Source organism: Elgaria multicarinata, chromosome 1, assembly GCF_023053635.1.
Source record: "Elgaria multicarinata webbii isolate HBS135686 ecotype San Diego chromosome 1, rElgMul1.1.pri, whole genome shotgun sequence".
NCBI lineage: Eukaryota > Metazoa > Chordata > Lepidosauria > Squamata > Anguidae > Elgaria > Elgaria multicarinata.
The window spans coordinates 82,412,352-82,534,247 of record NC_086171.1 but is presented as its reverse complement, the minus strand read 5'-3'; the positions used below and the strand labels follow the sequence as shown (position 1 = coordinate 82,534,247).

Here is a 121,896-nt window from a genome sequence, read left to right as displayed (position 1 = left end):
GAAAAAAAAAGAATGGGGTATTGATTGAAATGGAGAGAGATGTGATAGATGGAATTGAGGAAATAGTTACGGGTGAAATCCTATGCATGTTTAGACAAAAAAAAAGCCCTACAACTCTCAGTGTGGCTGGCTGGGGATGCTGGGAGTTGTAGGACTACCCCCTTGTCTAAACATGTGTAAGATTGTGCCTTAAGTGGGCCATTGATCATGGATATTCTCCAGTCATTGCTGTGGTAGTGCCCAGTATGGCTACGCTTCTTCCAACGTAAACCGCTTTCATTTTCCCTTTTTCTTTGGATTTTCATTGTAGAAGAGCTCCTATCATTTCTGTTCCTAACATTTCCAGGGGGTGGGGGTGGGGTTCCATAGCCAAAAATGTGTGCATCAGATAGAGAATATAGATTTTCCTCTCTCCTGGCTTGCAGGTATAAAATGTTTATCTCACGTTCTGTTACTTTTATGTTCTTTTAGAATTTACAGCCCATCTGATAAATGCTGTAGATAGAAAAATTCCATGGGGAAAGGGGGGAACAGCTGAACAGAGACACCCACTAAGATGTTACAAGAGGGTTAATCCCAGTTCCCCAACTTCTTAGAACAGTACACATGAAGTCCAGCAGCATGTGTGCGTGTGGTGCTGGGGTGGTCCTGGCAAAGCTGAGTGCACTACAAATGTTGGCTCTTAGTTAGGTAAAACATTTCTAATTTAAGAGGGGTGTGTGTGTGTGTGTTTAAAAAACCCAGCTACTTCTAAAGCTTTTCATTTGGAAATGTCATTTTAATGGTTGTGCAGTAGATCATGAGACTCATAATATACAGGTAAGATGGATAAGAGCTGTAATGGAGGCCAACATGTGGTGTTCACTATGTGCTTGGCAGATGAGAAAGTAGTGGAGAGATACCACAGGATGAGAGATAGTAGGAATATGTTGCAATACCCATATGAGAAAATTGCTTTAAGATTGTGCTCTACAGTCTGAAGCCAAGGTCTAAAGATCTCTTAAAAATTGCTATGTTCTTTGGAAAAAAAACCTTTTTAATATGTTTCCAGCATAATGGCTTTTTTACTTACTGAAACAGTTATCTGTTTCCTGGCACGGTGAACATTTTAATATAAGTTCTTTCCATGCAGGGTGACCCTGAGCCACCTGCAGAGCTGAGACACCAACTTACAATCCACAGTCCATTTAGGAGGACGCTCAGAGCCACATGGAATTTAACCATTAGCCTCATTCTTGGCTTGAGACCACCTGAAAGGCTGCATGACAGGGAGAAAGCTGATCATGTCAGGAGGCATCTGAAGTTGAACGCTGATTAGTTACTCAATCATCTTTCATGAAAAGGGGACATTAGAAACAGGGTGCCTGAATTTAAGAACATCATAAGAAGAGCCATGCTGGATCATGCCTAGGGTCCATCTAGTGCTGCACTCTGTTCTCCTGGTGACCAACCAGCTGTTGACCAGGAACGCAAAAGCAGGACACACTTGCATCAGCACCCTCTTGCCTCTGATCCTGGAGGTAGCACATAGCCATCAGGATTTGTAGCCATTGATAGCTTTTTCCTTCAGGAATGTATCCAACCTCCTTTTAAAGCCATCCTGTGGTAGCAAATTTCTTAGTTTAACTATGTGCTGAGTGAAGTACTTCCTTTTATCTGTCCTGAATCTCCCACCACCAATCCGCTTCATGGGATGACCCCAGGTTCTAGTATTATGAGAAAGGAAGAAAAATGTCTCCCTAGCCTCATTCTCCACACCATGCATGATTTTGTACACCTCTATCATGTCTCCTCTTACCCTCCTTTTTTCTAAGCTAAACAATCCCAACTGTTATAATCTTCCATTGAACAGGAGATGCTCCAGCTCCTTGATCATTTTAGTTGCCTTTTTCTACATTTCCCCCCAGCTCTACGATCTCTCTCTTTTTTTAAAGGTGTGGTGACCAGATCTGGCTGTATCCAAGTTTAGGCTGAGTGACCCCAGAGCTGAGGCTATCCCACACCCCACCCACTTTGTTGTGTGCTTCATGTCTATTGAGCGCTTATCTGTATTTTGCCCTTGGCTTACCATGAAGTGCTATTTTTGAGTTAGGGTTCTTGCTTTTTTTGTTCTTGCTTTTTTTCTGCTTCAAAGATCATTCCAATCATAATCTTCCATGGGTATTTCTTGTTCAGACATCCTCATCCGGCAGACCATCAGGAAACATTCAAGGCTTTGGAAAACGTTTGCTGAAACCTCTTATCTCCATTTAGGACAGAAATAAGGGCCCTCTACATAAGAGATCACCAGAAAGAGTATATTAAACACAACCTCCCAATTTCCTGATGTATTAATAACATGAGAAGCAAGGGAGGAAACTGACTTGGCTGTGGTCCATTTAAAACAACACTTACTCACAGGCATTGCTGCAATTCATACCTTCAAGGGATGAGTCCACTGCTTAAAACAGCCTTCCTCAACCTGGTACTCTTTAGATCTCTTCAGGTCCCATCATTCCCAGCCAGCATGTCCAATGGTCAGGAATGTTGGAAGTTGTTGTCCAAAACCTCTGGAGGACACCAGGTTGGGAAGGGCTGGCTTAAATGAACTATGTGCCACTTTCATGCATTCAGTAACATTAAAGAAGGTTCAGGTTTTGTTCACATATATTCTGGTGTGTGTTAAGGACATCAGTATTTCCTGTGAATTGTTTAATGTGACCAACCAAGCACTGACAGCCTAACAAGACCATATATATTGTTATGGACACAATAGTTATTGTGGTGTTCTGTACTAAGGCCTTTCACAGGTGTGAATGAGAAGAGAGTCAGGGACAGGTGTTTTCTCTGTCCTATCTTCCCTTTGTATCTTGTAGTTTTATCAGATTTTATCTTTTTGAAGAAGAGAAGAAACAGAAGAAACAAATGAGTTGATGAGAAATTCCACTGAAACAGAGCAACTGGGTTGGGTGACAATAAATGTAAATAAAACAATATTAATAAAAAAAATCAATGTAGTTAATATATATACTCTGTGTGTGTGTGTGTGTGTGTATGTATAAAAACCATGTGAACAATTTCACGATATATCAAACCAGTAAAAAATACAATGCTAAAAACCTATCGATACCTAAAAATAACCATTCCAAATACCAAACGCCTTTCAACCTGTAGTCTTCATCAGTGGTAAAATAAACACTCACATTGATACAAACATGTTGTATACAATACATGCAGCATAATTAACAATATGAACCACAGCAATGTTAAAACCTGTAAATAGAAAAACAGTGTTATATTTTAAAATGTTTTTATTATTTATTAAAAACTCCAACTTAAAAAAACAAAGGAAAATATATCCAAAAGTTTATTTTAAAAGTTGAACAGTTACCAGTTTAGGGTTCTTGCCTATGCTTCTTCTCATGCATGTAGTCATAAAAAAAGTATACATGTTATAAAATAAATAAACTGTAAGGTGGCCAAAGGCTCCACCAAGAAGAATTGTTTTTGGGTTGGCAAAGGACTGCAGTAGTCCTAAAAGTAAATGTATAAAAAGATATATGTAAACAAATAGATACTAATTTTAAAAGGTAAAATAAGCTAAAAAGTCCACATATATAAGGCCACATATTCACATACACCCAACCCAGTTGCTCTGTTTTATTGTTGTATTTCTCAGGTGTTGGGAGAAATTTCCTGTTCTGTTCCACTGAAACACTACCTGGCAGTAAAAATATGAACAAATTGAAAGTACTTTATATTGATGTGTATATGTATGCCACATTTTATTGTGGCGTACATATACTGTATACATCAGGCTTCTTATTCTGTGATTCTACACAAATGCAGATCACCTGCCCCTACAAAAAATATATTAGTGTGTTGCAGAATTTGGCATCATTATATTCTTCCTTCCTTCCTTCCTTCCTTCCTTCCTTCCTTCCTTCCTTCCTTCCTTCGCATTTTGTCAATGTACTTCAGTTCCTTATAGCTGCCACAATATACTTGAAAGCGTGGAAATGCCTGGAGACGCTCAGTAGGACTTCTAATCATCCAGGACAAGGGATAGCAACTTGTGACTTCTCCCACAACTAGATGAAGCAGAGAAAAAACGTCAGGTTGTGTCATTATTCCAAGCTCTTTTGCTGATGCAAGACAATAAAAAAGTCTGCTGTGTAATCCATAAAGCTTTGTTCAATAAATATACATCTTTTCTCACCTGAAGGGAATGTGAATGCTAGGAGTGATCTTCTAAGTTTAATATGACAAATAAAGCTAGGCAGTTGCCTTCAACTAAAGCAGAACTGTTTCTTACAGTCCAACAGGCACTAATGTAAGGGACTGTCTCCCATCTCCTCTCAACTCTGCCCTCTTGACTCTGTGGTGGACTCTTTTAACTCTGATATCCCCTCTCCCTCAGACGGGCTGAGTCCCCAGGAGTGGGGGCGTAGCGTCTCTGAGCTTTCTGCATTCTTGCCGATAAGCTCTTGGAAAGATTCATCTTTCCCCGCTTTCTCTGTTGGCTCATAAATTCCTCCTCCTCCTCTTCCTCCTCCTCCTCCTCTTCCTCCTTCTTCAGATTCTGAGTCCAATAGACCCTCCTAAACCCCTTACCCCACACTAGGGAGAACAGGCCTGATCATGACAGGTTGGATCCAGATTTATGCTGGATCTTCTGCACTGATGGAAGTGGACACCTACCAACATCCTTCCCACGGTAGCCCCTCCAGTCTCCTGAAAATGCTGAATGGGGCGAGCTGTAGTGCATGGAGGAGGAGGAGGGATCCCCAAACTGGGCAGAAATTCTGTGTCTTTAGTTCACAACACACAGAGCCCTGCTGCATTTAAAATGAAAAAAAGAATTCTCTGCATATTTTTGGTGCTGTCACGATGTTTTGGACTACAACTCCCATAATCCCTGACCATTGGCCATGCTGCCTGGTGCTTGTGGGAGCTGGGATCCAAAACACCTAGGGGGCATAAAGTTCTATCTCATATACTAGGTGTATCGCATATAGCTCCATGTCAATGTATCTCATGTTAAAAGTTCATCTTTTTATCGGAATGTTTTCAGTATCACCCAAGCCATTAGGATAAATTAATTTATACTGGATTTTGCTTGTTCTGCGGTTCCCCATATTAACAAATTAAAAAAGGGTAAAGGTTTAGGATCCAGATTTATACTTGATCAAGAATGCTGGCAGATTTAGACTTCCTTGCCCCCTCTTTCCCATGCCAGTCCCTCTAACGCCGGAAAATGCTGCATAAAGAGTCAGGAGACACTGCCAATTGGTGTGGGGATTTATTTATTTATTTATTGCATTTCTATACCGCCCAATAGCCGAAGCTCTCTGGGCGGTTTATAAAATTAAGACAATTCAAGTATAAAACAACAGTTTTGTTGTTTATTTGTTCAGTCGCTTCCGACTCTTCGTGGCTTCATGGACCAGCCCACGCCAGAGCTTTCTGTCGGCTGTCGCCACCCTCAGCTCCCCCAAGGTCAAGTCTGTCACCTCCAGAATATCATCCATCCATCTTGCCCTTGGTCGGCCCCTCTTCCTTTTGCCTTCCACTTTCCCTAGCATCAGCCTCTTCTCCAGGGTATCCTGTCTTCTCATTATGTGGCCAAAGTACTTCAGTTTTGCCTTTAATACCATTCCCTCAAGTGAGCAGTCTGGCTTTATTTCCTGGAGTATGGACTGGTTTGATCTTCTTGCAGTCCAAGGCACTCTCAGAATTTTCCTCCAACACCACAGTTCAAAAGCATCTCTCCTCCTTCGCTCAGCTTTCCTTATGGTCCAGCTCTCGCAGCCATAGGTTACTACGGGGAATACCATTGCTTTAACTATGCGGACCTTTGTTGTCAGTGTGGTGTCTCTGCTCTTAACTATTCTATCAAGATTTGTCATTGCTCTCCTCCCAAGAAGTAAACGTCTTCTGATTTCCTGGCTGCAGTCAGCGTCTGTGATAATCTTTGCGCCCAGAAATACAAAGTCTGTCACTGCCTCCACGTTTTCTCCCTCTATTTGCCAGTTATCTATCAAGCTGGTTGCCATAATCTTGGTTTTTTTGAGGTTTAACTGCAACCCAGCTTTTGCACTTTCTTCTTTCACCTTCATCATAAGGCTCCTCAGCTCCACCTCGCTTTCAACCATCAAAGTGGTGTCATCTGCATATCTGAGATTGTTAATGTTTCTTCCTGCGATTTTAACTCCAGCCTTGGATTCGTCAAGCCCAGCACATTGCATGATGTGTTCTGCATACAAGTTGAATAGCTAAGGTGAGAGTATACAACCCTGCCGTACTCCTTTCCCAATCTTAAACCAGTCCGTTGTTCCGTGGTCTGTTCTTACCGTTGCTACTTGTTCATTATACAGATTCCTCAGGAGCCAGACAAGATAACTTGGTATTCCCATACCACCAAGAACTTGCCACAGTTTGTTATGATCCACACTGTCAAAGGCTTTAGAATAGTCGATAAAACAGAAATAGATGTTTTTCTGGAACTCCCTGGTTTTCTCCATTATCCAGCGGATATTGGCAATTTGGTCTCTAGTTCCTCTGGCGTTTCTAAACCCAGCTTGTACATCTGGCAATTCTCGCTCCATGAATTGCTGGAGTCTACCTTGCAGGATCTTGAGCATTACCTTGCTGGCATGTGAAATAAGTGCCACTGTCCGATAGTTTGAACATTCTTTAGTGTTTCCCTTTTTTGGTATGGGGATATAAGTTGATTTTTTCCAGTCTGATGGCCATTCTTGTGTTTTCCAAATTTGCTGGCATATGGCGTGCATCACCTTCAGCATCATCTTGCAATATTTTAAACAGTTCAGCTGGGATACCATCATCTCCTGCTGCCTTGTTATTAGCAATGCTTCTTAAGGCCCATCCAACCTCACTCTTCAGGATGTCTGGCTCTAACTCACTGACCACACCGTCTGAGCTATCCCCGATATTATTATCCTTGCTATACAGAAGATCTTCCGTATATTCTTGCCACCTTTTCTTGATCTCTTCTGTTTCTGTTAGGTCCTTGCCATCTTTGTTTTTGATCATAACCATTTTTGCCTGGAATTTACCTCCAATGTTTCTAATTTTCTGGAAGAGGTCTCTTGTCCTTCCTATTCTATTGTCTTCTTCCACTTCCGCGCATTGCTTGTTTAAAAATAATTCCTTATCTCTTCTGGCTAACCTCTGGAATTTTGCATTTAATTGGGCATATCTCCTATCACTGTTGCCTTTTGCTTTCCTTCTTTCTTGGGCTACTTCCAGTGTCTCAGCAGACAGCCATCTTGCCTTCTTGGTTTTCTTTTTCTTTGGGACGTTTTTTGTTGCCACCTCTTGGACAATGTTGTGAACTTCTGTCCATAGTTCTTCCGGGACCCTATCTACTAACTCTGGTCCCTTAAATCTATTCTTCACTTCCACTGCATATTCATTAGGAATATTAGTGAGCTCATATCTAACTGATCTGTGGGTCTTCCCTATTCTCTTTAGTTTGATTCTAAATTGTGCAATAAGAAGTTCATGATCTGAACTACAGTCAGCTCCAGGTCTTGTTTTTACCGTCTGTATAGATGTCCGCCACCTTTGGCTGCAAAGGATGTAGTCAATCTGATTTCGGTGTCGGCCATCTGGTGAAGTCCATGTATAAAGCCGTCTTTTAGGTTGTTGTAAGAGAGTGTTTGTTATGCACAGTGAGTTGTCCTGGCAGAATTCTATCAGCCTATGTTCCGCTTCATTTTGTTCTCCTAGACCATGCTTACCTGTAATTCCAGATGTCATTTGACTACCCACCTTGGTGTTCCAGTCTCCTGTAATGAAAATAACATCTCTTTTTGGTGTATTATCCAGTATATAAAATACAATATAAAAGCACAACCAAGATAAAAACAGCAGCAAAAAAAATTACAAATTTAAAATACAAATTTAAAACAGCAAGTTCAAATTAATTTATAGACTGTTAAAATACTGGGAGAATAAAAAGGTCTTCACCTGGCGTCTAAAAGAATATAATGTAGGTGTCAAGCGAACCTCCTTAGGGATGGCAGGGGCATCCCCAAAAATCAGATGGAGGAACCTTCCATGAACAGTTCCCTTGCTCTTGTGGAAGGACCCTTCCGCTCAGAGCTAGATAGATAAGACAAGGCATGTATGTGGACTGCAATTCTAAACCTATTAATTAGGAAGTAAGCCCCATAAAACTCTGTGGGGCTTACTTCAGAGTATAGGGTCACATTGCTTGTGATTCTATCCCTAACTTTCTGGAACTGATTAACATTTTTGATACATTCTCATGGCAACTGGATAAAGCTGGAAGTTATGATATTGTCCTAAGATTGTCTCAACTACTCTTTGGGGGGTGAGGTGGGGGAGTCCTCTTTCTATTTTCTCCTTTTTAGAGCCAATGAAATGGAAAACATTTGGATATCTAGATCACTGTTAATTTAAAGGACATCAGCCCAAGTGATCAGTGCTTATGTACTAATGATTTATGGCAGCTAAAAATAGCTTCTGTCTTTCATCATGAGAAACTTTCTCTCTCTTAAGAATATTTTTTTGCTGTTGCCCAAGTTAGGTCCTTAGTGGGAATGATGAGGGGGCTTACAAGCAGTGCCTTTTTATAAATTCAAATTGGGTAGTTTTCCTCTCAAAGGTTCAGCTAAACCCAGTGGAATCCACTTTGGATTTATATGCCTCTTTGCTCCAGTATCACTTAGGCTGCTTACATTTGAGGTAGAGTTTTTTAAAATATAGGAATAACAGTGAGGCAGGCAAAAGGAAAATGCACACCAAAATAAATGTTCTTCTGAAGTGTATCTTTCAATAGAACAAGAAATGAAAGTATGTTTTAAGAGATTGACCCTACAGTAAAGTATAGACTTTTTAAAAATTATTATTTACATTTTATTGAGATTTGCAATGGGTTGGATCCAGATTTACTCTGGATCAACTGCACTGGCAGAAGGCAACTTCCCCACCTCCTCCTTCCCACAACAGCCCCTCCAGATCCCTGCAAATGTTACACAGAAAGTCAGGAGATCCTGCTGAATGGGATGAGCTGTGTTGTGGTGAGGAGGGGAATCCCAAAATATCGGGCAGAAGGACCTTCTCTGAGTTGAGCCCTTCCTCTTGCAGAAGGCAGATCCTGGATCCATCTGAAGAACAAGAAGTTAACTACCTATCCTACTTATTCCAACTCTTTCCACTCTCTTCCTCTTGCTCACAGCAGTGACCAAGAAAATCCAATGTATCTACCAGTGTGCAGAGCAGCCTTCCTCTTAAGAACATAAGAAGAGCTATGCTGGATCAGGCAAAGGCCAGATCCACACCAAGCAGGATATAATACTATGAAAGTGGTTTGAAAATGGTAAAAGGAATGTGTCATGGGCCCCAACAGTTGTCAGTGCACTATAAAGCAGTAGTGTGGCTTCTGCCCAAGGATCCATCTAGTCCAGCATTCTCTTCACACTGTGGCCAACCAGATGGCCAAACCCACAAGCAAGACGTGAGTGCAACAGCACCCTCCCACCCATGTTCCCCAGCAACTAGTCTACGTAGACATACTGCTTCTGATATTGGAGGTAGCATATAGCTATCAGGTCTAATAGACACTGATAGCCTTCTCCTCCAGGAATTGATCCAACCCCCTTTTAAAGCCATCCAAATTGGTGACCATCACTGCATCTTGTGGTAGTGAATTCCAGAGTTTAACCTCATGCCAATCAGATGTGTTGGACCACAATTCCCATCATCGACAGGCATGTACTCCAATGCAGTGGTTGGGGGAAGGTTGATTTAGAGCCAAACATGCAAAACAGTGTGGGGATGCTAAATCAGTGCCTCGTAGCAACAATGGGCCAAATGAGGGGCAGTAAACTGAAGCTCAGTCCAGACAAAAGAGGTAGTTCATGGGTAGTTCATCTATCCAGATAAGTGATGTACAAGTTTGCTGGGGTATGTGTGTGCACTCTTCCTAAAGCAGGCGTGGGGAATCTGTGGCCCTCCAGGTGAGAGACTAAAACTTCCATTATCCCTGATTATTAGCAATACTGTCTGGGGCTGAAGGGGATGGAATCCAACACAACTTACGAAGGGCCACAGGCCCCCTACAGATCACATTTGTAGTTTGGGGGTGCTTGAGAATCCATCTTTGTCACTGGAGACAGAACTTGCCTCTGTGGCCTGGAGCACCTTTTACCAGCTTAAGTTTGTATGCCTACGCAGGAAGCCCCACTTCAGTTATTTAGATCACTGCAACCACCCGGAAACATTAGTTAGTTCAGTATTTTGGCTGCAAGAGTGCTAACTGAGACTGGGTGACAAGAGTGTATCATGCCAGTTCTTCGTCAACTTTGCTGGCTCCCAGTCTGTTTTCCATCCTAGTTCAAGGTGCTGAATTTGACCATTAAGGGTCTTCATGGCTTGGGCACCTGAAGGGCAACCTCCACACATAGCTATTCAGAGCTTGAGATCTTCAGAGGCCCTCCTCTTAGTGCCCTAGCTGTGTGAAGTGCTGTGGGTGGCTACAAGAGAGAAAGAGAGAGCCTTCTCAGTGTCCTGGCTGTGGAGTCCCATCACCAGAGAAGTTCACCTGGCACCTACTTTGGTGTCATTTCAACATAAGGCTGACCTTTTCCCCACCAAGGCCATTAAAAAAAAGTCTTTGCTTTTTTATGCTTTGCAACTGAATTTATGCTCTATTTATACCTTTCTTGTCCCCCCCCCCTTCTTGTTGAATTTTGAATTCTTTTATTTCTTGTAGTGAACCACTCAATTTTGTTTGTTATATAGTGGCCTTTATACTCTAGATATTTACTGCTCTGGGGCAAGAGGAATGTTCTTAGCACATGCTTAAATTGCTTCACATTTTCCAAAACTAGTCCTGACATGGAAATGTGTCCCAGCATCATGCCTCTATGATCACTGCCTCAAATTAACTCTTTCCTCTGGTGTAGCACATTTCATGCAGCCAAACCTTTATTTTGGTGGTACAAGGCTAGACAAGGACTTAGGAAGGTGAACTTCAGAGGGGATATATCGATCATCTTCCTAAAACAGCTTAAAGCTAAGAGAGATTTTTTAATGGCCTGGGTGTTGAAAAGACACCAACGTAATTTGGTGATGTCAGTGTGGTGGATGGCGTGGGCTGCAAAAAAGGATGTGGGCCCGGGCCTCATGTTGCCCAGCCCTGCTCTAAAGTTTGGTGAACTTCCAATTGGAGAGCTCTAAACGTGCCTCATGCAGTCTGTCTGTTCTTAAAACGCAAAGGTTTACACAGAGCCATGCTGAGGAAGAGCCCTCCTTTTTGTGCTACTGCTGGGCCAAAGGCACTGTGATGTACTAGCCACTGCTAATAACGTGAGGCCCTCGCATACACATCTAGGAGCAGCCTGCCCTTCTCCGAACTCTCGGCACTCAGCGTTGCAGCGACAATGAAGAGGCAGACGCCACTGCTGGTTGAAATATTGCCTCAAGCTTTATTATAAATCACAGCATGATGTTAACTGGGATTGTCCCAACAGGCTGGACAGCATGGGATGAGGCATTTTATAGCCTCAGCCCAAATCCTGGCCTCCAAATCTAACGATTGTATTTTGTTTTTATGTCACTTTTTATCTGTCCTTTGTATGTTTTGGTGTTGTTTTTGCTGGTCTGTGACCGTAATAAATAACAATGAATGAAAACAAAAGGGCTGAAATCTCATCCCTTGATAGATTCCCCCAAATCCTGCCCCCCTGGTCTTACAGTGGCTAGGAATACTCAGCCGATATGCGACCTGGTCCCCAGAGTGGCCGACAACTAGTGCCGCTTTTTCACAGGCCGCCACAGCCTTTCCCTCTTTGGCAACAGCTGTACTTGTTGGTGCTGTCACTGACTGTATCGAAGTCCAAGCCCTTTTGACCTCACTCAAGCACCTACTAAAGCTCTTCCCCCGTCCCGCGCAAATGCATCCAAAGCGTTTTCCATGACTCTCTTGTGACTGGCAGCGATGTGTTTAGATGCTGAAATATTTTTTCCCCCTGCTGCTCCATCTGCTAAAGAGCTGACAACCTTTAGGGGATGAAATCCAACTGCTGTGATTTCAATTTAATTTGCTGCTGTGATTTAAAGAACTTGGTTTAAATGTCCCAGTTTGCTATTGGTTCACCTATGTATTGGACCAAGTAGTCCATCTGTGCAGATCTTCCAAAGCCTATCAGATGCTGTTGGAACATCATGAAGCGTTCTTGCCCTAATTCCACCCTTCCTTTTTGCTCCTCATCCTTGTTTTCCTACCGGTAGCCTCTCTCCTCCACCCCCTTCTGCCATAACCTCCCCCCCACAACCTCATTGTGTTGACCGGCTAACTATTGTGTGATGTTTCCTTGGTTGCACTAGGAGCTACTATAGAATGTGCATGCCAAAGCCCCACAGTGTGTCTTGCATTCCAAACCAGCATTACCATACCACCACCCTTACTGTTGAGAAGACTGGAGAGCCTGGGATTCTTCCTTAGCTGTGCTCCCAGCTGTTGCATTTGGACAGGACCAGGGTCACAAGGTCACTGGCCCTGAAACTGCTGTCACTGTAATGGAATAAAGCAATCCTCCTCCTCTTCATTTTTTAACATCGGTCTCTAATTATGAATTACATCATCGGCAAAGATTCCAACAGAATAATGCAAGCAAAACACACACACACACACACGGAAACAGGAAACAGGATTTTGGAATGGAAAAAGCAGAGAAGCCCGTTTGAATGGCTTGCTTAAATTAGACGGATATGATTCTGTGTACGTTTTGGGTGTGAACATGAAACTGTAATCCTGAAAATGATTTATAGGGTGGGATCCAAGATCTGCCTTTTTCAAGAGGATGGGGTCCACTCACAGAATTTTCCTCCATTCAATTTTGGGGAATTCCCCCTTTCTGACAGATGACTCCATTCAGCAGTCTCCTCACTCTCTGAAACAATTTGCACAATTAAACAACTTTTTTTAAAAAAATAAATAAATCAACAATTGTGGGCTGCTTGAGAACATGCAGGCGTTAGTGGGCTGGCTCTCAACTGCTCATTCACTTCTGATATGCAAACCTGGAACTCTGGGTTTTTGAGGGAGAAACAATTCAGAACTATAACCCGAGAACGAAAGACAGGTTGCGTTACTGCAACTGTGGTTCTTCAAGTGGTCATCTGTGAACTCACACATATAGTTATGCACCTGAGCAGAACAGGCATTTGGAACATTCTAGAGCTAAACAGTTTCAGGTGAGAGACCTGGCCACCTCCTCGGATGCTCTAGGCATGGTACACACCTGCCTCTCAATTCCAAGTCCACCATGACAAAGGAATGAAATAAGGTGAGCCATTGAAGTGGGGTGGGTTGTGTGAGCTCCCAGATGACCACACCACTCGAAGAACTACACGTACATGTAAGCAACCTGCCCTTCTAGGTTCACATAACACATTAACCCACCTAATGTGGGTTGTTGTTGAACCATGGGTTATCGTGTTGTCTGAATGTAGTGAGTTTTCCACAGGGTGGGTTATTGTGCTGCCTGAATGACCCTATGATACCCCTCCTTTCCTTGGGGGACAGTTCCAAAATGGGGCAAAGAGATGCACCAGCAATGTTCAAATGGTGAGGAGAGAAATAAATAAGGAATACACAGAACTCATTCCCAACTGCTATGCAGCAGTCTTGATGAGATTGGCTGTTAGCCATGATAGCGACATAGAACCTCCATGTTCAGAGGCAGTATACCCCATGCATACCTGAAACTAGAGAAAACATCACCTTCATGCTTTACTTATGATCTTCCGGAAGCCTCTGTATGGCTGCTGTTGGAAACTGAACGCTGGGGAAAATGGACTGTGCTCTAATCCAGCAAGATAATTCTTACTATATTTCCATATCAACATATTCTAAGGAATTGTTGACATTTTAAAAGAAACAGAATGCAATATTTCCAATAAATTACATTTAATGCTGTTACCTTTTTTGTAATATACAACCTTGTTAAATTATTCATGATTTGATACTGTACATTAAAGTCATACATGTCATTATGTTCCCTGAACAATCTGATATTTAAACATTTATTTCCCACACAAAATATCCATTTAATTATATCACCCCAAAAAAGACAAAACTTCTTGGAAATCACTGATAAAATCATTGAAAAGCACCAGCTCTTTGTGGAATCAAGTTTTTTTTTTTAAGGCACATTATATTTTTTCAGTGCTTCCTACATAAAATTCTGATTTGTTCACGCCTGGAATACGATATATTTGTATCTTCACAGTTCAGAAAATTCATTTTAATAAACTTATTTATATATATACACAAATATATTCAGCGGGTTAATAGTGCAACATAACAAAATAATATAGAAAACATATCTTTTAATATATTCTCTTTGCACAAAATAAAAGACCACCATGGTTCCATATTAAATAAAAGCCAATGATCCACTGACTGTCACATTCAATTTTCATGTGCCCTTATTCATCAGACTGTATGTGCTAATTATCAGTTTACAGGCTTCCGCACAGGTCCACTCAGTCCAAGGAAACTTTGCTGCTAACCTCCCCACAAGCAAGTCTAAGTTAAGCACCTTTTCGTCCCATTGATTTCAATGGGTGTGTTGAGCATGTGGATATATTTTCCCATTGAAACCAGTGAGACATCAACACTGGAACCCTATGCATCTCTATTGAAGAAAGTAAATCCCAGAGTTCAGCTAAGCAGCTATAGGATTACAACTGTAAGTGCTCAACTTTGGCTTGATTGTGTCCTTTGTTTTCATGCACACAAACTCTTAAGTGGTTCAAAGCTTGTATATTCCTCCATCCCTTCATGCTTTAACAGCAGCTTACATCCAGTTTTCACAGGGAGAAATTAACGTTAAAAGTTGCATGGTGGCCATCCCTTTTTTTTAAAAAAATAAATAAATAAATATTGCACACAAAAGTGAATGTTTATGGAAATGTACATGACATTTTTCAGTACCTACAAATTAGTCTCACACTGCTTCAACACTTATGCTTCAATGTGTGCATTTCTGCCTTATTTAGATCAAACCAAATATCTATCTGAAAGTCAAATTTGAACAAAGTAAAGCTGAAGTCCAGGGAAACAGCAATAGCAAGTAATAGGAAATCTGTGGGTCAGTTTGTGCATATATTTTCACTGCTAGAGAACTGGAGTATGAAGCGCTAACCTGCATGTGTGAATGCATCATCAGAGACGTTCTGTTAATTAGTTTGCATGAGGCAAATATAAACCTGCACAAATACCAGATTTGCAAATCAATTTATATACATTATTCCAGGAACAATAATAATGTAAGGATATTTTGAATATTTGGTACATGGGGTGATGACGTTAGAGATAAGATTTCTGTGTCACACACTCTGGAAAAAATTGGAGAAGTATGTTGAGGAGGAAATCATTTCAGAAAATACTTTTACTTGAATGTGAAAGGTGTTTGTGATCATGTGTGATTATAATGAAGATGAAAGGTTTCTGCACAACAGATTCCTCACTCTGTACGATGCCTGATTAGGTTCGCCATAAATCAGAAAGCATGGTTGGAAATGGGTTTGCAAACCCTGGTTTGCCCTAAATATGGATCGCCATTATGTTTGAATTAACAAACCATATTTGTTACTGAATGTGGAGACTGGAGTTCTAATCAGAAGGAAACAAGCAGCTCTAAACCAGGGTTTGCTCATCTGATTGGAAATCAGGGTTAGTGTGATATCTGAACTGAGCCACTGACTTTGCAAGAGGCTACTCTAACATAATAGAAGTCATGCCACATTATGGTTCCTTTGCTCTGAAAAGTGGTTGGCCTACCTACCCCATCCTACTAGTGAGGAATCTCCTTTGTAATGAGAAAACACCGTTTCCCATTAGACTAATGTACTAGGATTAACAACAATACTTAACTATACCATGGACACCCACTTTTTACCCTTCTGAAAACTCTTGTAGGTACATTTAAATTATTTAGCTGCCCCTAAATCAGAATCTATTGAGCATGGAAATGGAAAGCAAGAGCTTATTCTGAACACACAGATACAGTATATTGAAGCTGTCCGTATACAGTGCTATGAAGCACATGAGAGTGACCTGAGTTGTCATGGCACTTAAATGAACTGTCAAAACACAGAAGATGACATTTTTTGAGGAAATAATCATGTCAAAAATATAGATTTTTTTATAGAATCTTTAAGGCTTCAGTCCCATACACACTTGCCTGTGATTAAGTCCCATTGAAGTCAATGTGACTCACTTCTGAGTAGACCTGCATAGGATTGTGCTGTATTTCACTTAGTAACGTCACTTATATTCAGTCTTTTGTGGATGAGATCATAGTGCATGGATCAACATAATGAAGAACAGATAATGGGACATGGGACCTTGTGGACTAACATTCTAGGCAAGTGATCTGTTTTTAAAACAATATTTAATTCTTGCAATAGTGATTTGTAGAAAACAGAGAACTAAATCCCCGTAGACCAATTAGTTATTCACAAATTATAACATTTGACAGTAGGAAAATATATCTTCTTTAGATTTCACAGTTGATACAAAAAGGCACTAACCCATTTCTTCTAGAAGAGATTTCTGCATATCTTCTCATTGTTTGTAATGGAAGTATGGCATAATAAGAAAATGTAAAATTGCCATGGATTCCAGGGCTTGAACCAGCAATTGCAGGGTCTGAGGCTGGGATGTAACCTAGCAAGCTCTGTGTCTTTGCTGGCGATTTAATCCACTTCAGCTGCAGAAGGGAACATCAGCCCTTGACATTCATGGATAGTAGGAAGCCTCTGGGATGACTAGGCCAGACACAGATACTAGAAGCCAAGCCTTTGCCATGATAACAGAGCAGTGAATTTCTAGCTTCCAGCTCAGGCTGCTGATCTTGAGGTTCGCTGAACTGGAGAACCTCAAGTTCAGGCTCTTTTAGGCCTAGTATGGATGCTCAAAGCTGTGACCTGGCCCTGGAATGTTTTTGGGTTTTTGTTTTTTTACAAACAGCTTCACTTCTATTTTGAAAATGTTCTTATCACAAATTTCTAAAAATATAAAAACAAAGGAAATACGTTGAATTTTCTGGATTCTCCCACCTGGATTCCTTCAATGGGGATGGCTACATATCCAGCTGAATGCAGAGTTCAGTATTTCTAAGAAAGTGGTCCACAAAGGCTGCAGCATTGAAAAGGTTTTCAGTCTATACAATTCGCTTACTCTCTGTCATTTGTTCATCTGACTCAAGTCAAGTCTCACAGATGAGTTTCTTCCTGTTCCCAAGGGTGTGGAGGGATATGAAAAGACGCCGGAAGCGAGGTTAACCTTTGAAGTTTAGGACGCTGCACAGGTTTTGGCCTGTGGAAAGAACGTCGACTCTGCACTCGTCTCGCTGCTGCAGATCTGTGGTGTGCTTGTGCGTTAAGCGGCCATTTCTTCTCTTGGGTACTCCGGAAAAGAGATTCTGCCAGCGCTCCAGGCTCAAAAATGGAATGGTCAAGCTGTGAATTCACAGGCTCATAGCTAGCGTCAGTACAGTAACTTGTATCTAAATGGGCTGGATGACTGGTATTTGAGATTCCCTGCCAATGGAGGTTAGGAAACTCCTGGGGAGAAGGAGTCAAGTACTTTGAGAGTTTTACATTGTCTCTGTCTTCCAAGGCTGTGTAGTCTGGCTGCCAAGGCCCCTGAAGGTAGACTGGGCCGAAGCTGTGGCGTTTCTCTGACAAGGAAGCATCTGGTGTTCTTTGTTCATATTCCCACGGAGGGAGCATTTCATCAGAAGAATATCCTGACACCGTAGCACCAAAGGTTGGGTCACCTATTGTGGCAAAAATGTGGAAGTGAGAATACCGTTCATCTCAAAATGAAAAACAACCCCAGCTGAGATTGTTTTAAATTGCGATTTCCTCATTATTTCCTTAGTAACTGACTCTTGCTTGAGAACAGTGCTGCTTTTAAGGTGTGTTTGGGAGAATGGAACCCTGCTAGATCTATCCAGTGAAAGCAGCATATTTCAGATGGTATCCTGATTTGCACAACACAACGTGAAATAAGCCACCCTGTAGAAACTGCGATGTCCGAACCCGGTGAACAAGCTACCCTGAGAACCCACGGCGGGTTGTTGGTTTGTTCAGGGTGGGGTTTTGTGACGTCCGAACCCGGCAGGGCAACTTCATTGTGGGTTGTTGGGAAGAGCTAGAGAGCTGCCTATTAAAAGCAGCAAAAACCTCTGGCATTTCTCATAAACTTGCTAGCGCCGCCTCCCTCCTCCCTTCTCAGTGCCCTCTCTGCCCTGTTCTCCTATAAATTAAGAAAGGAAACCAGAGTGTTGCAAACACGTGCATTCAAGTGTGTGCATTCCAAAGTCTGCAGCTATAAAATCCGCATAATTTCCCCCTCTGCTTTACCACATAATTTGCATATCTTGACTGATCCGATTCACTGCTCTGCCACATAATCTGTGTATATTTACTGATCCGATTCACTGCTCTGCCTTGAAATTTGTGTATCTTTACCTTGAAATTTGTGCATATTTACTGATCTCCCTCACGCCTTGCTCTACCTGGACATTTGCAAACTGCTTTCATAAGGGTTCAGGAAACTAATTCCATTTGGTAAGCTGATGGGGGCGGGGATGTTTCCCTCAGGAGCCAGCAAACCCAGTGAACACATTGTAGAAAGGGTGCCGATTAGGGACCAAGGAAACAAAGAGTTCTGCCACAGAGGTGCCTGGAATACATGCCAGGAGCCGATGGGAGGACTGAGGGGCAAGCAAGCCACAGAAAGGCGCAAATCGCCCAATTGTCTTGTCATGTTAGTGAGCGAACAACCAACCCTTGGTGGCTTATTTTTAGAGTGGCTTAGTGTGACATGCCAAGTCAGCCAGTATAAAGTCAGACCCAGACTACAGAAGGATAGTTCTGGATTTCTTATATTCTGGCACCACCAAGTGGACATTTAATAAATCTTACTCACATATAAATACAAAAGCAATCTCTTCTACATACGTTCGGGGCACAACCTAGTCCATTCAATTTAGTACCTGTATGCCGAGAATTCCCATAGGCTCAAGAGAACCCAATCATCCTTTCTCACCTGCCTGTGTATCTGCACAGGTGGTCCAATGGGTCATTAGAGGGAATGTGCAATTCTAATACACCCACCCATCCCTTCGTTTCACATTGATGCAAGATGCTCATGCTCCAGAGCTTCAGTAATTTCTATCAAGTGAAGGGGGAGTGCAATATGGAGATATGAGAAGCATACACAACCCTCCGATTCAGCACAATGGCCTCTTGTCATGCACCTCTGAGAAAATTTTGTATTCAGATGCTGTGTCCTCATGGGCTGAATCATGCCCTTACTTTTTTAATTTTTAAATAAAATAAATGTAGATAAAAGAATAGTACATAAAACAACAGACCTTTGGGAAATAGAACCTGAGGGCTGCGTTGACCTATATTTTAAGACCCCCAAATGCCTCCCTGTCAACGCATCAGTAGACACATCAGAGACACAAAACATATCAGGCCCCAAACTTGTTACTTATCAATCCCAAGAAATTTGAGCCAAGAAAAGGTAGTTTAGGAGGAAGAAAAAGACAGAACAGAAACCAGCTTCCAAAGAAAGAATATGTTAGCCTCATGTCAAAGGGGACCTCAGTGGGTCTACTTCGTTGTATCCCCCTGGCCTAGCACCCAATCTTGCTCTGCTACTGAATCACTTTAACATAGGAAAGGGGCCTTTGATCAAGAAAATACAGGCGAATTCTGCTCTTAGCGCCGTTAAAGATACATTCAGATTTCTTTTGCCTTCAAAATATAAATTATGAAGTTAATGCAAGAGATACCCATAAAAGATTAAAACGGGGGAAATGTAAAGGTGAGTTTGGATTGCCTTTGTTCTTAGGGAATTGTTAGAATGACTGAATAAAAAGCAAAGTGCAAATTATCAATTGAGCTCTGTTCTGCTAGGTCATGGGCGGGCAAGACTCCAGGCTTGCAAGATCTCTTTTGTTTTTCACTAGAATCCATCCACCTGATCCAGGTGAAAAAGAAATATGCTTAGCAATAAATAATTCTGAACTCAGGAATTAGGTTTGAAGTTCCAGAACTGAATGAAACTCACAATCCTTCCAAAAGGACAACAATCCACTCTTGGGTCTAATATACACCTGCCATTTATCCTGGGGTCAGCTCGAGGTCATCCCTGTGCATCCAATTGTCCCGGGGTCAATTGGGGACAACCTCTCAGTTGTCCTGGGATAACCGGGACCGCGGTTTTCCCAATTTTCCCCACAGTCCCAGAACAACCCCAAGGATTGTGGGCGGTGTGGCGTGGGCTCCCGGATCCTCCCTCCTCCCCGTGAGTAGTGGGGCTCTTCAAATGGGCACAGAGCTGGGGGGGGGGCTCCATGCCCATTGGGTGGGCAGCATTTTCACCATCCCTGGGATGGCTCTCGTTGTGTTGGGGCACCGAATTTTAAGGGTGGTTTTTTTTCAAAAAAAAACCACACACCCAACAACTTACTTTTGGCACAGGATCGTGCCTGTGCAATTGCGCAACGTCTCTTCTTTTTAAAAAACAACAACGTGCAGGAATCGGGATGATGCACTGGTGTTTAGACGCAGGGGGAGAATCCCGGAAGCAGGTAAGCCTGGGATCCTCCCCACACCATCCCAGAAGGCCTCTAGGTGTAGATGAGGCCTTGGTTACTCTAAGCTTTCTTATCTCAGAAATGTAATTTACTAGGGGTTGAGGGCAGTGGAGAGATCATTTTGTTGTTGCTATTGTTAAACAATTGGGAATCAGGAACCATTACCAAACTACCAGTAGATCTACGTTCTGTCCACCCCTGCTTTATGCTCCCAGAACATATATAACTGGCAATTTGACTTTCCAAGTGTAAGATTCCTGCCTGAGATATCCAAAATGAAACAAAGAGAGGAGGAGGACACCAAAGAATCCCCAAGAGAGAAAATGGCTCTTCTGGTAGCTTGGTCAGAGACCATAGAGAGATTGAATGATTAATCGAAAAGGAGGGATAACAGGCATATTTAAAATATTACATGTGTGTCGATTCTGGGAGGAAAGTTCTAGGTCGTTCTTCGGGGCCATCTACTTGCAAAAAGGAATCTACGGATCTATTGCTGAGTCGAATTGGGGCAAGCCGTTGAAAGCTGTTTGGAGAATAAGGTATCTGTACTCGGGCCCTTTGGGATGGCACCACCATCTCTTCGCAGGATAGCCAAGGCGGAAATCTCATGGTAGCGGTTTGCTCAACATCAGCTGAAAATACTGGATTATCAATGCCTATAAAAAGTCCATTAGTGACAAGGTCAGTCATTAATTATTCAGCCATCAAGGTTACTGGGACATCCTCCATGCTGAAATTGGCTAAGAAGACAAAGACCTGGGTCATATGACATGGCAGCCAATTGTGTCTTAATTTACCGATGGGAACTGTTCTGTCATGTTATATGCCTATGGGCACCTTTTTGCATGGTGTCCATAGGTGTCTGACATGGCTTGTTGTGTCATATGAACCCAGGCAGCAGAGGTGTTTGAAGGTTAGACAACCCTCAAATAACCTATGGCTTGCTTTAGGGTTATTTGAGGGGTGTCTAATGCTCAAACAGCCTCTGCCACCTGTGTTCGCACAACACAACAAGCCATAGAAAGCTGGGCACCTGCAGGTGCCATACAAAAATGGCACCCATGGGCACCCAGCAAGACATAGCTTCTGTGGGTAAATTAAAGCTGGTAGGCTGTCATGTCATGTGAACCAAGAGACTGAATGATGCTGGGCTGCTTTTCAAATGTGGTTCATCTTCATGGAGAAATGTCTGGAACTCAGTTGCACTGGCATTTCCAGACTACATAAACTGGCAGATCAAGGTATACCCACACTAGATGACAGCGTAACAAATTGAATTTTCTCTCATGGGAAACAGGTAAGCTTTCTGCTTCCTCCATCCTCAGTGCTATAGGACAATAGTATATCTACTGAACTGGAATCAGCTAAGAATACTTTTCATTTTGAGTCATTCATGGAATTTAAGACTAGATCACATAACAGCAACATAAAACTTGATGACAAACTCCTTCCTACTGTATGTCTTTAAAAAAAATCAGAGCAGTTCTGTAATACATTGGGTTGGATCCAGATTTACTCATCCTGAAGAGTAGACCTGTTGAAATAAATGGGTAACATAAGTTTCATTGATTTCAGTGGGTCTACTTGGAGAATGACTTAGTCTGGATCTAATCCATTTCTCCCCTCTTGTAGTATGAACGGCTTTTGTATCATCCAAAAATGAATGTAGAAAAGCTATTCCGTTTGAGATGGCATATTGTAACTGTTCTGCCAGAATCTTCCAATTTCATAAGGAAACCATTGTCACAAAATCCTGGCCCCTCCAGAGAACTGGGAAATCTGGGTTTTGCAGTAGTATGAAACAGGTTTAATATGTGTAGCATGATTCATAGGAGTTTATGGATTGAATCTGCACTTGAATTGGATTTCAAATATAGGTAATTAATCAGATTTTTGAATCTGTGTGAATTTTCATTTCAGCACCTGTTATTAAGACTATAAGCAACTTGTTAAATAATATTACAATATTAATTAATATAATGCTATTATTTCCTTACCGCTTGTATCTGTGAAATTCTGCTTGGTGACATTAGCTAGGAAGTCCATTGCTCGCCCTGTCTGTAGATGGTCATAATCATTCTCCTCTGGTTCAGAAAACTCAATTTCTAGGAAAAACCAAAACCAAAACTAATTTAGTGTATAGTAGAGATTCATCAGTGATGTGCTACACAAACTGAGTGATTTCAGTGATGCATCTTCCAGTGAGAATTATAGATCTCCGACACAATATTGAAAGTAGAATTAAAATGGTTAACATAATTAGTATTGAATGCAACACACATCAGACCTCTACCTTTGATAGAGGCTTTCATGGGAAATCTCTTTTCCAAGCAAATACATGGACAAACAAATACCCCTCAAGTGTTTTGTCTGTACCTCTCATCAGGCTGTGTGCATTGAATTTTCTTTTAATTTTTATTGCTGTTTAGTGTTCTATGTCATATTTCTAAGCTCTATCAGTTTGTGTATGAATGACGGGAGGACAGAAACTAGAAATTTGTGGCAGAATGGGAAAGTGTCCCTATCCATAGTAGAAGCCCCCTATCTTAAAATGGAAATAGTTGATGGTCAAAACTCTCCATGAACATATGGAGCTGCTTTATACAAGTCAGACCATGGGTCATCTAGTTCAGTATTTTCTACACTGACTGACTCACATGCTGAGTGCCAAGACATTTGTGGAATGGTGCACAATTTTGGTAAAAGCGACCTAAATAACATTCACCAGGACTTGCTTTTGTGTGCCCCAAAGGTCAAGAAATATGTATCTGGTTTAAGAAATCATGTAAATCACCTGGGAAAGTTTTCATTATAGCATTCAACCAGGGATAACTGACAAAGTCAACAAGACAGGAAAAGTGGGGAAGGGCTTGTTTATATTTGCCCTGTAATGTTATCTTAAAGACATCCCTCAAGATATGTTCAGATTACAAAACTATAGAAGCAAAATATTAATTGAATAATTCCTTCCATTCCTCATCTGAGCATTACATGTCTTAACTATATGCAACAGAAAAAAGATACAAGCTAGAAAGTGTTTGCAAATGTCAGCCGGCACTGCTAAATTTTTAAAAGGTGCAGTGAGTTAATAGTTTAAGAGCACATTTACCTTTTTCATTTAGGGCTTCTGTAGACAGATTTCCATTTGGTATGATACTGCTATTTCTCTGAAATAAATACGCAAAATGAGACATGAATCTATCTTTGGTAAATAGCATATAAATATAGAATAAGTTAGCATCTTTTAGCAGGCCCAAATATTTTCCTGGTGAATAGAAAATAAGCTTTTATCATGGCAGAAAAGTGTTTTGATGCTTGTACTTTATTTCACAACTATAATATTTAGCCCGTGAAAAGTATGTCACCTGACTCTACATTTTTTTCTATTATATAAAAATCTTTCATTTATTTTAAATGTATACAAATGAATTTATAAAAAACAAGTTCCAATTCAGTAAAATAAAATTACATTGATAGATAATTGCAATCCATTTATCCAACAATAGTGCTCAAATAGAGGTCATTCAACTTGCCCATCTCTGCAATGTCCAGCACTTTAATAACCCTTCCAGTATCTGGCCAGTATCCAATGGTGGTTCAGCACTAGCACTAATGAAGTTGGACTAGCATAAACCAACTCTAGCCTACGGTCATTAGAAGTTGCTAGAGCAAAGGAGAAGTGATTTGCTGTTGAAATTTGCTGAATTTTGGCAGCAAATTGCTGTTTTTCTCTTTGCACTTGCAGGAGCTAATGCCGTTGTGCTAGTGGTGGTTTATGTTAGTGCATCTTTCTTAGCGCTAGCATTGCACCACCATTGGATACTACCCTATAGTTAGAACGATCTTAGCTGAAAGCAACATATTCATTAATAAAAGTGGACTTGAGTAAAGCAACGGTAGGATCCATATGTAGAGAGTTATCACTTTTTGACCAGGAAATAAGAGCTAAGGCTCACATCTTCAGTTTAATGGGAGGTACTAGAAGATATTCCATGGCAGTGTTTCTTAATTATAAGCAATGTCTCCAGATCAAAAGGAGACAACCCAATGGATAAAGTTTCTGCCGAATCTTTAGGCATGTTTACTCAGCAGTAGATTCACTGCATTCAATGGCACTTGTTCTCAAGTAAGTGTACAAAGGATTACCGCCACAGCCATAAAATACATCTTACAAGTCCAGAAAATAGTTCATTAAGTTTCTGTTCCGATATAGTGTCTTTTAAAGTTTCAGATGTCCATCAGTCTAAAATCCTACTAACACAGCAGCAATACTTTGTTGCTCCCTCTTCAGTGAGCAAAACCACTACAAGGTACTATTTTCTTTCATCGGGGATGTGAATTTATTCTTTCTTGCTTCGCCTTTGCAGAAGCAGCCATGAGCCGATTCCTCATGCAACAGATCTTGTGTGTTCCATATGAACCTTGGGAGGACCAAGAAATAAACCATTCCGATGGTGCTGTGCCTGTGTGGATTGCCTCACATGCTTCAGCAAAGGTTCCAACGTTGGCAGTGTATGTTCTTCACGACTGATGGGAGTTAGCAGGTTACTGTTGTCACTGAACCTGTCCATTCCTTAAGCCAACTTTATAGATATTTGGTTCTCAAAGTTAGGCTGTATTCACACAGCAGCAATAGTTCACACAACCTCTGCTGACCCTTGTATTAAGAAGGGGCACAGCAACCCCAGTACAAGCTCTTGTACCTGAAACAGGAAAGGGCATGTGCTGCCACACTGCCTTCTCTGCTCCCCTTACCTTTTCTGCCACTGCCACACTGGCTCTAGGGAGTCATGCAACCAGAAGAAGGGGCTGCTCAGGTCTCATAGGAGCCCCACAACCTGTTCTTCTGGCTGCACTGCTCTCAATGAGGGAAGCAAAGAGTGGGTGGCTACTTCAAAGGTCACCACCATTCACCCTCTCTGTGTGACAAATACCATGGAGGGAGAGTAGCTGGCAGGGCTCTAGAGCACTCATTGGAGGAGGCAGGGTAGTGGTGGGGGTGGGTGAGAGTGGCACAATTCGCCTCTCCTTCTGCTCTGCCACCTGATTTGGGTGCTTCACCCTGCTTCATGGGTGAGCCAGCCCTGGGGCATAGTTTGTGCAGCACTGATTGTGGCCTCTTCTTTGGTCCTTCCTGCAAAAACAATTCCCTTTTGTGCAGAAGCAATTCAGTACAGTGGCTCTTCCTGCCCATTATCCAATTCCTTTTCCTTCACAGTTGAAAAATATTTATTTATTTATTTATTTATTTTCCACTTTTGGCAAAGTTGCAACTTTGCATTTAAGAGTGTGGCCATATTAGCAGGGTCTCCTGACTATGTAGCACTTTGGGGGACTGGAGGTCCTGCCACAGGGGTCAGGGATGTCCATTTCTGCCAGCACAGGTGGGTCCAGCTTAGTTCTGAATTTAATCCCATATTATTATTTTTTGTTTTTAATTTGGATTTTATTGTTAGCCTCCTTGAGCGCCATTTTTCAGAGGAAAGGCAGGATACAAATTCAATTAAATAATAAGTAACAATAAATTCTGGCATCAGATAGGCCTCATCTACACCAAGCAGGATATTGCACTATGAAAGTGGTATTCATTATTTATTTATTTAGAATATTTATATACCACTTCCCATTGAAAAATTTCGGAGTGGTGTACAAGATAAAATGAAAATAAAAACAGAATAAAAACAGTTAAAACAAAATTTAAAAGAAGCAAAAACAGAAAACCAAGGCTGCGTGTTAAAGAAAGGCTTCTTGGAATAAAGATGTTTTCAGGAGGCGCCGAAAGGAGTACAAGGTTGGCGCCTGCCTGACCTTCAGAGGCAGGGAATTCCGCAGGAGGGGCGCCACCACGCTGAAGGCTCTTCCCCTGGTGGATTCCAATCGGAGGATGGATCTAGGTGGAACCACCAGGAGCAGGCCCTCGGATGACCTCAGTGACCGGGCAGGTTGGTAAGGGAGAAGGCGCTCTCTCAGGTATCCTGGTCCCAAGTTGTTTAGGGCTTTGTACACAAGTACAAGAACCTTAAACCCGGCCCGGTAGCGAATAGGCAGCCAGTGCAGTTCCCTCAGCAGGGGAGTTACATGCTGGAAAGGGATACTTTCCATACTTTCACTATGAAAGCAGTATTTAAAAGGCAGGAGCTACACTACTGCTTTATAGTGGTACTGAAGTGCCCTGACAACTGTTGGGTCCCATTGACACATACCATATACCGCTTTCATACTGCTTAGTGTGGCTCCTGCCTTTTATATACTGCTTTCATAGTGAAATATCCTGCTTGGTGTAGATGAGGCCATAGACACCATGTAATTTCTGTTCTTCTGCTAGAATTGAGTGCGATTCCACTGGGAGAATCTTTTGTAAGCTGCTTTGAGAACCACTTTGGACTAGAAAGCAAGATATAAATATTCCAAATAAATAAATAAATAAATAAATTTAATGTCCTGTGCCATTTGGCTCAACATTTGACCTACAGGAAAACCTAACATGCACAAAGATACTTGAGACCTCTTTTCGCTTCAGCAGTATTAGTGATGCAATCTCGTATGCTCTGTTCTTACTCTTTTTTGGCCTCGGTCTCTCTTGTGAATTTTGTTCAGCTTCTTTGGCTGGTTCAAGCCCAGTTTGGTGCTCTTGAAAGATTCCAGGCGTTTCCTCATGGTTCTGTGGAAAATCTCCTTGTTTTGCTTTTCTTCTTCATTTGGAGTTATTTCATGACGACTGTACAGAAGTTTGTGCTGTAGCCAAAATGAAAAGAAGATCACAAGTTAGAAGGAACCAGTATGTATGACTTAAGCGCCCAGCCATAAATCCTTGCTTTTCACCACAATTTTAAGCCCTGCCGACTGGCTCCCACCACACCCTGGATTGAAGCGTAAAACAAGAATGAAGATTTTAAAAAATAGTTTACTGAATCAAAAATGTTTGTTACCAGCACTGCCTGGAACAGTTGTGATTATATAGAATATGCCAATCCTTCCCCCTCCCCATAAAAGAGGTACTCAAATCAGATCTTCAAAAGGAGAGAAAGACCAGCATTCACAGTCTGCAAGTGAGTGTACATTCCAAAAGAAACCCAAAAGTAAAATACAGGTGGGGGCATTTTGTAATCTCCATCTCAGAGCTGCTTCTGACATCTCAAAGAAGAGCTGAGAGGAAATGTCAGTGACTTGTGCTTCCTCTCCCCAAACCTCCCAGTCTTATCCGAAGCTGGGGAAATGTGGACCGTGGTAGTGGAGGCTGGTGTCTCCTATGTCAGTGGGGCAGTGAATCTGCTCTAGGTTTCAACCAGAACCAGACAAAACTCTAAAAAAGCTATCCAAAGTGCTGAACCCCATCCTTAAAATGGGCCCAGGGCCATGGATAACTTCTTGAGAGTTTTGACTGAAACCCAGAGTGGATTCAGTGCCCCACTGACATAGGAGACACCAGCCTCCCCTCGGTTCTGGCCTTTCATGCAGGGCTGTGGGGGTGAGTGGGTCACATGCATCTTCCTGCAGGGAAAATGCAGGTGAGACTTAGAAGCTTTGGATCTCTGAAAGTGGCTCTCAGATGGATTCAAAGACCCAAGAGCAGCAGGAAAGTAGCAGGTAGTGCTGGTGTTTTCCAAACACTTGTGCGAGAGTTCACACAGTGCTCTAATAGGCAGGTTCTATGGCGATGCTCAGGCTTCACAAGAGGAAGCTCCCGTTCTTGCACAAGCCAGGTAATGCTGTGAGGAACAGCTACTCATACTGTGAGAAAAAGTCTTGTTTTAAAATGTTAGCTGGCTGGAGTGTTTCTCTTTCTCCCTGTACAATGTACAAATGATTGGTGGTCAGTGGGAAGGGGGAGGGAGGAAACCCTGAGAGCCAGACGGGGACATTGGAAGGTCTGGATTTGGACCCCGTGCTTAAGGTTCCACCCTCCTGCTGTACATCCAAAACTTGATTGGTTGGATCCTTTTGATTCTGGCTAAAAGGCATTCTTACGGCGGGCAGGCTCTCACCTCTTGCCTGGGCTTGTACAAATACTGTTGTAGAGTATGATGCGTGAACATATCCTCTGCATCTCGGATGCTTTTTCTCCTCTGCTCTAGTGCTTGCATATCAAGACAGACAGAACTGGCAGTTTCTCTCCTAAAGCAAGAGAGGCATCATATTTTTTGCTTTCTGCTCATCAAATGACAAGACTGGCAATTATGAGAACATTAAAACACAGAAATAACTGAATCCACATCTCTATGATAAGAACCTGTTGTCAATTCAGAATTGGCATTAGCTGGAAATGCACATCTCTACGTGACAAGCGAATGGGCGCTGCCAATGTTATGCTGACCACTAGCACACGGGCTGAACTGAGCAAATCCTGGCGGGCTGCAAACAAGTTGCGTGCCAGTACCAGAGGCAGTAAGCCAATGTACACCAGCTGCTAGAGAACACGGGCAGGAGGTTTCTGTTGCACTCACATCCTCTTTGTGGGTTGGCCACTGTGTGAACAGAGTGCTGGACTAGATGGACCCATGGTCTGATCCAGCAGGGCTCTTATGTTCTTATGAGTACTTCCAAAGTAAGCCTGTGTTTATTATGAGTGCTTTATAGAATGGCCACGTTTACACATGGAAAGCCTGGATTCTGGTGAATCCTGGCTTACTCTAAATGGGTTGTGTGCATGTTGGGAGAATGTTGCTCCCAAACAAGCCAAGATTCATAAGCCTGGTTTATGATCCAGGCTTATAAAGGGAACAAGAAATTGGGATCCTGGCTTCCAATACCATGAGAAGTTTTCTATTTCTAATTCGGGCTGGAAGAGTTCAATACCCCTGGTTTAGCAACTCGCACTAAAGATGGAGCAAAGTGGGAGCCAAAGTGCTGCATGCACCACCATGCAACTTGTTTGCACCCACCCAGCTGGATTTGCAAAAGTTCTAGCTTACCATTCCGTGCTAACAGGGCCTGATCTAAGGGCTAAGGAAGATCTATTTATACTTACTTACTTGAATCACAAAAGTTGGAAGTGAGTACGCTCTAAGCAAATTTGAATGCTCCCCTGTGTTAGAAGGTGCTGGCATACAGGAAACCAGTACATCAGGGAGAAGGAGAGGATCGACCTCTTTTCCCTGACAGGCTAGCTTTCTACAGACAGGGAGTCCTTTACATGGTCGAGATGTCAAAAATGCATTCCCACACTGCAGTCTGTAGTCTAAGGCTGCAATCCTTAACACTCTTAGGCCTAATCTACATCTGCAGCCCTTTCGCAACGGCACAATCGGCATTCACGGGGCACACCCAAGTGAAGTTTCCCACAATGGCAAGACTGCCATTGTGGGAGCACGTGTGCCCCGTTACGGCAGTTCTGCATGTGTATCGGTAGAAGTGTGTGGGGCTAGGAAGATGGCTACGGGGCGCAGGATTTATTATTTTAATTAGTCCTGAGGGATGCGCACCAGCACCGATACACAGCAACACCTGGGGGGGGGATAGGAACTATGAGGAATATGCAGGGCTGGTGCTGCCATAGAGGCAGCTCAGGCGGTGGCCTACAGCGCCAAGCAAAGGAGGGCGCCAAACGGTGCGCCCGGAAGCCGCTTCCAGGTGCGCTGTTCCGAAGCCGCCACCCCGGCCGCCCCCCAACCCCAGCGTCCTGGCTTTGAAGCCAGGAACGGGCGCTGGGGTTGGGGGAAAGCTTCAGTACGGTGCACCTGCCTAGGACGCAAAATAGTCTGGCACCGGCCCTGGGAATATGTGCTCCTGAGCAGAGATATGTGTTTTAAAAAAAACACTTGGCGGTGAAACATGCTGATATCCATGCACACGCCCCTCACAGCTAATTGGCTGTTCGTTGGGCTCAGAACGCGCAGCGAAGAGAAACGACTTTGCAAAGGAAGGGGACACACCACAAACGTTCTTTGCAATGGAAGCGAGAGACCTGGAAAAAAGTGACATAAACAGCCAGGGATATTCTGGGAAAACTGAGCAGATGAACGTCATGTGGCCTATTAGTGATGACTATGATACAATCCTGCAATAAACGGCGGGCGTAGACTCCCCCTTCATAAGTGTAAGCTCCATTGAACACAGTGGCACTTACTTCTGAGTAGACATGCATAGAATCGTGCTGCATCCTATGCACAGACTCAGATTTTCTAACCCCTATGGATAGAGAACTATTAACATTTAGAATAACTTCATTAAGCTGAGACCATGGGACAGAAATCAAAGAAAGAATAGAAATACAGTCCAGATAGGACTGGTACACCCAAGAGGTATAATTTAGTGAAAGTCAAGCACTTTGAAATCCTACTGATCCCAATTAGAGTGTTATGTATTTGATGGAATCTCTCCCATTAAAATAATGAAATAAAACCCAAATGAACATATTTCCTCCTCTGTCCCATTGCTGTTGACTTGCGCAGCATTAACTTTTAAGCTGCTGACAGACATCGAACTGTATTCATACAATATGGGGCCAAGGCCTAATCCACTTACAGCAATTGGGAGACAGAGGCCTCTCCATTCATTTGATTAATAATGCTGAAGTCCACGTTGGCTGTATTGTCAATACTTGGAGAGCGGATGAATGCCAGAGAACCTCTTCTCTCTCCCTGTTCAAGCAAGAACATATATGCATACACACATTAGTACTGATGCACTTTCAATCAGAGGATTCGTTTTTTAAAAACCAAACCAAACCATGGAACCACAAGTCTCTTGAGCTACAAAAAATAAAAGGAGCACAGCCTTCTTCTCCAGGTTAAAAGATATCAAAAAAGTCATTATGATAGTGTATCATTTTTCTTTGAAAGCTTTACACGTCTGAAACCTTAGTATAGATGTGGCAGGGGATTAAAACTTTTGGAAACCATGCACACAAGGCACACTGAACTTATTTCTTGGTTCCCATTGGGGAAGTAACCATTATTTATATATTTATTTATTACATTTCTATACTGCTCTCCTGTGGCGACAGGAGTGGTAAGCGACAGTTCCTGCAGCCGAAACTCTACCCACAGCCTGAGTTCGATCCCAGCGGAAGCTGGTTCTCAGGCAGTCTGCTCTGGTCGACTCAGCCTTCCATCCTTCCGAGGTCGGTAAAATGAGTACCCAGCTAGCTGGGGGAAAGGTAACTGCGACTGGGGAAGGCAATGGCAAACCAGCCCGCTACAAAGTCTGCCAAGAAAACGTCAGTGAAAGCAGGCGTCCCTCTAGGAGTCAGCAAGCGCTTGCACAAGAGGTTCCTTTCCTTTTCTACTGCCCAATATAGCTGAAGCTTTCTGGGCAGTTCACAAAAATTAAAACTACAAAATACAGCATAAAATACAACATAAAATATAATGGCTTTAAGCTGCAGTATAAAAGTGCAACAAGAATAAAAACCTAGCAGCAGTGAAAAGATTTTAAATGCAATAACAGATTTAAAACAGCAGAGTTAAAACTGGAATGCTAAAATGCTAAAAATGCTTAGGAAAATAAAATGGTCTTCATCTGGTGCCGGATAGAGCACAACATAGGAATAAGGCAAAGCTCTCTAGGAATCTCATTCCATAACTGGGGTGCCACAGCAGAAAAGACCCATTTCCTGGCAGCCACCTGCCTCACTTCTTTTGGCAAAAGATCCTGAAAAAAGGAGGCCTGAAGTTGACCTTAGAGTTTGGGCAGGTACATATGGAAGGAGACAATCCTTCAGGTAACCTGGCCCCATTTAGGGCTTTGAATGTTAATACCAGCACTTTCAATCAGGCCTAGAAAGGAATTGGCAGCCAATGTAGCTGGCAAAGTATTGGCATAATATGATCTCATTGACTAGTCTCCATTAACAATCTTGATGCCCTGTTTTGGACTAGCTGAAGTTTCTGGATCATTTTCAAAGGCAGCCCCACATATAACACATTGCAGTAATCCAGATGAGAGGTTATTAGAGCATGAATTGTAGCTAGGCTGGGCTGCAATTCCCATCATCCCTCACCTTTGGCTATGCTAACTAGGACTGATGGGTGTTGCAGTTTACAAGATGCCCACCCCTGCAGTAGGTAATTTGCTCCATCCTCTGAGCCACTGATTTTTGTCTGGCTCTGCCACTATTTTGCAACTAGGAGCTATATTAGAGTGACCAAATACAAAAGAGGGCAGGGCTCCTGCAGCTTTAACTGTTGTGATGAAGCGGGAATATCATCAGCTGTTGCATGCGTACAAATGACACCTCTGAACTTCCCTTTTTACACCATTGTTAAAGATACAGGAGCCCTGCCCTCCTTTTCATATTGATCACCCTACTTAAGTACACTATGAGAATTTACTGCAATCTCTGGCACACAAGATCATGGGCACAATCTAGCCAAAGTTAAGCAATCTTAGGTCTAATCAATTACACTAGGAGAGAATTTGGCATATACTTGAAATCAGTGACATAAAAAGTGCTTAACTTTGGCTGGAGGTATATGTAGATTACGAATTTAACAATTTATTACTGATTACCAATTTATTACTGATTACCAATTTATTACTGATTACCAGTTTGAAAAAAAACACAAAACTAAAAAAGGCATCATGAAATATATTTGGAATTACCTCCGCCACATAGCTAATGGCATCCTTCAAGTTGAGCTCACGAAACACTTTAAGAATCCGGTCTCTAGTTTTCTGAGCAGACCGTCTCATCAGTACTTTGCTGAGGATTCGTCTGTCGAAATTGGACCACCTAAGTATTTAAACACACAATATGTAGCTGCTATAAATTCAATAGACATGCCTAGCATTCTTGTTTAGGTAACCAAGGCTGGCACGCCTCCAAAAGAAGAGGAAGTAGAGAAGAAGCAAGAAGCTGAAAAGGAGTTGGGGGCAGTGACTGGAGGCAACGGAGGCTCCCATGCAAAACATTCCCAACTCTTTCATTCTGCTATATCTCACAAAATATAACAGAGCAGAAACAGGGGAGACTTTCCATACAGGTATACAATGTAAAAGTGGCCCCCAGATCAGGGCAACACAGCATCCTGTGGCTAGTTTTATGGTGGAAAAGAAGAAGATAAATAAAGCAAATCATCTGTGAGAAAAATTAATCTGGAAAAATATAGAGAAATTATTGTTGTGGGGCGGTGTCCACACTCTGTGATTTTGCTGTCATCGTCCCCGCTTACTCCTTTATGGAGCAGGGACTTAACCTCCCCTGACTTCAGAGGTTCCCACAGTGCTGGTCCAAGACATTTTGTTGCCTGAAGTAGAGCCCAAATGTTACCCACCCCCACTCAGGTCCAACATGCTTTTTTTAAAAAAATGCTGTATCATTCAGACACCCATTCCTGCCTTCATCTAATCCCCCCACCTGGTACCAACTGGAGAAAGTTGCTTCACCCTGCTGCATGGGATGGACCAGGCTCCAAACTCCCTGTATATGTTCAACAACAGCACTTCTTCTACTCAGTTCTGCATTGTGGCCTATATGAGCTTTCAGAGGTGCAGCCAAAGAATTGCAGACCCTGGACTAAAGAAGCCCCTTTAGAAAGCCATGTGTATATGTATTACTTCAGCTGTGATGTACACAACTAACATTTCACTTCTCCCACACTTCACCACCATTCCATGCTTTACGACCCCTTCCACATTCCTTGTATCTTACAACAACACCAATAAAACTGTTTGCCAGTCCTGATACATAAAAAAAGTTGTATTCTTGAGCACTGCAGTTTGGCCTTTTAAATTCACTTAGATCATAGCACCACCATGATTACAGGAATAAAATGCAGTTTGTGTCTGCTGACCTGATGCCCTCATCACCTGTCACTCTTTGGGTGGTCATTTGGGGAGGAGGCTGTGATGTTCTATTGCAGTCTATGGTGTTGTTACGGTTGCTATTGATGTTTATTAAGATAATTTGAAAAAGTTTAAAAGAATGCACTCATTGTGTTTGTATTTATAGCAGATTGGTAAGTATAGAGCCAGAGGGGGAGTGAGTGCAGGATGGAAGGAGAGTGCTGATTGGCTGTGTGGAGCATCTGGATTGGCTGTGAGAGAAAGGGAGGAGTCAGAGGACTGTGTGGCATATATAGGGTTCTGCTGACAGGTAGGAAGAGTCTGCATGCTTTGTTGTTTTGGTGGATTAGAGTGTGGGAAAGAATATAGTGTAGCTTAGAAGGGGTAGAGTAGGTAGGAGGACATTTAAATTACATTTGAAATGTTTAAGAGAATTACTGACTGAAACCATTATGCTTGTGAACTGAGGAAACCATTAAGCTTTTGTACCTGAGTATACTACTTCTTAATAAATTACATTTCATTCAAATGGGTGTGGTCCTTGGGAGTACCTGGGAAGGGTACAGGTTTATGGTGACTGCGGCAGGGAGAATTTGGGGCTAGGGTGCTGAGCTGTATAGCTGTGGGGCCTAAGTAGAGAAAGGCATGTCACAGGGATGGTTTCAGCATTCCAAACCCCTTGACACCTACACCTGTGCTGGGTCCTTTGATTTAGAAAAGGAATAAAGGAGGTGAGGGTCATCACAGAGGCTGGCCTACAGGGTCCTGGATACCACTGTGAGCTTTCATGCTGCCTCCAACAGAAGCAGGGAGAGCATTAGTGAGCAGCTGGGCCTGGCTCTCACCCTGAACTGGGGAGGCTGCTTCCGTCATCTGTTGGGGCAACCCATGACATGAAAGGAAGGTTCAAAATGGACAGCAAGGGGGTCTTTCTAATGCTTCTGCCAAGGAATATTGTGCTAAAAAGAGGTAAGGTTTTCAGAGCCTTGCAAGTTTGCCTTTCCAAGCTGAGTATAATGAAAAAGAAGAAAAATCAGGCTTTGGTGCTAATAAGAAAGGGATAAAATATGCAAATTCCTGAATGGCTTCAAATTGGCACAGTCAACGCAAAGAGCTATGAATCTGCTTTCAAAAGAACTGGGAGCATTCCAGAAATCCCAAGGTTTAATAGTAAGAGTTTTCCCATGTTGCTCTCTAACTGAACTAACCTGTTTCACGAACTATTCGTTTGTTTATTAGAAGGCCATATGTCAGGCTATCATCTCCAGCTCTTTAGTCATGCTTTTCCACTCATTTATAACTGTTCCATTCCATTTAAGATAAAGTTGCCTGATTGCACTTACTTGTCTCTCAGGTAATTGTGTCCTATTTGACCAGATATATCTTCAATAGCTGAAAGAATGTGGTCAAAGGCCTGCGAAAACAGAGAGCATAACATTAAGCTTGGTTAAGTAATTGGAGGGAGGGTCACAGAACTTAAACATAGACAGAGGCCAGGTTTGGATGGTGTACAAACCCTTCACCTTTATAACATACCTTTGTAAGAAGCATATAAGCCTGATAGAACCTCTTCTAAATCACCTTCTGTTTTGTTCCTGCTTTTCCATGTTGAGCAAGAGCACGAACTGCCAGGATGTTCTCTTGTGCCAGCCCCAACCTTACTAGCTTGAGTCAGGTAGGCCAGATCTACACCAAGCAGCATATTGCACTATGAAAATGGTGTGTAAGCAGAATATAAGAGGCAGGAGCCACACTACTGCTTTATAGCAGTATTGAAGTGCACTGACAACTGTTGCGGCCCATTGACACAGACCATATACTGCTTTCATAGTGCTATATCCTGCTTGGTGTGGCTCCTGCCTCTTATATTCCGCTTTCATAGTGGTATATCCTGCTTGGTGTAGATCTGGTCATAGGTTTCAAACTCTCCTCTTGAATTCCTCTGGAAATGTGTATATGAAGAATAACACCGCTGATCCTATTCTATTACTACTGATGGCTTTCGAAGGAACATAAGATGAAACCTTACAGTGAATCAGACCAGTACTGTCTGACTGACAACAATTCTGTATGCTCACAGGCAGAGGGCCTTCCCGGCCCCACTACCCAAGAGTATTTTAGCTGAAGTTTCTGTAGATTGGACCAAGAACTTCCTGTATAGAAAGCATATGCCCTAGCTATAAGCCCTGCCAAAAAAGAACGTGTTCTTTCCTGCTGCCTCCAACATGAGGGAGGATGGGATGACACATTCAACTAAAAGTTGAACATCCTCATCTCAGCACCAGAATATATATGTTTCTCTTCTGAACTGGAGAATAGGAGAACTCTGAATCAAAATGGGAATTTTGAGACCTCTGGTCTTTAATTCCTCAAATAAAATAGCTGGAAAAGAGCAGTCCTATATACCAGGGGTGTCAGCCTATTTTAGGATGGAGCTCCAGGTGACTGCAAGCCAAATGATGTCGGGATGTGGCGATTTGGCCAGGGAACCGGCTTTGTTGCTTGTGTTCTTTACTTGGCCAAGAAAGGCCCCACTAGAAGTGAATCCATCCCACTCAAGGCCTGGGAAAATCCTAGCTGCACCACTGTGATTGTCACAGTACAGTCACAGAGCATTATTCAAAAGTAGTGTTGGCTACTTCATGGCTTTTGATAAAAACGTCTACCTGAATTCAGGCTTTACCTCACTGACTTCGATCTGTTTACGAATGTGATGCTGCTTACCCTGCCGTGGAGCTTTTCATTCAGTTTGGGTTCTCTGTGCTCACTTCTTTTCACTTTCAACCACCGCACCAAAGGCTTGATTGTCAAACCCTGTGGAGGGAAATGGACAACGGAAACAGAGTCTGAGGGCAGTTGTTGGTTAGTTTTATTCTGCAAAAATCCCAAGTGCATGCACAGCCCACGCCTGATCCAGTAGTGTGAGCTGCAACCAGTCAATAGTGTGCACTCATGTAATCCCATATTGCCGAAGCATCTCTGATTACCTTTGTGCTGGCATAACTCCTAGTACTCAGTGAACTGCACAATGGCCCTGGCACTGTTGGCAAAGTCCCCTCTCCCTTTGCCAGACACTAACACTGATACAAGAAGTCAGGAGAGTAGCGAGGCGCGCCTCTCTCCTGCAGCTGCTGATGGCGTAATGTTGCACATGGCGAGTTGCTGCTTCTGCTAGATCTTTTACATTGAAATAAACTAGCTGAGAGACAGTTCTGATGCTCTGCAAGTGGGAGGGCTGCCCTTTATTTATTCATCTGAAGTATTTTTTAAGTGCTCCTCAGCCAAAAAGTCTCCCAGAGTGGCTTACATATAAGCATGGTTTACACATAATGACAAGCCACCATGGGTGAATTTCCCTGCCAAGCTTCTCATTGTGGCAGGAGCCACCATTTTGAAAATTTCAGCAATGGTGGTGGGGTGCTGCAGTTTGTTGTTATGTGCAAACTCATCTGGGGGTTGGTTGTGAGGATGGTCGATAAGCCACCCACAGCCCGAAAACAGCCCGTGGGTTCTGGGGGGCTTGTCAACTCAGCAAATCGGCCTTGCCAGGTTCACATGTAACAGCAAGCTACGGCGTGCTTCTAATATTCAAAACGGTGGCAGCTGCCACAACAAGATACCCCACGGTGGCTTCTTGTTAAGTGTGAACTTAGGTTAAGTTAATTACATAGGGTGACCATATGAAAAGGAGGACAGGGCTACTGTATCTTTTACAGTTGTACTGAAAAGGAAATTTCAGCAAGAGTCATTTGTATATATGGAGAACCTGGTGAAATTTCCTCTTCCTCACAATAGTTAAAGCTGCAGGTGCCCTGCCCTCTTTTAAATCTGGTAACTTTAGTATAGGTCCTGCACTTTAACTGTTGTGATGAAGAGGGAATTTCACCAGGTTCTCCATATATACAAACAACACCTGCTGAAATTCCCTTTTTTATGCAACTGTTAAGGATACAGGAACCCTGTCCTCCTTTTCATATGGTCACCCTAAATTACAGCCCCTGCTTGAGGACTTAAAATCTAAAACGACATAACATACAAGGAAAAGGGAAAAGAGGCAAAAATTGTTCCTTTAGCAGAGCTAAGTGGAATGGCCCTGCTGTCCTTCTCATCTCCCTCAGTAAAGCTTGCTAGAATGGCTACTGACGGTGACTGCTGAGGTGTCTGCAAGAGGGACGATTTCAGCGGAATAGCCCTTCAGCTCTCTCTGTACAGCCTGCTGGAATGGATGGTGGTGGTAACACTTACTGCATGGCCACGTCCCACATCGCAATTGAAATGTTTGAAATGTGAAAACTATGTGGGTTCCTTCTCAAGTCAGAACTAACTGAGTTGACAGTACTGATACAGAGCTACTGACATGGAATGAAAGCTTCACATTCTTGCCCAGACTCTAAAATATCCTGAAATGAAGGCCATACTGGTCTGAAATTAGATCACTTTAATGATACATGTAGGTTTTTAAAATCAGATTTCATTATTCCTTTTTAGTACATGTCTTTTATGCAGACTTCACTTTCTGCCTTTATCTTAAAAAATTGTTACAGGAAAATCAAGATTTTTTTCTGACTGAACTCATTCAGTGGGCCAGCATTATAAAAAATTTCAGTTACTAATCTAGAATGAAGCAGTATTTTCCCCCATTTAAAAACTGTGCAAAAGTGTTTTTTTTTTTAAAGCAAGTCATATTTACATTTGCAAGTCAGTGAGAGGGTTTGCCTTGGTTATATGGCTGTCTCGTGAAATATTAACTTTTGTTCCATTAATATGCTTAGGTCTTGATGTGGAAATGTGAATTTTTAGTGCAGAGCAAATTGTGTTTTGTCCCAAGTGGCGCCATGTGAAAACATAAAATAGGATCTCTGTTACTAAAATTAGGAAAAATAATTACATTCTCAGCTCACTGACATAACAGAGAGCCCATATTTAAGAGCTGCTTTTGATACTTCATTATGCCTGAGCAAAATTTACTTCTTAAACACAACATGACAAGGGAAAGAGGCCAGGTCTTGTGGCTGTCTAATGCCCTTCTCTTCCCTTCCCACCTGCTGTTCCTCTGCTCAAGTAGAAAGTATGACCTGGATTTCATTTTTTGAGCAGAGAGCAGACAGGTGAATACATCCCTCAAGTGGGTCAGACGTAGCTTTTTACCTGAGGAGAGGGGAGGAGGAAATAATTTGTGTGCAATGCAACACACACTCTCAGATGGGGTTGAAGAAGAAAAGTCCAGCCAGACCCTCCAGCTTTCCCTTCTAAGCAATAAGAAAGCCAGATAATTCAAATTTACCTGGAATATTACAGTGAAAAATACAACAATGATAGTGGTGCTGACAAACAGGTTTTTATCTTTGACTTTGTTTTCATCCAAGAGTACCACCAAAGCAAAAGCAACAGCACCGCGAAGGCCTCCGTATGACATCACCACTTGGTCTATTATGCCCAACTGGACCATGCGGTAGTGGTTTAAAACCCAGGTCTGTAGGATTACACCTGTAAGGAAAAAAAAGTCTCAGAGTAACAAAAGTCTGCACAAATGCATTCCTTTAGGAATAAGGAATGGTACAGCTACTAAGCTACTGCAGAAATGGAAACCTTGCCCATCCTAGGCATCAGAAAGCTACTGCCATCACCAGTCTCTAATCACACTTGGTCACGTACACATGCTTATCTGGATTAGGCAATCCATTAAGTTCAACTGGGGCTAGTTGAGCACTGCAATGAGCATCCAATTCAGTGACACACATGGACGATGTGTTCTTACTTAATTGGGGCAGTTCTCTTAAATGAGAGCAACTGCTCGAAAAGATTTCAACTGCTTTCCATCATTTAATCTTCCAGGTGCTGATTGCAACTCTGCTTGCTCTAGCAATATGCTGATAATTAATCTGTACACTAGGGAATGGGTGCTTTGAAATTTCTCAGATGTAGACTAAAATATTATTAGATCATCTGTATTTAGTCAGTTTTACTGCATTAAAGTAGTATATGGCTAGTGTCTTCTGACTGGGGATGATGGGAGTTGTACTCCAAAGACACCTGGAGGGCACCAGGCAAGGGAAGGCTGGAATACTGATTCTGCACGGTAAGACCACCTGAGTTCTGTTTCTGATCGATTAAAAGGAAATTAAACACAGAAAGTGACAATCACATTGAACTTATTCATGGTGCAATTGTTGACAACACAAATCATCCTATCCGTAGATAAGCCAATGAACACATGCAGTGTGATAAAAACCCTTTATCCAGATTCAATCCTGAGGTTAGAATTAAACCTGTTAATTAATTAGAACACAACAGTCTCTTGCTTTAATCTCCTTTTGAAGTCTGAATGGCGTGTTACTGGAGAAACTACTTCTAAGCAGAAGTTGTGGCTAGCACTAGGCAAGGTTGAGCAAATTCCTGGTTCTGTGAATGCTTAAAAGGCACACCAAGTATCAGCTAAATCCTAGATCAGGCAAGGTATCTATTCTACCTTCCTTACAGCTTTCTTGGTGCTGAAAAGACCCGCTGGGAGGATGGATTAAGCTTTGTGAGAGTGATACAGATGCACTTGCTGGGAGAGGGGTAGGACTCTTACTGTGGGGGGGTGTGTGGCGGCAGCAGTGGGGGGTGGCGATACTTTCATTCACTTGCCCAGAGTCTCATAAAAAACTGGAACTCCCATAGCTAAAGTCAATGAGTTACTGAAGTTGTGATGAAGTGAGATGTCCAGTCAAAATATGCAAGAGGTTCTAGTTCATTTTTCTACCCACTTGGTGAGACAACATGCAAGAGTCCAAAAGTCCTAATTAATGAGCAGGCTTATTAGCAAGGGTAAGAAAATGAGTTTCCTTACCAATGATTCTGTAGACAGAGATGAAGACCAAGGTCAAGAGTATGAAAGCTGTGTTCCACGTCCAGATATTAGGATCCACAGCCGAAATTCCCAGAAACATGAAAATAATCGTCTCTGAACCGCTAGCCAACATCTTCATGGTGTATCGCACAGTGGTAGAAGATTGCTCGGAAATATTCGCCTTGACATATTTCTGACAGCAGATACCGCAGAAAGTTATACTGGAAGAAATGCAACAAATGTCTTAACCATCTGTCCTTCTAAATAAAAAATATATATTCTTATATTTTGAAATATAAACATAGATTTATGCCAACCTAGTTTCTATATATGAATGTTTTGGTTCCAGCACCACATCTCTTGACATACTGACCTGCCCTAGGGCAGATCGCTTAGCTGGGTACATCTGCTATACATTAAGAGTTTAATGGGAAGTGTGCATTGTGAGGGTCATGACTTTTCCCTACTTGTGTCCTAAAAAGTGGGGCTGGGCCATCCATCAGGCAAACTGAGATGGTTGCCTCAGGGAGCAGATTTTGAGTATCATGAAATGGCAGCAAATTATTTATTATTATTATATTTTTACTAGCATGGAGGAGGAGGGGTACTTGTGGAGTTCCTTGCCTCAGGTGGCTGGCTTTGGGTATTGTGTACCTTGGCCTTTGTGGTTGTGCCACTTACTGCTCTCCCTCAGGTGAGCCCAATTCAAGGTGCTGGTTTTGACCTATAAAGCCTTACACGGCTTGGGACCACAATACCTGATGGAACGCCTCTCCCGACTTGAATATACGTTCAACATCTAAGGTCCTCCTCTGGGTGCCTACTCTGAGAGAGGCTCGGAGTGTGGCAACGAGGGACAGGGCCTTTTCGGTGGTGGCCCCCAGACTATGGAATGATCTCCCTGATGAGGCTCGCCTGGCGCCAACGCTGCTATCTTTCCGGCGCCAGGTTAAGCCTTTCCTCTTTGCCCAGGCATATGGCGGCACATCTTACTTACCCACATGTTTAGTTTTTTAACGGTTTTTAATGCTTTATGTGTGTATGTTCTGTGTTTTAGAATTTTAATTTTTGTATACTTGTTTTAATCTTAATTTTAGAATTTCTGTAAACTGCCCAGAGAGCCCTGGCTATGGGAGCGGTATATAAGTGCAATAAATAAATAAATAAATTTTAAAAAATGTCTTAGGCCAGCTCTTCTTAAAGGAATGCTACCATCCCAAATGACCCTCAAGCAGCCATGCTGGTGACACAGGTTACACAAAGGCATGGCTGGTTTTGACACTTCAGTTACGGGGGTTAGAACTGTATGTAACCCAGAAGTGCAGCCTGCAACTAAATTATTTCTGTCTCATTGAGGGCCGTGCCGAGACGTGTTGCCACCTCCAGGTGGCTACAATGCACAATTTGAGAAGCCTGCCCTTGCAGTGACACAGAATTTGCTGCAGCTCAGATCTCAGATCTCATACAGCTGTGAGAGATCTGAACACTCCTCTGTGGCATTCAAGGGCTCTTGGAAGTTCTCTTGGATCACCTGATTTTTGTAAGACCTCAAGAGTCTTAAAAAGGAGACTCTAGCAGCAGTGTCCAGGAGACTTTCTCCTGAGGGGCATTGGAGCAAGCAGAGTGAACATTGGACAGAATCAGATGATCTTAGCCCACAGGGAGCCCCCCTGGTCTCGGAGCTTTTATTATTATTTGCATTTCTATAATTCCCCACAGCCAAAGTGATCTGGGCGGTTTACAAAAGTATCACTCAGTGTAGATTGCGCTGCTCAACAGGCTGCTTGACACTCTGCCTGACTCACCACTGAAACTGTTATCATCAGCTTGTCTGCTGCCTGCTTAACTTTGGGTCACAAGCCCTGTCACTTAGTTGACAACCCTGAAAATACTGCCACTTCATCACATAACCATTGCTTTGGTCACTTGTACCATCAAGCCAACCTTGGCCTCATAGAACAGGATGATGGACAGCTTACACAGGGTTGTGTCATCTGCTCATGAACAGGATTTCTTTACTACTAGCGAATGGCGTTGGACTAGCACTTAGCTTGATACAGCAAAGCCTTCAACTGACACAGTTGTCAGAGTGGGACACACTGTGCCCTTCCTGTCTGAAGGGAAGGTATGCCTGCTGGCATCCCTAGGCACAGTCCCTGACATGGTACACTCCTATAGCACCCTAATAGAGGGATCTTTCCACTCCATTCTCCTGAGGGGAGCTGCCCTACAGCAGGGGTGCGTGGGTAGTAGACAGGCATATAACTGTCCCTCAGCCTACTAACCTCCCAAGCTCTAAACTGTATGGGCAGCAAACTATGTGCTTCTGAGGGAAGTCTGCCCCTTATGGATGAAGACGTTACTGCAAGCTTCAATCACATGGATACATTTAAATTACTTAAAATTAATGAATGAATTTTAAAAACAAAATAACCCCAAGCTGCCCATCCCAGAGTCACTTTAGTATGCATGCCAAGTTTCAGATGTCTATGTTTCACGGTCTTGGCATTATGGCACTGATGGACGGACAGACAGACACACATACCCTCTTTTATTATTGTAGATTGCAGCCTACTGCTTCTCTTTATGCTGTAGCTCATATATCTACATAAGAACTGCTGTTTTAAACCAACTTCTAAATATGGCCAATCCCCTTTACAGGTAATCTACCCAAGGCACAAAATTTCCCAGTTTTCTTGCCTCGAGAAAGCCAAATAGTTTGGAGGGCATTCACCCAAGATTCCATTAATTTGTTCAGAGCTTTTTTTGTCTTTTTAAACTCTAGATAGCTTACTTTTCCCACCCGTTGGGATATTACATTCATTTTCAAATGACCCCCTTCTCTGGCAGCGTCCGAAAGACACACCAGTTGATTAAATGAAACTTACGCAAGGATGGCTGAAAGCGAGAGCATCTCAGCCGTCAAGTACGACAGGTAGGAGATGACAAACACAAATCCTGGCTCGATGATTCGGACGTGTTTTGTGAAACGAGTGACGAGCGAGAGCAGGAAGGCAAAGATGACGCCAATAAAAGTCCCCCCTAGGCTCACCACAAAGAAAGACACTGCAACAAACAACAAAACAGACACAAAATGTGTTAAGATTTTAAAAGCAAAACGCACTTGGATTTAATCATTTTTTGTCATCACTGTCTGATAGCTAGCCAAGTTGAGGAAATGGTGCTGCAATTCCATCACACAAGAAGTGTAATATCTTATTCAGCAAAAATATATATAAATGTTTCGGGTTTATTGGACTCCACAACGCTTTTTCAATAAGGGTTTGTCTAATTTGCTCAATTGTTGGAGATGTAATGCATCTAATGCTTCTTTAACTCATATGTTTGGCAATGCCCTGTAGTTGCCCCTTTTTGGGAGGAGGTTATAATAAGGAAGAACTTTGTACTGAAAAAAATCTATAATACGGAACAATGTGCATGTCCTCCTAAATTATCTACCAGCTTCTTAGAAGTTAACACATGGTCAGTGCAGATGGATCTTCAGAGCCCTTATGGCAGCCAAAAGACTTATACTATCACATCGGAAGGACAAATCTACACCTCCCATAATGCAATGAATCGAGGACCTAATAACGTTATCAACTTTTGAATGGGTGTTACATAGACGCAACTTGCAAGTGGATAAATACACAGATATCTGGTCTGCTTTTCTTGAAACCTTTGTATTTATTTATTTATTTATTTATTTTATTACATTTCTATACCGCCCAATAGCCGGAGCTCTCTGGGCGGTTCACAAAAATTAAAAACATTCAAAGTAGAAAACAACAGTATAAAACCAGAATATAAAATACAATATAAAAGCTCAACCAGATAAAAACAGCAGCAATGCAAAATTACAAATTTAAAACACCAAGTTAAAAATTATTTATAGACTGTTAAAATGCTGGGAGAATAAAAAGGTGTATAACTCTCTCCCCATTTTTTTTAATGAATGGTACTCATGATGGAAAATGACGGGGGGTGGGGGTTCTTTCTTTCTTTATTAATTATCTACCTCCTCTGCTGATACTCCTCTTCTTTTAGTCTTTAGCCTTTAGCCTTACTGTCTGTCTGTACTAAATAGCACAGTAAAAAAACTTTCCAATAAATTGGAGTAACAGCCGAGCTTATATGCCTGCATCCGTCACCATCATCTAATCCTATATACATAATGCATGGGGTTTTTTTCGTTTTCACCATGTATTTTCTATTGTTTTGTTGATATTCACAATTAAAAAAGATTAAAAAATTAACACACACATGTCATGTAACCAAATTATTCTAGCTGTAGTGAGGGCCATGCTTGTCCACTCTGAAAACAGTGTCCTGAAAGTGAGACAGTGCCTGACAGATGACACAATATCCCATAATGGAGTAAATAACCCACTCTGCAGATCGTGGGTTATCAAAGCAGGCTATTTTGGTCAAATAAACTATTTGGGGTTACAAATTACCTGACAGAAGACATGATAACTAGGGATGTGCTCCGCTTCTCCTTGAACCGGAGAAGCAGGAGCGGAGCGGGGGGCTTCGCCTACCCTAAAGGCGGAGGCGAAGAGGATTGGGGGGCCGGTGGAGTGTTGCGGAGTGGATCGAGGTGAAGGCGGATCCTTCGCCTCGATCCGGAGCTCTGCAAGAAAGGTAAGTGGGGTTTACCGGGCCCTGTCGCTGTCTCCCATGCGGCGACAGCGGCAGAGCCCGGTAAACCCCCCTCCCTCCTCTCCCTTACCTGCATCCGTCCGCGGTCCCTTGGCTTCTTCAATTGAGCCCTTGCGGCCTAGACTTCCTGGTTGAGCCACGGGCTCAATTGAAGAAGCCGAGGGACCGCGGACGGACGCAGGTAAGGCCCCCCTCCCCCTTGGTCTCTGCAGGTAAGGGAGAGGAGGGAGGGGGGCCTTACCTGGCGCCACTCCCCTCCACTGCGGAGCTCCGCTTCGGAGCCGGAGCTCCGCGGTGAAGAGGAGCGGACTAGGGGCGGAGCGGCGCAGAGCGGAGCGGGCTGATCCAAAATTTTCGGATCGGCCCGCGGGGCAGATCGGGGGGTCCGTGCACACCCCTAATGATAACCCACAATAGGATAAATAAACCACCATGGCTTATTTAACCCATCGTGGGTTATCGTGTCATCCAAACCCAGTCACAGTTTTATTTTATTATCAATCTAGGAAAAAGTGGTCCATACTTTTCAGTTGTAGTAAAAGGTTGATTCTTCATCTGTGAAGTTTAAAGATTTCGGATTAAGGTAGCATATTTTACTAGACTCACTGAGTTCTTCCCTAGAATTGCTCATGTAGTTTTTGGCTTATCTCTGTGTTGCTCCCGATCTTAAGGAATGCACACGTGCATGGGAGGATCCAACTTCTATGATTGGTGCTGTAAAATCCTAAGCCTCTCATAGAATGCAGAGAAATGCTTTTACAACTGTAGCATCTTCTTCATATACATCTCTACGGAGTGGAGAGAACTGCCCAACAAAAAGCCCCCTCCCCCAAATTACTCCAGATTTTAAAAGGGAAGAGTAAAGCTGAAATTAGCATGAATCAGCTCAATTAAACAAGCAGTGCCTTTTGCTCATTGGCAATAGTAAGCAAACATTTTCCCTTATCTTTTTTTATGACAGACTTTAAGAGGACATAAACATAATGGGACTATTAAAATTCCAATAAAGTGCACAAAATGTACCCTGCTTGAGTCACTCCTAACACAGAAGCACGCAAAATGGCTTTGTATATTAGCAGGGTTGGTGAAATCATTTACCCAGGAGTCGTGCCTGCATCTTTAAATGCTTCGAGACAGGACATAGCCATTGCAACTCCCATTCCTTATCTCTACGGTTCCACTTGCCCACACTACTTCCTATCTGCTGAAACAAGCAGGATTCCAAGTCTGCCTCACTGCATAGGAGGGAACCAATGAAGGGAGAAGAAGAAGGGACAGTGGTTATTTCCAGTCTTATTGCTTTGGGAGTATTTAAAGGTATAGGCACCACCTCTTGGCAAAGAAGCTGCCAACCTCATTTTTCACATCCAGAATTTAAAGAACAGCACTACTAGAGGTACCAGTGGCTCATTTACTGCTGTGGGAATGGCACCCATTTGACAGTAGGCACTGTATTCATATTGGAGCAACAGAGTGCAATCTAGACCTTGCATTATATGCTATTAGCTGGGAATTGATTCTCTCTACAAGAAAAAAAAGATTATTGTTATGACACCAGTCCACACAAGTGCAGAAAATACAGGATTTGGATGGAGAATTCAGCTTGCTGAGCTTCTTAGATTTAAATTTGCGCTCTCTCTCATACACACACACACACACACACACACAGAGGTTTCTAGCCCTTCTAGCTGCAAAAATAGGATGGAAAGTGTGGGGAAAATGTAGAGAATATAGATTATCTTGGTGCAGCACTATCATTATTTTTTAATGTATCACGCACAGAGCTGACTGTAGTTTGATTTTTAAAATGGGTTCCAAAGGCAGGATGGAAATACATCCGGTTGTCTAGGGCTGGAATTACACATATTACCTGCCAATTCATGTATGCAAATACCCATTTGTAATTTCTCTGCTGCATATCAGCAACAGGAGGGGTGCTCTCAGGAGGGAAAGCAGCAGGTGGGTAGAGGAATGCTTAAACCTTCCCCTGGTTGCCACTCTCTCCCCCTTCTATTCATCCCAGCCCCATGGCCCACTCTGATACTTTCCCCCTACCTGGGGTTCTAGATCCATGTTTATGACAGAAACCCAGGTTTGGAAACAGGGAAAGCCAAGAGTGCAGGCTTCTAATATTGCACCTGGGCATTTGCTTCCACAGGTTCACAGGTTATTCCAGCCTAAGAACACTGTGTTACATACTCATCCACAATGAATTAAGCAAGTACAGTGCACGTAGGTTTGCCTTTTTACTTTTCATGAATCCAGCAGGTGCAACAATGACTCTGCTGTCCTAGGATGTGCTGCTGACATCTGAGAATAATGAATAGTAGGAAGATTGAATAGAAAAAAATATGTTGTTGTTGTTATTACTATTACTACAATTATTAAATTACCTATTATTAAACCCCACAATTTGTTAGTGATTTCATAAACTTTAAAAGGCAACTCACCTATTTAAAAGATTTATTAATTATAGCATTTTTATCCTGCCAAAAAGCTTCTCAAGGAGGCTTACAAAAATATTTCTTAAAACAGTCCCTGCTCACAGGCTACAGACTTTCAGTGATGTGAAATAAAAACACTTATACTGTATTCTAGGTATAAAGATACACCTAGTATTTAATTAGATTTTTTTTCTTAAACATGTAGTGCCAATGGTTTTTCTTTTAAAGGCTACTCACCTATGCCTTTGACACAGTCTAAACCAGTCACATTTTCGGCTCCTATTGAAACAAAGGAATCAAACACGTTGTATAGCACCTAAGAGGAAACAAAATGGGTGGTTTCATAATGAATGAGAGACAACATTTCAGTAAATCAGACAAGACCTATATAAATTATTTGAAACAGCGTATTACCAAATATATCTTAAATACCCATGACTAAACATTGAACAAAAACCCTATATGTCTAGAACATGGATGCTAGGTGCTTATGCAACTAGCTAACATATTTTCCTCCCTGCAGAACACAGCAACACATATAGATGGGAGACCTCTGGCCAACATGGTCAGAAAATAACTTTCAATAGGACCAACCAAATGCACAACAGTGTAAAAATGTTTGACATCTCCAGATCTCTTCATCAGGCAAGACATAACAAAAAAGCATTTTTGGGGGGATGGGGGAAGCTGCCTTGATGTTGGTCATGAAGTCTCCATAGTTAGAGTCTTAAAACAGTATGGAGGAAGAATCACAGTCTTAAATGGATTAAACTCTATTAGGTGTCATAGCCAGTGTGGTATAGTTGTTAAGAGTTTTGGACTGGGACTTGGGATACCTGGGTTCTCATCTCCACTCAGCCATGGAGCTCACTGGGTGACTTTGGGTAGGGTGACCATATGAAAAGGAGGACAAGGCCTCTATATCTTTAACAGTTGTATAGACAAGGAAATTTCAGCAGGTGTCATTTGTATGCATGCAGCACCTGGTGAAATTCCCTCTTCATCACAACAGCTAAAGCTTCAGGAGCCTTGCCCTCTGGTCAAGAGGGCAGGGCTCCTGTAGCTTTAACTATTGTGATGAAGAGGGAATTTTACCAGGTGCTGCATGCATACAGATGACACCTGGTGAAATTCCCTTGTCTATACAACTGTTAAAGATACAGGAGCCCTGTCCTCCTTTTCATAGGGGCACCCTAACTTTGGGCCAGTCAATGACTCTCAGCCCTAACCTACCTCACAGGGTTGTTGTGAGGATAAAATGGAGAGAAAAAGGACTGTGTTAGTCACCTTGGGTTGCTTACAAAAGGCAAAAAGGTTTGATATTCATGTAATCCTTAAAAAATAAATTCAGGTTTCAGACTACACATACATATATTGGCCAATTCCCCCCAATTTGTTTTAAATATAACATCCATTAGTTCCTCAAATGCATGTCTGACTAATCCAGGTCCCCTGGTTATTAATTCTGATCAAATTCTCAAACAGACTCTTACCACAGTCACAGCATCATTGAGCAACGATTCTCCAAAAACAATGATAAAGAGGACATCGTTGACATGGACTTCTTCAAATACAGCCAGCACAGCAACAGGGTCCACTGCAGCTATCAGACTGCCAAACAGGAGGAAGTCCAGCCAACCACTATGAAGGTCGCCTAGAAGAACAAAGCAAACACCATGGAAACATCAAGCCGGTCCTTAGAGTAAACGGGGCTCATTTACAATGGGCCAAGTCTTGTCCTCCGCATTCCCAAACCCACAGAAGATCTGTGCTGCCAAAAAGCCAGTGTGGGGAGTTGCTTAGAAGCACACTGTAAACAAGCCATCCCCAACCTGGTGTCCTCCAGATTCATTTCACTACAACCCCAATCATCCCCAGCGTCCACAGCCAGTGACTGTGCTTCTGGAGATGATGAACACCGCATCTAGAGGACACAAGGTTGGAGGAAGCTGCTATAAGCCCCTACTTTACATTGCCAGGCCCAAACACACACCCAGTAAGTAAGAAGAGGTGAGGAGACAAGAAGAAACAATGAAGCCTGAGACGTTCTCCCCACCCCATGAAAGTGGATGTGGTTTCTCCCCTGGAGCTAATAGGTGGCAATTCAGGCAGAAGAACCTTCCAGGAGCGGAGCCAGCCCTGGATGCAGCATTTTCAGGGGGCTAAAGGGGCTGCCATGGGGAGGAAGGGAAGGGGAAGCCTGTACATGTCTGGATCTGGATCTAAGCCAAGGTGCTTAAAATATCGAAAAAAGGGCCAAGTGGTTGAAATTTGCTCCCCATGGGCCAAAAATAATATTCTTGATGAAAATAATTCTGAGGTTTTAGAGAGGGTCCATTTACTCCAGCACTCTGTTCACACAATGGCCAACCCACAAGCAGGACACAAGTGCATCAGCACCCTCCCACCCATGTTCCCCAGAAACTGGTGTACATAGGCTTACTGCCTCTGATATTGGGGGTAGAATATAGCCATCAGGACTAGTAGCCATAAATACTGACATTAACATCAAGAGGCTTGTAAATCTAAAATGCTACCAAGACGGCAGTCTAGCTTTACTGTAACTTTGGAAGAAAGGGTAAACCCTTTCTAACCCTTTCTTTTCAGCTCCAATCATTTTGTTAGATTAGCCTCTAATTCCCTCCATCTCCAGTAAACTGAGATGTTAGAGTATTAATTAGGGATGATGCCACTTTTTCTCTGTCCACGGCAGGTCCTCTGCCTCAGCGTCAGTCAGTCAGTCAAGTTTATTGCTTTCGGCCAATGGCCTTTGCATAAAACAAACAACACAACAACAGTACAATCAGCAGCAAATATGGAAAGACAAAGAATTTACAGAAGTTAAATATATGCATATAGACATAATTCATATAACACTTGATATACAAAATTTAAAAATATAAAATAGTATAAAATAGTGTGTCATCGTTGATCCATAAGTGATATGATATAAATCAGATATGGTCAAATGCTTAAGTCTCATTCATTTCAAGTGCTTGCAAAAAATCAGCCTTACCCATGATTCCGCTGAGATAGACCCCATAGAGTGAAAGGCCTGTCATGGCAGCATTCCAGACAGTCCCGATGACGGCGTACAGAAGGATCGTGCCCAGGTTGCCAAAGAAGAGTCGGTTTGGCATGAAGTATCCCGCATCTAAGACGATGGGTGGCAGCAGGTAGAAGAAAAAGACGGTCGGCGTCAGGGTGAATGAGGCAATGTGGTCTGCTGCATAAACAATGCCTCCCAGGAAAAGTCCGAGGACAATGAGTAGAACGCTCTCAGGGACCACAGTGGTGACTTTATGGGACAGGTGGAAAACTATCAAAGAACACAACACAGTCAAGAGTTAGAAAGCAGCAGCAGCAGCAACTACTACAACAATTAATAATATCCTTTCAGCTTATAGACAAACGTGTGAAATAGTCTTTATCTCAGTGGTGCAGCAGAACCTCAGGCTCAGGGTTCCGAACTGTCCCTCATAGGGTCCCATCCAGCCTTCTGGAATGGCCCAATTGGCCACTCCTCTTCCCCCAACCATTGGGATGGTGTCCTGGCTTTTATACAAATTTTCCCATTCTAAAAGATTGAAATGCCTCTTCTAAGGCTTCGTTCCTGTCAGCCCTCCAAATGTTTTGGTCGACAACTCCCATAACTGGCCATTATGGCTGGGAGTTATGTTGTAGTCCAACCCATCTGGAGGGGCCCAGGTTGAAGAAGGCAACACTAGAGCAATGATAAATTCTTTTGAGATTACTGCTATCGAGGAAATCAAGCTGGGTGGTTCTTTTACCTTTGCCCGCAGGTATAGGAAAATATATGCTTTGGCCTTTTCATTATAAACCCGAAGATTTATGCTTTCAGCGTAACTAAAAATATATATTAAGACTGCAACCACTTTTCACATCTACCAGTCAATGTTGAAATGCATGTCACAAGACTGTGTCTCAACAGTTACAAGCAGCGCTGCAAGGGCTACCACCTTGCAGCTTGTAATAAACCTTCTAAAGAGAGAGAAATTGTGTCTTGAGAGTCTTTGACTACCACTCAGCAAACCACGGGGACCCACCCTTTAGGGTCCCTCGACCCTGCTAAAGACCCAGCAATCGTTTGCTGAAGATGCGGAAGATACAGGAGCAGAGTGTGATGATTTCTCTCCTCCTAAGCATAAATAATTGGCTAGACTAGAGGGCCCTTTTCAAAAGACAGTGCCTTCCAAAGTGTCCTACTTAATGCAAGCAAGCCTATTTATTTATTTATTTATTTATTTATTTATTTATTTATTACATTTCTATCCCACCATTTTTCCTCTTACAATGGACCCACGGTAGTTTACACAGTCCTCTTCCTTTCCATTTTATCCTCACAACAACTCTGCGAGGGGTTGGGAAACGCTGTGAGGGGCTGAGAGATTGTGACTGGCCCAAAATCACTCCGGGAGCTTCATGGCCAAGTGGGCTCTCGAACCCAGGTCCCCCAAGTCCCAGTCAACACTCTTATGCTACACTAGCTCTCTTGCCTAGGCATCCATACCTGCACCAGGGACTGTCAGCTGCCATTAATAATGGCAGAGAAGGAGACACACAGTGCACAGACAAACAGGAAATTCTCTTACACAAGCCCCACTGAAATGTACAGGAGATGCTCAAGAGCAGCTTCCATTTATTTTACGCTTTCACAGAGAACTTTCCAGTAGAATATATCATATGTTAAATCACACATGAGATATTCTACTGGGAGGGCATTTGAATTTTCTCCTTTGAGCATCAAAGTATCTTGGCTCATCCCACTGTAAATTTGTTACGTTTTCAGAAGTCAGACTCTGTCTATACTTGGTGTATGTTCATCTGGTTACAAGAAACAGCAGTTTGTAAAGTGGCTCAGACTAATGCAGTGTAAAGATTTCCAAAGAAGTAAGCCATGTTAGGCGTTAGCTAGACCTAAGGTTTATCCCGGGATCGTCCCTGCGTGCTTCCGGGATATCCTGTGTGTCATTTACATGAACAGGGATGACCCCGGGACGATCCCGGGATAAACCTTAGGTCTAGCTAAGGCCTTAGTTTGCTGCATCAAAATAGTCTTGTGGTACCTTGCAGACAAACACATTTAGCATGGAATTAGCCAGGGATGGGCAACATGTGGCCCTCCAGATGCTGTTGGACTACAACTCCCATGAGCCCTCACTATTGGCTATGCTGGCTAGGGCCATGGGAGTTACAGTCCTACAGCATCTGGACGGTCACTTTCTCCACCCCGGCATAAGCTTTCATGGACTACAGCCCCCTTCATTAGTTGTATGGAGTGTTGTCCGGAGTTACAAGTATATACACACACACACAGCTTGGGAGTGGGAATCATAAACAGTGTAGTAGTATTATGACTCAACGGAAGCATGGTGTCCATACTACTCTACTTGAAAAGAAAATAATTTCAAGACTTCTCACCTATTCTTTCATCTTCTAGGCAACAGGTCAAACGTGTTATATCCTCTCAAGCTTTCAATGACTGACAATTTGGTCTCTCTTTCATTTTTACCAGCTCTTTTGTTCTCCCATGGATTGTACTGTTCCATGTTTTGTCTGTTTTCAGATGGCTACCTTAATTTATGTGGACTTTATTTTACAGATTGGTTTAATATGGAATTGTACATTGATGAAACATTTTGGTGGAAAGGTGGAGTATAAATGTTTTAAATAAATAAATAAATAAATATCTCTAAACAATGCTAATGTAGATTAAAGGTTCTTGCTCCTCTTTTAGGATTAGTGGAGGAGTGTGAAATTTTAATTAACTGATAAGGAATACATTCCAAATAGATAGATCTGGTTTTAGCACTGCTAGTTAAGCAAAGTTGCAAGTAAATTTGGCTTTTTAAAAAACCATGTTTCACATAACAAGGACTTATTAAAAACTTTTGAGACTCTCAGGACACTAATGTAACAAAAAACCAATCCAATACCTTTACTTTAAATTTAGAATTTTATCTTAAAGAACTGGTTTAAATAAAAAGAAAAAAAGTATTTAACATTTTACTTGTTTTAAATACTTCTTCACTGTTAGGACCAAGTCCTCTCAAGGCAGCTAACATACAAAGAATAAAAAAATAATTCAAATAAAATATAATCCTATTTAAACAGCACCTAAAATATTCCAAAAGCCAGCAACACATAAAAGGAGAACTATAAAACCTATAGTTTAAAATGACCAGCAATATAAGCCATGAGCAGAGCAATCCTATGGTCCCTGGGAGAGCAAATATGTTGGATTCCTCCTCCCAAGGCAGTAGATACTGCTATGGCCTCGGGAGGGGGAGTCCAACGTCAGGCCATGATCCCTGTCCTTGCAGCCACTGTGGGAAGCATGACTGAAAGCACTGCAACAACTGCTCTACGGAAGTCACAAAAGCAACCTCAGAAGACTTGGAGAGTCACAAAGGGAGTGTTCCAGTGGGTGGGAGGGGGCAGGGAAAGGAGAGGTCAAGATCCTCAAGATCCTACAGTCTCTCCATCGCGATCCTCACCCATAAGGAAGGTGAGCTAGACAGTCTCAGAGGTCCACCCACTCCCCAACAAGGGCCCTCTGACAAGAGCTGCTTGGAGTTGCTCTTTACCATCTCAACCTGCTTGTTCATCTGCCTCTTTCTCTCTCTGGCCCAGGTAATGATAGTGGTGGGGATGAGAAGCAGTAGAGTCCACTGCTGACTTACTCACCGACTTTCTGCCTGTCAAGCAAGCAAGGAGTAGCAAGGACAAGAAAAAGGATGAGGAGCAAGAGAAGCCGGTGACAATGTTGGTGAGAAGACTCACCAAGGGAGAGGGCCCATTGAGGGTGTCTTGCCCAAGAGCCCTCAAAAACATGGAGCCGTCACTGCTGATGCCCCTCAAGGCTCCTATTGACAGTGGCACTTGCTTAGGGGTTGACAAACCTTCCTGTTACCTTTACCTGGTGCAATTAGGCGATTTTAAATTCTAGACTTAGTGGGTTGTATCCAATGTTAGTCATACTATATTATCTCATTGGAGGACTTGTATCTTTGTGTTCTGTTAGTTCTGTTTTGTATTTTTGCCTCTAAGGGTCTTATGACCATCATAAAGAGACAGCAATCCTACAAAATGCTTTCCAGCCTCATAGATAAGAACATTAATACAAAATGTTAGTCCTACCTAGAGCAAGCCTAATTAAATGAATGGGACTTACGTTAGGCTAACATTGGATACAACCCAATGATCTTACAAATGCTGCCTCTTTAGATGGTACTTATTGTCTTGGGGGTGGGGCTTTCTCTCCCCGCCCACCGCCCACATTCTGCTTGACTTCAACACCAAAGGCCTGCCTTGACAGTGCCCTCGACTTCTACCCCTTGACCTGACTTCTACTCAGTCCTGCCCTGATGGCACCACTACGCAAATACTCTAGCTGTCACTCTGCTGCTGAATCTCTGGGATAAAGAAGCAGAAATCCGGAAATGGAAACTGACATGAAGAACGTAGCTTTGTAATAATTCTTAAAGGGTTGCAGTAACACTTGCACAAATTAATTATACTTTTTATTTAAAACATGTTTCAGCTAAGCATTCATAATATAATGGAGACCAATTCTACTTATATCATTTCAGTTGTCAAATTTATTTGGAATCAATTCCTTTGTCCCTTTTCTCTATAAATTAAATAAAAGGGATTTTAACAATCTAATCCACATATTTATTAAACCAAATCGTTGTTCTTTAAAACAAAGACCCAATAGAAGTCCAAATACTTTGGCTGAATCTGACCCTTGATTGGCCTGTTATCTTGACTGGTTCCATTGTTTAGTACCTTTTAATTTCTTTAAAATCTTTGAAACTAGGAGACTAGAAAGAAACTTTTCTTTTAGGGGTCTATAGCATGTCATATCATATCATTACACTCCTTCTAATAATAAATTCAGGGTGTGAGTGTTGCTAGGACTGTAGCTGAAACAGGGCCATTGAGAAACAAGAGTGTCCCCCTCGCCCCCAAGAAACAGCTCAGTAGCCGCAGAATGGAAAGCAGATAGAAATGTGTGGTTTAGTGGCTAAGGTGTTGGACTGGGAGTCGGGAGATCTGAGTTCTAGTCCCCACTCAGCCATGGAAACCCACTGGGTGACTTTGGGCCAGTCACATACTCTCAGCCCAACCTACCTCACAGGGTGGTTGTTGTGAGGATAAAATGGAGAGAAGGAGGATTATGTACACCACCTTGGGTTCCTTGGAGGAAAAAAGGTGGGATATAAAAATAAATAAATAAATAAATAAATAAATAAATAAATAAATAAACCTGGAATGGAAGAAAGGGAATAGAATGCCCTGCTTGGAGGGAATGTCCGCTCTTGTATTTATATCCTACGTTCCTAGCCTTGAAGTCATCTCCTGAGACTGCTCTATCCTAAATGTCCACAGCCATCACTTTGGCAATCTAAGCATGTGGGCTTCTGGGCCACGAGTGTTCCCATATCTGCTGCCTAGGAACCGATACAGATTGCAATAGCATTTTTAACCAACACTTTCTAGACATCCATCTGGTTCCTTCACACTACTGTGAATTATTACGATTTCCCATTTGTTATTATTTTTAATATTCTAACAAGGTTTATGAGCCATGGTCATGGGCCAGGATCCCCATGTATTAGGACCCTGAACAAAAGCTCTAACAATTTGAAAGGAAGAAATGGATGGATGCTATGGCAGACAGTAGGAAGTGAGGATGCTTCCAAACCCTACTCACTATTCCATTTGTAGACATATACTATTATCATGGAGAAATAAAAACAAATCCTTTTCAGGTACCGCACTGTGATAACCTGTAAAAGATATTAAAGGGTGGAAGATAATAAACTAAAGCAAGTGATCAATATACTTGCAGCATATGACTATATTTCCCAATAACAACCATCATGTAAGAACAGACTGAGCAATCCTATAAGATATTGCGGATTTCCTTGGAGAAGTGGGGGAGGGAAATCTTCCTGCCCACCCCTCACAGCCACCATAGAAAACTCTGCAGCAACCTCAGAAGAGTCGGGGAAGGAAAAAAGGGAGTGGTGGGGGACAGGAAAAGCGGGCAAGGAGAGGAATGGATCCACAAGTTTCTGTTGCTTATCCCACCCGCAGCAAAGAAAGTCAGATAGATAAACTGAGAGGCCTGTCTAGCTGAAAATGATTTTTAAAGTGAAATGGAAAGCGAAAATGCCTCCGTCACTCCACCCAACCAACCTGCCCATTTCTTGCTGGCAGGGCTTTGGACGGGCAGAAGGCTTCCACCTAAAGAACCCTAAATAGCAGAACCCAATCTAGTCTGAATACAAGCATGCTGACTAGCGCTCACTAAGGCTGTGGAATATGGATGGAAAGTCTCCCTTATTAGATAAGTTTTTTTTTCTTTTTAAAGAAAACTGGTTAGCACTTTGTTTGCTTTAACCTCTCTCAAGCATTTATGCTTTGCCACATACTTAATGACCACCATACAACACAAGTAGCATTGTAATTGGCTCATTAAATCCACGATTTAGGTGGCTGCTCTCTGTGGGTCAACTAATTACAAACTTATATTAGCAATTTAAATGGGGGCCACCACTTTAGGAACACCAGGTCAATGTTCCTCATTACATCATGTAGATCACATGTCCATTTTACCTCAGAAGTCAAATGTCAATGGAACCTGTGTTCAATAAAAAAAAATGAATTAGGAAATTAAAACAACAACAACCTAGACCTGGATTGTACAACCCATGAAGATATTTTCATATTTATCTAGAGAACAGTAGTGTTGTTTAAGTCAGGTGACATGGGTTATAGCCTGACGTTTTAAACCCTGAGAAGCTTGAGTTGGCCCTGACTGGTGTACATAGGCACCCAATCACAATCAATGGTGAAGTGAAGCCAGGGACTGCAGGGCCAAAGTGCCAGGACATTTTGATTAGCAGGGATGATGCCGCCATCGTTCACCTCTCTCAGACTTCTCTGTTTCTCCTGTCACATTGTGGGGGGAGGAAAGATAGTTTCCCCCAGCAAAAATATATTGTTGTGAGCTATTCCTGTTATAATACAAAGTATTTTGGGGTAGCTTGGTCTTGAATGGGACAAGCCACCCCATTTTATCTCCTGATGGAGATTAAAAAGTGCTAGAATAGGTTTGTTGACTTTAAGATAAAAAGTTTCTCCCTGTTGCTGGGAAAAGAAACTTCTGAAAAATCTTGAGCTGGTGGGCTTATGCTGATTTGTGAACCTGTTCTATCCCCGTTTCCCTTTCTCATGCAATTCCAGGTCTCTCCAGCCAAAGTCCTACATGATAACCACTACAACGCCCTATGCTAGTTCACTATTCTATGACTATCAGCTGATCCTAAGAAATTGGGTATGATGCTATATACTGCAGCTTTTATGGGGTATGTGTATGTTTGTATGTCTATATATGCATGAACACACATATAGATCAACATAGGTACCTGCATTTTAGACTCCACTTGGGAAGTTCAGTTATGGGGACTGTCAAAATGACTGTCCGCACTTAAAAATTCACCACTACATCACTGACAATATAAATGCATTTATATATTTTAGCTTTTGCAGTCAAAATTTACCGGCCTTTGTCTCAAAATGCATACCTGTCTATCACATTCTTATGCCCATATTGTCATTTTGCGATGTTTAAAGTTAGGGATAGGCTACTTTGGGGGGATGCATTGCCGCCACCCCCAAATCTGTGGCCAAGGAAGTGGCAAATTTGCTTGAAAACAAGGCAGAATGTCCAGGAGCGGGCTCCGTACATGCTTGTTTTAAAGTAAAATTGCTGCTTATTTTGTCGCCACTTCTGCAAATTCCATGATGGTGGTGGGGGTATAAAAAAAAGACCAGAGGGACTTCATATGGCCACATGTTGCTCACCCTTGTTTAACACAAACCCTAAACTGAAGCAAATGAATCATCTATATTCAATATGAATGCATTTCTGTATTAATCACATTCGTATCCCACCTTTCCTCCAAAACACTCAAGGTCACCCAGTGAGTTTCTTGGCTGAGTGATGATTTGAACCTGGGTCTCTCCAGTCCTAGTCTGATACTCTAACTACTGTACCACATTCTCCCTTTTCTTGTAACAATATTCAAGTGAATAATCCCCAAATGCTTTTACTTATCTTTTTGTATTGTTTTTAAGCTATCAACAAACAGAATGTTACAAAATAAACACCAGTAATTTGGGAATTTGTAGCAATTAATCTGAGTAATATGTGAATCCTGCTGTGTGGTAAACCATAAAACAATAGAAATATTATATATGTTATCACGGTTGGCCTATGTTCACACTTGGATAGGTTTATTAACTGCTATCGGCCATGATAGTTAAATCGAGCCTCCCTGTCACAAGGCAGTATACCCGAGTGCCAGATGTTGGGAACAAATAGAGGATGTCTATTTCCATCTTGCCCTGCTTATCAGCTTCCATGTGGACTTGTTCCATCAATGCCAGTATTATATTCTTAAGTTCTAAATCAGCCTTCCCCAACCTGGTGCTCTCCAGATGTGTTGAGTGCAATTCTGTTCATCCCCTGCTGTCTGAGAATTATGGGAGTTGCAGTCCAACACAACTCTAATCCCAAAGTTTTAATGGCCTGTATACAAGGAAAATGTCGAGTAATATTATGGCTAAAATCTTAAGCATATGCATTAGAAAGTAAGTCTGACTGACTTAAATTAGACTTATTTCTTAGGGTCAGTGTGCGTGTGTGTGTGTGTGTAACATAGTTCAAGTGTAGCACCACAGGCTAGAAAGAACATTAGTTTTATTACATCCCTTGGTTAACCAATGGTAAAAGGTCAGCAATAACATTAGGTGGTATTAGGAGAACAGAATTAGAACTAAAAATACTTGCCTCAGGTGTTCATAAAACCACGTCAGCTGAGGTTGTGGTGCAAAGTAAAATGGTATTCAAGAACGTTAAGTCAAGACTGAATAACTTATATGTTAAAATTACCCATAGAATGAATTTGTAGTTTTAAAAACTGAAGCAAGCTAAATAGCATATAGGAGGTTTCTTGGTGTGTGTGTGTGTGTGTGTGTGTGTGTGTGTGTATGTGTGTGTGTGTTTATGTGAGAAAAAAACACAATGTGAAGGGGATGCAAAACAGTTGGGAGGCTTGAGACTCTTCCATTAAAATTATTGGGTTTCTCTCTCACTCACTCACACACACACAGTGCCAGGTCCAGCTTTTTGAGGGCCCTTGGGCAACATATCCTCAAAGGGCCCCTGCCCCAGTGAGTCTACCTTACCTTGGCTAGCACCATTGTCTAGACAAGTGGAAGAGGCAGGTGAACAAGCAGGTTGCAATGGTCAAGTGAAGGAGTAATTCCAGGGGTCTCTTGTCAGTGGGCCCTCAGCAGGTGTCTAGCCATGCCTACCTTTGACATCAGCGATACACATCCACATCCCCCATTTATTTTTCCTCTCTAAAATACACTGGCCAGAAGAATGTGCCTTGGTGGAATACATAAATGGTCCATCTAAACTGCTCCTAAGAGAGCAGTTGTCACCTACTTTACTCCCTACTTTCCCCTCACAGAACAAGGGAGTTGTTGCTTCATGTTTTCCTCACAGTGCACCAATTCTCAGATGATATCTGGTTAGTCACATGATATGCTGCAGTGTCTTCTGGAATATTTCAGCTGCATGGTGGGTACAAAATCTACACATACAACAGTGCACCAGAATATAATGCTGTGGTGATCCCTGCTGAGGGAGGTCTGCATGGCTCTGCCTTTACTGGTTTTTAGGGACTCAGAAAAGACTATTTAACTTCAGTGGTCTTCAGATTTCCTTCCTGAAGTCTTTTAGTTGTTTAGTTGTGGTCAGGGCTGGTGCCAGAATCCATTGTACCATTGGCATGGTGCTGCCAATGGAACCCTGCTGCCACCACATCTCTTGGCACCAACCCCCACCTCCGCCAAAGGCATCCCAGTCACCTGTCAGGCCAAAGGTACCTGATGGTTCACCAACCCACCAACCCCCCCCCACCCTGTCCTCCCTCCATTCCAAGCTTTTTTTACCTGGTGGGGGAGGGCAATGGCAGCCATAGCAGTGATGGCAGCTCCTCCAGCCCTTCCTCCGGCTTGGCTAGCCCCGCTGGCAAAGTGCTGTGGTGCCCAGCTGGCCAAAACTTAAGGACCTGCAGGCATGATTTTAAAAGATTTTATTTTGTACTTAGCTTTTGAGTAGCAGCGATTGGAATGCTGCTTTTTTGGGGGGGGGACCCAGCCAATGAGGGCACTGGAACGACATAAAGACCACTCTGTGCCCTAAATGCCTGGGTTCCACCACCACCACCAAAAAAACCCTGCATCTTTTGGGTTCAGTTTGCTACCACTCAAAAGGTACATTAAAAATATCGTTTTCTTCTAAACTAGGGTGCTGTGGGGGGCCGCAGGCCATGGAGCTTCCTTTTGTCAGCAGGGGGGAGATGGTGGCAGCTAGGGCAGGTGCAGGGAGGGGCCCTTCTGAACAGCTCAGCCCTGGGCAACTGCCCGTCGGTGCTGACTGCTGATCCTGCGCCTGCCTACAGTGCTTTTTTAATTGGTATTTTTTTGAAATTGTATCTCTATATATAAAACGCTTACGTATGTTACCATTTTGCCACGCCCACATTGCCTTCAGGAATTCTAGAATGGATTCAGCTGATACAGGTTGCTAAGCAACAGTAACAACGTGTAACGTCAGCTGATACAGGTTGCTAAGCTTCTCGCCCGACTCCTCCAGGCTTTCCAAGGTAATCCTAACCCCCTTTCTGCCTCTTCGCTCCCCCCCTACAAAGGGGGCAGCGCCACAGTCCGGAGAATGAGTGAGGCACGGGCAGGGCCCTTTGTAGCCGGGTGGGAGGCCATTGCCTGCTGCGAGCCGAGGCCCCGGCCTAATCTCATGCAAGCTGGGCGGACGGCCCAAGGCTGACAGGAACCCCGGAGAGAGGGGGACACCTGCTCCCCCTCCCTCCGACCTCCCTGCCACCCAGGTCTGCCAGACGGCGCTGTATCGGCGGCCTCCAAGCAGCCCGCGTCCCCCTCCAGCCCTTCTGGCTCCGGGCTTTCCAAGGTAATCCTACCCCCCTTTCTGCCTCTTCGCTCCCCCCCCACAAAGGGGGCAGCGCCATGGTCTGGAGCATGAGCGAGGCGTGGCTGGGTGAGAGGCTGCTCGCCTACTGAGAATGAATTAATTTATAAAATACAATATTTAATTAATAAACTTTAAGATATGCTACAATGGCATACATATGTTACGCCGGGTACAGCTAGTTATATTAATTATGTTGTTGTGTATATTTAAACATTTTGTAAGCACCTCTGAGTACTTGATAAAAGACCATAATATTTTTTTAGAAACAATGAATAAGCCAAAACTAGTATGTATGGATGCCAATCCTCTGAAGTCTCTGCCAGCCCAATATCCTTCTTCTTTCTGAGAAGAAAATCTTAATCTAATAATAGTCTCAGGTGTTAAACCTTCTCCCCACTCCACTCCTTACTACACAGAAAATGTAATAAGTAAACTGTGCTGTAACTTATTTATTTGAACACAGAATCTCCTTGACCCTACAATCCGTCTCTGGAAGAAAAGGGAACACAAATGGAACAAGGAAGATCTCAGGTTTAGATTAAAGCGGCAGAGCACACTTCACCCGCTACTTTATTTTATTGCCACAACTTCACAGCCCCCAAATTCTAAGGGCACAACTTAGTGGGAAGTTCACCAACACAAGGACCATTAAAATTAATTCCATATTCATGAGTCAGTAGTACAACATGGCTGCTATGCATTCCCAGGCTGCATAGTGTCCGGATCACAGGGGTAATTGTTCCGCTCTATTCTGTGCTACTCAGGTTGCATTTGGTGTACTGTATCCAGTTCTGGGTGCCACATTTTAAGAAGGACATTTACAACCTGAAGTACATCCACAGAACAGCATCCAGAATGGTTAGGGGTCTACAAAACAAGAGGAATGGCTGTCACGCAGAAGATGGTGATGTACTTTGTTGCTTCAGAGAGTGGGACCAGTACCATTGGATGGAAATTAGCAGGTTCTGGCTAAACATTATGAGAAACTTTCTAAGAGCTGTTCAGCAATGGAATAGACCGGATCAGGAGCAATACATGAATAGCTGAATGACATCTATTAGAGATGGTGTACCTGCAATCCTGCATTGCTGACCCATGGCCAGATTAACTCATGTAGGGTGTCCATTTGGCTTCAGAAGGGATGTCTTGGTTCGTTTTGACCTCACTGGCCCTGTTCAGAAGACACCTTAAACCATGGTTTTAACCACAGTGCTTAAGGCTTTTTGGCTTAAGCACCATGGTTAAAGCCATGGTTTAAGGTGTCTTCTGTATAGGGCCACTGAGAAATCCAGAATTTTAGTGTAGCTGTGACTAGGTAGTAACATATCCAGCCTAAAATAAGAGGTAGCCGCAACAACAGTTCATGCTCTTTCTAACTCAAATCTTGTTTCATGCAAAAATGGATTGTTTTAAAGCTAAGTTTGGAAAGCCTTAAAAATATAATTTCCACTAAGACATGTAGTTAAAAATGTTATTTGCATTCTTGTACATAAAATAGCTTGCTATGATGGTGTGTGTGTGTGTGTGTGTGTGTGTGTGTGTGTGTGTGTGTGCACAAATGTCATGTGTGAGTTCAGCACTGGGGGCAGTGTTGGGGCCCCACTATATCCTGCTGGTCCTAGGGCCCATTATGGCCTTGATCCTGTCCTGTAAAGATCCTATGATGTGCAGGGAGTTAGAACAGATCACCTCCAAAATGCCTTCTAACTCCGATTTCACTGGGCCTTGCACAGAAGAATTTTCCAGTGGACTGTACCTTAGAATTGTTAGCACTCCAAAATGTGGTATTCCTTTCTGAACACAATATCACAATTTAATTTAGAAACGGTGCTGCTGGATTTAATAATTCCTATTACGTTTCTCTTTTTTAAATATTTGTAAGGGTCACTAACTGGGAATTTCCTTTTTTTTTTTACTTATCATTCTTATGAAGTAATTTATTAACTTAATTCTGATGCTTTCTTCATTGTCTTGCAGACAGGAGCAAGGAATTTCTTGCAAAGACAATAACAGGAAGAGCTGCAAGTTAAACAGTCACTATAACTTAGTGTTCAGCCAATCAAAAGCAGTTGTGGCATTTTTTCTGTGTTGTTATTGAGGGTGGAAAGAAGGTGGCAGACAGGTATCTATCTGAGAAGTATGTACTGAGGACTTGCTAATGTAAAGAAGATTAGCTTAACAAAGTACACCAAAGGAAGTGCACAAAGATTAAGGGTCAGACCACTGATTCCAGAAGAGCAAATGGAATTACTTCTGAGCATGCGATTGGGGGGGTTCCTGCGTTTTGCTCCTAAAGCGAAGAGGAGGGAGGGAGGGAGGGACCTGGCATTTCTGACCAAAGCTGGTTTTGTAGCAGTTCATTCTCAAACTATCTAGTTACTAGTAGTTACGGGAAAGAGAAAGCCAAATAGATTATGGAGCGTAGTTCTTGCTGTTCATGAGGGTAATCTCCTTAAATTAGGAACATAAGAAGCTGCTTCATACCAGTTTGGAGTAATTGTCCATCTAGCCCACAGCAGCAGTCTTTCACACCACCTGCTACTTGATTCTGTTTTAAATAGAGATGCAAGGAACTGAACCAAAGACTCTCCAGCATGCATCGTATGTGCTCTACTTAGTGGAGGCTGTTGGCTCCAATTACAGTGGAGCTGTGAATCCACTTTGGGTTTCAGACAGAACCAGCCAGGACTCTAAAGGTGCTATCCAAAGTGCTGAACCCTATCCCCCAAATTGAGCACATTGGTGAAAGCCATGCTGGGAGTTACAGTTTTCATTTTCTGTGGGGACAAGGAAAAACGTGTATCTTCTGCATCCTCTTCCTCAGGCCCAACAAAGGGGAGCAAGTGCCTGGCCCAGCCCTGGAGCTTCAGTACAACCTCCTGCTGGAGCACTTGGTGGGAGAGAAGCATGGGCCAAGGCAAGTGCAGGCCTTCGACCCAGCTGCCCTCGGAGGCTTCCCAGCGCCCACCAAGAGCCCCAAGCAGAAGATGGTCGAGTGGGCCATGAAAACCTGCTGCTTCAAGACAGACCTGGCCTGTGTTGTGGGTGAGAGATAAAAAAGAAACGAATTTAATTTGTTTTAAAGTTACCTCACAGGCCTACCACTGGCCTACCTTGCTTGGTTGTCATGATGGTGAGGAAGGAAAAAAGAAAAGAAATTAATTTCATTTGTTTAAACGTTTACTCCCAGGCCTAGCTTCGGCCTACTATTTTAAGATGATTATCTCACAGACATATAGATCTTAGGGGGCCTGAGTAATGCCAGGTGTATCAGCTAGTTTTCCAAGTTCCAATGCTGCTGTAGCCAAATTCACACCAGCCATGTACAAGAGAAAGAGATTGAAGATAATTCCAAGGTACACAAAAGTACAAAACATCTGCAGAAAAAGAGGAGTGGGCATAATATCTCAGTGAGAGACCGAGAATAATAATGGATAATTAGGTGGGAGGAGGGAATAAAATGGTTGAACTATTGTCTGAATAGGTCACTTCGTGGTTCTCAATGAGAATCTATTTTTAAATGTCCCCAATGATGGAAATGAGAGCTGCCCAAAGATATCAATGGAGAAATCAAAGATTTTAATGTATCTGGGACTGGGCACCAGTGTGTCCGTCCACACGCTGAATCCCAAACCCCAAAAGGAAGAAGCAAAGCAAAGAATTCCAGCGCTTTCTAACTCAGTTCTTAGTGTGATTTTGTTTTGTTTTGTTTTGTTTTGTAAAACTGCTAATGCAAATTCCAAAGCACATGCAGTTAATCCTCCATATTGCAGGTTGGAATGGGTTGTGGCTGGGAGAATAGCTTATGACAGCCCTGAAGTATAATTCACACTAATTGCTGCAGGTCAGGTTCTGAGTGGTTTACAACAATCCTGCAGTGTTTTCTAGAGATATTAAGACATGCCCCGCCCCCGCACTGCAGGTTGGGAGTTGGACAGAAGCTGACAGAGTAGCTTACAACAAGCCTATCTATTGCTTATATCCCAGCATTTCAGGATGAGAGCAATGTACCATAACCCTGCAGTGTAGGTCACTATTATGCCCTGATTGCAGGTTAATATGCTGCACTTGGACAGACTAGCTCACAGCAGCTCCTGTCCACTGTTGCATTTCAGGCCAGAGGTGGAATCACTTAAATTGCCCCCTCAGACCTCCTCTCAGGCCAAATCATTTGCAAGGAGCAGCATCATGGCCCATTAACTTGCATGCACATTGGATGAACTTTTAAATGTTCAAAAACGCTTTTTGACCACTTTTTAACATTGCACATGAAGTAAGACCCAGGTTAGAGCACGGTCTTTGATGCTAACTGTAGCCCCCTCAGCCACAGGCTCAGTTACGGATGCACACCAGGAATACACTGCAGGGCAGTGTATTTGTCAGACAGACTATTTTCCCATCAGCCTTCATTCCAAGGGTTGGAACTTCCTACTTGACCTCTATTTTGGGCAGGAAATAGAGAGTAAATACCCCCTCAAAGCAGAGATCTCAGAGACAATAAAGTGTCAGGTAGTATCATTCCAAATGTGCCATGTGTTAATCAACAAGAAGGTGAAGCCTCAATTTATGGAGGCCAACAAACATTTTCATTCCCATGGCCTGTACAATTAAATGCACAATTTCATACTTTCTACTACTTGTGTGACTCAAGTACTCAGTTCCACAAAGCATTACTCATGCGAATATGATCTTAAAGCCTGTGCTTCTGAATGAACTAAGCAACACATTGTCTTTTGAAGAAAAGACTGAGGAATTAAACATCGTTTATCTTGGCTCTGATGTGCTCAGGAGGAATAGTTCAGGATAAAAAAAATAATAAAGAAAAGAAAGAAAGCTATAGCTTTTCACCTAATTACATTTTACCTCAGTAAAAAAAAAATTAGGAATGAAAACAAGGTATTCTTCTGTTCTTAAGAACACAACAGCTGTGAATGAAGTACAATTCAGTTATTGCAGACTAGGGGAAAACAAAGAAATGCCTGTCAACTATTGTTTGTGTGTCTGTGTGTGTAAAAATTAGGCCAATACGCGGAAGTGCTGAAAATTTAACACTGGGACTGGGACTGAAAGAATATTTCAGGAGCCAGGATCATCAAATTTCTAGATGCCCAGATGACCTGGATCTTGTGATTAATCCAACGCATGCTATTATTTTGCCACAGGGAGGCCCACTAAAACCTACACATTCCACACTGATCCCTGCTGTAACATTTGGATGTTCCCACCAAAGAGATCCGGGCCATCACTCTCCATGTTCTTGGTGACCACAAGTGAAGGCATAGAAACTCATAGCATGCACCCTTGATCCATGTGGCAAACACTTCCTGGCCATTCTCCGCAGCCCAAATTCTCTACAGCTCTGCTTTTTCCTGATCAGCTGATCAGTGTGAGCTGGGGGAGACTGCAGCAGGAGATTAGGCTTCAGCCTCTTCAATGCCAATGCTCAGCTGATCTGTGGAAAAGCTGAAAACAAAAGACAGAGTGTAGCTGCAAAGACCCTCTACTGAGCTTCTCATAGGAGAAGAGATCACTCTCTTCTTCCATGGGCAGCTTGCTGTGCATAATCCATACTTAGAAAACAAAGAAAAGTTTGCCCCCCTCAAAAAAAGTTGAATCCTGCAAGGTGAATAAATTATGCAAATTGCATGCATTTGCATACTTTTGCATAATTCATTAAGCAATGTTTGCTATTGGCCTAATTCTGTTTCCCTAATCTTGGTGGGGAACAAGGAGCTATGGAGGCCATCAAGCCTTATCCAACCACTTCTGCGCCTTCCCTTGCTCCTGAGATTTCAGCAAGTATTTGTCCAATCCTAGCTAGCTGAACCCTGTCAGGCGGGATCAGGCTGAGCTTGCCCAATGAATAACCAGCAGGAAAGGCTGCCCACCCGAGAAGCAGCAAGGCATCCTAGAAGAGGCCAGGCACTAAAGTAAGTTCCAGAAGGATGAGCGGGAGCTGCGGAAGAGAATCCAGGAGAGTTCCAGAGGCAGTACCAACCCTATTGTCTGCCTCTCAAGCTCCATCTCCTCTGGAAAGGATATAAATCTTGAGTTGGCACTTCGTTGTCAGTCAATTGTTTCCTGGTTGTTCTACCCCAGGCTCTAATATCCATGGAGGAGAACAAAAGAATATCTGATAAGGCATTTCTATGAGAAATGAGCCTCTCTCCCCATGGCTTGAGTTCGATCCCAGCAGAAGCTGGTTCTCAGGCAGCCGGCTCAGGTCGACTCAGCCTTCCATCCTTCCGAAGTCGGTAAAATGAGTACCCAGCTAGCTGGGGGAAAGGTAACTACGACTGGGGAAGGCAATGGCAAACCACCCCGCTACAAAAGTCTGCCAAGAAAATGTCAGCGAAAGCAGGCGTCCCTCTAGGAGTCAGTAATGACTCAAGTGCTTGCATGAGAGGTTCCTTTCCTTTTTCCTTCAATGAGAAACACTTGTAGGCAGCTGAGATTTCTTTTCCTCTACGAGTTGAAAGAATGGTGCATACAAAGGAAGAACTTCAGTCAATGGGCATGGCTAGACCATTGGGGTGGAGGGGGGTGATCTCGCTATATGATGATCGTGAGATCCTCCACCTCAGTCTACGCACGGTGTGCGGCGCACGACGTCCTGGGAGGAAAAGGATGTCACGCCCACCATTTTGTTTTTGTGTTGTTTTTATTGGAAATGAGCTCCTACGAAAAAGGTGAGTTTTTTATTTTTAAAAAAAGACCCTGCTCCCAACACCAATGAAACCTCCAAGAGGGGTGAGGGTTTCCCAGCTCCTCATTTATTTTATTTATTTATTTATTTATTTATTACACTTTTATATAGCCCAGTAGCTGAAGCTCCCTGGGCGGTTCACAAAAATTAAAATCATGAAGAGCATAAAAACAACCAACAATCTAAAAACACAAATAAAAAATACAATATAAAAAGCACAACCAGGATAAAACCACACAGCAAAAATTGATATAGATTAAAATATGGAATTAAAACAGTAAAGTTTAAAATTTAAGTTAATTGGTGTTAAAATACATGGTTACTCATGAGGAGCCGGGATGAAAATGGGACGCCCGGCCACACGTCCCGCGATCTCGGGACAAGCCCCGGACCACGGGAAAAGTAGGGATTAAAGGGTGTGCCAATATCCCGGGAAAAGGGAGGGATCATCTCTCCCTGCTCCCGGGATCCCTTGTGTGTCATAGTCTCTGCAGAGGCCATCAGTGGGGGAGAAAGCAGCAGCCAGACACCTCTCTATCGTGCCTGGGTCCAGCTCCAGCTGAGAGCCCCCTCCCTCCTGCTACCAACTGTCTCTGCAAAGGCCATCAGTGGGGGAGAAAGCAGCAGCCAGACACCTCTCTATCGTGCCTGGGTCCAGCTCCAGCTGAGAGCCCCCTCCCTCCTGCTGCCAACTGCCAACTGTCACTGCTGAACTTTGAAACTAAGAATGTGGTGCCTGCATTTGCTTTTCTCCCCCCCCCCCCCCAATCCCCTTTCCTTTTGTGTCATGTCTTTTAGAGTGTAAGTCTGTGGGCAGGGACTGTCAAGAAATATTTTTGTAAGCCACCATGAGAGCCTTTTTTGGCTGAATGGCGAGATAAAAAATGCTCAAATAAAAATAAATAAATAAATAAATACATAGAATAAACACACAGGGATGATCCCGGGGCGATCCCCGGGATATCAGCAGGTCTAGACATGTCCATTGTCAGCAGTATCTGACAAAGTTCAATGAAATAGGGCATTAACTCTTAGGAGAGGCATTCCAACCTTTCAGAATGAGGAAAAATTATGGCAAAACTGGGGAACTAATTGCCAGTTGGGAGTAAGGGGATGGGGCCAGAGAAAGAGGCGTGGCTATCTAGGGAATCCTGGAGGGCCGGATTGGACCGTGGCCCTGAGGTTTGACACCCCTGGTGTACATATAGTCTTGCCAGTAGGGGGAAGTGAGGAAGCACAGACTCTGTGGCTCGGTTGATGAAACCGGCACCTTGCAACCTGTCAGGAGACAGGCAGCTGCATTCTACACCAGTTGAAGCTTCCAAACAGCCCTCAAGGGCAGCCCCACAAAAAACAACTGAAAGGATCTAGCCTCACCATTAGATGCTATAGTGATAACAAAATCACATTATAGCTGGATATAGTTTTCTGAATACCCCAGTTTTTTCTCCTTCTGCACATTCTTTACTCCTTAATTAAATATGTTTCCACTTAGTGCCTTGTCTTGGCTCTCAAGCTGCTAGATCCCAGTTTCAGCGCTTGGGACATTACAAGTTTTTGCCAATTTTGCTAGCGGTTTGGTACAGGTTTCATTGGGATCAATATTTTACGAACGAATTTAATTACTTGTAATATAAATTGGCAGTCAGAGTCTTGTACAAAGAGCCTATTTGATTAAGCATTGTTTCTGTTGCATTTTCACTTGCTTCTGATAATGTGCAATAATGGTTTGTGCAGCTTTCTGCAGCCATCCCCAACCTGGTGCCCTCCAGATGTACTGGATTACAACTCACATCATCCCCAACCTTTTGGATGGCACCAGGTTGGGAAGGGCTGGTTTACAGCATATTTATTATCCAGTTCTTTGTTCCTTTTGGAGCTCTGGTTTCAAAAGCACCTATTGTGTCCAGGGATATGGGGTTAGTCTAGTTTCCCCCATCCTTCAAAGATATCATCTAAATCTTAGAATATCCCATGATATGGACAACCTATGATTACAATGATTTTATCATAGATGTTTGTTTGGTATTTATTTTAATTTCCGGGTTAGTCTTTTCCCGCCCCCCTTATGCTGAAGTTATTTACATTTTTGTTGTGAGCCAGAATGGAAACCACCATTGCAAGGTAGGGCACAAATATTTTAAATATGACCATCAAACATCCTATATTTTCTATAGGATGGGACTAAGCTTCATGAGTAGACCTGTATAGGATTGCACTGTAAGAATCTCAGTTTTAGTTTTAGGTTTTTTTTTAAAGGTAGACATCTAGTCCATATGATTTTGGAAGTATGCTTGAACATTTGAGAAAAGTATACAGGTTGGTAAAATCAAAGGAGAAAACATGTCCTTTGCATAAATAACAGGCTGGCAAACAGCCAGCAATTCACCTCGTCACCTCTGGTGATAAAGAATGGTCCCCAGGTAAACAGCTGACATCTTCTGTTAAAAGGGTCAGGTAGCAAGGCTGGGAAAGACCTTTGCCCAAAACATTGGAGGGCTCCTACCAGTTAGAGTAGGCAGTACTGGTCTAGGTGAATCAACTGTCTGATAAAAGACAATGCCAAAAATACTCCTTAATTATCATTTATACATCCAACCCCTTAGGGTTAACTTCAGAGCAAACTGAAATTGAACAAATTTATGGGAGAGTTGAACATATGGTCAGTTATCCCTCACTACAGTCAAAGTGCTTAACTGTGGCTGGAACATAGGAAGCTGTCTTATACTGGATCAGACCCTTGGTCCTTCTAGCCCAGTATTGCCGACGCTGACTGACTGGCAGTGGCTCTCCTGGATTTCAAACAGGAGTTTTCCTGCCCTACCTGGAGATGCCAGGGCTTGAACCTGGGGCCTTCTGCATGCAAAGCAGGTGCTCTATCGCGGAGCCACATCCCCTCCCCATAAGGATGGCTTATGCTCTGGAGTATTCAAGCTAAACTAAGGGCCCAGTCCCATGGGACTGACACCCGATAAATGGAATACTCTGATGTCAAGAGCCCTCCATTCATCCTAAGCCCAGCAAGATCCATGCAGGCTGGAAAGAGCAGCAGAGGCTTTTCCAGCCTGGCCATCCTCCTTTGCAATGATTTTTGCTAGATGGCCCTCTGAGCCCATCAAGAAGCCGAGAGTTTCTCACCTCTCCCTCCCACTCTTTATCAACTGGTACACCTCCTTCCCTCTCTGTCCTCTTCGAGAGATCTGAGCACCATCCTTGGGTGAGGAGCCACTGCTGAGCTTTCTGCCATTGGCTGGGAGGGGCAGGGGAGTCCATGATTGGCTCTCCTCCTCTGAGGCAGGAGCTCTCTCTCCAGCCTTGGAAGAGGGTATCTGCAGCATCCTATGGTGCCCCAGATGCTGTAAGGCTCTTGGTTGCACCAAATGACTGCGAGATTGAACAGGTGAAATGGAGCCTGCTGCTTCAAGCACGGATGGGGAATGCCTTTCAGCCCAAGGGCCAAATTCTCAGGGCCCGCATTCCAGGGCTGAAGGGAAATTCCAGGGCAGGGTGAAGCTGAAGGGAAATTGGGCAGGGCCAAAGGGGGAAAAAGGGTTTGGGGCAAAAATACCAGCATATTGCCGCTTAAAGCGTTTACTGCAAGTATCTAAGCCTTAGGAGAGACATTTTAAAATGGGGGAAATGCTGGACAAAAGCCAAGAAACCACCAAACGATTGGTGGTTGGGGGAAAGGCGTGGGGCTGAGGGAAGAGGGCGTGGCAATCTGGCCCTTGGCTGAAGTTCTCCACCCCTGGCTTCAAAGCTCCCCTTTACAAGCGCTACATCAAATCATGCGAGGCTTAGGAAATCAACAGCACAAATTAGCTACAGTTCTCTGCCTCTGCCATCTGGCCTCCTGTGTTCAATGGGATGCATGTCTATGCATGGTACAGTATGTGTATTGGGAGTGGGGTTGAGTGAAGCCAGCATGTCTTGTGTTCCAACTAATCTAGATTGGCATAATTAAATGAATCTGTACTTACGTTATGACCTCAAAAGCGACAACCAATAGCAGTTAAGGATGTAAGAAGTGCCATGCTGGATCAAACCAAGGGTCCATCTAGTCCTGTGTGGTTCACACAGTGGCCAACCAGCTGTCGACCAGGGAGCAACAAAGCAGGGCATGGCTCAACAGCTCCCCGCCCCCATATTCCTCAGCAGCTGGTGCACACAGGCTTACTGCCTCGAATACCACAGGTAGCACACAAACATCATAGCCATTGATAGCCTTCTCCTCCAGGAATTTATCCAACCCTCTTTTAAAGCCATCCAAATTGGTGGCCATCACTACATCCAGTGGTAGTGAGTTCCATAATTTAACTATGTGCTGTGTGAAGAACGTCCTTTTACTTGTCCTGAATCTCCCACCAATCAGCTACATGGGATGACCCCATTGGGTTCTGGTATTTTGAGAGAGGGAGGAAAACGAAGACGCACTCGCTCAAACAGCGCTTGTGCTGGGGCAGCCCCCGATTCCTTATGGAAATGCGTCCAGGTTCCTGCCCTGAGCCGATGCCACGTTATCAGTGGGATGTAACATGAACCCCGTAGAGCTGTTCCGTTTTTGGATCTCTCCCTCTAAATATTTAATACTTCTACCTTGAAAGCTTAATTGTGGCCTTGCATGTGCGTGGCTCGGAGGAGGTGGGGACAAGGAGGGAAGGATCCAACCTAACAAGTCTTCTGAATGCATTAAATTAGTCAGATGGAAACTAAATGTGATCACAGGCATCCGTTTACAGCAAGGAAATTTAACACAAGCATTGTTTACATAAGACCTAAGACTGGAAGCACCAAACTGGCAAATCTAGGCTTTGGGAAGTTCCCAGCCATAGGGTTATTACTATGCATGCATTATAGCCAAAGTATGGATTTAAACGCTATCTGACATAGCAACCCAAATTACAGTTATACTCTCCATTGATAAGAGGACAAGCCCCATGAAGCCAATACTGATGGGACAACCCTTGTTTTAATTAGACTTCCACAAAATACAATACAAAGGTGCAGATCTGTACCCAGCCATTGTGTGTGTTTGGGGTGTGTGTGTGTGTATGCTGTAGGATTAGGGCTTATAAATCAATATCAATATTTTGAATTCAGAAGAATAAGCCTGCATTCCCAGGCACACTTACTAGGGAATAAATCCCTAAATTGGTGTAAATGGCCCAGGGGGTTTGGCTACTGGGCGGCACAGAAATGTCATAAATCAATAAATTGAAGTAAACATGCATAGGATTGCACTGCCAGTGTGCTGCAGTTATCAAAAATTTTGGTAATAACCGATATATCAGCAAAGTTATTAATTTATTGAACACAGAATAGTGTTCTATGATAATAGCACCTCACTCTTTCAGTGATTCTGCCACAATTGCAAGGTTAAGCTGCTCTGTTGATTATTTGTTTTATTTATTTATTTATTTATTTGATTACATTTATATACCGCCCCACAGCCGAAGCTCTCTGGGCGGTTTACAACAATTAAAAATAGTAAACATTAAAAGTATACAAAAATTTAAAAAACATAAAACAGTATAAAAACAACAGTATCCATTTAAAAACAACAATTCTGGGGTCCATTAAAAACAAACTTAACGTTGTTAAATGCTGTTAAAATGCCTGGGAGAAGAGAAAAGTCTTGACCTGGCGCCGAAAAGATAACAACGTTGGCGCCAGGCGAGCCTCATCGGGAAGATCATTCCACAGTCGGGGGGCAACCACTGAGAAGGCCCTCTCCCTTGTTGCCATTAGAGGAATGTGCGTGTTTGTGTGTGTCCAGTTTAAAAATTTAAGCTATGCAAAAATTCTATTGTGTTCACTGACGGGAAAAGTGGCTGATAACTATGCAAAAAGTAAAGTGAGCAGTCCAGGCTCTTCTAGAACCCAGAACCCTGACCAAGTGTACCTATTTCTCCATACTCTGTCATAGACATTCCCTGTAGACTGTACAGCTGCTCTCCACGGGAGTATTCACCAATGTTTCAAAGATGGAGGAAATTATTCTAGAACCGGAGGGGGAACACCTGGCCTGTAACATACACACACCCCCATCCTTTTTTGCAAGTCTCACTGCCTGCTGCCAAAATTCAGCTGTGCAGCAACAGGAAAAACAGGCAGTGTCAAAAGGGGGCTATTTAAAAGGAGGGAAGGACATTTTTCCTGCTGCCATGCCACCTATTTCTTCTCCCGCCACCACCTGGCCTAATTTGAGTGGCAAAGGGGTGTGACCCCCCCCAATTCTGGGAGTTGTAGTCCAACACATCTGGAGCGCCCCAGGTTGAAGAAGGCTGTTCTAGAACATAGAGATCCCTTTCCTGGCAACTTATGTGAAGATCTTATTGTTATGATAAAGGTGGTCTGATACCAGAAAATATGCACTCTGTCATTCTTAACAGGGACCTTATTAGGACAAAGTCACATGAAACATTTCTCTCTGAAAGCAGTGGAGGCTGGTGGCTCCAATTTAAGCAGGGATTTAGATCCATTTGGGGCTTCAGTCAGAACCAGCCATTCAGGGTTCAGCACTTTGGATAGCTTCTTTAGAGTTCTGAGTGAAACTCAGAATGGCTTCACAGCCCCACTGAAATTGGAGCCACCAGCCTCCACTGCCTGAAGTATCAGCACAGCATAGCAGCCAGGTTGGTCCCCAATGAAAAAAGCCCCCTGGAAGATATTTAACAATTCTGCTAAATACAGACGGTGTTGTGATGTTTTTAAAATTATTTTTGGAAGCTACCTCATCAAGGAGACTAATTGCAATATATAATGCCTCCACCTAGCCCTCCCCTCTGCTTTTGATTACCCTTCTGTCTTTGATTACCTTTTGTCTTTCTTGTAACATGGATGTGAGAAGGACATCAGCGGAATTAAACGCCATGAGCCAAACTGTAACATTATATAACATGAGCTGCTTCAGAAATCATGATTGCCAAAGCTACACTGGTATTCTGCTTGTCTTTCCCACAGTAAATACAAACCCAACCCCCGTTATTTCTTTGATATATATATCTTGCTTTCCCACCACAAACCATCACTGCTGAGGCCATTAAAGGGAGAGAAGGCCACAGTCAGGCCCATTCCATCGTGCCTGGATATAGTTCCAGCAAGGAGCTTATTTATTTATTTATTACATTTTTATACCGCCCAATAGCCGAAGCTCTCTGGGCGGTTCACAAAAATTAAAACCATGAGGAACATGATAAAACAACCAATAATCTAAAAACCCAAATACAAAATACAATATGAAAAGGATAAAACCACACAGCAAAAATTGATATAGGGTTAAAATACAGAATCAAAACAGCAAAATTTAAATTTAAGTTAAATTAGGTATTAAAATACTGAGAAAATAAAAACCAACTGTCACTGCTGAGGCCATCAGAGGAAGAGGAAGCAGCAGCCCTTGCACTGTGCCTTTGATCTGCTGAACTTTGCAATTTAGGCCTTAGCTAGACCTAAGGATTATCCCAGGCAAATGGAGGGGTCGTCCCTGCCTGCTTCCAGGATCCCCTGTGTGTCATTTGGATGCACAGGGATGAGCCCGGGACAATCCCGGGATATAGGCCTGGTCTAGCCATGGCCTAAGAATCTAGTGCCTGGATTTGCTTTTTCCTCTTCCCTCCCAATCCCCTTTCCTTTCGTGTCATGTTTTTAGATTATAAACCTGTGGGAAGGGACTGTCTTAAGAAATATCTCTGTAAGTCGCCTTCATCTTTGGAGCCTTTTTGGCTCAACAGCAGGATAATAATGCTATAAATAAATAAATAAATAAATAAATAAATAAGAGCTCAGGGTGGCTAACAGTAAAACAGAAGGTAAGATACAAATGATAATGAAAACATAAAAGCAAAGAAATTAGAAACATATTAATAAAAAAGAACGTCCTTTCTCACATTCTCAACAAGTGTGCCTCCGATGACAGCGGGTCAGAAAGAAGGGTCTGTCCCAAAGGTCTTAAAACCTGGGTAATCTCATATGGGAGAATACCACCTTTCAAATAGTCTGGTCCCAAACCATGTAAAGCTTTATAGATCCTATCCCAGCATTTTGAATTGGGCCCAGGAAAGAACTAGTAGCCAGTGTTGTTGTAACAATGGAGTCACCTACGCCCTATAACCAGCCCGAGTGAATAGTCTGGTTGCAGAATTCTGGACCAGCTGAACACTTTTCAAAGGCAGCCTTGCGCTGCAAGAGTCCATAAGGCATGTGTCACCATAGCCAGGTCTGACATCTCCAGGAACAGGTACAGTTTGAACACTAGACTTAGCTGTGCAAACACACTCATAGCCACCACCAAAACCTGAGCATTTAGGTTCAGGGCTACATGCAAGAGTGCACTCAAACTGCGAACCTGAGTGTGACCTCATTCAATGCAAGTTACACTCAACTCCTAATTCCTGATCTGCCTTTCATCTGACCAGGAGCACCTCTGTCTTTTCTGGTTGAAGCTTCAGTTTGTTTGTCCTCATCCAGGCCAAGTTAAACACTGATTTAGAATTTGAATATCTTTCTTAGATTTGGATTGAAAGGAGGCATTTGGTGTTTTTGTGTTTTTTTCTAATTGGAATTCTATTTGTGTTGAAGCGAACAGTGAGTAGAACTACTGTTCAGAGTTTGCCATTCAAGCTGGTTCAGCATACTGTTGGTAACAATGAGCATTGAACAGGAGTCTCCCAGCACCTCCTTCTGAAATCACCCCTCCAAGAAGGACCAGAGCCACTGTAGAACAAGGACTCCAAGTTCCATCCCAGGCAGATGCCTCAGGAGGAGACCATGATCCATCAAAAGCCACCAGGAGGTCCAGCAGGACCAACAGGAACACACTCCCCATGCCCAGCCCCCAGTATAGATTGTCCACCAAGGTGACCAAAGTAGTCTCTGGCCACAGCTAGACCTAAGGTTTCTCCTGGGATCATCCAGGGTTCGTCCCCGCCTGAGCACTGGATCCCCTGTGTGTCACCTAGATGAACAAGTTTGACTCCTGGACGATCCAGGGATAAACCTTAGGTCTAGCTATGGCCTCTGTCCCAAAACCAGGCCTGAAATCAGACTGAAATAGATTGAGATAATCCACTTCATCAAGAAAACCCTGGAGCTGAGACACCACCACATGTTCTAGTACCTTGCCCAAGAATGAAATTTTGGAGACTAGCCAGAAATTATCCAAAATTGTGGTGTTCAGGGAGGGTGTATATTAAACAAAGATCTCACCACCACCTCTTTTAGGCATGATATGGAATGACACCCTGTTATAAAGCAGCATTTGCCACTACTCACTCAGCCAGTCCCTCCCGGATACTTTTATAAGTCAGGAAGGGCAAGGGTCAAGCAAACATGTGGTAAAGGTCTCACGTCTTCAAAGACCCTGTCCACATCTTTGGGATGTATAAATAGACTAGTATCCATTATAACTGGACAAGCAGAGGCAAGTGCTACATTAACTGAACCTGCACCAACTATGGCATCCATGTTAGAACAGAAAGGAATGATGTTATCTGCAAAGCATTGTACAAATTGGTCACAATTGGTTATCAGGTGATCTAAATTTCATTCTTGTGGACCAGAATGCCTTGGACCACCCAGAAAAGCTCCATTGGACAAGTCTGTACAGATGCAACAGCGGTAGAGAAGAATAATTTCTCCAATATCATCATCACCATGGAATAGACCTTCAAATGGGTTCTAGCCCATGTTTGGCTGAACTTGTTCTGTGCTTTCCACCCATGTCACTCTGGCCACCATCCCAGTCACTTGATCACCTCCAGCTCCCTTGAAAACCAGGGAGCTCCTTTGGCTCTAGTCAGTGGGAGAGGGAACTCAAGCAGGGATGGCCCTACCAAGAGACAGAGCGAGGCAGTTGCCTCAGGCATCAGATTTGGGTGTCCTAAAAGGGCAGCAAACTGTTAGTTATTTACTTAGTTATTTCTGTATTTCTAATGCCAGGAATGGGGAGAGATGCTTATGCAATTTTGTACCTCATGTACCAAAATAAATCAAGATGTCTTTGGATACTATGTACCTTGATCTAGGGGGAATGGGCACCATTTGCTGCGGTGCTTCAGACAGCAAAATGTCTTGATCAAGCCCTGTGCTCAGAATTGCGATTATGTCAACCACCTGAGACATTTCTTCATTCCAGAGGTAAGCCAGGGTGAGGGTGACAGAAAAATCCCCAAGAGCCATCAGGAAACCATCCTGACCCATCAGCCTCGTAGGCTGGACCTCCTTAATTGGTTCTCCACCAATGCAGAGGCTCTGTGTCCCAATAAGGTTAAAGCCCACCAGATAGTGATCTGCCCATGACAGTGGAACGATGGAAAGCTTCTCCACCCCAGATCACCAGCATCCCAACCAACACAGAAAAGCAGATCCAGAGTGTGCTCCGCTGAGTGGGGCCAGACACCAATTGGGAGAGACCGATGGTTGCCATGCAGGTCATAAACTTTTGAGCGAGGGCAGCCTTAACAGGTATGTCCAAGTCCCACAGCTTGCAGCAGTAAGTGTGTATTCCCCAAGGGACTGCCAGTCTCGCTATGAACCTGCCCAAATACTAACAGCTGCAGGAGAGGCCCTTTTGAAGGCCCCAGTTACCCATTTGTTGAAAGGGCTTCCTCCTGTGTTTCCCTCCCCCACAAAGCTATGGAATGCACTCCCTCAAGAATTACAATTGCGCCACATTCTCTTTTATTTTATTTTTTATTTTTTTTATTTATTACACTTATATACTGCCCCCATAGCCAGAGCTCTCTGGGCGGTTCACAGAAATTCTAAAATTGAGATAAAAACAAGTATACAAAATTTAAAATTTTAAAACACAGAACATACACACATAAAGCATTAAAAACCGTTAAAAAACTAAACATGTGGGTGATTAAAATGTGTCGCCATATGCTTGGGCAAAGAGGAAAGGCTTAACCTGGCGCCGGAAAGATAGCAGCGTTGGTGCCAGGCGAGCCTCGTCAGGGAGATCATTCCATAGTCTGGAGGCCACCACCGAAAAGGCCCTGTCCCTTGTTGCCATACTCCAAGCCTCTCTCAGAGTAGGCACCCAGAGGAGGACCTTAGATGTTGAATGTAGTGACGGGCTATATTCACGTCGGGAGAGGCGTTCCGTCAGGTATTGTGGTCCCAAGCCGTGTAAGGCTTTATAGGTCAAAACCAGCATCTTAAATTGGGCTCAGAAACATATAGGCAGCCAGTGCAAGCGGACTAGAGCAGGTGTTATATGGTCAAATCTTCTGGTTCCCAAAATCAATCTGGCAGCTGCATTTTGCATGAGCTGCAGCTTCCGAACAGTCTTCAAAGGCAGCCCTACATAGAGTGCATTGCAGTAATCTAACTTGGAGGTTACCAGAGCATGGACAACTGAAGCCAGGTTATCCCTGTCCAGATAGGGGCGTAGCTGGCTAAAATATGGCTTTTTAGCACATAAAGCGGTATATAAGTGTTAATCATCACCATCAACACTACCACCACTCAGGGATATATACCAGGTTGTCTAAATTGAACCCAACATGTCCTCTGTTATGTTTCAGACCACCCGTTTGTCCTTCATGTTATCCTTCCCTGTGGGAAACACCAATGTGGCTGTGGAAACCCATTTGTTACTTAAAGGGTGAAGCGGCTCTCAAACACTGGCAGAAAGAAAGGGAGGTGAGGGAAGATGTAAGGTTTGGGAAAGTGGGACACTCCTTTAGAAAGTCTGAAATCCCAGCTGCAATTTTCTGTTTCAGAAGAGAAGCAGCACCAGTGAAAATTTCGGTACTTAAAAAAGAATTTGTCATTGTGACACATTATCCTCTGTAAACAGATGTAGCCCAACCTCAAGGCTGTGTAAAGGAACATCCATTGCTAAATCAAATGTGCAAGATAAGGCTGTACAAGGCACATCCACAATTATTGGATCTCCCTCTCTCCTCACTCACTTCTCTCTCTCTCTCTCTCACACACACACACACACACAAATGCACACTATTATTATTATTATATAAAACAGCCTGTCCCAAACTGGTACCTTCCAGATGTATTGGATTACAACTTGCAGCATGTCCCAGCCAGCATGCGGCATGCTGGGACTTGTAATCCAACACATCTGGAGGGCAACCTGCTGGGGAAAGACAATATAAAGGAAATCTAGACAAATTCATTGAGAGTTATAGTTTGTCTCATATTTTAACCAGCCACCTTAACCTGAATTTTAAAAAATGCATATAAACCCTGTTATTTTCCTTGGCTTCTACCATATACTTAACCACCGCCTTGGTTAAGACGGTGAAGCAATGATATCAGAGTCCCATCTCGGCCTAAGCCATTAATTTTCTGGGTGGCCTTTAATCCCCACCCCCATTTGAATAGAGAATAATAATAATGCAGGGTTATAGTAAGAATGGTCTACCTTAAAGGGTTGTTGCATGGTTCACTGAGATAAACTAAGCAAGGCATGAATAACACTGTGGAAAACATTATATTTTATCATTATGTTCTGAATGCACACAGCACATTAGGAGGTCAGGGAACACAGCCCACTCCTCACGTTCTATTTTACACTTCCAAAATGTCACCCTACATGGAACCCGAGAGTCAACAGACACTTTAAAAGTCAAATGCAAAAAATGCCTGAGTTTAAAATGGCAAAACACATGAACACGCTTCACTTGAAACAGCCCGTTTCTATGTTTATTGCTGAAATACCTGGCCATTTAAAGGCACCTGCTCTATTCGTGGTTGATGACACAATGCATGGTTTCTACTGTTGAAATTTGGTTACCTTTTGAACCTGTGTTTGAAAAATAGTGAATTGGCTTTTAGTGTCAAAACAAAGATGGTGGCTCTTCTTATAGCTGCTAGTCATGTGAGCATAAAACAGTTTATGCAAAACAGACTGTGCTACCATGAAATCCTGAACCCATCGCACCAACCCCCCCCCCCCCTGAAATGCAGAACCTGGATGCTTTGTAATCCAGGGACAACATCAGTACAAAAACACGAGGACGTCTTGGGCCATCTCTGCTTGCAAGGGAGGGCTTCCCCATGAATCTAGCTTTCCCTAACCTGGCACCCTCCAGGTGTTTTGGACTACAAGTCCTGTCAGCCCCAACCAGCATGGCCAGGGATTATGTGAGTTGTGGTACAAAATCACCTAGCCCCATATTGTCTACTGTGGTTGGTCCTGAATCTCCAGCAGGGATATTTTCAGTCCTGCTACTGCCTAAGATATTTTTGGTTAGAGAAGACTGAGTTAAACTTGGGACCTCCTACAGGCAAAACTGTGCTCTGCCCTGGGCTTCCACTCACATTTTCTATTTGCCCATCTAACACAGAAGTGTCTCACAGCAACACTTCAATGTCTCAAGCAGAGATCTCACCTGCCGCACACGCGCACACAACATGAGATCCTTTTGAACCGGGGATCTTTTGCATCCCAAATATGTGCTCCGACACTGTATCAGGGCCCCTCCCCAAATCCTGGTGACTGCTTCCTACTATTGCCGGATTACACCCTTCCTTCCGCCCCCTTTAAAGAAGAGGAATATCCTTTATACCAGAATATTACCGCTGCAGGGAGAACAATAGATGACTCACATAGCAGAAAGGATAAGTTTCATTCATTGCAAAATAGCTCCATATATTGAACATTACAGATCTGTAGCATCCCTAGTTTGGGGGATTTTCACCTGGCAACCCTGACAATGAGTGCACTTATTTGTATAGCTGTCTTTCTTTTCTGAGCTCTTCCCAGGAGTGCATTGCAAACATTGAAGAGCAGAGCAGAGGACCCACATAAGCCAGATACTAAGGGCACTTCCAGACAGACGGCTCCTAACTTTACCCATCAAAGGCCATTGTGCAACTATTCCATCTTTCCCTCCTTAGCAGACTTTTGAGGGTAAGGGGGGGGGGGAGAGAAGTTTAGGTGGAAACACAGGAGGATATTGTCTTGTGCATCCCTAATAAAATTTCATGAACAGAGCAGGGCAATTGCACACAAAAAGCCAGTGGCAGTGAAATGGTAGAATTACATTCTCTGTATCCCAGTGTAGCAACTCGTGCCCTCCTGGTGTTTTGGACTACAATTCCCATCAGCAGTCCCAAATGGCCAGGGATGATGGAGCTATAGTCCAAAACATCATGAGGGCACCTGCTTGCCTACTCCACAGTGAGATAAGCTACAGGGGGTGGGGGAAGCAAAGGATCAGTTTAAGAACAGCCAACATTTAAAAGGTACCAATTTGCCATGGAAGAGAATAAAAAAAAAACCTGCTCGTCCTGGGGGCGGGGGTGGGGGAGATATGCAGAGAGGATGTCCCAGACTCACAGATCTTGGCCAGACTGGCCACGAGAATCCAGAGGGCGATGATGAACGGATCCTGGACGTGATGCCATTTGAAAGTGACGACCTGGAAGCTGTGGTTGCCGCTGCCATGCCCTGGGGAGCCTTCTTCCGACCCTGCAGAAGGGACGGGCAGAAGGAGAAGTCCCAAAAGCAGCCCCCAAAGATGCGCCCAACGCATGGCCATCGGGGCAGAGACCTTCAACTGACGGCTTCCAAAGGGCTGGGAGCGAGGGCCTCCGGAAGGGTCGCCCTCTCGCTGTGTGGCTTGATCCAAGCGGCCCCCTAGCCGTAGGTGGCTTAATGCTCGGGGTATCCGGCACAATTCAAGGGCGCCCGTCGGCGCATCCTAAGCTGGAGGAACCCGAGGCTGCTGCTCTTCGACGCGGCGGGATGGCACATGTCTGCCCAGCTGCGCTCGGCCGGCAGGGGTCGGCCGCTCCACGGCTGCAGCCGCCTTTATGCGTTGGCCCCCCGCCCCTCTCGCGGTCCAGGGGCGGAGTTTCCCCGGCACATCCATCCCGTCCAAGGTGCCCATCTCCGAAAGGCAATCGCCCTGCCTGCCGGGCTAAGCTGGAGCGCCACGCGCCTGGGCTCGGCAAGTCGGGGGCCAGGCGGCGTGTGCGCGCTAGCCGATCTCCGAGCGCAGCCGCTCTTTGCCGGGAGGCGCGCAACCCAAGTCCGCCGATCCCGTTTCTCCGAGAGCCGCCTGGGGCCACAGGCTGGCCGGCACGTGGGCGAGCAGCAGCAGCGGCGTCGGCGGGCGACTCGCTTAGACTTGGGACGATCGCGACCCGTTCCGTTCCTCGATTCGGGGCGACCGCGCGAGGAAGGGAAGGAAAGGGGACTCGGCACGTCTTTCCACCAGAGGAAACGCGACTGCGATTTGCCACCCTGGCGATCAGTAGTAGCTCCACCCGCCCAAGATTTGCTCTCATCTCCACGTGGTGTGGAGGAGGAAGGAAGCGCGTCGGTTCTCCTCTGCCGGGTTCAACGCTTTGCGTCTTCTGGAGATCAGGTTTTGGGGCCTTTATTATTAATAATTTTTTGGCCTTAAGAAGTCGCTGGCTGTTTTTTTATTATTTTATTTAGTATTGCATTTATATCCCGCCTTTTTTCCTCCAAGGAACCCAAGGCAGCGTACATAATCCTCCTCCTCCTCCTCTTCATTTTATCCTCACAACAACAACCCTCTGAGGTGAGTTGGGCTGAGAGTGTGTGTGACTGGCCCAAAGTCACCCAGTGGGGTTCCGTGGCTGAGTGGGACTAGAACCCGGATCTCCTGACTCCCAGTCCAACACTTTAGCCACTACACCAGTGAGCTGATAAGACTACGCAAGCGGTGCCGACACCTCGAACACCCCGCTTCTACAAACCCTTTGAGAGAAAAACAAAAAAACCCACTGCGCAACATCTGAGTGGAAAAACACTCTGGGCCCATTATCACGTCTGCCGACCTCCCCAGACCAGCGATTTCAACCCGTGCGTTGGAGTTCAAACATCTAAGGGGCAATAAGGGGAAAGCGCCGAAAAGGCTGGAGGGAAAACAAACCCTCCAACCGGTCCTTGGGCAATAGTCCGTGACTTTTGAAGGTTGAAAAACCAAAACCAAAACAGCAACAAAACTTTGGAGGAACTTTCAGCCCAATTAACTGATTTACAGTTTCCATACTGAATTAAGGAATTTTGATCATAATTAGGTAGCATTAAAGAGCACTTTGAACCCAGGACGTTATGTAAATTGGACAAAGGGTCTTGTGGTACCTTGAAGACTAAGGGCTCATCTACACCAAGGAGGATATTCCACTATGAAAGTGGAATATAAAAAGCAGGAGCCACACCAAGCAGGATATGGCAGTATGAAAGTGGTATACGGTCTGTGTCAATGGGCCTCAACAGTAGTCAGTGCACTTCAATACCTCTATAAAGGAGTAGTGTGGCTCCTACCTTTTATGTACCGCTTTCATAGTGGAATATCCTGCTTGGTGTAGATGTGCCCACAGACCATATACCGCTTTCATAGCACTTTCATAGTGTTATATCCTGCTTGGTGTAGATGTGTCATGGGCCCCAACGGTAGTCAATGCACTTCAGTAACACTATAAAGCAGTAGTGTGGCTCCTGCCTTTTATATACTGCTTTCATAGTGGAATATCTTGCTTAGTGTAGATGATCCCAAAGAGTGCAATCCTATGCACGTTTAGACTAAGAGTGTAATCCTATGCATGTCTAAACTTGCATAGAAATGCAACTTAAGGGGTTTATTCCTTAGGATGGCACAAGACTGTTGCTTTTGCTGCAGTGGACTAACATGGCTACCCCTCTGGAAAATAAATAAACCCCATGATTCCTACGACAACCTTCGAGATCAGTTTTATTTGAACCCATTTTCAGACTTGGGGTGGGGGTTGTTGGTGATGACTTGCTCTCCTAAAGTTACCTCTTGGCAGTGGCAACATTTGCACCATGGTTTGCAGGACTGACACCCTATAGTCAATTACAACATGTCACCAAACATAGTAATAAGCCCACAGGGAGGTGCTTCCAGACAGAGGACTCCTAGCAAGTCTAATTCAAAGGCATTATGCAGCTATTCCATCTCCCCCACCCCCACCCACACAAACACACACACACACACAGGTAGTGGTGAGAAAACACAGGACAGAAAGATGATGATGTCTGGATTACCACCCTTCCCCCCACTCCGTAAAAGTCAGAATGGCACCATAAAAGCTTCATCAGGAATTATTATTATTATTATTATTATTAAATAAATTTCTTAGGAAGCCTTTATAAAAAAAACTAAAAATGACAAAAGACCCTAGGCGACTTACAATAGAATTAAAACATTAAAATTATTAAACCATGACAACAATGATCCATTAAAATACAACCAGCCCATAAAACAACTAAAACATCAGTAACAAACATAAAACAACTCGACTGATGCATCGAACTGGGAATTTACCTAAGGCAAGCATCCCATATGTAAAACTACAGCTTTATCAAGCACAGGTTACAAGAAGGTGAAGGCCTCTCACCCCAGGGCATTTTATTTGGCCCATCTTGTGGAAAGCTCTCAGTTCCAAAATAAGACAGAGATCACCCCTTTTCGTTACTGTGCTGTGCCACTGGTCTTCTGTACCAGATCAGGGCTCATTGCTTTTAAGCCATGGAACATTTCCTAGCAGAAGGTAAGCAAACCTCTGTTATCACATCATCTCAAGGCTGTGATGGGTAATGAGTAGCCAAGGAGTCACCTTAATATCATTCAGGAATTAGAGTCAACGTCTATGTTTCACTCTCTCTTTAATGTTTTTAAACTCCCATAAGGTTGGGTGTTTAAGTGGTCTCTGCAGCAGGGGAGCTGCAATCGTACCATCACTGGGATAACGTGACTTTGATGTCCTCTGTGATGTTGCAGCCTTGCAGGCCATCCTGGGATACATCACTTGGATCAGATGCTGCTTCATTGGGTCAATTTACATTGCTGCTGCTGGCCCAATCGGAGTCACGTATTACATTTTGAATCAGGAAAGGGGGAAAATGCAAAGCCAACAGTTCCAGATGTCTCCATAACAAATTTGCAGGGTCATGCTGGGAAGTTTAGTCCAACAGTCCTGGAGGGCAACAGGTTGAATAAGGCAGCTGTGTGCTAGAAAGATGGGAAGGAGCCAGGCCTCTGGTGCTATAACCAAGCATTTGTATTTCTCTTTTTTATTGGAATTTTACTATTGCTATTCACCTTGGGCATCTTTTTGCAGAAAGGCAAGAGGTCAATTTAATTCATTAATACTTCGTATTCCCTACAGATAGCTCCCAGTTCTTTGCTCTCCCATAAAGTTCAGAAATTCTACAGAACCGCCTGGAGCATGGGTGGGGAACATATGGTTCTCCAGATATTGTTGGACTGCCAACTCCCATCAGCCCTCGCCAGCATAGCTAATGGCAAGGGGTGATGGGAATTGCAGTCCAATAATATCTGGAGGGCCGTATGTTCACAATCTCTGATGTCTGAGGGAGGTGAGAAATTCATCATAGTAAGGAAGCTAAAAGAGGGGATCTCTGTGGGAAGTGATTGGTAACATCTGGGGTGAGCCAAAAATGGCTGTGGACCTTTAAGGGTACTGCTGCTATCATTGGGTCTTATATCCATGTAAGAGTACCTGGGTCTGCAGTCTGGTTAGAAATGTTGAATGCACTCCCCTCTGCACCTTTAAAGATATTTATGGGCGTGTCCCATGCTTTCTTTCCACCATTCTCTTTGAACATGGCTCTGTCTCTACTCTGCCGCTGTACCACCCTCCGCTGCCCAAAAGCATCCTGCTCCTTTAAACACTTTACCTTTTCTCCCTTGCTATCCTTGATGCATGGAACAACGTCCCAATATACCTGAATGGTACCACCTCTTCTGTGAAACTTTCAGGTTAATGTCTTAGTCCTTATCCCAAACTAAAACTATGCCTGAGCACATGCAACTTCTTTTACACATATCCTCTGTCTCCCGTTCTCCCTTTCCCTTCTACACCACAATTCTTTTCCCTGCAGTTTAGATTGTAAGCTCCTCTAGCCTACCGTTCTCTGCGTAATGTTGTCTATGTACATAGATGATGATGATGATGATGATGATGATGATGATAATAATTGTACAACTTGCACAGAAGGACTACCCATTTTCTTTGTTTCTTTTGAAAATGTTCATGTGTGTATCATCAGGGTAGGTCCAGAAAACTGGATTCACACCTTCAGAAAATGTGGTTTCCCTGTAAAAGGGAAGTCAGTTGCATTAAAGCTAAGAAAACGATCTTTCACAGCACTGAGGTCTGTGAAAGCTCTACACTCAGTTTGAAATGGCTGCATCAGCCTTCTCCAATCTGATGCCCTCTAGATGTTTTGGACTACACTCCCATCAGCCTCAGCCAATGGCCGTGGTGATGGGAGTTATAATCCAAAACATCTGGAGGGCATCAAGTTGAAGAATGCTGGGCTAAATGGTGTTGGGTTCTGTATATGCTACAGTACTGTGAGCATGCAGAAGAATACCGGATATGGCCATTGCAGAGAATTCAGTACATTGAGAACCTCCTGTTTCGTTTTAAGAGGGAATTTCTAGCCATTGTGACTGTGGAGATATGTTTGGAAGAGTATGGACAACTGCTGAAATCTCAGAAGCCAGAGGAGGTGAATGAGTAAGATTTCCAGTCATCAGAGCCAGGCTTTAGTAGCCTGAACATCATCTCCCCCACCCAAAACTAACAAAATCAGGATAAAGTGTGCAAAATAATTTTAGAAGACAGAGTAAAGTATGCAAAACAAAACAAAAAAAGTATTCAAATGTGCATAATTTATACAGGTTACAAAATTTAGGAATTTGGATTGTCTGGGCATGGTGTTTTAATATTTTGAATGCTCTGGGAAGGCAAGTTTTTGTTCTTATTAAAATCAAGAGGGAAAGCCATATTTAAAAAATCCAAAAATAGGAATCACGGCTGGAGGGGAATGTTCCCTGCATTCACCAATTTCATAAACATGTTCCAGTGCAGTCACCTTCTGGCCAGTGTGGGCTGGATTCGACCATCCACCTTGCCTGACCTGAAGACAGACATCTGTATCCCCAGCAGCAAAAGTGTTGTGGGAATGCCCTCATTCCTGGGGAGTGGAGGATGGATTCATCTGTCTGCAGCCTGAAGCTACCTCTTCTTTCTTTCCTTATCTCTGAGGGCTTTTTTATGCGATATAAGGCCCAATATTGACAAACCTGATGGACAACAAACATTGGTCTCAAACCAGAGATTGCGCCCAGCTCTGAGGGAGACAGCCTGAAGTGCCTGAACAACCTACAATAACACTTAGCATTTCTGTAACACTTTTGTGTGTTCAGAGTGCTTTGCCTACTTGGTTTCAGTCATCCTTATAACACCCCTATAAGGTGGGTGGTTAATTACCCCCATATTGCAGACAGGTGGTAGAGGCTGAGGGAGAGTGGTTTATCTAAGGCCATGGAGAAGTGGACAGTGTCCATGAAAGTTTGTGCCAGGATAAAAGGATAGTCTTTAAGATGCCACGAGACTCTGTGGTTTTTGCTGCAACAGAGTAACTCTGCTCTTCCTCTGAAAATGATAAGTTCAATTTACTGCTGACGTTCTGGTGGGGAAGTTGTGTACGTCCGAAAGGACTAGTTGTAGGCCAAAAAAAGAGAAACTGATTCTAGACAAGGCAGAAATGACATTCGTTGGAGCAGGAGCCGATCTGGGAATTGGTTTCAGCCTGGATGGGGTTGCACTCCCCATTAAGAAACAGGTTCACCATTTAGGAGAGATATGGCATTGCTTCCGGGTTGCCAAGTGGCCACCATGTCCAGATGTACTTTTGCTCAGCTTTGGATGGTGCACCAAGTGTGATATTTTCTGAGGAAGGTGGATATGGCTACAGTTGCACATATCTGGTTACTTGGACTACTGTAACCATGCTCTATATACAGTTGCCATTGAAAAAGATTTGGAAAGTTAAATTGGTGCAAAGTGTTGTGGCTAGGCAGGAGCTGGGTTTTTGTATATAATGTTATGATTATATCAACTTCATTGACTCCCAATTTATTTCTGGATTCCATTTAAAGTGCTGGTTCTAAGCTTTAAAGCCCTACATGGTTTGGGTCCAGGTTACCTACGGAATCACCTTCCCCCATACAATCCGCCCCACACACTCAGGTCCTCTGGGGAGAATTAACTTCGGTCAGCCAAAACTAGGCTGACAACTGTTACCCAGAGGACCTTTTCTTCTGTCACCCCCAGACTGTGGAATGGCCTGCCAGAAGAGATTTGTCAATTTAACACTCTCTCTGAGTTTAAGATAGCTATAAAGACTAGTCTCTTCCGGCAGGCCTACCCAGATGAATTTTAAACCTAAGAATTTTAAGATGCCCTGATTGTTATTTTAACATTGTATTGGTTTTATATGTTCTTTTAATTAGTTTTATGGATTTGATTTATATTGTATTGTTGTATCAATGTTGTTCCCCACCTTGATACAAAGGGAGAGGCAGGTAATAAATAAATAAAATTATTATTATTATTATTATTATTATTATTATTATTATTATTGCCCTATGGATTAGCTCCTTCTATATGAGCCTGCCCACATGCGTTGATCACTGGAGGAATACTTGCTCTACATCAACTGAAGGATGGCGGAGGGGGATGAGGGACAGGGCCTCTTCAGTGGTGGCACCTGTGCGGCAGCATTCACTGCTTCTGGAAACCCAACTGATTTTGCCTCTCCCTGCCTCCTAGCATCAGGCAAAAATCGCCTTTGGGATGTATTTTTGCATAAAGTAATTTCAAATGTTTTTACATGGCCTGGCATTCTGGTTCTACTAATTGCGGTTGTGGGTGTGGGTTTGTTTTTTAATATTTTTTGTCTGGATTGTTTTATGTCTGGATTATATTCATTGTTTTTCTTAAGAGTTGTAGACAACTTGAAAGCTCTTTAAATGGAGTGGAAAGGTGAGGTATAAATATTGTAATAAATATGTAGTAAAAGGCAAGATTTGAAACTATCGGCACCACAGACTTTCCCGATGACACAAACCTCATGGGATTTTAAGGATGTGTGACAGAGATTATATGGCAGGCATATGTATTTGGGATAGTAAATGAATAAAGGGCAGCAGAAGAGAAAAGATGAAGAAGCAGACAATAACAGATACACCAAAGGGCACAGAAAAACCAAGGGCAGTGTGAGGCTGAGCAATTTCTGACTGCTGCCTGATAGTGACACCATCAAGTCGGGAGAAAGACTCTGTTGATTCTCCTTGATCTCTCAGTGGCTTTCGATACCATCGACCATGGTATCCTTCTGGAATGTCTGGCTGAGTTGGGAGTGGGAGGCACTGCATTGCAGTGGTTCCGCTCCTACTTGACTGGTCGGCTCTAGAAGGTGGTGCTTGGGGGACATTGCTCGGCCCCGTGGATTCTCCAGTATGGGGTTCTGCAGGGGTCAGTCTTGTCCCCCATGCTGTTTAACATGTACATGAAACCGTTGGGTGCGGTCATCTGGAATTTTGGAGTGCGTTGTCATCAGTACGCTGATGACACGCAGCTCTACTTCTCCTTCTCATCTTCATCAGGTGAGGCTGTGGATGTGCTGAACCAGTGCTTGGCTGTGACAATGGACTGGATGAGAGCTAATAAACTGAAACTCAATCCAGACAAGACTGAGATGCTGTTAGTGGGTGGTTCTGCTGACCGGATGGAGGGTGTTCAACCTGTTCTGGACCTGTTTCCCCCTGAAAGAGCAGGTTCATAGCTTGGGGGTTATCCTAGATCCATCTCTGTCACTTATGCCCCTATCTGGCTTCAGTTGTCTACGCTGTGGTAACCTCCAAATTAGATTACTGCAATGCACTCTACGTGGGGCTGCCTTTAAAGACAGTTCAGAAGCTGCAACTTATGCAAAATGCAGCGGCCAGATTAATAACTGGGACCAGAAGGTTCAAGCATATAAGACCCACTTTGGCCTGCTTGCATTGGCTGCCTGTATGTTCCCAAGCCCATCTGAAGGTGCTGGTTTTAACCTATAAAGCCTTACACAGCTAGGGACCACAATACCTGACAAAATGCCTTTCCCAACATGAACCTACCCGAACACTACGTTCCACATCTACGGTCCTCCTCCGGGTGCCTACTCCGGGGGAAGCTCGGAGGGTTGCGACAAGAAAGAGGGCCTTCTCTATGTGGCCCCCCAACTGTGGAACAGTCTCCCTGATAAGGCCCGCCTGGTCCAACGTTGTCATCTTTTCGGCACCAGGTCAAGACTTTTCTCTTCTCCCAGGCATTTAGCAATATGTAATGATCCTGGGACCCTGGGTCTGTTTTTTGGCTCATCGTTTTTAAAGTTGTTATACTGGTTTTAAATGTATGTGTATTTTGCTTGTTTTTGTGGTTTTTTAATCTTTGTATGTTGTTTTTAAGAGTTTTTATCTTATGTGAACCGCCCAGAGAGCTTCAGCTATGGGGTGGTATACAAATGCCATAAATAATAATTAATAATAATAATAATAATAATAATAATAATAATAATAATAAGTATATGTTCAAAAATAATTGCTTAGAGAGATGACAATATTTGGGCTGGGTGGACGACATGCTGTGTAATCACTAACTAATACTACTCAGTTTGGTTTCTTTTTATATAGTGTACCCCCTAAACTTAATATTCAGCTGTTCCAATATAAAGGCTGTTGAGTTTCTCTTTAATTCTCAGAAGGCAGAGAACAGAAGTGCTTTGACTAGTGCTGACCATGGCTAGATTTACCCTACTGCTTTATAGCAGTATTGAAGTGCACTGATAACTGTTGGGGCACATTACATATTCCATATACCATTTTCATAGTGACTTCCTGCTCTTTATTCCACATTATCCAAAATACAGCAACGAATGTCACTGTGAGCATCATCAGATGAGTTTTATTGCAGGCTCGTTAGTGGGCACCCACAGATATTCGCAGGTCCTATTCATGATGTTGTCTGCCTCCCGCCCCTTCTAGCCTTCTTCCTGTGACAAAAAAGACCCCAGTCCGATTTATTTTTAGAGAGGGAACGTGCCGCTATCTCCTGCTGTGTGCAGGAGAAGCAGCACAATAAAAACGGGCCACTGAACAGGCCACGTGCATGTTGTTTACTTCCTCTTTACTCTCCCAGACAGGGAGAGTATTGAGCAACAAAAGCGGAGGCGGAGAAGCGACGGTAGGGAACTGTGATTTTCCCCGTCTAATGGAGCTCAGAGTGTCATATGAGGTATAAATGCAAAAGAGGGATCCAGCATTATCATGATGGGATTGTAATGATTTGACACAAGGTGTAGATCTGGCCCATGTGTTTTGACTAGTGCTTCAGACAGATTTGAGGACCTGCTAGATTATACATTTTCCCAAAATGTATGAACATCCTTGCTTTTCTTTGTCCCAGAAGCCTTTGGTGTGACTTGAAACCCACATAGCAGTGTCTGATCTAATTAAATCAACCCTCAATTAATTAAACTACTTCATTTTAAGGCTGCTATGAACTGCAGCCTTTGGGGTTCAATGTCATCCTCAGCTTTTTCTATCCCTGCCCCTGTTTGCTGAACATCCAGCCTGAGGAAGGGTTGTGAAGAACCTGGAAGCTTGTTCACTACCTTGTGACATTTTCTTTGGTCCAAATAAAGATACTGCCCCTGCTGTGGCTCTTGGCTTTTTCTTTGTTCACGGGACACATTGTCAATCTAATTTAACAAGGGATTATCTCTGATTGCTCCCAAAGCGTATATGTCATCGAGGCTGTTATTTATTGATGCCTCAGTTACCAGGGTATCTGGAATCTCTTCATTATTTTGGTTGAACACAAATTGTTGCCTGCCATTCTGGGAATACGAATGTCAAAATGTGTGGGTTTTTTTTTTAAATGCCAGGAAGAAAATGCCATTCTTACATAATAATAATAATAATAATAATAATAATAATAATAATAATAATAATAATAGTAGTAGTAGTAGTAGTAGTAGTAGTAGTAGTAGTAGTTACCCGCCTCTCCCTCTGGATCGAGGCAGGGTACAACACAAATAAAACACCATAAAATACATACAACTGTATGCTACTGCCAACATAGGCTACCTGGTGCCCTCCAGAAGTTTTGGACTACAACACCCATAATCCCTGATCACATAATGCCAGGAAGAAAACGCCATTCTTACATTATAATATGCTACTGCCAACATAGGCTACTTGGTGCCCTTCAGAAGTTTTGGACTACAACACCCATAATCCCTGATCATTGGCCATGCTGGTTGGGGCTGATGGGAACTGTAATCCAAAACATCTGAAGAGGAACAAGTTGCCTACCCCTGCGCTAATCACAACATTTTATCCCTCGGTGATTGAAGAGATTCTGTTAATTCAAAAAGAGAATGATTTCTATTAACATTACCTTTGACTCCAGAACAGTTTATACGACTAGCAAGCTCATACACTATCGTTTTGCTAGGATTGTACCACTTCCTGGTTACAGATTGGCGGCAGAAGGATCACCTCCTACACATGCAAAAAAGCATGGTGGGGAGATGGTTGAACCCTTTCCCTCTGACAAAACTATTTTTCTATGTGAAAGGCATTTTTATTTTGGGGAGAATGCCAGTGGGCCACCCCACCCCACCCCACCCTTCATGGAACACCTGCCGCCTGAAGCGTTCTGGCTCATGAAAAGCTTTGCCATTTGATTCTGCTGATTATATAAACTGGCTGTAACTTTATCAACCTTACGTTGTGGCATTTAAAACCTCAGCACCGATGCTTTAGGGGTGGTTTTTTGTTTTTTTAAGATTCCAGGTGCCATGACTACTATGAACAAGCCTGTCTTGAAAAGTTTTCAAGACAAGGTAATTTAAAATAACAACAACAATAATAATAACGTTGTGATCTGTAGACTTAATTTCACAAAGTCTGGATCTTTGGAAAACCAAATGACAAGCAAATAACGCATGTAGGATCAATTCATTCAGGGGGAAAAACAAACAGTAGTAATCTAACAAAAGGCTGCTAAGCAGGAAAGTCTCTCCTGGTAAGCAAACCCAGTTTCCAGCCATTCAGTTTGTCCAGCCCCTCCGATCCACCCCTTCACTTCTTTTATCCTTCCTGCTGGGCAGGAGCTGATCCTTCCCACCCGCACCAGGGTGTAAGCAGAGGAGCGAGTGTGATCTGTCTGACCTAGTCCCAGGGGAAAGGCCATGAGCTCTGTGCCAGTGCACCTGCTGGGCATGCAGAAGGTCCCAGGTTCAATCCCTAACATCTCCAGGTGGGGCTACGAAAGACTGCCTGAAACCCTGGAAAGCCGCTGCCGGTCAAAAATAGGCCATTAGCTCAACGGTGAAGTAGATGGACCAGCAACCCCAGACTTGGGCTGTAGCTAGACCTAAGGTTTATCCCAGGATCGTCCCGGGTTCGTCCCTGCCTGAGCGCTGGATGCCCTGTGTGGCACTTAGGCCATAGCTAGACCTAAGGTTTATCCCTGGATCGTCCAGGGGTCAAACCTGTTCATCTAGTTGACACACAGGGGATCCAGTGCTCAGGCAGGGGTGAACCCTGGATGATCCCAGGATCAACCTTAAGTCTAGCTACGGCCTTGGTATAAGGCAGCTTCTGTGTTCTGTTGCACTTGTGCAGACGTTTCTAGAGGCTAGCCTCTGTGTGTGTGTGATCTCCCTCTCTGTCTCTCCTTCATTGACTAATAAAAATCTGTGTGCCATTCTTTGCAGATTAAGCCATGCTCGCTGCCCTGCAATGGTAGATAGTGGGTTTAGCTTCCCCACTATGGGTTAGACTCGCTGACCCTGTTCAGACGACATGCTAACCCACGGCGGTTAAGCATTATGAGCCAAACTTTGGGGCCTGTTCAGACGACACTTCAGGCTCTGTGGTTAGCGAAACAGTGGTTCTCTAGGGTTAGCACAAACCACAAGCTGTGCTGTCACACACAACTCTTTAAGCCATGGTTAGAGCTGCTAACCCTGCTGCAGATGGTCTGTCTATGGTTAGTGAGTGAGCAGGGTTTAGCAAAACACATCGCACAAGACACCTTAGACCCTGCTGCTTAACCAAAAGCCTCAACCAGCAGGGTTTAAGGTATCTTCTGAACATACCCATTATGGCTTAGTGTGCCATGTGAACCATGACTTAGCATGTCATGTGAACCATTCCTAACCATGGTGGTTACATAACTATGGTTTAACCATGCTCACTAACCATTTGCTGCAAAAGGGTTAGTGGCCTACCCACGGCTTAGCATTTTGTCTGAACAGGCCCAATTTAGTCATGTTTAGAGTAGACCCATTGAAATTAATGAGACTTCAGCTCATTGTGAATAAATTCATTGCCAGTGATTTCAAGGGGGGGGGGGTCTCCTCTATATTTGGAGGGTACCAAGCTGGGAAAGTCTGGCTTAATCCCTTAGGGGTGGGATTAATCCCTTAGGGGAACCCTTAGGGGTGGAAATCCCTTAGGGGGGTGGGCAGAAAGCAGTTCTCCAGATGTTTTGGACGTCAACTCCCAGCATTCCTGACCATTGGCCATGGTGGATTGGGGGTTTTAATGGAATTGTTTTATATGTTATTGTAAAGCGCCTCGATGCCAGAAATGGTGAGGCAGTGCTATAAAAATGCTTTAAATAAATAAATAAATAAATCATGGACGGGACCTCTGACAGGTGAAGTCCAAAACATCTGGAGATCTATCTTCTGCTCACCCCTGCCTTAGTCTTCATCTCCAAATGGAAGGAAACCATTAATACAGCTTGCCCCAAGCTGTTGTCCTCTAGCTGTTTTTGGCTTCAATCTAATACATCTGGAGAGCACCAGGTTGAGGAAGGCTGCTTTAGGAGATTGCAACTGCATTCACTCACCTTTGCCTCGCTTTCCTCCCCTCCTCTTCTTTTGTTTTCCCATCCCCTTGTCAACATTTAGATTTTTGACTTGCTACTATTGCTCTGTAGAGCAAGCTGATGGTGCTATATTGATGGAGTAGATAACGAGAATTGGTTTGATCTTTTTAAGACTGTTTCAGTTCTTGCCTCTTGTTATGCTAATAATGTGTTGCGATTTTTATGAGGTTGGATCCAGATGGAAGCGGATTTCCCCTATTCCTGCCCTCTCCTCCCCTAGCAGCTCCTCTAGACCCTTGAAAATGCTCCACAGAGTAGGGAGACCCTGCTGAATGGGGTGATCTGTGGTTGGGGGGAGGGGGATGACCCCAAATTAGGACTTTCCATGAGCAGAAGACAAGAGGGGCGGATTTGGCCCATGCGCTGGAGGTTCAGCAACCCAAATCTATGTCCATGGAGCTTTCTCTGTGTGGACCAGGAGCTGCTGAGACATACATGTCTCTCCAACAGGGGAAGCTCCTCTCTTCTAGTACAGGGACACCGCTGCCCCCCCCCCCAGACATCCACTCAAGAGGGTTAGAATTACACTCTGATTTGTCCAAAGTGACAATTGTCTTTACATTATACATACGGAGAGAGAAATACTATCCTATATTGTGACGGCTTTATTAATGGTTTGTATAACCTTTTTTAAAACTGCAGGTTCAGGGTGGGAGGGTCACCCACACACATTCCAAGGATCAATCTCCTCATTTAATCGGGTGAATCAAGGATCCACCCACATAGCAAAGACGTTCCCTTGAAAACCTTTGAAAGCTTCAAGGGCCACGGGCCGCCTGCCGGTCTGCCTCCGGGGCACAGTCTCATGACACGGGATGGAATGTGGACACCCCTGCTGTCCGGGTTCCTGGAGAGACACAGCTCTTCAGATATGGCAGAGCACAAAGCCTCCAGGAATGGGCACAGCATGACCCATGGCCAGCCCTATACCTCACCACAGCTCTTTCTGTCCTGTGTTGAGGGAGGGGAGCTGAGGAAAGGATTGCACCTGGGTGACTCCAAGACTTGGCCAAAAGAAGGCCGCGGATATGTCGCTCGCCTTCCCAGGTGCTGCTGGCAGTTGAAATTCATGCTGCCTGACTTGAGCTGGTGCGACAGCCCCATGCCACTGCTTAGCTTCCACAGGGGGTGGGTGCAATACCTACCATCCACTGGGGCTAACGCCAAAGTCATCTGCACGCCTTCACCAGCTTTGAGGTCTTCCCTTGACAAGGGGTAGAGGGAGCCTTTTCACTGAATCGTGAATGCAAGGAAGGGCCAGAATGAATCGCTTCTCCATTGGGAAGGTGGATCAGAAATACCATTCAATACTTATACATTTTGGTGCCTGAGATTATTTTTTTTTTAAAAAATCCAGAAGTGGTATGACTTCTGCAATTGTGCACTTCTTCCTCTCCCACACCTATTTCTGTACACAAATCCATACATTACTGTGACAACATACTTTGCAAGACCTTTGTTTGCATTGCATTCCCTCTCCGCTCATAAAAATGCTCGTTTAGACCCTTCTCAAAATTATTTGTTTTTACATGACAGGGCATCTCCGCACATGGCAGACACTGCCCCTAGACAGTGGTTAGGGATGTAGGAACTTGCCTCGTGATCAAGTCATGAGTATTTGTCCATTTTGTGTCATAATGGCTACTCCAGTCTTCCCTAAGCTGGCACTCTCCAGAAGTTTGGCCTACAACTCCCAACAGTCACAGCCAGTATGGTCAAGGGAACAGGAATCCTGAGAGCTGTAGTTCAAAACATCTAGAGGGTACCAGGTTGGAGAAGGCTGGTCTGGCAGTGGCTATCCAGGGTCTACCTGCTGCCTGGTACCCAATTGTTTTAACTGGAGATGCCAGGAAATGAACCTGAGATGCATGTGCTCTACTGCTGAGCTATGGTGCCTCCCATAGAGAGCACTTGCTAATCTCCACGGTCTTCGTCCCCTCCTTGGCCTTCGTGCAACTTCTCTGGGAAGGGACGGGCACCGGGGACAGCTGCCAGGAGCACACCTGGTCCGGGAACTCCCAGGCCAAGCAGAGTCTGCTTAGCCACCCACGGGCTCCCTGTGCCAACTGGACCTCCCTCTCTAGAAACCCTGTCTGTGTTTGTGTTTATTTTACAAAGCGCTCTTCATTGTTTTCTTCAGGTGAAAACCTTTTAGATGTTTTACTTAGCACTCGCCCTGGCGGTGCACATTGTGTGATGTTTCTAGAAAGAACCATCCTTCTAGGGGGATCATAAAAATATCACATTAAAAAGATCCTTTTGAAGAGAACGTAACATGTGTTTCCTCTCGAACGGTAATGGAAGTAACGTATATGAGCCATTTGTATTCTTGCAAATATAAAAATACAAGATCCAAAGGAACGGCATGCTATTGTTACTCTGAGAAAAAAAAGTTCTCAGGTTTCCTGCGACTTCCCTTACACTGTATAATGGGAAAAGTTCCCATGAATAGAGTAGAAATTAAGAGAGATTCTCTTCTTTCAGTGAGGGCATGATCCCGCCAAAACAGTGCTTATTTACATCCCATTGATTTCAGCGACAGGGTTAAACACATGCTGAACTTTCTCCCATTGGCTTCAAGAGGAGAGATTTCATCATTAACTTATCCCTGCCGCTGAACTGAATGGGCCATGCTGTCCAATCCTATGCATTTTTACTCAGATGTAAGTCCTGCTGGGTTCAGTGGGACTTACTCCATAGCTTAGGACTGCAGTCTTAAAAAGAGCTTACCTTTGTTGGCAGTTTTTAGAGGGCTCACAGAATAACAAAGGAAGTGATGGATCACGCCAATGCCATGTGATGTCCTGGTTTTCCTTAGAGAAAATGGGAGTGGAAGTAGCTACGCTTTTGAGACTTAGGGCTAAACGATATGCTAGGTTTACTACAATGGATATTATTCAACCGCGCAATAGCACTAGGCGCTAATAACATTGCGCAAGCATAAACCAGGGGACTGTCTACATGTGGGGAAAGCCCCATGGTGGCTCTGGATCTGCGCCCCGTAGATTAGACGATGCAGGCACAGGTTCACAGCCACCACAGCGCTTCCTCAACTTTTTCAAAGGGAGCGATGTCAACACAGTGCTAATCCAGGGCCAACCCAGGGGTGGAACCTGGTAGAAGGCGACCAGTGATTGGTCGCCTTCCACCAGAAAGAGGGCAGGGCCTGCTCTGGGACCCGGAAGGCCACACAGAAACCCCACGCTCCCTCCTCAGCATCGAGATTACCTGATATCTGGAAGAGAGAAAGCACAGGGTTAGGAAGGAGTCAGCACTGTGAAGACAGAGCCAAGAACTTGTGCAACTTAACTAACCCTTGCTGGGCAATGGGGAAAAGCGAGTTGCTGCCCGGCATTTTACAGTAGCGCAATGTCATTAGTGCTGGAGCAAAAGTGGATACTACCTGCAGTGTGCCATTCTGTTTACCTTGGGGTAAGCATGTGGGGCCCTGTTCCAGATTGGGACCACCGCACATGAATAGGGGAGGTTGCAACTCCCCCCCCCACACCAGTTCTCCCCTGTGCCACAAGAACAAAAGAAAGAAAGAAACGTTCTTTTCCCCAGAGGCCCAAACCTATTCCCCAGAGCTGTCTATCACTGTCAATTGGAACCCATGGACATTTGTTTTTCTAAGCTTAATTGCCATGCCATCGGTGATTTTTAGGGTGGATCACACAGGTAGGAAGGGAAGATTTAAACCTCCCCGTGTGTTGCAACCCTGCAACACCCCTTGCATATGGCAAGTCAATTTTGGGGTTGGGGGGGGCATTTCCATTGGTGCTAATGGAAGAGGTCTTTTTCTATGCTTAATTTCCATGCTGGCGGTGGGGAGGGGGGCTTTCAGGAGGGCACAGATGAAAAGAGAAGGGTAACTTCACCTTGTGCCCTGTGATCCTTCCTGAAAATCCAGCATTTTGGAGGGCAATAAACACATTTTATTTTCTCTTTCTCTCCTACACAGCTTGGGGGGGGGGGACACACACATGACTTCCATTGGCAGCATAGGTACCCCCCCCCCAGGCCTAATCTACACCAAGCAGGATATTGCACTATGAAAGCGGTATATAAAAAGCAGGAGCCACACCAAGCAGGATATAGCGGTACTGACGTGCACTGACAACTGTTGGGGCCCATTGACACATACCATATACCTTTTTCATAGTGCAATATCCTGCTTGGTGTAGATTAGGCCTAAGTCTAATTGCAAGGGAAGGGAGAATTTTCCTCTTGGAGAGAAAAAGAGAGAGAGTGCTGGCAGGAAAGGGAAGAGAAGTAGAGAAGGGTCAGAGAAAGATGTGTGGAAGAGAAAGAGAGAGAAAATGTGCTTATTGTCCTCCTCAACAGTTAAATAAACTGGGCAGGAGGCCCTCCTCCAGGTTCTCTTGATCTTTGTGTGTCCCCCTGTCCTGCATTGTGGCACATGCAGAGGTGACATGGGCCATAGTTAGACCTAAGGTTTATCCCTGGATCGTCCAGGGGTCAAACCTGTTCATCTAGGTGACACACAGGGGATCCAGTGCTCAGGCAGGGGCAAACCCTGGATGATCCCAGGAGAAACCTTAGGTCTAGCTGTGGCCATGGAGTGATGGGGCTTCCTAGCCTGCCCTGCTTGTGCCTTCATGTGTTGAAGGTATGGGGAAAGTCCCAAGTCCCCACCACATAGACCAGGAGCGGGTGAAGTTCTTTCAGTCCAAAGGGCAGATTCAATTTCAAGGAAGTTTTCACCACATTCCAGTGGTGGGTGGGGGCAAAGGCAAAAAAGGGGCAGGGCCAAAATACCAGAAATAACAGCATATTTGAGCTTTATACTCATATTGCCTTTACTCCTCCCAGTAGCCTGAGGGCCCGCTCCAGCATCTGAACCCATCACATCCCCTGCTAGACCATATTTCAATGTCTGCAGAGCCTGCCTCCCCCATTCCATCTCAAGATTGCCATCATGCAGACATCATGACTTCAGCATCAATTCAGCTTTTGTTTCCCACCAGCAACACACACACCACACCGCTTTTTGTAACATCTTGCCTGATAAAGAGATCTGGAGATCCCAAAACCTTGCACATTTTTGGTGACCCTCTGGTTGGCCAAATAAAGGTGTGGGCATTTGGGGATTTTTATTTCAAATGTCTCATGAGGGGTCAAACCTAACACTTTGGACACCAAACAATCAAAGATTTGCTCTCGAGAAGCCTACACAAATTAATTTCAGGAATAATATTTACTTTCAGATGTGAAAAAATAGGTCAGCAGTTTCTCAGTTAAATGAAAACTTTAAAAAATAATATTGGAAGCCGTCTGTATATATATTATCTTTAATCAAACATGAGGTTGCTTTGCTTTCGCTTTGCAAGATGGTGATAACGTTTTGATCTTGGCAAGCTAACAAATGCAACAACAAACTCGTTTCTTCTCAAAATCATTTCCTTAAACTTGCAACTTCCTAAATATCAAATAGAGGGCAAACAATCCTTGCTATGGCTTTCCCATTTGGGAGCCTTTGTAATGCCTAAGGTTTTTGGAAGCCAGATATTGTGATTAGTTCTCCAGAGACAGCCAGGGCAGGGTGAGGTGGGGTTAGAAATCAGGGAATTTCATTTGGCTACAGGATTCTCTCTGGTGACATTCTGGCTTCAATGTTATCTTAGGAGTCTGAAAGGTTCCAAAGATTTCATTTTAAGAAACAAAGGCCGTAGCTAGACCTAAGGTTTATCCCTGGATCGTCCAGGGGCCAAACCTGTTCATCTAGGTGACACACAGGGGATCCAGTGCTCAGGCAGGGGCAAACCCTGGATGATCCCAGGATAAACTTTAGGTCTAGCTGTGGCCTAAGAGTTGAATTATTACATTATACACAGATCTTGCCATTCCTCCTACAAGCTGAAGGAAAGCAGCAGGAAGCAGGCTTAGAGATAATGCTAAGGGATAATGCTGAAAGATAATGATTAGCCACAAGGACAGGTGTAACGGGGTGGGAAGAGGAGTGGGACACATTACTGCTTGGAGTGGCCTGGATAAAAAAAAAAGAGCACCAAATGAAGAAATGTTTTATAGAATTCTTTAGGAGCCATGAATTCAAAGGCCGCCCAGTAGGAACACCTCTTGCACCTGCATTAAGCCACGTCCACATCTGATTAATCCACCATTTTGGTTATCTGTTACAAATAGTGTAGTCAGGTCCGGCATCAAGGGGAAGCATGGTTGGGCACCTGCTGAGGGCCCACACCCCGGAAGGGGCCCACTGACAAGAGCCCCCTGGAGTTGCTCCTCCTCTTCACCATAGCAACCTGCTTGGTCACCTGCCTCCGACTCCGGTCAAGACAACACTGGAGGTGACATGGAGGAGCAGTGGATGCCGCTGCCTGCTTGTTCACTGGCACCACGCCTGTCAAGCAACCAAGTGGTACCAATGATGAGACCAATAGCAGCTGGTGACAATGGCAGTGAGAAGGTAGACTCACCAAGGGTGGAGGGTGTTTTGCCAGCACTAGTTGTAGAGGAACCAGGGGTCATGGGGACAAAGCACCAGGACTTTTTGATGAGCAGGGATGGTGACATAATCTGCCAAACCCCCTCAAGCTTCTCTTTCTTCTGAGCTTAGCTGCATTCCTCACAGTAGCTGGGTGGGGTGGGGTGATCCCCCCCTCCAGCAATAATAAGTAGTTGTGAGTTATCCCTGTTGAAATGCAAAGCATTTGGGTATGGGTTGGTTCTGAATGGGCAGTTGAGGCCCATTAGCCTTACAAAAGACGTGTTCCCCATGGAGGTGAAAACTGCTAGAACTGGTTTGTTGATGTGGATCAACACAGCTGCCTGCATTTTTGGACTGCTTTGCAATTTTGGACTACACCACTGACTACAAGCTGAAAACAGTGGTGAGCAAAATGCCGGAGATCCGTAGGGATGGCCCACTCACACATGCCCTACACATCGAAACTGGCATTTAATTGAATTTAATTGAACAGCGCATAGTTAAACTACCACAAGATGTAGTGATGGCCACCAATTTGGATGGCTTTATAAGAGGGTTAGACAATTTCATGGAGGATAAGGCTATCAATGGCTACTAATCCTAATGGCTATATACTACCTCCAGTATCAGAGGCAGTATGCCCATGTACATCAGTTGCTGGGGAACATGGGTGGGAAAGTGCCGTTGCACTTGTGTCCTGCTTATGGGTTCCTAGTCAACAGCTGATTGGCCACTGTGTCAACAGAATGTTGGACTAGATGGACCTTTGGTCTGATCCAGCATGGCTCTTCTTATGTTCTTCTCTGGAGTGCATTCTTTGAGGTGTTTGCAGTCGCCACGTGATGAATAAGCATGTGTGAAACAATGCCTAGTAACTACCCCATAGGAACATAGGAAGCCGCCTTATCCTGTGTCAGACCATTAGCCTATCTCGCTCACTCTTGCCTACTCTGACTGGCAGAGGCTCTCCAGGGTTTCAGGCAAGAGTCTTTCCCAGCCCTACCTGGAGATGCTGGTGATTGGTCCTGGGATCATCTACAGGTGCTCTATCACACTGAGCTTTGGCCCCTTCCCATGCTCCAATTTTGGGGTATCAGTCCATTGTTAAATCAGTGTCCACCCACCTGCACTGCAGTTGGGCTGGAAAAATGCTTTCCATGGAAGCCAATTGCAGTCCAGGGCGTGGGGGGTGGGGAAGGATTTGGAGTGGAGTCAAAGCTGGAGATGGAAGGGTTATTTATTTATTTGTATTCCACCCTATATCATTGGGATCTCAGGGAGGCATACAGATAAAATCAATTAAAACAGTATAAACCAATAAATAACGTACACAGCTAAAAATGTATTAAATCATTAACAAGCTAAAACCAGTAGAACATTTAAAATCAATAAAAACAATTTAGCCCTCAAAGGCTTTGATAAAAAAAAAAAGCCACATTTTAACTTGGCGCTGAAACGAGGCCAGCATCAGCGCCAGTCGGGCCTCCAGGGGGAGGGCGTTCCACAGCCGGGGTGCCACGACAGAGAAAGCCCCCTCCCACATCCCACCATAGCGTATGTCTCCAGTTGGTGGGATGCAGAGGAGGGCTCCTCCAACAGATCTCAAATCTCGGGCAGGCATATTTACCATGCCACTCGGCTGATGGCTGTTGGCATTGTATAATGAGTCTTGCCCCTCCCTCCTTGATCTCTTTTGTGTGTGGTAATAAAAATGCAGACGTGGTGTGGAAACACAAGAGGAGGAGGATGTCTGGAGACCTCGGCCGGCCACCCACCCCCTCCTCACCTCATAAAATGAGAGCCTCATCTGGAGGCAGGCTTTGTTGTTCTCCGTTTGGACACTGCACACTTTGGGTTACTTTTGCACTTGCTCTATGCCACACCATGTGATTGGCAGCTGACTGTGAGAACTGACTCTAGGGGCTCATCTACACCAAGCAGGATATTCCACTATGAAAGTGGTATGAAAGCGGTATATAAAAGGCAGGAGCCCCACTACTGCTTTATAGCGGTACTGAAGTGCACTCACCACTGTTGGGGCCCATGACAGATACCATATACCACTTTCATAGCACTTTCATAGTGTTATATCCCACTTGGTGTAGATGTGTCATGGGCCCCAACAGTGGTCAGTGCACTTCAGTACCACTATAAAGCAGTCGTGTAGATCCTGCAGTGCACTTCAATCCCGCTATAAAGCAGTCGTGTGGCTCCTGCCTTTTATATACCGCTTTCATAGTGGAACATACTGCTTGGTGTAGATGAGCCCTAAGAACCAATGTGACTGTAGGAAGCAAAGTGTTCTGGGAGTGGGTACATGGAGGAAAGCAGTTCTTGGGAGCACCAGCAAAGCATTGAAAACCAGGGAGCCACCCATTCTGCAATCAGTTGTAGTAAGACTGGCACAATGTTTAAGTATCTTAGGGAACAATCTGATGCATGTTTAGGTTGTTGGGAGTTGTAGGACTTTTTCTGTCTAAACATGCATAGAATTACACCCTTAGTTATTTAGTTAGGTAGCTAATTGTGTGACTTTTAGCCCACTTCCCGGTCCTGTTGGGAGGCATTTTTCTCCAGCTCTCATCATAGAATCATAGAATAGCAGAGTTGGAAGGGGCCTACAATGCCATCGAGTCCAACCCCCTGCTCAATGCAGGAATCCACCCTAAAACATCCCTACAGATGGTTGTCCAGCTGCCTTTTGAATGCCTCTAGTGTGGGAGAGCCCACAACCTCCCTAGGTAACTGATTCCATTGTCGTACTGCTCTAACAGTCAGGAAGTTTTTCCTGATGTCCAGCTGGAATCTGGCTTCCTTTAACTTGAGCCCGTTATTCCGTGTCCTGCACTCTGGGAGGATCAAGAAGAGATGCTGGCCCTCCTCTGTGTGACAGCCTTTTAAGTATTTGAAGAGTGCTATCATGTCTCCTCTCAATCTTCTCTTCTCCAGGCTAAACATGACCAGTTCTTTCAGTCTCTCTTCATAGGGCTTTGTTTCCAGACCCCTGATCATCCTGGTTGCCCTCCTCTGAACACGCCAGAACCCGGAGTCATCTCATGAAGCTGATTGGTGGAGATTCAGGAAAGATCAAAGGAAGTAGTTCTTCACACAGCGCATAGTTCAACTATTGAAATTACCTACCACCAAATGTAGTGATGGCCACCAGTTTGGATGGCTTTAAAAGAGTAGACAAATTCAAGAGGATAAGGCTTTTAACTTGTCAGTCTGTCTATATGCTATCTCCAGTTTGAGAAGCAGTAGGCCTATGAATGCTGGGGAACATGAGTGGGAGGATGCTATTGAACTTATATCCTACTTGTGGCTTTCCTCCAGGTACCTGTTTGGCCATTGTATGAACAGAATTCTGGACTAGACGACCCCTTGGTCTGTTTCTGTCAGTTTTGTCTGACTCTACCTGAGACAGAAGACAACAGCAACCTTTAAACAGGACTTTTAAAAATATTAACGGGCATCTTCTTCTTACAATTAAAACAGGCAAAGTAAGGAAAAGTGAAACCAAAACAGCATCCCAACTCCCTACTTGCATTAACCATTTTAGTGTCATTTTTTCAACCAGTAATTTTCCCCTCCGTACAGTGGGTATGTCCTGTGGCATCAGTAAAGTTTGCAATTGCAAATACAGTGGACTCCACTGACCTGAGTTTGCAGTGACGTGAGTGAATGTGGAAGTTCTGTTGAGATTAATTTGTGATGTCGTATTTTAACATTTATTCACAATGCTTATTTTATTTATTTTTATTTATTTTTGCATTTACATCCCGCCTGTCTTCCTCCAAGGAACCCAAGGCAGCGTACATAATCGTCCTCTCCATTTTTATCCTCACAATAACCCTGTAAGGTGGGTTGGGCTGAGAGTTTGTGACTGGCCCAAAGTCACCCAGTGGGTTCCCGTGGCCGAGTGGGGAGTAGAACCCGGATCTCCCAACTCCCAGTCTGACACTTTAACCACTACACCACACTGGCTCTATACTTGATGCTGTAGCCATCAAATGATAAGCACGCATGGGTGAACCAATGTCAGTCATATATTAAAGATACTTAAAGGGGTCCGTCAGACAGGCGATTTTTCATGCAATCATCATGGTTTGGTCACTGATTTTCCCGTGCACTTTGTATGACACTGTTGCCATGCAGTTGTCATCCCACTTCTTCCCCTCCCCTTTTTCGCGTGTTATTTTGCTACGAGGAAAATGTAGTACTTTTCGGCAGTCATGCAATGAAACCTCCATCATCTCCCCGTGTAATCCTACCATCGCGCTATGTCCTGCTTGAGTGAGTGAGTATTGGGCGGTGCAGTGTTGACGTCAGTACTGGCAAGGATCAGTTGGGAATGTCTCCTCTGATCCTGCTCGGCTCCATATTTCAGGAATGCCTAAGCAAATGGGCAATGGGGAGGAGGACATGAGCACATGCAATCCATTTCCATTTACACTCAAACAAGAAAAGTTACTGGCCCCATTCAGAAGACCCCTTAAACCATGGCTTTAACCACAGTGGTTAAGCCAGAAAGCCAGGCTATGTTCAGAAGACACCTTAAACCATGGCTTTAACTTTGGTGAGTAAAGCAAAAAGCCTTATTCACTGTGGTTAAAGCCATGGTTTAAGGTGTCTTCTGAACATGGCCTGGATTTCTGTCTTAAGCACTGTGGTTAAAGACATAGTTTAAGGTGTCTTCTGAAGGGGCCCTATGATTGCTTTTACAGGGATAATACTGACTTGCACTGTGGGGTGGGTCGGTGGGTGGGTGGAGGCAGGTTTCTGAAGGAACGGACTTCTGAACTTGCATCAGCGCTTAACAATGGGAAGGGGGTTGCTCTGCACATGATGCCCAGAAAATTTTAGTCCTTTCTATTCACTCTCCACAGGAGAGTAGATGTGTTCCATTTCACACTGAGACAGGAGGGGCTGTGCCGGAGCGGTGGATGTCTAATAACATCCTGCCAGGCCCCACCCACCCATGAAAATGGCATATAGCATTACGCATAAAAAGAAAAAAACGGCCATATAAAGACCCCAATCCCGAAAAGAATCTAGAAAAGAAAGAAGGGGTAAATCACGAGAAACGCTCTGTCTGAAGACGCCCAAAGTGTGACTGGAGGAAAGGTGAAGAGTGGAGGGAAAGAAAGATTCACTTTTCGTAAGTCCTCATTTCCCCCTCTAAAGTGGCAACGTCCATGAAAACACAATAGCCCAGGTCATTGTTTCAAGGTCAACTTCAATATATCATAAGACCTGGACAATCTAATCTAATTTTGATTAAGCAAAACAAAGTAATCTCACTGACATCCAGAAATTGTAGCAGGATATACCAAAGAGTTTGCAAACTGTACTATACTTCCTCTTTATTCTTTACAAATAATCAGAGTTAAGGGGTACCCATTCTCTTCCCCCTTTTTCTAGCTGTTAAACAACCTATATGATTGTTTCATTAAATCACCTGTCTGTGCTGATGTAGTGTTCTTGTGTAGGAGAGTACTCAGCCTGGGAGAAGTTAAACCGAGAGCAGCAGTTTTGTGCTTTACCCAGTGGGAATGGATTCATTTTCTGGTTGACTTTGCAGGGGGAGTGAGGACCACCCAATCTTCAGAGCTCCTAAGGCCCAGGTGACAAAAAGCTAGAGTCTTCAAAGTATGCCCAGGTAGCAACTCAGACTGATTTCTGATACTTATCCCAACAGACTTGAAGCCTGTCTAAATGAGAGGTTTGCCCTGGAGTGGATTCGGAGTGGCAGCAGGTCATCTATATATGATGCAGCCGCCATCCCGAAGCCATCCAGGGGCAAACCCCCTAAACTTCACTTTAAAAATGTCGGGCACTTACCCCAACTTTTTTAAAGTGGAGGCGTGCCACAGCCGATGGCATCCCCTGATTGGTTGCCATCAGCTGGAGGAGGGCTGGTTCAGGTGCTGCACGTCCCTCTCTTCCTCCCCCTCCAGCTGCCCTGTTGTATTCCCCCAACTTGTTTGTTTTTTTAATCTGTAGATGTGAACCTTTGTATCTACAAATTAAAAAAAATGGGGGAGAGACGATTCGGGTGCCGTGCATCCCTCTCTTACTCCCCCTCCAACTGCCCCATTCCTCTCCCCCGCCCCATTTTTTAAAATCTGTAGATTCACAAAGGTTCGCATCTACAAATTTTAAAAAAAAACAGGGGTGGAGAAAGGAACAGGGTAGCCATAGGCAGGGCCGGGCAAAGCTGTTAATAGGCCCGGGCCAGATAGGCAGTGGCGTAGCGTGGGGGTGTGTGTGCTCAGGGGCGGTTGCCCTGGGTGCAAAATTCTTAGGGGTGCAAAATTTTTTAAAAAAGAAGAAAGTTGTAATAATAAATAATAAATAAAATCTGTGTAGATCCAACTGTGTAGACGGGGAAAATAAACGCTGCCATGTAACATTTTCAATGTAGATTTCAAGACTGTTATTGAAAAATTTGCACATATTAAAACCAGGCGATTTTAAATAAATGTAAGTACCGGTATACTAGTATTAAATTAATTTTACTTTAAGTAGATCAGTATTTTCTTAAAATATAATACATGTGCTTGGGGGAGGGGTGGTAAGGGGTTCAATACTGGACTGGCGGAAAGGGCTCAGGGAGTGCTAAAGGTCCACGGATTAGGGGCGCAACACTTGCCTTGCCCCAAGCGCCGGCAACCCACGGTACGCCACGGCAGATAGGAAATGTAGGCCCCATTTCAAACTGCTCATTAAGTATTTTTTAAACAGTTCTAAATACATATGAACTAGAACGATTTATTTTTAAAAAGGTAACGGCAAGCACTTTTATTCAAGATGTATATATCACATTCAGAAATGCTTTACGTGCTTTTCTTTGGGCAAATTCATCATCAACAACAGAAAAATCAAGCAACTTTGCCTAGGGGGACTCGGAGTAGGCCCCCTCAAAATCATAGGCCCATGCCAACTGCCCCCTGCCCCCCCCCTCTGCCCAGCCCTGGCCATAGGGAGGAGAGCAGGCTGTCCTGTTCCTCTCCCATCCCCGGTGCTTGGCCAGGTGGTGGGGGTAACTCTGCAGGTGCTGGGAAGGCGTGCCAACGCGTGAGCCTGAGGCTTTGTGGCGCTGATGCAATGCCATCAAGAGAGGGCCTTGGGTAGATCTGCAGTCCAATCATAAATCGCTTGGGGAAACTGGACTGGAGATATATCTGCAGCTCGTGCAAAATGCAGCGGCCAGATTGATTTCAGGAACCAGAAGGTTCAACCATATAACACCTGCTCTGGTCCACTTGCACTGGCTGCCTGTATGTTTCCGAGCCCAATTCAAGGTGCTGGTTTTGACCTATAAAGCCTTACACGGCTTGGGACCACAATACCTGACGAAACGCCTCTCCCGACGTGAATATACCCGGTCACTACGTTCAACATCTAAGGTCCTCCTCCGGGTGCCTATTCCGAGAGAGGCTCGGAGTGTAGCAACGAGGGACAGGGCCTTTTCAGTGGTGGCCTCCAGACTATGGAATGATCTCCCTGACGAGGCTCGCCTGGCACCAACGCTGCTATCTTTCCGGCACCAGGTTAAGACTTTCCTCTTTGCCCAGGCATATGGCGGCACATCTTAATCACCCACATGTTTAGTGTGTTTTTTTAACGGTTTTTAATGCTTTATGTGTGTATGTTCTGCGTTTTAGAGTTTTAAATTTTGTATACTCATTTTTATCTTTATTTTAGAATTTCTGTAAACCGCCCAGAGAGCCCTGGCTATGGGAGTGGTATATAAGTGCAATAAATAAATAAATAAATAAATATGGTTTTCCCCTCCAAAAAAGGACCCACTCAAAGCAGCTTACAAAATATAAAAAACATAAAAACTCATTAACAATCATTAAAACACATTAACAAGTCAAAAGCAGCAGCAAATATGTGTGCGCGCACACACACACAAACCAGCAATCAATAAATGAAATGAAAGAACACCAGAATCAAGTGCTTGTTTAATAGGGTGACCATATGAAAAGGAGGACAAGGCTCCTGTATCTTTAACAGTTGCATAGAAAAAGGAATTTCAGCAGGTGTCATTTGTATAAATTTCCTCTTCATCACCACAGTTAAAGCTCAGGTGCCCTGCCCTCTTTTAGATCTGGTCACAGTATAACTGCAGTATAGCTCCTGCAGCTTTAACTGGTGGTGATGAAGAGGAAATTTCACCAGGTGCTGTATGCATACAAATGACACCTGCTGAAATTCCCTTTTCTATGCAGCTGTTAAAGATACAGAAGCCCTGTCCTCCTTTTCATATGGTCACCCTATGTTTAAAGAGAAATGTCTTCTCTTTTTCTTGGAACACAGATAAAGAGGAAGTTGATCTAACCACTTGCAGCCACCACTGGAAACCAGGCAATCCCCGATTCCGGGATCATCCAGGAGCTACGCATTGCACTCATCATGTGTAAGGTTTACACATGTAAGTCAAATCAGCCTATAAAGAGTTCTGAAAGCTTTCCTGGAAACAGGCAGAGAAAGCTGGAGGGGATCACAGGCAAACACAATGTGAAAGCAGGAACTGCCTTTCTCCCTCTGTAATCTTTCCCTCTCTTTAGCAGCAAACTTTCCATAGGAGTTGGAACAACAGGAGAAATTAGTCATTCTATAGAAAGATATTCAGAAATAAACAATATAGAAGGGGAAAGGTGGCCAAAGGCTCTTGCTTCTCCTGTGTATTTGTCTATGATATTCCCCAGCGTTCTCTGCCTCTTTCCAGGAAAGATTTCAGATATCTTTACAGGCTGACTCACATGGCCACTTTACACATGGGTGAGTGTAAAATGTGTCATCAAGCTTTCCATCACTGAGCTGAGTGAGTAAGAAGTAGTGCCCAATAAAGGCATCTGATACCTGCAACACCTACTCTATTGAGTCAGCAATCTCCATTTTGAGACTGGGCCTAAACTACAGATGTCATGGCCAGAACATCTGGCCTCATGTATGATAGGCTGACCATATGAAAAGGAGGACAGGGCTCCTGTATCTTTAACAGTTGTATTGAAAAGGGAATTTCAGCAGGTATCATTTGTATATATGGGGAACGTGGTGAAATTCCCTCTTCATCACCACAGTTAAAGCTGCCGGTGCCCTGCCCTCTTTTAATTCTGGTCACCCTAGTATGGCTCCTGCAGCTTTAACTGTTGTGATGAAGAGGGAATTTCATCAGGTTCTGCCACATTGCGATTCACCTGCAGTCCGTGTGTGTACCACAGTAGGTAGATGCAGTGCTACTAAGGCTTTGTGGGCTGTACATTCTACATGATACATACATTGCTATCCCTGTTATACATTATTGCAGATCAAGGATTTGCTAGGGCAAAATCATGCAAGGTAAAATCACACTTCCAAAATTATGCAGTGTTGTACATATTTCAGAAGAATAAGTCACAGCCAAGTTACAAAGCAAAATACTGAAATATTGAATATCGAAGGCTTTTGTTGATTCAAGAGGGCTTGAAAGTCTCCGTTCCAAACCTTTGTACTGATGAATGATCAAGGCTAATGCTCAGGACTAGCAGATCTAGCCCATGCATTGGCATTATATGTGTTCCAAAGATAATACAGACAGGACCGCAGCATAAGTTGCGAGACGTTCCTGTAGGACAGGGATGGGCGACTTGTGGCCCTCCAGATGTTTTCGCCTGCAATTCCCATAATCCTTCACATTGGGTAAGGGCTCATGGAATTTGTTGGCCAAAACATCTGGATGGCCACAAGTTGCCCACTCCTGCTGTAGGACAAGGAATCATTTGAAACAACACATTCGGAAGGCAAAGACAAGCATGTTTTGATCCACAGAAGGAGATATATAAATCCCCCGAGCCAGAAATTTCCTAATATGCTGGGCATGCAAGCAAGTCTTGTTCATCAAGTATGCCCCGAGAGAAAATTATCTTAGCAGTTGCCTGCCCTTCCAGCCAGGAAGACAGCTATCCCATCTCCAGTTATCTCTATGTTCCCAAACCTGAAGGATTGCAAAGTTAATGAAGGAATCAAGAATCACTGGGAGAGCTGTTTTCTAAAGTTTGCTTAAAAGGTCCTATTTGTATTTACAAGTTCCTTAATTTTGTGATATCCAGCATCAGACTTCTGAAACAACAATTCCACAATCAATAAAAAAGTTAACACTGCTGATTGATTCAAGAAAACACCAAAGCTTTTTCAATTGAATTTTGTTGATTTTATTCTAGTTTGGTATGTTAGCTGTTGTTATAATTTTTTAGTTTGGGACTTGTTTTCAATTGTATTTTAATGATTATTATTATGGTAAGCCACTTCAGTAGAGTTTACCCTGCAGGATGGGGTAAAATTTATTAAATTAAATGAAAGTGTGTGTATGTGAAACCTTTAGAAACTTTATTTCTGATCACAGTAATCAGTCAGCCAATATCAAGAACCCATTACTGAACTATTTGAAATGTTTCCAAAACTGGACCTCAAAAGGTGGTATCAGATTTCTTTCCATTGATACCTAGAACTGACTGTCTTCTTTGTTCTTATATTAATAACCTCCTGGCTGAATACATTTTTTTAAAATCTACATTTTTGCTCACTTTTGTAAAGTTCAGTACCTTCATACCCTCACTCACCCTTTGGTTTTAGTAGCCAAATGAGTTCAGCACTTTTAACCTTGTAAGATAGGTTCTCCTTTGCCTTCTCAATCCTAGTAGTCATTCCCTGTACTTCAAATTCATCCTCCTGGAAGTTGAGTAAGCAAAACTCCTTTGGACTCTGTAACACCATGGATCCCTTTAGCCCACTATTGTTTACAGACTTTCCTAATCCTGTTACCCTGTTTCTTCGATTCTAAGACGCACTTTTTTCCCCATATAAACATCTCTAAAAATGGGGTGCGTCTTAGAATCGTGGGTGTGTTTTAGGTTTTTTTCCCTGTTGGTGGTACTGAAATTAGTGTGCGTCTTACAATCAATGGTGTCTTACAATCGAAGAAATACGGTATTTGAGATTCTTCTAACTCAAGCATGGAGTATATGTGGTCCTCCAGATGTTGCACTGCAACTCCCATCATCTCCCACCATTAGCTATGCTGGCTTGGACTGATGGGAGTTGCATTGCACCAACATCTGGAAGGCTAGACATAAAGTGCTATCCATTTTGGGACCATCTACACCAAGCAGGATATAGTTCTATGAAAACAATATATGGTATGTGTCATGGGCCCCAACAATTGTCAGTGCACTTCAATACCACTGTAAAGCAGTAGTGTGGCTCCTGCCTTTTATATACCGCTTTCATAGTGCAATATCCTGCTTGGTGTAGATTAGGCCCAGGCTTCCAAAAAGACTACGTTCTCTCAGGTTTGAAGATCTTCCAGGGAGGATCCTCTTGGCACCACAACTCTCAGGAGCATGTTTGGTGGGGACACGAAAGAGGGCCTTCTCAGTGGCTGCTTCGATGTTCTGGAACTCCCTTCCAAGGGAGGTGTTTGGCATATTTATTTGTTTGTACTTATATACAGCTTTATGTAATAAAATCTCTATGCAGTTCACATATAAACTGGTCTCTTGCTGAAGGGTTGTTTTAATTGGTTAGGTGTAGTTTATTTCTTTCATTGTTGTGTTTTAATTGATTTGTTTTCATGTTACGTTTTAATTAAGATTTTGTTTTAAATCTGTATTTTACTGTTAGCTGCCTTGAGTGCCATTTTTAGCAGGAAGTCAGGATATAAATGAGATAAATAAATAATACGATTGTGGGAAGGGAGTCTATGCTACAAGTTTGTTCTGGGTGCCAAAAAAATAATGTCTGGGCCTTGCCTGCAAGCCCACAAAATGGGTAAAAAAAACTTGTGAATGGACCAAACTGACCTCAGCAAGTTAATAATGAGACATCTAAATCTTTTTTTGGAACTAGGTTGTTGATGGTTACGGATGCAGCTGCGAGGTGGTTCAGAACATTCACGCCAGTTTGGGGTCATTCCTGGACGATCGGAACATTTTAATTCTTAATTTACTATTTTTAACTGAAAGTCTGAGCAGCGCAATGGCCCATTAGGCATTTCTGCACCCAAACAAGAGTGATCTTCTGGAAGCAACACCAAACAGCTCTGTCTCTGGTAATTATGGACAGTTTTGGCCAGGTTATCAAAAAGTATGTTAATATTTGACTCCAGCTAGGAACGTTATTATAACCTTTCTTCACTGCTAGTTGCCAATTACGAACAGGAAGATTGTAGGCATGTTTTAACTTAGGCCATAGCTAGACCTAAGGTTTATCCCTGGATTGTCCAGGGGTCAAACCTGTTTATCTAGGTGACACACAGGGGATCCAGTGCTCAGGCAGGGGCGAACCCTGGATGATCCCGGATAAACCTTAGGTCTAGCTGTGGCCTTAGAATTGTAGATTTAAACCAGTTCATTCATAATCTTGATTCATGTGTTTCTTTTCTTAAATTTGTTCCTTGATTTAATTTAGATTATTATGAACATTCAGTTATTTTCCTTGCCATAATTCTTTGGCATTGTAGTTCTATGTGTAAGAAAACTTTTTAATGCCTGTTTTATAACTGGAGGCATGAACTGACATACTGGAAGGTGGGTACAAACTCTTAACTCAAAAGAAGGAAACAAAGGTCTACAGGGCCCCACATGACACTAGCATCTTGTAAGATTAAGGGTACAGTCTTGTGCATGTTTAGACAGTAAGAAGGCTTTTTTCTGTCTTAACATACACAGGAGTGTGCCCTAACAATTCTACACACATCTTTGTTGTTGTTTATTCGTTCAGTCGTTTCCGACTCTTCGTGACTTCAAGTGATGTTTAAATCCCATGGAGTTCAAAGGGGATTAGTCCTGGATACAGGCAAATAGGATTGCAGCTTTAATGGGACAACTCCATATTTCCTGTCCTGAGCTCCTAGGAGAAACACAGGATACACCAATATGAGAAATAATAATAAATAGCTGAGATGGCATGGGAAAAATAAAGGAATATAATAAGAGCCATGCGAAATCATATCTACACCAGCATTCTGTTGACGCAGTGGCCGGTGGAAAGAACAGAAGAACATGAGTGCAATAGCACCTTCCTGCTCATGTTCCTCAGCAACCAGGTACAGTATATAGAGACATACTGCCTCTGACACTGGAGGGAATATATCCATCAGGACTAGAAGGCATTGATAGCCTTATCCTCTATGAATTTGTCTAAACCCCTTCTAAAGCCATCCAAATTGGTGGCCAACACTACCTCTTGTGGTGAGAAATTCCATAGTTTTAACTATGTGCTGTGTGAAGAAGTACTTCCTTTTATCTGTCCGGAATCTCTTACCACTCAGGTTGATGGGATGACCCCAGGTTCTAGTATTATGAGAGAGGGAGAAAAATGTCTCCCTATTCCCTCTCTCTACACCATGCATAATTTTGTATATCTCTATCATATTCGCCCTTTTTCTAAGCTACACAGTCCTAGACATTGTAACCTTTCCTCATAGGTGAGTTGCTCTAACCCCTTGATCCTTAGTTTTTATTGCCCTTTTCTGCACCTTTTTCCTAACTCTAACTTATCCTTTTTAAGTGTGGGGATTGGTAGAAGGGCAGTATGATATTGGCAACTTTATTTTCAACAACTTTTCTAATTATGCTCAGTATAGAACTTGCCTTTTTTAAGAACAGCCACCATTTTCATTGAGCTGTCCACCCCTAGATGCCTTGCTTGGTCAGTCCCCGGCAAAATATTTTGCCCCAACATGCATCACTTTATACTTGCTTTCATTGAACTGCATTTGCTGTTTTAAAGCCTGTTCCCCCAGTTTGAAGAGATAGTTCTGGAGTTCTTTGCAATCCTTTTTTTTTTTGGTTTGTTTTAACCAGCCTAAATAATTTGGTGCCATCCACAAACATGGCCACTTTACTGCTTACTCCTAACTCCAGATCATTTATGAACAAGTTAAACAGCACTGGTCCCAAGAGAGATCCTTGTGGGATCCCAACACTTACATCCCTCAATTGCAAGAATGAACAATTTATAGTCTCTGCTTTGTGTTCTCTGAGCAGTTACTGATCCATAAGAGGACCTAATTTAATACAAAAAGTGAGCTGGGGCATGTGAATGGATTAGCACAGAGGGCCTGTCACCATGTTATGTTGTTATGGAGTTTCACCGGAGTTTGTTTCTTGTGTTGTCTAAAAGTGGTATTTAAAAACTGTATCATTTCAAAAATTATCTAAATACCCAGGCCCGATCTACACCAAGCAGGATATAACATTTTAAAAATGTTATAAAACTGGTATATGTAATGTGTCCTGGGCCTGAACAGTTGTCACAACCATTATAAACTGTTATAAGCAGTAGTATAGATCCTGCCCCATAGTTGTTTAGACACAAGTGGAGGGTGTTTGGCATAACCCCTCTGAAAAATGTGTAGTGAACGTGTTTTGTAACATCCTTTCTGATATTGTTGGTTGAAAATCTAATTTTCTATTAATAATTATATATTGTATACAAAAGTATTCAGCCCATTGTATTGTGATTGGTTTATTGCACTTGATTGTGTTTGGGTTTAACTAAAAGTAACCGTCACCATGCAGAACATTTTAAGTAGGCTTTACACAGCATCTGTTGTGAATATATGTACAGTTTAGCAATCCAGAATTTCACTTTGGGTGAAAAACAGGAGAGTAAAAAACTCCCCACAATATTAAACTGCTCAACAGAAAGAAAAAAAAACATATCACTGAAATATCAAATATAGCAATGCTTTTCATGCCTGCTTCCTTCAGTGGATTCTTTCCACACTGATTTGTCTGCCAAGAAACCCCTGCATATCTGCCACATAATCCCAGAGGAGTCCAGGGTTTGTTCCAGGGCATGTACTCTGTCCAGGCAGCAGACCCGTCAGGCCTGCCGGGCCTCACTCTCGATCCATGTGAACTGGGATCATGGCCCAGATCAGCAGCAGTGGGCAAGTGGACTTTCAGGGAAGTTTGTCCATCATTACTGATCTGCTCAGTGAGTAGAAAAACACCGGCGTAAAAGCACAGCAGTGAACTGATATTTCATTTTCCAAGTTAATAAATGTGTACGCAAATAGTAAGCAAGAGATCAGATGTTTCACCAAACCGGGTGATTGGTACAGCAGCTTAATCCCTTTGCACATTCTGCCCCTAATCAAGAACAACCGGTCGCTGTTACATAATCAAGACATTTGAAGAAGAAATCGGTAGAGTTCATGTTTAACGTGGCAAGGGGGAAAGAGTTCATGGAAGGCCGATGCAAGGCTAAACCCCAGCTTCTAAGGACTTGTTTTTACGGAAGCAGTTAATAACACACAGAGAGCGACGTAACTGTGATCTTGCCGTGATTGTGTTGGCAAAGGTCTTCAGGATGTGCTGCTCTGCTCAGAACTGTCATTGTGCTTAAGAGGAAGCTGCTGGTGAGGAGACCACATGGCTTTGGGATTGCTCTCCCTTGATGTTAGCCCTCCAGTTCCATCACCCTACACATATTGCAGAGCAAGGAGGAGCAACCTGTGCGGACGCAAGGGCCACATGCCATGCCGGGTTAGGGGCCACACACACATGCATACAGACACGCATACAGACAACATGCTAAGCCACGGTTAGGCTGCTAACCCTTTTGCAGCTAATGGTTAGTGACGGTTTTTAAACAGTGATTGTGTAGCCTCCATGGTTGGGAATGGTTCACACGACATGCTAAGCCATAATGTTTAGCTCAAAATGCTTAACCCACCGTGGCTTAGCGTGTTGTCTGAACAGGGTCACACATACACAGGACAGCATCTCTGGGGTGGGGAAGTTAAAGCATCTCCACACAAACGCCCCACCCTGATCCTGATTTAGGATGGCTGTTTCCATGCTGATTAGCTCTTAGCAGCAGGGAAAGAGTGATCCTGGCTGCATCAGGGTCGCTGGTTGGGGGTGGGGAGGGGAGGGTCCTTGTTTCCCAGCCACTATTAGCAACGGAGAAACAGCGATCCTGACTGCGGAAGGGGCCCAGCTGAGCTGCGGAAGTGGGGATGCGGGGATGATTCTTCCCGTGCGTCCGTAGGCCTGCGCAGCCCATTTCATTGGGGTGTGCACCCAGGGAATTTTATTTTTTTTAAGGCAAACATTTATCAATCATGAAGGACATTATTTTTATTCGTTTATTTATTAAACACTACAGACACCAATGCCCCACTCTGTGTTTGGCTTGCCTGACCGCAGGAGAGCCGTTGCAGGGGTGGTGGTGGAATGACGAGACGCTCCTTAAGTCCCAGCATGGGTGGGGCTTTGTGGTGACACTGTCTGGAGGAGGAGCTTATGGGGCGATATTAGACTTTGGGGGGGGGCTCTTCCTAGTCTCTTTGAAGTGCAGACAGGCTCCCAGCAGGGTGATTCCTTTTTGCTCCTGCTTCTGGGAGCAACGGCGCTCTCTCAGAGGCAGTGGTTCTTCAGCATGGCAGAAGAGCAGCCAGTGAGCAGCTGAAGGACTGTTCCTGCTGCATCTGGATCCCCCTCTAGATCCCTACTCAATGCCCCCCTCAATTTGGTGTTTATTGCTTGAGCCATTAGGGTGTGCCTGGGCACAACCCTTGCGCACGCCTATGCATGTGTCCATTTCTGCAACTCTATCAGACTTCTGACAGTCCATCAAACAGTTGTTTCGTGGGTTATCGGAAGTGGAATTGAGCTGGGGAAGAGGGCGCATGAAGATAGACATCTCCAGCATAATCACACCAACGGTCTGTCTTCACAGCACCAAGTTGGCACTGCTCCACCTGCAGTTTCTCTGGTGTGGTGCAGAGGCAAGTTATGCAGATGGAGGGAGGGAGCACTGGCTTTCCACTGGCCATTAAGCTTGCTGGGCTGGGCCCACCCCTCCCCCTCCCCCTCCCCCTCCCCCAGCTTCCGGCGACCAATGGCAGATCACCTTCCACCCGGGAACACCGCCCAAGTGAGACCACATGGGGAGACAGTGCTGACCTTGCTCGGGCAGGAAAAGTTGGGGTAAGTCCCTGACTTTTCTGCTCCGCATCTTCGGCTCTTTGCCCAAGGGTAGCTCTGAATAGACGGCTGCGTTATATAACTGACACAGCGCAGGTTCGGAACCACCCCAGGGCAAAGACAACATATAGGCAGCCCCCAACTCAGTGCAGGAGGGGAATTGGGCTTGTTGCAAACATGGCCCTCGAGGGCTGCATGCAGGCCATGCATAGGCTGTAGGTTACCCACCTCTGTTTTAGATCCTCAGTATTTGCTATCTCCCATTAAAGTGTGTCGATAAAAGAGTTTTTAAGGGTGCAATCCTATGTGTGTTTAGACTGCAAAAAGTTCTACAACTCCCCACATGCCCCAGCCTGGGGCATGTGGGGAGTTGTAGAATTTTTTTTCTGTCTAATCGTGCATAAGGGTGTGCTCGAAATAAACAGGGGAGGGCTTTGCCCTTAAAGGCAGGACATTAGCTGGCTGTGGAATGCTGGGAATTGTAGGACTTTTTTCTGTCTAAACATGCATAGGATTGCGTCCTAACTTAAGGAGGAAAAGATGGAATAGCTGCACAATCTCTTTTTATTGGTAGCACAAGGAACCATTGTCTGGAAGCACCCAAGAGATGCAGATCTCGGGAAACTCCTGTCCCTTTCTACTCTTCCCTGATGTAGGCACTCTACCTACTCCTTGGAAATGGAAAACAGTGGAGCGGTGCTTAGGTTTGGAAAACGCCTGGTGTTAGTTTTTCTTTTAAAGCATAAGTGGGCAATCATCTTTTGGGGTGTCCACAACGCCAACTGAATGATTGTAAGGGCCCGTATTTCTGGCCAATGCCAGGTGATACCTGCTGACAACTGGAGTGTTGAAGTGCCTGTCCATCACAGAAATGTGGCCTCCAAGAGCTTCTCAGAAAATGAATTCAGCCCTGAGGCTAAAAGAGCTTCAACACTCCTGCTTTTGTGGATGTATCAGAGTTCTTAAATGTAATTTGTTTTGCTTGCTGTGTCTATGTGCTTTTGTTGGGTGGACATAGGATACTAATTAGCTTGTACTGGTGAAAGTATGGGTTGTTTTGCCAACTAGCTTATTTATTTAGTACTAGCTGTACCTTGCCATGCGTTGCTGTGGGTCAGTCTGGTTAAATGGAAAAGAAAGAAAAGAGAAAGCGCACGTTTCTAATATGTTTAATTTCACAATGCTTGTGGGTATACAAAATTTTTTGTTGTTCCATTGTCTGTGCAGATATAGAGATTGTCTGGTTTTCCGACTCTAGAACACGCAACATATAATTGTCCATGTGAAAACCAATCCGTGTCTAGATCTAAACCGCACAATTCTAAAGATTGGCCCCGAGCTTTGTTGATGGTGATTGCAAACGCCAATCGAATTGGGAATTGCAATCTCTTAAATTGAAATGGCATATCTGTTGGAATCATAGGAATGCGAGGAATGAGGACATCTTCACCTTTGAAAGGTCCTGTCAAGATTGTTGCTTCTACGACGTTGCTCAGTAA

At 43.7% G+C, this 121,896-nt stretch overlaps 1 protein-coding gene across 1 annotated transcript; it reads right to left on the bottom strand.

Annotated features, from left to right (window-relative positions):
* Positions 1–21,071: 21,071 nt before the first annotated feature.
* On the bottom strand, positions 21,072–83,661 carry SLC9A3 (solute carrier family 9 member A3). Its single transcript, XM_063125337.1, has 16 exons — positions 83,460–83,661; positions 51,343–51,645; positions 49,820–49,980; positions 48,564–48,642; positions 44,109–44,286; positions 41,221–41,441; positions 39,673–39,875; positions 37,113–37,202; positions 35,732–35,802; positions 33,207–33,336; positions 31,128–31,243; positions 28,649–28,778; positions 27,222–27,398; positions 23,773–23,830; positions 22,661–22,768; positions 21,072–21,319 (listed from the first exon to the last, which is right to left on the bottom strand). The coding sequence occupies exons 1-16, from the start codon at positions 83,659–83,661 to the stop codon at positions 21,072–21,074; spliced, it is 2,475 nt and encodes an 824-aa protein (XP_062981407.1).
* Positions 83,662–121,896: the final 38,235 nt, after the last annotated feature.

Bases quoted from the DNA above. Each gene is read 5' to 3' on its own strand.
- SLC9A3 (XM_063125337.1), bottom strand. From the start codon at position 83,661: ATGGCCATGCGTTGGGCGCATCTTTGGGGGCTGCTTTTGGGACTTCTC. The intron at 31,244-33,206 runs GTAATTCCAAAT...TTGCTTGAACAG, and splicing joins CCATTAGCTATGTGGCGGAG to GGAGAGAGAAGAGGTTCTCT. The intron at 22,769-23,772 runs GTAAATGTGCTC...GGTTTTTCCTAG, and splicing joins AGAAGCCCTAAATGAAAAAG to AAATTGAGTTTTCTGAACCA.